The 144179-nt window shown below is 41.0% G+C and overlaps 2 protein-coding genes across 7 annotated transcripts in view; both read left to right on the top strand.

Moving 5' to 3' along the window:
- The first annotated feature begins 17415 nt into the window (after window positions 1–17415).
- Window positions 17416–93265, top strand: GLRA3 (glycine receptor alpha 3). Of its 6 annotated transcripts, none has more exons than XM_083755853.1 (10): window positions 17416–18113; window positions 38009–38136; window positions 48684–48751; window positions 61082–61305; window positions 63702–63784; window positions 70252–70389; window positions 73208–73422; window positions 76428–76574; window positions 84080–84199; window positions 89696–93265. In XM_083755853.1, the coding sequence occupies exons 1-10, from the start codon at window positions 18043–18045 to the stop codon at window positions 89975–89977; spliced, it is 1476 nt and encodes a 491-aa protein (XP_083611979.1). In that variant the 5' UTR covers window positions 17416–18042; the 3' UTR covers window positions 89978–93265. The 6 variants fall into 6 exon arrangements, with proteins under 6 accessions (XP_083611979.1, XP_083611978.1, XP_083611974.1 ...); XM_083755850.1 differs by lacking the exons at window positions 17416–18113; window positions 84080–84199 and adding exons at window positions 32618–32641; window positions 34539–34699; XM_083755852.1 differs by lacking the exon at window positions 84080–84199 and having other exon boundaries at window positions 17422–18113; window positions 73340–73422.
- A 40014-nt stretch (window positions 93266–133279) lies between these two features.
- HPGD (15-hydroxyprostaglandin dehydrogenase) overlaps window positions 133280–144179 on the top strand; it is an 18444-nt gene continuing 7544 nt past the window's right edge. The window contains exons 1-3 of the mRNA XM_083756022.1: window positions 133280–133669; window positions 135699–135822; window positions 138484–138590. Of these exons, the coding sequence (XP_083612148.1) occupies window positions 133577–133669; window positions 135699–135822; window positions 138484–138590 (324 nt within the window). The 5' untranslated portion in view covers window positions 133280–133576. The remainder of the gene's footprint in view (window positions 133670–135698; window positions 135823–138483; window positions 138591–144179) is intronic.

Consider the following 144179-nt stretch of genomic DNA (forward strand, 5'->3'; position numbering starts at 1 on the left):
TTTTTTTTTATTTCTTTATTTCGTTCTGCTGTGTGTATTAAAAAGGGGAATTCGTGGAAGGGAATTGGGGTCGACCTTGGGGGGGGGGGAAATATAAAGGGAAAGTGGTTATATAAGATGAATTAAATTGAATAATGGGCTAATTATAATAAGTTTAAAATTTGGGGCAAGAACTTGTGGAACTAATCCAATGGAAATGGAATACAAGAGGGGGAGGGGTGGGGAAGTCCTAGAAAGATGTTAATGAAAGTAAGGCCTTAAATGCAAATGCTTCTTTCCCCCCCTTTTTTTCATGTTTTGGACTTTTTGGAAATTTCAATAAATATGATTTTTTTAAAAAAAAAAAACCAATTCACTGTTGATCTTGTCTAGAATAACCTCTTCCAAATATGCTTTAAAAAGTCTGAAAATGATGTTGCAGTTTACAGTTGGGAATATTACTTCAGTGTTTGAATTACATTTTGGGGGGAGGGTGTGCTTAAATAGCATTCCTACCAGCACGAAAAAAATTGATTACAAGATGATCATAATCAGTGTTAATGTGAAACTCCATTATGACAAAATTTTCAAGTTTTTAAAATCCTAAGAAAATCTCATTTGCACTGCTATTTCCATCAAGTGATTACTGTACATTTGGAGTTCCAGATTGCATTCTAATTTCTGCACCTCTTGCTTAGGCTGCATAATTTCTCTCCAGTACTTTTTATCAGCACACAAGAATATTTGAGACTAGACTAGACCAGACTAAGAGCTATGTATTTGGAAAACAATTTAGATGTTTTCTGGACTTTTTTTGCTCCCTCTTAGCAATCTGTCAAACACCACCACAACACTGAAAATAATGATGATGATAAAGATATTAACAGTAATTATCAAGCTGGACACACAGGGGAAATAAAGTGACAAGGCCCAAAAGTCTGGGTAAATTGGGCCATATTTATTTAAACACAAAACCGATCTACATAGTGGGAACAAGGTATGGGATCAAACCAATAAGCAAACTGTGGGTGAGTGTCTGGTCTCAGCTGAGGAAGTCCATCTGAGAGTGAGGCCAAGGAGGACCGTTCATGCCCAGCATGACCTCAGTCTCTGACATTGAGGCCAAATAAGTCCCTAGCCTGAGGAAAAGGTGGCACACTCAGAGAAGGGCCTGACTATAGGTAAGGACTCCTCAAGAGTTCAGGTGTCCTCAGCAGTCAGACGCTCATATCAAGGAGACCTCTGGAGAAAAGGGAGTTGATAGGAGTCAGCTGAGGTGTAGATGTGGTTCCAGCAGTTCAAATATACCAGTGGTGGTCTGGAAGAGCTGCTGGAACAATGTCTGTGTACCAGCTCTGTGCCCTTCCTGCTGCTGCTGGATTGCCTGTCTATGCCAAACCTGACCATGGACTGCTCTGACTTTGCCTCTTGGCTGGCTCTTTGTGGTGTGGAAATGTGGAGATTTGGAAACTGGAAAGGAAGAGAAGCTGACAGTAACTGAAATTGACCGATTTACTCACTTGAGACAGAAAATTATTCCCCAGGAATATTATTACAATAATCCTGAAAGTTCCAATTTCCTGTCCTGTCACAAAATCAGCTGCCTGAGTCAACCACCTAATGGCAGGGCCATTCCTGTCTCTAACCTATAGATAACCTGGACTTTTCTTGAATTTGCCAATTTAACTCAGAAATAATTTCATCAAAGGATCCTGCAAGCATACAGTACAACTATGAACATAAGTTTAGCTTATTTTTACCAGTGTTGATTACCACATCTGTTGCGCAGCTATTCTTTTTTCTTTTTTTAAATCCATCTGGCATTTGTAATTGCCATCTGCCAAACTTTTCAGTAACAAGTTCTACATGGTAAGTTTTGCTGGCTTACTGCTTTCTTCTTCTATCAAGATGTTTCTTAGCTTAGCCATACTGAGCACATTTGAATTTCAGCTGTGTTTGTAGCTGTCTCCAACGTGATTATATGCTGCAAAGTGATGTGTTCAACAGAAGAAACCTGCTGACAGGTATTATTCCACCTTGTGGCGAGCACAAATACCTTTCGTGTACATTGCTGACTGCTAAGGTCTCAGGAACATTGTGGAATATTGCATGGCTCAACCAATGTGCTGAGTTGAATACAAGACAATGTCATAAACGGACAGGACAAGCATATTTTTCGGGCACAAGTTGGTCCTCTTTCAACAATGCACAAGGTCTTGGAACATTACAGAACAAAGGAAATAAGATACTTGCGTCTCATGGACTCCCAGTTCTCTGATGCTTCACCACTGCAAAATAGAATTTTCACTTCTCCTTTGCAGTTCCTGTCCCCATGTGCCACCTCATCATTATAGAATTCTCAGACATAGTTAAGCTAAGTGGGTATGGTGATGTAATGATGGGGAGGGCTGATACCTTTAGCAAAACTCCATACATGGTCAAAGGACTACTGTTGCTATAGGGGATTATGGCAGGGAACACGTGTAAGGCAGTTTCTATTCAGCTGAAATAATACTTATCAATGCATTACTGAAAGAAACTGAAAACTTGGAATGGTTTTTATTATCATAATGGCTTAGTTTGGTATGCTCTTGGTTGTGTATCCACCAAGGGCTAAGTTTACCCTTCAAAATGGCTGTGATCAGAAATCAGTACAAAGTAGCAATGAAATTCTTAGCCATCTGATTTGGCCTATGAATTTGGGCGATACTAAGTTGCAACATCATGGCAGGGATGTTTCCAGCAAGCCCAGTCTGCCTTTGGAAGCCTTGCAAATTGCTACAGGAGAAGGACTAGGATCAACATCAAGGGAGGGGTGTTTCTAGGACCAAGGTGAAAATGTCTAGCTCCCTTGTTATTTTTGCTATTGCCTGGAGGTTCTGTTAATATCATATTATTATATTTATAGTACTGTAATGTTGTTTTTTTGTGTTGTTATATTTGCTATTATGAAGTTATTCTGATGGCAGATTTTGAGACGTATTCCATTTTTCTTTGTGTTAAGCTGCTTTGAGCATGCTTCTTTTTGTGGAAAGCAGCATAAAGGTAAAGGTAAAGGTACCCCTGCCCGTACGGGCCAGTCTTGACAGACTCTGGGGTTGTGCGCCCATCTCACTTAAGAGGCCAGGGGCCAGCGCTGTCCGGAGACACTTCCGGGTCACGTGGCCAGCGTGACAAAGCTGCATCTGGCGAGCCAGAGCCGCACACGGAAACGCCGTTTACCTTCCCGCTGGTAAGCGGTCCCTATTTATCTACTTGCACCCGGAGGTGCTTTCGAACTGCTAGGTTGGCAGGCGCTGGGACCGAGCAGCGGGAGCGCACCGCGCCGCAGGGATTCGAACCGCCGACCTTTCGATCGGCAAGTCCTAGGCGCTGAGGCTTTAACCCACAGCGCCACCTGCGTCCCTGTGGAAAGCAGCATACAAATACAATTATTAATGTGTGAGTGAGCAAGTGTCCAGCTTGCAATGCCTGACTGTATTATGGACAAAGGACTGTATCCCTGAGAAATTTTGCATGTTTTAGTATGTTAAACATGATTGTGAACAGTTTCTTAGTCTAAATGCGGGTCTCATGGCTAAACACCCAGTTTAGCATTTGCACTTATTTGCCCCCCCCTTCATTTCCCACTGCTTTGTGTCACATCTAGTCTAATTAAGCATTTTTGAGAACTCAAAAGCTTTGCCCAGTGGTTGTCCCCCCCCCCTTATGGATCACTACAACAACCTTTGCTTTTGTGTGTTCCAGAAACCTCCCCCCTAAATAAAAACACACTTGACTAAAATTTTAGTTTTTGGAAGAATTTAGGCCACAACTTTATTGATTACAGAAGGTGAGTAGTTGCATAGGCTCTGGTTCAACTAGCTCCCTGCACCCTTACAGGCAGCGCTGACCCAGGGCACCAGCATAGGTCAGCCAAGGGTAGGCGAAAAGCCGGGAACAGACTATGTACACCCCCCAGATGCCCCCCTGGACTCAGGCATGGGCACAACCCCTTCTCAGGGGTTGACCAAACCAGTTGAGTCCCTGGATACTTTTAACAGAATACCCTTCACATAGGGATGGTGAAACTGTTCTCCCATCTCTATCATCTGAACCAGTGCCTATCTGCAACCTTACAAGTTGTGATGATTTGCTACACGGCAGGCGAAACCCAAATGGCAACAGCCAATCAGCCAAGTGGGGAAATTCCTGCCATGCCCCTGTCCCAATGACAGATGACACACGATGTCATAGCAAGGTCAATCGCAAAATGCCCTAAAAGTAGGGAAAGGTGGGTGAGTGTTCTGAATGCATGAACCAAAAGAGGAAGCTCTGGGTCATGTGCATGGGTATATATAGGTCCCTCGGTCTGTTTAGACTGTGCCCCATTGGCCAGATTGAACCCAACATTGAGGGATCTACCAATCAGCTGTTGTGGCTGACCAATCTTAACCACCCACAAGTCAGGTGGTCGGTCTCCAGGTCTCACCGCAACACATGCCCTCTTTTAGGGAGGACACGATTTCATAAACAAGCACGGTTAGTGATTCATTTAGGTAGTCATGTTGGTCTGACGCAGTTGAAATATATATAAAAAAATAAAAAATTGTCCAGTAGCCCTTTAGAGACCAACTAAGATACCTGAAGAAGTGTGCATGCACACGAAAGCTTATACCAAGAACAAACTTAGTTGGTCTCTAAGGTGCTACTGGACAATTGTTATTTTTACTATATATATTTCAAGCACGGTTAGTATCGGTGAATCTTTTTAAACATACAAAATGTGGAGGGAATTCCCCATCTCTCATAAATTCCTCATGATGTGGGGTAGGTGCAAGGCACGCAAAATTGAACTAAGTATATATTATAAATGTCCATATAGCAAATTGGTCTGGTTATTCCATGTTGATTTGTGAGCAGTTTTCAGCACACAATGGAGATAACTCTTTTTTTAATTTTCTTTTTTTCAATGGCTTCATTGGTTACACCTGGCTTTCAATCTTCATCACGTATAAAGTTAAGAGTGCAAGTTGTAAAATGATTTGCTGAAGTTAAAGATTAATCATTGGTTCAAGGGAAATTGTTTCTGAACTCTGACTTCAAGTTTACCATTGCAGATAACATTAACCCCCAGACACACTGCAGGATTATCTGTGCACTAACACTTTCTTCCTATCAGCATCCACTTTTTAAAATATATGATAACTTGGAGTGGACTGAAGACCAGTGTTATTTATTTGCCTTCTCCTACAAAGACCTTATCAAAGTTTTATAAAATCACTTAAATTATGTCCACCGAGTTACCTTTATCTTTCTTTTCATTAACCTTTTTGAAGAACTTCACAGGCTAGAGGACCACTGAAGGTGCATGAAAGTTTCTAAAAGGTGATGAGGAAAAATGAAATGAAACAGTGTTAAAAGAGCAAATTCTACAATTCATGAGTACAAGATTTATAAAACATTGCACAAGTCAGCTGGCTCAAACTGCATTAACTTTTAAAGCTCCAAACATAATTTGTGCAATTTTGGCCACAGGCATTTGGTGCTGGAAAATTAATTAGTTTTCTCTCTGATTTTTGAGAGAGGGGTAAAGGGTCTCACAAACAACATCTTGTTGACTTCTGATCATATCACCCTCTTGCACAATCCCCCTATTTTTACTGCTGTTAAACGAACAAAGTTACAAATTGCCTTCTGCAGCATGGCCTGTCAAGATTGGAACCCTGAAAATAAAGATACATTAAGAGATTGGTGTGGACGTATTCGTTCTTTTAAGTGTTCAATTTATTACTAAAACAATGGCAATAAACAGAATAGGCAAAAAGCTGGGAATAAGCAATAAATAGCCACTGTCAGATTTCCGAAATCCACTATCTATTGCCGTGTTATGCTCAGGTTCCAGATGAAATATCATCTTTCTCTTTTACCCTTGGTTATTAGAAGATGGCATGTAGTTAATCACGTTCTATCACAGATGCCCTATCACCACCTTTAGTGACTCTTCACAGAATAAAAAGCTCATAGTGGCTGTAAAAGTGCTTCATGTGACGTAAGATTTGCATCTCTCATTTTGCGTGTTATTTTTAAATTGTGTAACATGTATAATTCTTTAATTAAAAATATATTCAAAATATTAAGTCAAGCCATATCTGTGGCCTTCAAAATAGGCTGTGTGTGTGTGTGTGTGTGTGTGTGTTTGTATTTGTGTATGAGAGAAATAGGTACCTTTATTTCCTGAAGTTGAACAGGGGAGAGGGAACCAACCTGATGCTCAGAATTTTCTCTAACCCACTGAATACCGTATTTTTCGGCCCATAGGGCGCTCCGGCCCATAGGGTGAACCTAGTTTTTTTGGGGGGAAATAAAGAAAAAAAATTAATTCCCCCCAGGTCCGGGGCTGGGGCAGGGGAAGCCTGAGCTTCACCCGATCCCAGCCCCCAGAACAGGCAACTCTCCACAAGCCGTGGGAGAGCTGCGCGACTTTGCGCAGCCCTCCCACGGCTTGCGGAGAGCTGCGCGAAGCCCGAAGCCTGGGGGTGCTGAGTTCAGCGCGCCCCCAGGCTTCGGGGTGCAGGCAGCTCTCCACAAGCCGTGGGAGAGCTGCACAAATTCGCGCAGCTCTCCCACAGCTTGTGGATAGCTTCCTGAAGCCTGAATTCGCCCCGTAGGACGCACACACATTTCCCCTTCATTTTTGGAGGGGAAAAAGTGCGTCATATAAGGTGAAAAATACGGTAATTTGCAAGCCCATGTGCTAAACCCTGTCCTTGGAGCCTGCCCCCCCCCCACAAGAAAGAGACTAGATACCAAAGTATGGGTTCAAATTAGGACACAATTTTATTGAACTTCAGATGCAGAAAACTTAGCCCTGGCCTTGAAAGGTATCCCTCTCAGGCCACTGAGGCTGAGGATGTGCAGGGTCAATCAGGTGCCGTGTGAGGGAACTGCAAAGTGTAAACTTACACAGCGTGCCCATGCACTGCACCTAAGTTGGGAGTTTGACCTACTTGCCGCCGTTCTAGGGCCAGTGACTCCCACAATCACCCTTTATTTATTTTATTTTTTTAAATAATATTTATTAATGTTTTAAATGTTACAAAAAGAGAAAGAAATAATTCCAAGTTAAACAAAAACATAACAACACATCACAATAAAAAAGAAGAGAACAGAAAAGAAAAAAGAAAAATAATAATAAAAAACAGAAAAACAGAAAAATAGAAACAATTAAAAAACACAACGAACCTTCCTGTCAGGGAACTGCCATCGGAAAGACAGGAGGTGGAGAGGCTCTCAGAAGGCAGGAGAGAGTCAGCAGCGGAGGAAGGCACCAGTAGGGGGAAATCGGGAAGTCTTAAGGAGAGAGAGATGGAGGCATGGCTCAGGGACTCTTCCAGCAGTAACAGTGGAGGAGTTTCAGATCCTCCCATAAGCACCCCCACTCCTCGCCGGAAACTGTCGCGCTGAGAATCCAGACGACGCGTTTCCGTCAAGGAACTTTTATGTTGGAATAGATTCCGTAGACGCCCACTGTTGGATTCTACCAGCGACTGACGGAGCCATGCTTTGGGGGCTCCGTTAGAGACAGAGGTTGGCTGGCTAGCCAAAACCCGGAGGGATAAAGCTTTACGCACAAGCAGCTCATTATCCCATCACACTTCCCATAACTTATATTTCATTTACTTGTTTCCTTGACCTCTTCGCAACTTCCTTTTTTTGTATTCTAGTTCGGTTAGCTATTTCAGCAAATCCTTTCCATCTTTCCCAATTTTTATCCTATAATTTATCTTAATATAATGTAACTTTACCTTTCCTCCTTTCATCCATTAGCAATCTATTTTTACTTAATCCTTTATAATATTTCCACTAAAGCCACATAACTTCATTCCAGCCTCCTTCTAACATTGCTTAATTTTACAATGTTTCTGTAAATAAACTTTAAATTTCTTCCAATCTTCTTCCACCGACTCTTCTCCCTGGTCTCGGATTCTGCCAGTCATTTCCGCCAGTTCCATGAAGTCCATCACCTTCATCTGCCATTCTTCCCGGGTGGGTAGATCTTGTGTCTTCCAGTACTTTGCAATAAGTATTCTTGCTGCTGTTGTAGCATACATAAAGAAAGTTCTATCCTTCTTTGACACCAATTGGCCGACCATGCCCAGGAGAAAGGCCTCTGGTTTTTTCAGAAAAGTATATTTAAATACCTTTTTCATTTCATTGTAGATCATTTCCCAGAAAGTCTTAATCCTTGGGCATGTCCACCAAAGGTGAAAGAATGTGCCTTCAATCTCATTACATTTCCAACATTTATTATCGGGCAAATGGTAAATTTTTGCAAGCTTGACTGGTGTCATGTACCACCTGTAAATCATTTTCATTATATTCTCTCTTAAGGCATTACATGCCATAAATTTCATACCTGTGGTCCATAACTGTTCCCAGTCAGCCATCATAATATTATGTCCAACATCTTGTGCCCATTTAATCATAGCTGATTTCACCGTTTCATCCTGAGTGTTCCATTTCAACAGCAAGTTATACATTCTTGACAAGTTCTTACTTTTGGAATCTAACAGCTCTATTTCCAATTTTGATTTTTCCACCTGGAAGCCATTTTTTTTGTCCAGATTATATGCCTCCATTATTTGATAATAATGGAGCCAATCCCACACTCTATTTTTTAGTTTTTCAAAACTCTGTAGTTTTAATCTATCTCCCTCTTGTTCCAGAATTTCCCAATATTTCGGCCATTTGGCCTCCATATTGAGCTTTTTCTGAGCCTTCGCTTCCATTGGTGACAACCACCTTGGGGTTTTATTTTCGAGCAAGTCCTTATATCTTATCCAGACGTTAAACAGTGCTTTTCTGACAATATGATTTTTAAACGCTTTATGTGCTTTGACCTTATCATACCACAAATATGCATGCCACCCAAATACATTGTTAAAACCTTCTAGATCCAGCACATCAGTGTTTTCAAGAAGCAACCATTCTCTCAGCCAGCAAAAAGCGGCTGATTCATAATAAAGTTTAAGGTCTGGCAGGGCAAATCCACCTCTTTCTTTAGCATCAGTTAGTATCTTAAATTTTATTCAAGGTTTCTTGCCCTGCCAGACAAATCTAGAAATATCTCTCTGCCACTTCTTGAAACAATCCATTTTATCCAGAATTTGCAATGTTTGGAACAAAAACAGCATCCTAGGCAGTACATTCATTTTTATCGCAGCAATTCGGCCTAGCAATGATAGCTTCAGATTTGACCATATTTCTAAGTCCTTTTTCACTTCCATCCAACATTTTTCATAGTTATCCTTAAATAAATTCACATTCTAGGCAGTCATATTGACCCCTAGGTATTTCACTTTCTTAACCAAAACTCGAAGATAGACTAAAGGATACCTAACAAGGCCCAAAAACCGCCAAAGTTGTGACAAATAGCTATGGGGAAGGCAAAACCTGCCAATGCAGAGAAAATTCCTTCCTGGTTCTGAAAACAGCAACCATCTTATGACCATAGCAGCGCCCACTAACCTGGAATGTGAAAGGTTAAGCTGCAAAAGAAGAAAAAGGTGACTAGAAAGCAGAATTTATTATTTAGGGAGGGTTGGGTGGGTAATCCTGAAAAAGAAGGAAAAAGAATGAGCATTGGCTGAAGGATCGGCCCCAGTACCTGCTCCTGGCCACACTCCCACCTGCAGTCCATTGGCCTGCCAGGCAGAGGTGGGCCAATCACACCCTGTTACCAGGTGGGTGGCACCCGGCCAGGTAAGCCCCACATGGGGTCGCAAACTCTGCCCACCCGTTGGGAGGAGGTGAGCGGGGATTTTCATCTGAGAGGCATTCCCAAATAAGATCAAAGCTCATTCAGCAACAGTGCCAATAAACAGTACAAAGGGACACTCGTTTTCACACTGATTAAGTCTGTTGTTTCAATTGGAGCTCCTGAGTCAGAATATGTAAAGCAAATTGAAAGCATTTTCCACTGTGGCAGGTACTATCTGTTTACAAGGCTGCAGATATAAGGCTGCTTATTTCATATCAACATAGGAATGCATTTCTTCGGCCTCAGCTGTGAGGCCCCTCCAGCCTGCTTTGGACAGCAACTAACCTTTTCTATATTGAAGAGCCGAGGAGGCAGCCCAGGTGCTTCGGCCTGTAGCATAACTTGCTAACATCTGTGCTCTAGGCAAGGAGACGTTGGTGAACTAATGCCAGGGCACCTGCCCTGAGCTGTAAAGCAACCAGTATGGAATCTAGAGTCTGTCACAAGAGAGTATCTGTATGGAAGCAGTTGCCTGGAGAAATTGTTAAAACACCATATCTAGAGGTTTCTATTTCTACAGCAAGACTGGATAAATGCCTGTCAGGAACAATTTAGTTTTAGTGAGCATTGCTGCAGAGTAGAAGATTGGACTTGATGACCCTGCAAGCCCCTCATACTTCTATTACTCTATAAAGCAATACCCCAGTTAATAACGTCTCTTTTCCTTGAAATTCATTTTGACTCATTTAACTTGTGCTTAAATAGCTATGACTAATGATTCAATCGCTAGCAAGAACAACAGGGGAGAAAATGGGGATCTTGACAGGGAAAGGCAGTTGAATGGTTTCACAACCATTAATAATGATGATCATACCAGGGGTTTCATATACAACATTTTGGGTAGCCTTGTGGAAGCCAGAAGGATCACAAATGAGCTGCTACATGTGAATTAATTTAAATCCAGTATCTACATTCTGGTAGCCCTTTGCAGTCCTACATTCTGGAAGCTTCCAGATGTGGGCTTAATAGTGAAAACAGATCATTCAGATATCACAACTGGGTCCTTTGTAGCATGTTTTATTTTAAAGTTATTGGCTCTTTCCTGGAAAGGGTAAATCCAGATTAAATTGGGAAGGGGAAATATGGGCTGGCATTTTGATGCCACTGGGATTGTATGAACATTGTATATATGAAGATCACCTATCTGACAATAAACATCCATCTGGAAGCACCTTCCAACTCAATGGAGAACCAAAAACAGAGAATCATTTCAGTAACTGAAATGATCATGATGGGCTTAATGATGGGCAACAACATGATGGGCTTTAAATGGGTGAAATGACCCTCAAGGGCATCCTGCTCATCCATCATTTTATCTCCACAGCAACCCTGGGAGGGATGTTAATTAGAGCAATAGTGAGAGACCCACAATCACCTAGTGAGCTTTATGACTGAGAAGGTTTTGAACCCAGTTCTCTCTAATCCAGACATAGGCAAACTTGGCCCTCCAGATGTTTTGGGACTACAACTCCCATCATCCCTAGCTAACAGGACCAGTGGTCAGGGATGATGGGAATTGTAGTCTCAAAACATCTGGAGGGCCGAGTTTGCCTATGCCTGCTCTAATCTAAAGTCAGCACTATGCACTATATCACACTGACTGAAACCAAAGTACTTATAACTGGGCACTAGTGAGTGCAATGAAAATCCATTAAAATAATTGGAAGATTTACAGTATATTGTTTCAAGATGCAACTAGAGAGTCTATGTAGGTTAGCATAGCATTATCATATTAAGAGTACAAATCAGAACCCCATTAATAATTTACAATTTCAGAAATAAACACCCGAGATTAATTTCAGAACTCATCTTTCAGTGGCAAGCTGTTAATGGAATACAAATCATCCTATTTATACACCTGCTCTTCTGTATTTAAGCATCAGCATTCATTTTGAAAGTTCCATGACTAATGTGTAAGCATTCTATTCTTAGATATTTAATTAGATGCTTTCACAGGGGGAGCTCTCAAATGTACCTTTCTTACATGCTTGCACACCTTTACCTAATGGCTTTTTAAATGTGTAGTAACAAGTCTTCAAAGAGTGCAGAATGCTATACTACGCTCATTATTAGGACGCATTTTATTCTGGCCCTTTCCCCCCAAAAGTTTTCCCTATTAGTGCATTCCTACCACTGTTCCATTGATAGAAAAGCAGGCATAATATTCAGCTACAATTTGACCACAATGGCACCAAAATACACGTCCAGCTTCCAGTGCACCATGAGTAATGGTTTACACTTATCATAAAAATGGCGAGTCTCTTTTGCTCCACAAACAATAACAATTCCACTTATGGATACAGTCAATTCGGGTTTTATGTTCCGTGACTAAAATATAACTAAATTTGCTTGTAGCTGGGGCCTACAGCTCTGTTTACATGACCTGATCAATTTGTGGAGACTAGAGACGGGGGCTAGCAGGTACAATCCTACCCAATCTCCTTTATTGAAACATCACAAAAGTTGGTGGGTTAAGATAACCAATTTAACAGAAAGCTGCTCAAGGCTAGTTGAGAGCATCTGATAGGTGTTCACTGATAATTATGAGCAGCTACTTAATCGGCATTTGGCAGACACTCTGCATTTTTCTAAGGCAATTGACCATGACTGTCTGAGAAGATGCTACTCATCAAGCAGCAAGTGCTCCCTGATGGCAAATAATCAGCTGAATATGTATTGTGGAAAACCAGGGCTCCAAAATATATGAGGAACTTCCATAGGTACAAGAGGTTCCCAGCTACTTTCCAATTTGTGAGAGGCAATAAAGCCAGGAGTGGAAGTGGAAGGACCAAGTCCTCCCATCTCCATTGTCTCATCTCACATGGTAATTCCTCCTTTTCCATAATGCCTGAAGATGCTGGAGGCTGTTCCACAGTAGTTGACAAATTGCTTACTCTAAAATTAACATGAGCTGCTACATACAATAGAAATCAGTGTCTTGAGCCTAGTTCTAAGTAGGTTTGCTGAGAAGTAAGTCTTACTAATTTCACTGATATTTCGAATAAGAATTATTAGGTTTGTATCCTGAATTGCTTTCAGGATCAGTGTCATTGTATGAAACTTTAAACAACTATTGCCCTCAGTCCTTTCTGTTTCCTTGGTCTCTTGAATTGTGAGGCAGTATTAATCAAAGGACATTTTCTCTGTGGTTGTATGTTTAATGATAGCTTAAAGCCTCTGGGCTTGCACACTTGATTGAGTTACATCTTGAGGAAACTTTGGGGTCGAGAAAACCACCATAACTGACATAACTAAACCATTCTTAACTTTCAAAATAAACACGAAAATATGAACTGCATAATTCATTGCAATATAGTATTTTTCATTGGACTAGGCTACTGGAGATCAAACATAATGGATTATGTTCCATACCATCTTGTTTAGGGGGCTTAGAACATTATCTATCATTCCAGACCTTCAGCAGTCAGAGGTTTATAAGGAGGAACATAGCAAATAGAAATAACACCTATCCTCTCATCTATCATATCAGAAGGGGAGTATCAGTTTAAGCAACAGGCATTAATTATCTGAACAGAAGAGAAACAAGTATTGGATCAAATGAAGCTTTGCTGTTACAGTTCAGTTTGACATTTTAGTCTTTAGCCCTATATACACTGAGCTGGGAGTAAGCTCTGTTGAACTCTGTGGAGGCTACTTCTGAACAGACATGTATAAAATCGCTATGTTGACTGACAGTGCAATCGAAATGGTGGTAGGAAAGTTTTTGCCACCATCATCACCATGGAGTGGGCCTGTAAGTGAGACAAAACCTGTGTTTCATCAGATCGGTCATTAGTTTTCCCTCTCCAATTGGTCTACCATCATCCCTTCATTTCACTACCTGTAGTTTCTCAGAAAACCAGGTGAGTGGTTTCGTCAAGACACTACTGCATCCTCAATATTGTCAAGAACGTGAACTCAATGGCAAGCAATGGCAAAAAGAAAGTGCTGAAGAACCATCACAAAGCCATCTGAATCTATCATTCTCTGGGAACAGACCATTCAACTAGATAAGCCTGTAGATATTAAGGACATCAGGAAACCTAAGCCCTACATTATTGTGGTATAATTTCCACTGGGGGTTGTAACTGTGAAGACACATTTTCTTTTCTTTCTTTTCTTTCTTGAATTCTCAAGTTAGAAACCCATTTCTCTTGTTGTTTTAACTGGGTACCCTAGTTAATCACTCAACATGACTGCACCAGCCATTCATAGTGAGTAAGACAAAGTATTTTCTTTTTACACCTTTTGCCACAAATAGTTCTTTAAGATTTATGCAAATAGTTGGCATGTAAATGATCTAGACAAGTGATGGGAAACTTGTGACCCTCCAGAGGTTGTTACACTACAACTCCCATCATCTTATGCTTGTCTGGGTTGATGGGAATTGGAGTTCATGAATATCAGGAGGGCTATAATGCCATAGCACAAAAGACCATCGTGATTTTAAGGAGGTTAGATTTCAAGGAGGTACCCAGCAATTGAACCGCTTATGCCCATATAATGCCTAGAAATTCTGTGGGCCTGGACCTTTAAGCAGTTAATTCTGTCTGTTTTTCATCATTCCATAAAGTAGTAATCTCTCATAGCTAGTTGTGCTGGGATGGCACTGTGTGGGAATTTTAATCTTTAAAATGGGCTTTAGCAAACACTTGAAACAGGGAGAGTACTCTGAGCCCTGTCCAAACACTGGAACAATTTTGTGTGTATAAATGATAGCTGGAAAATTGTAAGACACATCACAGAAATCAATTACATGCACACATCACCTTTGTGACTTCAAGATGAACAAGGTTTGCTTCCTAGTTAAACAAAACAATCAAGCAAGCTGCAATCAGAGGTGTCAACTTGCCCCCTACTTTGAGGGGGAACAGCCACATGACCGTGATGGTTAGTATTTTGTGGTTAGTATTTTGACTACCTAAATTATATTCTAGCTCAGATCTGATTCTGAGGAAAAACTGAAACCTTTCCAGCCTTCCCTTCCTTTAGTCTCCAACTTTCTGCTGCCCACTTATTTATGTTGCTGCTACAGAAGGATGAAAGAATGAAGCTTGCTCTCACACTCCAGGCACTAAGATTACTGGTATGTATTACAGTCAGTTGACTAATAAACCCTGGTTAATAATACTAAAAATTATAGGTGAACTCAAGAAGTAGTTTTGGATCCCCCCCCCCCTTTTGAATAGCAGACCCATGGCCCATACAATAACATGGTTTGTTTGTTTTTTAAAAAAATCCATTATTTTATTTTGTTGTTTTTTAAAGTGTACTATCTAGCACAGGGCTAACAAACCCAAAGGTTCCTTGGATCCATGTAAATAGCTGTGCAGTCCAATAGAACCCAGGCATTGCTCAGCACTTGATTAGGTTTTCTTTTGATCTTTTGTCAGTTTTAGTTTTTATTAGTTGGTGTAGGAATAAAAAGTACAAATCAGTATACAACCTAGGGGGAAAAATGTATACAGTGGTATCTCGGCTTACATACTCTTCAGGTTACATACGCTTCAGGTTACAGACTCTGCTAACCCAGAAATAGTGCTTCAGGTTAAGAACTTTGCTTCAGGATGAGAACAGAAATCGTGCTCCGGCGGCGTGGCAGCAGCAAGAGGCCCCATTAGCTAAAGTGGTCCTTCAGGTTAAGAACTGTTTCAGGTTAAGAATGGACCTCTGGAATAAATTAAGTACTTAACCTGAGGTACCACTGTACTTTTAAATCCAGTTGATTTACATGTGAAGAGCACATGCTTTCCCCAGTAGGTGTTAAGTGCTTAACTTTGCCTGGATCATACCCTAAGGTATGAGAAACCTGTGTCCCTCCAGAAGTTGCTGGCCTCCACCCCATCAGCTGCCACCATTATGGCCAATGGTCAAGAAGTTAACCAGGAAATATGTCTAGTGGCGTTAACAATGAAAGAAGCAGTAAAAGGATGTGAGTGTTGTACACAACATCTAAAGTGTCACAGATTCTCAATCCCAGTCACAAACAACTAGGTTGTGACTACACAGTCAAAACCAGTAAAATTTGAATGTACTGTGCATCCTCTGTCTTGTGTGTGTTCAAAGAGATTTTTTTAATACAATACTGCAGACATTTCCCCATTCCACAAGCTCTCCATTCTATAAGCTTAAAAACAAAGAACAAGGTAATCAGTGAACCAATTCAAAATATGCCTAGTGAATTTAACAATGAGAAAAACCAGCACTTACAACATGCTTTCGCTTTAAGAATTTCCATAGTGTTGAATAAGGCATACTTAGGATGGTGTATATAAATTATAACTGCAGCCTATTTACACTAGAAACCTCCTGATAGTAGTTTTAATTAATACTGTGAAAAGAAAAACACATCTGCTTAAGTCTCTGTGGGAAACAGGACAAATTAAATGGCTTAGTTTAAAAAGTTAGTACTCCAAATATGAGGAGATGTGTTTTATGCCTCTTTTCTCACCTTTGATACATGCACATGCTTATCAAAGCTGATTGTAGAAACTAATTTGAATGAATTTTTTACATTTCTCTTAAAGTGCCAGTTCAGAGTTTCTTAAAAATAAGAGATTGAATCCAACTAACTTTTACTCAAAGAAGACTCATTGAAATTAATTTACCCCAGTTGATTTCAGTACGTCTACTCTGAGTATAACCAACATTGGCCAGCCCCCAATGTTTACATAACTAACAGCACAATCCTTATCATGCCTGCTCAGAAGTAAGTTCCATTGAAATTCATTGGGGTTTATATCCAAGTACAGAGTTAGCAGTGCAGCCTAAAATAATAGAATGTTATTTTAATGGAATGCAATTTCTAACATTATTCTTGTAGTGGGTGGATTCATTGCCCAAGATGAATATGAGGAAGAATGCCTAAAACCAAATTTGAGTACTATGCCTGTGTGCATGTTTTTTAAACCAAGTCATTAAATTGGTCTAATTTTATAATTTAACTGATATGCTACCAAAAAGAGCAGAAGCCAATTTGTATGCATCCCAACCATCTGCAGAGAAGAAGGTTGTTCATGTTGCTTTGTCAATGAAGATAACAGCAGAGGCGGCTCCACCACTAATATACACATGTGGGCTGAGATCCTGAAATCAGTTACTGAGTAAACCCTGCTAAATACAGTAGGACATTCCTGAGCAAACATGCACAGGATTGTACTGCCGATCCTTCTCTCTCCCTCCCTTCTTCATTTTAGATAACTGATTGCGCTGGACATTGATGCTTACTCTCCACACTTACTGGCTGTAACAGTCCTCTTTCTGAACTCTAGGGCGAGTCATCCATCAACATCTTCGACCCGGAGAATCATGACAACCTCACCACATTTGTTCCAGATGTTTACACACACACACACACACAGAGAGAGAGAGAGAGAGAGAGAGAGAGAGAGAGAGAGACCCCACTGCTTCCACAACACCATTGCACAACATAAACTTTCCCGTCATGAAGAGACAAAGCACTAAGGGGACACGTGTCCCTTCGGGCAAGGTCTTTCTTGTCTTTCCGCAACAGTAAGGAGCAATCCCCTTCTCAAACAACACTTCCCCTCATCTCCCTCCTCCTCCTTGAGGCAGTTGGGAATCCTTTCCTCCGTCCTTCTCCACAGCATCCTTGCCTAGAGGATCCCTCGTCAATCCCCGTGCTTCTGTGCAAACGCGCTCCCACCGAGCGCCCCTTTATGCGTCTTCGCGAGGCAGCTCTGCCTAGCTGCTCCGTCGTCCTGGGAGCTCCCCTGACTGGCTGAGGAAAGTCCACTGCTTTGATTCCGTCTCCGCCCCCTCCCCCTCCCCTCCCCTCCCCTCCCGAGCCCTGGCATTCCCAGTGTTCAGGAATGTGGCGAGCTGGCTTCTGGCCGGAGAAGGAAGGACCGGAGGAAGCGAAGGCGGAAAGTAGGTCTTCCCTGCCGCTGCTTCGCTTCTCCCGATGCCTCTGCTCGACTGCCTGGTCTTTCCCCCTGGGATCAGCCTCTCTCTTTAAATGCACAGCGCAACCCTTGGTGAGCTGGTTGCCAACAACAACCACCCCAAAATGCCCGAAGTCCCAGGCGCTGGAGAATAGACGACCCGGGGCAGAGGCGTCCTCGCGCGATTGGATTTACAGGTGCTGGAGGGTGCCGGGGAGCTCTCCGAAGTGCTGAACACTCGGCAGCCTCTCCAAGAGCTCTCAGGCTGAACTCTCCCTTCCTCCGCTTTCCCTCCTGGATTCCCTCATGACTCGGACACGTTCGCTTGGGAGGAGGTTGTGAATTCCTCACCATATCATGGCCCGGATTAGATACCTGCGTGCAGCTGTCTCGGGATTCTATCTGTGGGAAGCTGCGGTGCTGCTCAGGTGAGTCTCCGCTAGATCTCCCAGATGTGCCTTACTTGGTGTGATTGCGCGGCAGAGGCAACGGGACTCATGGACGGAGCTGTGGAAAATGCCTCTTCCACTCGTAATGCCCCCACAGACGTCGACTAGCAAGAGAGATTTATGTGGACATTCTGATACTGTTGTGCAATAGTCTCTTGCATCCCATACCATTGTTGTTTTGTACTCCTGTGCCTGACGTTTAAATTTCGCCTCCCCCTCCCCAAGTTTGGTTCTCCTGGAGTTCGGTATCCTGTTTTGTCCGCTATTCTGTTACGAAGCACGGAATATTACTGAGCAATATTTGAATTGTACAGTGTTTATTCAGAACTAGAAATCTATCTGTTATTCTTTCATACTGAAATAAATATATGACAATTAATCCCTAAGAGCCAATTCCAGGTCCCAATAGCTGCCAGCTTCACAAAGAAAAGAATTTGATATTGCATTGTTTTCCCCAAACTACACTGTGTACTCTCTTTGCCAGATATTCAAATGTGTATTTTAGTGGGTTGCCCCACTCTCACTTGGGATATTTCACACAGAACCCTAAAAATAATGATTATAGCCCATTCCACAGTTCAGTTTACATGTTTGAATTTAAGCCAGTTTAGTTTTATTAAAATAAAATGCATCAAAATTGGCTTAAATCTAATAATTTTAACTTATTTAAAATCCAACTCAAGTACCTAACCATAAAAACTAGAACTAAGTGAGGACTTAAAGGAGTATCCAAGCTATATATATAACCCTTCATGATAAAAATAAAATTCACAACAGTGATACCCAGCTATTGTAAAGTAAAGCATGCCAAAATAACAGAAATATTAGGCTATTCATGTTTTTATCTGAAGAACTTTTCATACAGCATACATGACAAACATGCATGAGATGCTGAAATATTATGCACATATTCATATTCAAAAACATGCACAGAAACATGCAGGAAGAAAACTGTTGTGTAAGTGAAATTCTTTTCCACATACAAATATTCATGAGCTGTGCTACAAAAACATGGAGGGACCCCTGAAATTAGCAAGTATCACCTGAAGCTTCTGCATGTTTGTCTGCATGTTCTTAAGCTGCTAATCTGCATTATGAAATGCAAAACTAATTTCTTTAGGTTGTGCTTCAATGTCATGATGGTTATAACATTAATGGAAGGGAATGGTATGAAGTAGATCTGGTGATTATTTTATGGCATGGCTGGTAAGATAAATCTTGTTTTTTTGAAGGGCTCATGTACAAAACAAGTAACTGAGCCTCCATTCTCAACTTGGCAAAAGGGTATTACAAAGGGCTCTTTAAACCATTTTTATTCAGTGGTACTATACTAGGTGCATTTCTGAGAAGCAGAAGTCAACAGGGCAATTATACTTGAAGCCTTGCACCCCCAACTCATTTCAAGTTCATATTGACTCCAGAGGTTATTGGGTTATATCTTCAGTTGAACACCAGCCAGGATGGACTCATTTAATTTCACTTTCGCAGACTTGTAAAATGATCAAGCTCTGGTTAAAAGATAATAGCTATGATGTTACTAGGAAGGGTGAGAGGGTCAAAGGGAAGAACTCCTAATCAGGTTGTTATTGAGAAAGTGCACAACATTGTGAGGACATGCAGAGCTAGAGGGGGAAATAAAATGAAATGAGCCCTCACTGGATATGCCATTGGCATGTTATTTACAAGCCACATATTTTAGCTTTAGCTGTTAATTTTATTTTACTAAAGCAGATGTGTTTTTTAATGTATGACAAAAACTATTTGGAAAAGCAAGAAATGTATATAAATCTCTTGAAATAAAAAGTGCACACGCTTAAAATCCACTTACTTCAATGGGACGTAGGTGCACCTGGTTTTTCTTAGAGTGAGAGAATTCCTGGTATACTATTAAAAAGTGAGTTATTAGTCTATATGCTAATAGTAATCTGAGTCTTCCCACGTTTGTGCTTATGTGAACCACTGATGCACAAGACGGAATACTTGCAGACACAGTAGAACCCAGAGATACACACAAGCAGGGCTTTTTTAGGGGGAACTCACAGGAACTCAGTTCTGGCACTTCTCTGGTGGGTTCCAGCCCCTCTCTAGTGGGCGCCATTGCCATTCTAAGAGATTGAGAAAGGTTCCGGGATTGACAATATTTAATTTTGTGGGGATAGAATGTTGAATGGATGAGAGGGGGATAACCATACAACTGCGGGGGGACGGGGACAACAGAGTGGTATGCCTGGAATAGAAGAAGATATTTGTATTTGTCTACCTATTTGAGTAAGTCACTTCTTTGATAACACTGAGAAGTTACTTAATGCCTCAGGTACTGGAGACAGAACTGTCTGTAGGCATCAACTGAAAAATTAAGAATGTAATAGGACTGAGATCATGTCCAGCTTGCTCCCCCATAGAAAAATAACCCTCAACCCAGCCCAAGGAAAACCCCAAAATGGAGAGGGGCATACCATCTCAATGACAATTGAGCATGCTCAGTGGGCATGGAATGTTAACTGCTTGTTGGAAGGGAAAAGAACAACTGGGGAGAGGGAGATGTTATGGCTTGAATCTGCTTTGTTGCGATGTGCCCCACTTGTTTGGAGAGTAGAGGCAGTAGTCTCAAAATTAGTCAAATGTGCCTAACATCACCCCATTTCATGTCCAATACGTAGGGACCAGCAGACCTGTATATGCTGAAGATCAGTGGACAATACCTCTGATCTTTTTCTAATTTTGTATAAAATTTCGCAAATGTGCCAAAACTTAAAGGTAATATACTTTCATTTTTTTAAAAAAGCCAACAATAATGAGAAGAGTACATTTTGCTTTTTTTATATATAGATGCCACAATGCTTCAGCCCCCTATCTGAGTGAGAGAAAAATAATCTCAGACAATAGTTGAGAGGTAATGACGCATATAAAAGTGTTTGTGACAAGTGAGAGTGACCTCTAGTTGGAGGGATCTGTTCTTGAGTCACAACAGGGAAATTGAGCGAGTGGGTGTGTTGAGCAATAACGTAGGAGCATAGAATATAAGAGCTATCATCCTATAATTTAAAGTTAGAACTAATTTTCACTTGGAGGTGTATGTTCTCATCCAACCATTCTTACAAGAAATTCACAAGAATATGTATTATGTGAAAAATCTCCAGAAACAGACTTTTTTTTGCTGCAGTATTCTGTGTGGTGAAATAGTCTTTTAAATGCATCCCTGTGTGAAATATAAGACTACTGTTTACCAAACCATACAAAGATTGAGTTATATTCTCACTGCTTTGGATTCACTATGTGTTCATCCTATGATAATTAAAGGTTTTATAGAACAAAATAAAAGACAGAGAACAGACATGGGATGAGATGGGAAGGGAAGGAGTTTGTGCAGTTTTTAAGACTACAACGCCCAGAGTGAAGTGAGACTGAGTGAAATTATGTGGATCTGATGGGTGCTGAAAAGACTGTAGCCACTTCAAGGCCACTGAAAAACAAGAGAGCAGTATCTGTATGCCCAGGGGTCCCCAAGGTTTGCAGAACTACCAAAAATATTGGGGGGGGGGACTAAACAGCCAAATGAGGACTGTGAATGCTCGGTAGTAATAGAATGCTAAATGTTGGAACAGGGAATGGAATGGAGTAGCCTAGAAGACCACATGGTTGGCTAGCTGAACTCATGAACTGGAGCACTCCACACTGCAAGATTTTATAAACGTTGTATAAATATACTTGTATAAGCATAATTAGAAATAGTTACTAAAAGAAGCATGGCAACATGTCCAGGATAGTGCTTTATGTTCCTTTTTCCCATGAGTGAGAATACTGAGCAATAAAAAGCACTGATGTTGATACCAAAGTATCACATTTAGATTATATAATGAAATAGGGAACAGGGGAGCTTGCACACACACACACACACATCTCAACCAGTCTTTGCCATCCTATTACCCTCCAGATGTTTTGGGCTATAGCTCCCATTATACCTGACCATTGGCTATGATAGCCAACACTGATGGGAGTTGTAATCCAAAACACCTGAAGAGCATCAGCTTGGCGAAGGCTGCCTCAAACTGGGAAGACATTAAGGTAGGTCAAACATACCGGTAGTTCATGCTTGGAAGGTTACTATTTCAGGCATAGGAACCAAATCTCAAAATGAATGCATACTGGGCTCCAAACTACATCAGTAATAGGAAACCTGAAGCCTTCCAGATGTAGTTGGACTGGGGTAGGCTGGCTGGGGCTGGTTAGAAGGTCTCAGGTTCCCTATTGTTGCTCTAGGATAAGTTTCCCAAACTTGGGTCTCCAGTTGTATTGGGACAGCAATTCCCATCATCCTTACCTAGCAGGACCAGTGGTCAGGGATGATGGGAGTTGTAGTCCAACAACAACTGGAGACCCAAGTTTGGGAAACCTTATTCTAAAATAAACAGTTTATTGTGACTCTGTGGGCATATCTTTGCATCTATAATTTTCTTTGTTATTTCTTTTGAATTCTGAAACATATACAGTGGTACCTCGGGTTATATACGCTTCAGGTTACAGACTCCGCTAACCCAGAAATAGTCTTCAGGTTAAGAACTATGCTTCAGCATGAGAACAGAAATCGTGCTCTGGTGGAGCGGTGGCAGCAGAAGGCCCCCATTAGCTAAAGTGGTGCTTCAGGTTAAGAACAGTTTCAGGTTAAGAACGGACCTCTGGAACAAATTAAGTACTTAACACGAGGTACCAGTGTATAGAACTTTAATAAACATATACTAAGTAGGCAGGAATTAGGTATGTTCTAAATGGGCCTGCATTGCACCTGAAGGAGCAGGTGAATATCAGGCGTGGGGACCTTGGTAATATGGCACCTTGTGTGAGGCTAAAATTTGGGCCAAAGCCGCCTTTCCAAAGGGGATGCTGGGCTTTGGGAAGGAGGCACAAGACTCTGGCAGAGTCCTAAAGCCCTCCTGTCTTCTTTCCAAATCCGGGCAAGCACTAGCTAGACATTGGGAAGGAGGCCAGAAGACACCTCTTTGGCCCCTGCACCCTGTGTTGGGGAACCAGTCGCAATGTCCTAAATCTGCATTTGTGCATAATCTAGAGGTGATTCTACCTTGTTGCTAGAAGTGTAAGGGTCAGAGGACCTGTTTTCAGCTATGGCTCAATAGATATAGACAGGTGACAGTAATCTATGTTCTACTTAGTAACCTTGCATCTAGACTGCTACAATGTGCTGTATGTCAGCTGCCCTTGAATACTATATGGAGATTGCTGCTAGTGCAAAAAAACAGATACCAGGATCTTGATGGACCTGATAGATGTAACGCCATGTAACACCAGTCTGAAAAGACATGTCCTGGATGCTTATTTGCTACCAAGCCTGATTCAAGTTTTTTTATTTTGACATATAAATTCCTGAGCAGTTTAGGACTTGGTTACCTAAAGGACTCCTTCTCTGTTTTTTAGTTGTTGTCCCCCCCCCCCCAGGAAAACAGCTCTGCATGTGTGGTTTGTGTATTATTATGTTTACAGATAGTTGGAGGATGGTTGCGGTTGTTTTATGGTTTTATTATTGTTCTTGTTTTAATTTTTTGACCCATTCTAAGGTCTTCAAAAGCATTTACTCTATTAAGGGGAAGCATTTGATTTCTATGGCCTTCAAACTTTGCAGATGCATTTAAAGTAGGTTTTCAGCCAGAAATAAAAAGTTAATTCCAAAAGTTCAATATAGGGGAGGGATGTGCCATCAGATACTTCCCCTTAATAGTGTTAATGCTTTTGTTGGGGGGGAAATCTGAAAACTGGAGAAAGGATTATCCTGTTTTCATATTATCTGGCCATGTTTTTTACAGGAAAAACATGATATAGGCCATTATTCTTTTAGTTCATTGTTTAGTATTTCCTATATAGCTGTCTGCTACTGCCACTACTTTGCTATTAAGAAAGCTAAGGATTGGTACAATTAATCTGTCACAAATCTTTATGCTCGTTTTCACATTCTATTCATTTTCTTCACAAATCTTGGTCAGGACTTCAAATTCTTTGTCAGCTAAGGTTTCCTTATACGTTTCAGAAATTGGTCTAACAATATCTCATATCAAAAGAAAATGTAGTAGGATTGTTCTGCTTTTGGAAAACCAGTATTTTGTTATCTCCTTTGATTTTTCCGCTTTCACACTCTGATGTATAGATATGAGTAGCTGCAGAAGTGCATACAGAGGCTTGTTAGGACATAGCTTCAGAGGCATTCTGTGTGAAGCAATTTTGGCCTACTATGCTGCCTGTCCGTTTAAATCCCATTAGCATGGCTTACCCTGATACAACTGGTGTATAGAATTGCATAGAGCCAGGTGACCAGGCAAGGCCTCTGTTATGGTGCATCACAGATGTGTCATCTCCTGTACTAGTTTATCCCACCATCTTTTCTCCAATGCCCATGCAAACAGTCGATTGCTACACTTGTACAACTGTCAGGAATATGTCTGTTACCAGCATAATGCCATTGGTCATGTTGTTGCGCTTCAAGCGGATTGGGAATTTTGATGGCCACAAAGGTAACAACCTACAAAGCATTCAAAAATTAATTAAAATGATTCCCCTCATCTTGCTCCTGCCTATGCTTCATTTAGAAACAGTGCAGGCTTCTAAATGGTTTTGTGAATAATTTTTTTTTTAAACAAAAATATTCTATTGAATTTTGAAAGGTTTAAAACTAATAAAAAAAATACTAAATGGGACCAAAGCTGCAGATTTCAGATGACTTCATCTTAGCCAAGTCAGTGAAAATGAACTTAGCTTAAGCTCTCTTCTTGAAGTCATGGGAGCAATGGGACTGCCATGCCTAAACTAGAAATTGAATGGCTCCATGCAGACTTTGACACATTACAGAGTGGCTATGTGATTGCGCTATGGTACATAAGACATTGTTGATTGTCTACATTCCACATTCTGCACACATGGACTCAACGCACATTATCGGCTTGCCCATAGGAAAGTCCAAGTGAGACATTTCATCTTTCAGATGAAGAAAAAGCCAAGGCTGGAAATTATCATGGGACTTGGCAGTTTATAAGACAACCAAATTAAAATGATGCTTGGATTTCTATTTACATTTCACACCTCATGCTGTGCTAAACTCATTTTCCTATTATTAACCATTCTTAATATGTTCCAAGCTAACTGACTTGCTCTACAAATAGAGGTGAGTCACTCTGGAAATAATATTGTTATTCTTTACAACACATGTCACTAGAATTCCAAACCGCAAACCAGTTAAGTAAAGAAAAATACAAAAGTTAGTGTCAGTTTTGATCCCTTCAGCTTTAGATATTAAGGACTTTAGATATTGATGACTCTATACCACATGGACTTGTGCATGGAAAAGCAATCAAATAATGTGCAAACTCCTCCAAAATAATACTAATTTCCCTATGGGAAAGTGAAATTATGAAGCAAGGCGTGAAGATGCAGTAAACTTTGCCATACTAGATGCTGCTGCTTACTTTTAAAGCCCTACATCAGGGGTGTGCAAGCTCTGGCCTGAAGGTCTGATTAGGCTCGCCAGGCCTTCCCATGTGCCCACAAGGCCATTTCAACCAAGCCAACTCAGTCAAAATGAGGGTTGCAAGCACTGCTGTCCAGCTGATTGGAGGTGGGGCTTACATGGGGCTTTCCCAGACCATGGGTAATGCCTTTGCCCTCACAATTTGATTTCAAACCATGCAAGCAAAAAAAAGAAAGGGTCACCTGCACACTTTTCTAATTCGCCCAGTTGTCAGACTTGCACACCTGTCCAGCTTGGCATACGGGTGGTGAGAGAGATAATGATCTGGAAGGATCTGGTCTCCATCCAGATGCAGTTTCTCACCCTTGTCATAAATACCTGAAAAGGGCTCGTCACTATGACCAGCCTGTCCATGCTTTAGGAGCAGCAAAGGGGACTCTTTTTTGAATTCCACTGTCAAGAGAGGCTCATTTCATCATGGCACCCCATTTGTGGACTGCTCTCTCACTTCAATACGTAAAGATATATCTAATTTAGCCTTCACCTCTGTCAACCCTTTTAAAATTGTCTTCTTTTACTGGTGTTTTAAGAAGTGGGCTTTAGTTTTACTGGCATCTTTTATAGGTTTTTAAAATATATATTGTTCCCCACTCTGGTTCTTGTATCGATGAAAGGCAACATAAATCTTTTTAACAGATAGAGAACATTTACTAATATACACAATGTCCAAAGAATCAAGTACATGCTATTAGCTAAGTCAATATGATTATTTAATAATTATTGGTAAGAGGGTTACATGATGTGCATGTCTGATAATTGTATGGTTGGCCCACAGTTCAGATTATGAGTAATTAAATGTACCATATGTTTCCATGTACAGTGGTACCTCGGGTTAAATACTTAATTCGTTCCGGAGGTCCGTTCTTAACCTGAAACTGTTCTTAACCTGAAGCACCACTTTAGCTAATGGGGCCTCCTGCTGCCGCCGCGCCGCCAGAGCACGATTTCTGTTCTCATCCTAAGTTCTTAACTCGCGGTACTATTTCTGGGTTAGTGGAGTCTATAACCTGAAGTGTATTTAACCCGAGGTACCACTGTATAAGACAACATTATTTGCTTTTTAAAAATAAATATATTTCAGATAAATATTTTAAGGGCAATGTAAGTTTAACAGTTAATGTGCAAAATAACTGGCCAATTTGCAGTTTCACTAGGTCTTATGGAGACTATACCTATTAAAGATTATGCATAATGACAAAAGAATGTGCGATATTAGGGCAATATATGCATGCTCTCAGGAGCCTGTTGGAGCCAGGGGTGGCTGCCCTCCCCTCAAGGAAAAGTCCTTGCAAAGTATTTTCTGCTGGGTGGTGGTGGGTGGTGGAATTCTGCAAGGGCATCTGGAACACTCCACTCTTGTCAAAGCTTGGCAAGTGAGGGGGGAGCGTTCCAGAAAGCTGAGGTGCTGTAGATCAGCAACAAAGCAGAGCTTCTCCACCAGTGGTTGAAGCAGTGGTGTAGGGTAGAAAATGCTACCTCTTGCATCTCAGCAACTTGAGGCAGCTGCTTCACCCCACATCATTCATAGGCCAGCTCTGGCTGAAGATTATTTATTTTGACCTGGAAATTTGCACAATACCCTCTTAATAGACAAATTATTTGCACATTTTCTATGAGGCCAGGTAAAGGTGCACAATGGCCAGTTGTTATGCACATTAACTGCCCAATTTATATTCCCCCTTACACTAACTTAACAGAGAAAATACGTGTTAACTCCTGGATTAATGCAAGTTTCCAAATAGTAATGATTGCTGGTTTTACTGGGCTAAACTTCACCTTGAACAGTGAAGTAAAGATATTATAACATTCATTCCTTACTAATTCCACCGTCCATTGGGGCACAATTCATCTCTCTATTGAATTGTCTTTGAACATTATTGAGTTTGGTGGGCCTCCAATGTATTCAAGACAGAGTTTAATTTAAAACTGTTATGCCCCACATTTCAGTTATCGATAACTGAAATACATAATCACTTCTCTAAGTCACTTACAAAGTAATAAAGTAAGAGTTTAAAAACTCAACAGTCATTTAAGTGTCATAAGGAATAATAAGTCAGCCATATTTTCAGAAAGCTACTAACTAGCCATGGGTCATAATAAATGAAGTGTACCAGTATTAGAAAGTCTTCCAATACCAGAAGGCATCACTGCTGCCTCATTATAATTTTAAGGTTAGTCTTATTCTGATGGTAAGTCAATTGGTTCCAAAGGGTTGGGATCTCTATGGACAAGAAATTTTATCTCCAGCATAGGTGGGATATGAAAAGAGCTCCTTCACTAGATCTTTATGGATGGGTGGGTGGGTGGGTGGATGGGATTTTACAGAATGAGATATTCTTAAGATACACAAGGGCTCTTTAATGGTAAGAATCAGCTCCTTCAATTTCATTCTTAAGTTGACCTAGCCAGTGCAGGGGTTGCAAAAATCAACAGAATTATTCATCCATCTTGTTTTTTGTTAGAAGATCCAATATCCCCTGCATTTTTCATCTGTTCTGCAAGAGTAGCTCTATGAAACAATGTGTTGTAACATTTGCAGAGGCTACTTGGCTACAACTCATCACAACTATGACATTGGGATGCATTGATGGGGCTCTTGATAGGTCTAGCAAGTGCCCCAGCTTTCCCCCATTGATATTCATCATCACCTGATTCTGTTTGTCATAGAATGTGGTAGCATGTCAGAAATCAGAGCAAATGTGCACAAATTGGCCAGGGAGAGGTCAATTTTAAGTCAATCCAGAAAGATGAGATGCTGTTGACAGACTGAACCATTTGTATGTTGATCCCAAATTGATCATGTAGCTTTCTCCTCACAAATGATTTCTTCTTCTTCTTCTTTGGTGATCACTCGTAGCCAAGTTAGATTGTCTTTCATGAACATGGTCTTAACAGTGAGTCCGTAAGTGACTGTGGAGGCCAAATCTGGATCCACACATCCTTCCACAGTGGAGACATACGTTTCAGGGTGGGAGTTGTTCATGGTGAGGGTTTGCCAAACGTGCCTTTGCATGTTTCTCTCTTTTGTCCTGAGTTTGAGCGTCTTCTAAGTCCATGACACCTTTGGTAAATGATTACAAGATGTCAGCAACCTTCTCCAAGCTCAGCCTCAGTTGAGAATTTTGGAGACTGCAATGGAGAAATAATCATTTTCAAGCCCTTCAATTCTTCTCCAGCTTAGACTAAATTCTGAGTCCAAAAGAGTGGTCAACATCCTTCCTGCCAGCACCTCTTAAACGAACTCCCACTCTCCTTTACTAAACTTGTGGCAACAAGAACAACAGCAGGGCATGAGGGTAGGGGAGATGCTCTCCTCCTTGCTTCTGTGCTCTGGCATGCTGTGGATGAAGGGCACAGTGGCCCTGAAACTTAATAGTCTTCACATTGCAGTAGCCACTAGGTAAACTACCAGTCCAAAAGACCACCTAGACTTTCTTCCTGGCATGCTGTTCCACAGCACATTTTAGTGGTGAAGAGGGAAAGGAGAAAGGAGAAGACCTCCATCCCTCCATTGTCTCCATGTGCTACTGTTGTTTATGTCAGTGCTTCACTGGAAAATAAAGAGAAAGGGGGATTGTGTTTGGGGGCTGCAAGGAAAGCTGTTTGAGCGATTGGTATGTCTGACAAAAAGGGGGTGGGATCATTTTCTAAGCTTTGGATTATCTCAGAAAATAATCTGAGTTCTTGCTGATTTTTTCCCCTTTAATAACTTGCATCACTTCTAAATTAATCCAAAACTGGGGAGAGCTTCCCATCTCTACAATGAGAAAAGGAAGCATGTATACTTTCTCCTTTTTTCATACACACACATACACAGTTAAAATGAAAGGGTTTTCATTCCCATGGCTTCAAATTTTCTAGAAGTTTTACATCTCTCATCTAGAGGCTATTGATCTAAACCATCCTGTTTCACTTTGAGGAATAAATTAAAACAAAAGAAGAAAACATATATTGCAGCTGCATTGAGAGCCTTGTTATTTTCCTTTTACAGTATTTCAGTTTTACAGTTCACTCAGATGAGAATAGATTTTGATAAATAACATGGAATAGTTGTAGCTCTGTGCAGCATGATTTATTGATGATATCTCCCACCCACCCTTTCTTGGTCAGGAACACTTTATGTCGACGGAGCCTTTGGGATTCCTCTCCTCTTCAAAATATGAATAATGTTATAATGTTTAACCAAACAGTATCATCCTGTTTAATTATTCAGAGGAGTTTAATTTTCTAGCATTTGGAATCAATGTGCTATTATGAAATAGCAATGCATTTGTAAAGAAAAAAATCAATAGCCTTGGTTTTAATATAGCCTAAGCTTTTAAAACTAGCATTTTAAAATCTTTTTTATTTTATTTTATTTTACAAGCTCTACATACTGCTTTTCACTAAGTTTAAATCCCATGGGATCCCCCTGCCTTCCATTATAGTACTAAGAACATCCAGTATAACCTATAGCAGGAGTGGGGAAATCTCTTTCTATGGCCCCAGAGAACTCCCCAGATGTGATAGGCCTCCAGTGCCCACCAATTCTTTAAGAAGGTCCTGATCTGCACCACCAAGCATCAGCCAGGTGATGGCTTCTGACAAGACCATATTTGTATATTGCCCAGGGGCTACAACTGTGGGGAAAGGAGTATGGTTGGGCACCTTCATTCATCTCTTTGATGGGAGGGACTCAGCTGCAGTGTCTCCTTCTCACCTTCATTGGCATATTGCTGAAATCCAAGAATCTAGAAAATGTTATTGTCCACATCTCTGGCATGGAAGAGGAACTAAAATGTTTCCCATCCATTCATATAAACAATGTAGCTCTCCAAAGCCAAGTTAGTGAAAATTCTTTTGGTGACCTCCATCCAGTTTCCATTTTACCTTCTCTTAAGACCAGCCGTTGCCAACCAACTGCTCTCTAGATGCATTGGACTGCCAACCCCACAGAGGCATGAGAGTGATGGCTGGAGCTGGTAGGCATTTGTAGTCCAAAATATCTAGAGGGAACCAAGCTGGTGAAGGCTGGTCTAAACACTTGAAGTCAGAGTGTTGTGTTGTTTTTAAAGCTGCTAATAGAGATATGCAGAACATGGGGAGAATAATTACTTGCCTTCTGCATATATAAAACTTGCATTATTACTAATGGAAGCTGTAACTGCAATGGTAATAAAGAAATGTGACTTTATATTGTGCACCCACTCATTAAAGAGTCTTGTTTTGCAAAGGCAGCATGTGATATAACTGGGCAATTCTTCACAGAAACTATCTGTGAGCAAAATATGTCTCATTAGTTTCTTGTTAAGGTTCCCTGCATGAGTTTGTTTTTCTGTCAAATATATAAATACATAGCCGCTAACTGTGTTTCTACTTACTCCTTCACTTGCCGATGTTACAGTAACTAGAAGTGACCTACAGTGGAGCTAGGCTAGGCTAGCAAATCTACCATCTAGGCTAAACATACAGAACTTAGTCATTGTGACACTGGACTAAAAACCTGAAAAGCTGGGGGTTGTTGTTTTTGTTTGTTTGTTTGTTTGTTTGTTTGCATTTTTCTATGTCAGGAACAGGCAGGAATCTGAAGGTTGTGCAGAGGAGGCAGAGGAGCAGGAGAATGATCCAGAGAAATGGGCCAGTGATTTGAGTGGTTTTGTTCCACCTGTGAAGCAGGGAGAAAAGACTCAGATGTGGGGGAAGAGTTGCAGGATGGTGCAGAGGTGAAAGAGACAGTCCCAAAGAGAGTTGGGCTGTTAGAATCTCCTCCATCGGTAGACCAATAGAAAAGCCAGAGGCAGAGCCTACCTGTTTTTAAAAAGACTTAGCCAGAGGTTTAGATAGATGAGAAAAAGCAGTAGGGGAAAAGCAGTTGGGAGTTAAAGCAGTTGGAAGACAGATGGAAATAGAGAGACAGTTAGTGCAGTTGGTTCTTGTGTGAAGAGAGGTAGAAGAGTTAGAGACAGGATAAAAAGAGACTAAGAGGGTAAAGGGTAACAGCGTTTCGAATGCATTTAAAGTTTATTTGTGTTTGCAATAAACTACAGTCTTCGGTGTTAACTTGAGAACTCGACTGAGACTGAGTTGGTGGCAGCGGATTAGTGGTGTATGGGTCAATAGTCCTGAAACAACTGGGGGCTCCATACGAATGCCACACTTGTGCACACCATGTCAGAGGAGGGGTTTAAATGTGCTGAAGGGGGCATGGCATGCTGTTGCTCCAACTGTTGGGTAGGAGCACAGGTCTGAAGAGGGACGTGCCTAGCAAGCTCTTTAGCAGGAGTGGTGCATGTAATTCTTGTGCCTTCGGAGCTGATGTAATTTAGTCCTTTGCCCATAAAGAACTAAACTTCTAGTTGTGTGTCGTCCTTGTGGGGGCTGGATGGGGCCTCTGGACAATGTACTATATGTTTGGAATGTTGCTTGTGTATTTGGGGTGTATGGGGTGTTCGGGGAGGGGTACATATGGTGGGTGACATATCACACTCCTTCTGAGATAGTTTGCCCACCTTTGGTCCCCACTCTGCACTCAGCTCTCACCTGTGGCTCCTAGAAGCTGTTGGTATGTGACAGCAGCCACACCCTGGGAATGGCTTTGACTGGCCAGCTAAACCAGGTGAGGGTATCTGGTGGGTCTCAGCAACACCCCAAACTCATAACAACACAATACTAAGATTTTACTTGGTAAGGAAGCACTTATGGTGACTTTACTGCTTTATTGCTTCCAGTCTCTAATCTAGAGGTGGGAGAAGAAACTAGTACCTAAGCTGGTTTGTTTTTCTTCCGCTCTTGAAAATATTCTGCAAATAATTTGTAAATAATGCACAATACATATACAGGTGGCAATATTCTTGGCAGTTCTTTGTCAGCAGCAGACTTTGATATTATTTAGGGTGTGTCTGTTTGGAAGGACAGTTTCTTAACATGTGGCTGTCATTTTTTCCTAACTGCTATTCAAGAATGATGTCCTCTTCAGCTGTGGTCAGACCAGTATAGTATGGTATGTTCTTCAGATGTAGTATACATGTTTGATATTCAGTATGCATGCCCACACAAGACTGATACTTTGTCAGATGTAGACATAAACTGATATCAGTTTTTCCTTCAGTGCACTGCTTATAAAACTTTGATGTTGTTAATGCCCATCTACTGTAAGTACTTGCCTATTTGCCTGTGCTAGAATGTGTTTCTTCCATGAATTGCCTTATCACACTCCACTGAAAAGTGTTTTTTAGCTTTTAGCAAGCATTCAAGCTGAAGCTTTGCTCTTTCATTAGTCAGACCAGAAATATGGGTGTTTAGGTCCAAGGTGGGCTCCTTCACAGCATCTCAGAATGTTGTAAATGATTCCTTGATGTTAGAGAAAGTTGGGTGGCCATCTCTCAGGCATGCATTGTGTTCAGTGCAGCTGTCAGGGTTATCTTGTGCCCTAGGCAAGGCTAGGCACTTGCATCCTACCTAAAAAGAATTCTATCTTCAATTTTCAAAAACAGATACCTTGTGGGGGGGGGGGGGAATGAAAAGCAGAAAACTTGAAACTACTAAATTTCATTTAAATTGCAAGAATAAGTAACACAACAATCTTTTATTATCTTTCTCAAATGCAGAAGATGTTTTAGCACACAAATCTTTTTGAATAATCTTGTCTCTAAAAAGTTTCAATTTTAGGCACATCAAAATATCACTTTGCATGCCTTTTCCTTTGCTGATTTGGCCACCAGTTCCTTCAGGTCAAGGGCTGATGCTTGCGCATGTTCAAATGATATAATTGACAAACCAAGTAGCCTCTTTTGAAACATTGTTGAGCATATGTAACTTCTTATAAGTTTGCACTTTCAGAAACTGCGGTTACCACATGCCACTGATACTGGAAGTGTTTAGAAGGACCCTTAGAGCAACAGAAACATTAGGTACATTATCCAGGAATTTTTGTTATCATATGAAGAGAAATACTCCTTGTGGTGGCATAAACTTTGGAAGTCCTTGAGCTATTGCTGTATGTTCACAGCACAGATCTTCAGCATCGACATATTTGTTTCCATTGTGCATTAAGGTCCTTTCCAACTGTATGTCAGCCTATATAGCTCGGTTGGTTAGAGCATGGTGCTGATAATGCCAAGGTTGCAAGTTTGACCCCTGTATGGGAGAGCTTCATATTCCTGCACTGCAGGGGGTTGGACTAGATGATCCTCAGGGTCCCTTCCAACTCTATGATTCTTGGTATCATTTGGTTTTGCACTCAAGCAACAGCATTGTGTCAGTGACTTAGGCCTAGAAGGGACATGTTGTTTTCAGTTCAGTGCCAGGACTCAAGTCATGTACTACAGATATGAAGAATCAAGAATGCCTGAGTTAGTGCAGAGTTTAGGTTGGTTTTTATTTTATTTTTCCACCACACCTAATTCTTAGTGTTGAGGCTCGGGAGCAGGTGAAGCAACAGCAGAGACTGAGTGCCTCATAAAGAAACATTTTTTATTAATCAGGCATGACTCCTGGTAACTGGAGTAATATTGTGATGAGTACTTAGTGATGTATTGAGGGGGTCAAGCACTTGTAAAAAATAGTATGAAGCCAAACATTACATTTCTTTCCCCTTCAGGGGTATTTTGGGTTCTTTTCAGCACAGATTGCTGTAATCATTCTTTGTATTTATTGACTAGATTCTTTTTAGGGGACCTACAAACAATTCTATTTAAAATAAAAATAAACTAACATTGTAGTTGAAATAGGTTATACTGGGACTGTGATCTTCTGTGTATGTGAACATCCTTTAGAATGTCACAGAGAGTTCAGAACGCACAAGAAGAGCAAGATATTAAAAATGACACTTTTCATGCTGGGCCAAGATGACAATTTTGCCTGGGAGAGAGTTGCTTTTAGTTGTAATTCTACTGTAGAAGCTTCTTTTAAAGGAAGATGAACTTTGTGCACAATGAGTTATCTGGAACAATCTGGTGCGATATGACCTTCTGGGGTGAAGAGTTTACTTCAGGGGAGATATTTTATCCAGATTATGGGGTGCATAACAACACCTCAAGCACTATGCTGGCAGTTTTAGGTAAGCTGTCTTTCTGTAGAACGTACCATAATAAGGCTAAGTTAGCCATGTCCATTAACTTCAATTGATCTAATCTGGACAAGAACTGAATGCCACCCACACATTTTATCTCATTTTCAATTTTCCTTCAGCACCTTCTCTTGCACTTTTGCCTCAGAAGGAGGATACTTTCCTCTACCCTCCAAATTCTTTTGATTTCTAGCCATTTTTACCCAGCATACAAAAAGATTCTGATGCTGGCATTAGTCCAAGCAAAAGGGGGGTGGCATAGCTAAAGGGCAGGGCAAGCTGTGGCACCAAGGTCCACTAGTGGGTCATGCACCCCACTGTTTTAGAAGCACAGCTGTAGGGCCATTCAAATGGATTTAGAAGAAAAAGATGTATTCCCACCCCTGAAATGTATGACACAGGTAAAATGTAGAAGAAATTATTATTATTTTATTATTTTTACTTATTTAATATACTACCTTTAATCAGAAGATCTCAGGGCAGTTCGCAGAATAAAATACAGGGTAAAACACAAGTAAATAATTAAACCAAAACAACAAAACAATAACGCCCCCCCCTTCCCACAGACACACTTAAAAGGCTGTAGAGTATTAATCAGCCCAAGGCCTGGTTGAAGAGTAGTCACTGGAGGCTTAATACTTGTTTTACTCTTGTGGTGTCATTACTGCCACCATGCCAAATTGTTGTGATGCAAAGCCTCTTAGGGAGCTGTGTGTGATATGATTTAAGCTGTAGTGTGTAAGCAGCAAAAGTCACATGATGCAGGGGTACTTTATGTGCTTTTCCTGTGGGCCGAGCTTTCATATGGAGTCACCTACTTCACCGTTTGTTTGTATGAAATGGATTTTTGTTGCTCTGGGAAATGGCTGAGACAACCATTGAAGTAGATTCAGAAGGAAGCATGTCGAAGGATGAACCAAGTTAAAAAGACAAGAATGAAAGATCATGGGTGGCATCTTGTTCTGAAACTCTAATGCTTTCCCCCTGACATTAAGAGGTGTCCTTGACATTGGGTAGCAGTACATGGAACAGTTTTAATCTGTGATACAGCAGTAGCTCTGTGCAAATGGTTGATCCAACATGCGTAAAAGGAATTGGGATTTGATCGCTTTACCCAATTTCTCTCTGCCACACCCTCAAGGTCTATGATTGGCAGTCAAATTTGCATAGGCACCTTCACACACAAAACCCAACAGGGGTGGCTCTTGCACCTGCTTGCATTCAGCTGCATGTTCAGACTCTGAGGCTGCAATCTATGCCCATTTAAATGGATGTAAACCCAGCTGAACACTGTGAATATATGCACATGATTGTGCTTCCAAGTCCATTCCTATACAGACGTACCTTGGTTCTCAAACAGAATGCATTCTGAGTGTCCGTTCAACTCCCGAAACCATTTGAAAACCAAGGTGTGGCTTCCAGTTCACTGCAGGATCGTCCTGCAGCCAATCAGAAGCACTGGAAGCCATGCCAGGCTTCCAAAAATCATTCAAAAACCGTAACACTCACTTATGGGTTTTGATCGTTTGGGAGCTGATTTGTTTGGGAGCCAAAGCATTTGGGATCCAAGGTACGACTGTATGTTATTTGTACAACACAGCATAAGTACAGAGGATTAGGTCATTGGTAGGTGGCTGGGGGAATCTTTGTATGAATTGCCAGTCAGTCTTGTAATTTATTCTTGTGTAATGCTGTAATGGTGGCTATACAGTGGTACCTTGGGTTTCAAACACCTGGGGTTACAAACACTTCGGGTTACAGACTCCGCTAACCCGGAAGTAGTACCTCAGGTTAAGAACTTTACCTCAGAATGAGTACAGAAATGGCGTGGCAGTGGCGCGGTGGCAGCAGGAGGCCCCATTAGCTAAAGTGGTACCTCAGGTTAAGAACAGTTACAGGTTAAGAACGGACCTCCGGGATGAATTAAGTTCGTAACCAGAGGTACCACTGTATGCTACTTCCAGACTCAACAGAGGCAGTTCTCTGAACACTAACCACTGGAGAACAGCAGTGAGAGAGGGTGGTTACCCTCAAATTCAGCTTGTGGTCTTCCCGTGGGCATCCAGTAAGCTATGGTGGCAAACAGAATGTGCTGTCTCTGACCCCTACTGTTTCCCTCAGTAAGTTGGAGGGTGACCATTTGCTGTGGGTTGGGGAATGCTGCCCTAACTGTGTAGGTTCCCCACACAAAGAGGAGCTCTGGGAAATCAGGATTATATGTGGTGCAGGAAGCCCCCATGAATAGGAAAAGGCCACAGCTTGTAGCAGGTGAAGAAGGGGCCAAAGCTTAAGGTATTCACTTCTACTCCCATGTTCTACTATCGTGAGTGCAAGTGGAGCAGCTGTTGCTGTCCGATGAGGAAGATGAGGAGCAGAGCATGGAAGGCTCCACAGGTGGGGAGCAGGCTGAGAGGGAGGATGTGGCCTCCTGTGTATTTAGATGTTGGGGGAAATGTAGGCAGTCCCATTAGCTGCCTAGTCTGCTCTAGCCTGCTCCCTAGCAATGGACAAGGGTTTTAACCTACCAGGAGGGGAGTCTGGGCAGCTGGAGTGGTACCTCAGCTTGTGGGACTGACCTCCATCCCATCACTGAAAACTCAGGGCTGCCTCTGCTGTTGGTAACAGATACATGCTCTTCATAGAAGCTTGTGCCTCCAAGTGTGTCAGTCTCACAGGGAGAGCATGCCACAGCTGAACTCAAAATCTGACAGGGAGGTGTGACCATATGTTGGGACATCTTTGCAGCTTTCATCTAGTTTTAGATCCCTGATGCTGATATTAAATTCTCTAGCTGTGCTTTTGGCAATCTGTACCCATAGCCTGACCTGTGCCATTGTAAGCCTTAAATAAAGCTTTCCTCCTTACTCTCATGTAATAACCTCTGTTGTAGCATTTGGGTTACTTACTCATGAGTTGAAATCCTGAATAGGGTTTATATCCCATGGAAATATATTTCACAATGGGAATCATTCACTTCTTGGGCATCCCAGATGAAATTTATTAAAAGAGCTTTGGTACAACCTTTTCCCACTAAGCCACAACTTTGGTTTCCACTGATATTTGCTTAGGATGGCAACCTTAAAAATACTGTATATTCATTTTCTCATTTGGTGTTATTCTGTTAAAATATGTTTGGTTAATTTAGGGTAAGGGGAAAATATGGAAAGTAGTACCAATGAAATTCTCAATTTAGTTTTCAACAATTATCATTTAAGCTCATTCTTACAAAGACATCATTTTGAATCTCAAAAATGTTGGATGCTTAAGCTGATTAAAAGTGTGGATTTTGCTTGCTTTTAGTTTGGTGGCCACAAAGGAAACAGACAGTGCAAGATCACGCAGCATGCCAATGTCTCCATCAGATTTCCTGGATAAATTAATGGGTAGGATGTCTGGCTACGATGCAAGAATAAGACCGAACTTCAAAGGTAATGTCATCTCCTAGGTGTCCATTTGGGTTATAATGTTGCTTGAATTGTTTTAGAAGCAAGAAAAATGTTTGGCTCATAATTGAGAATATGGTTTTGATCATTCACACTTCAGCAATCTTTTCTTTTTTAAAACAACAACTCCATGTTCTTCTGCTGGTTCAAACTTCTAGAGAAGTTAAGTGCTAAATTTCAGTTGCAATGGAGAATTCCTGCAACATTTTTGGATGACAGAATATAAATTACTAAACATAGTTAAGGTTATGTTAGAAACATGAAAGAATATAGCAGCTATTCAGTGCCAAACAGTTCTGTAATATGCCTATTACGAAGTGTCAAACTGGATGTGACAGTCTTGTCACACAAAATGGGAAGAATGCAGAACTAGTTTGCCAACCTTCTGACTTTGCCCCAGCTAGTCCTCCCTATCCTGCAGAAAGTCCCCAAAACATCACACAAGCGGGTAGCTATAACAGGTAGCACAGTGATAAAACAGTTAGTTATGAGTAGGCATGGGGTGAAAAAATGCAGCCTATTGCAATTAAACATCCACATGCCCACATAGTTTAAAAGCAACCACAGAAATTGCATGACATTTAAGTAAATATATATAGGTGGAAGTATTTCTAGAACTGGTTGGAAATAATAATAAAAAATAGACAAATATGAGATTCCTTAGGCCAATGGTACTCTGCTATGCTCCCTTGAAAAGATGGACTGTTATGGGTGGTGCTGAGAACTTACATTATTTGAATTTTCTGTTTGTTTCAAGCCAACAGGTGCTAGAGATTTGGTCAGAACTAAAACTTAGATGCTGCAATGCTGTCAGGGCCCCGCAGGTGTTGTGGGCAAACTAAAATACTGGGTCAGGGTAAGAATAGAGAGCAATGCCCACCATTCCTAAAGGAGGGAGACCACCACATGGGTTTCAGACAGCTCAGCCATAGCTGATCCTGGCTCTGCCCTTGTATTGGAATCTTATTCAATAGTGATGTGTATGCATAAGTCAATTGTGTGGGTCTTTCACACACAATAATCACCAGTGTGGTGTAGTGTGGTGTAGTGGTTAAGAGAGGTAGTCTCATAATCTGGGGAACCGGGTTCGCGTCTCCGCTCCTCCACATGCAGCTGCTGGGTGACCTTGGGCTAGTCACACTTCTCTGAAGTCTCTCAGCCCCACTCACCTCACAGAGTGTTTGTTGTGGGGGAGGAAGGGAAAGGAGAATGTTAGCCGCTTTGAGACTCCTTAAAGGGAGTGAAAGGCGGGATATCAAATCCAAACTCTTCTTCTTCTTCTAATTGGGAAAGACACACACAGTTTGTCCTGCCCACATGATTCCAGTATTCGTGTCCAGTATCCATGTGCATACCATCCCTGTGGAGGACTGCATCATGCAATTATATTTTGGAGGAAAATATGAAACCCTCTGACCCATGTGTATGTATTGGCTGGGTGTCTGAATTCAAAATGCAGGAGAGAGCCTTCAGTAAGGTAAAGGTAAAGGTACCCCTGCCCGTACGGGCCAGTCTTGACAGACTCTGGGGTTGTGCGCCCATCTCACTCAAGAGGCCAGGGGCCAGCGCTGTCCGGAGACACTTCCGGGTCACGTGGCCAGCGTGACATCGCAGCTCTGGCGAGCCAGAGCCGCACACGGAAACACCGTTTACCTTCCCGCTGGTAAGCGGTCCCTATTTATCTACTTGCACCCGGAGGTGCTTTCGAACTGCTAGGTTGGCAGGCGCTGGGACCGAGCAGCGGGAGCGCACCCCGCCGCAGGGATTCGAACCGCCGACCTTTCGATCGGCAAGTCCTAGGCGCTGAGGCTTTAACCCACAGCGCCACCTGCGTCCCGAGCCTTCAGTAGCAGAGTTTAAACTCAGAATAATGTGGGAATGTAGGTTGCTAGACCATTTTATCCCATTTGCTTGCATACGGTGCTCCCCTCTTTCTAGATATTCTCTTTCACACAAAATGGTTTCCTTCGGGAGGTTTATTTAAATCATTCCCCATGGTGACTTGGACCACATAGTAAGCTATCCGTGTTCTCAGTGTCCTCAAAACCTTAAACCCAAACATGTGCAGAGGAGCAGACTGAATTCCTTCATCTGCATAGCAACTCAGTGAACCACTTCACACAAACAGCTTCCTAGCCATAGGGAACCATTTAATTCTGCCTCCATGGGCAGCTGTTCCATATGTGCTGAGCCTTGTGTGCCTGGGTTTTTTGCTTGGTGAGAGAAAAAAGAAGGTTGCTATATAAGTGAACTTGCACAGTTACATAAGATATGCACTTCTAATATTACTTTCCTGATGTTGTGGCGGTATCATCTTCCTAATTACTCTCTCTCCCCCACTGCCACTGCTTTGCAGCCGAAGCTGTTCTCGTTTACTTACCATAGTTATTCCCATTAGCACATAAACTTCAAGTTCAATCTACCTTAGCTACGCTGCACAGAAGATGACTTCAGGCAAATAATAGGAGGCAATCCAATCTCTTTCCACTTTTTATTGGAATCTTTTAAAGATCTCCAGGGGAAAGCATTAGTAGAAAGCTGAAGGCATGGAGGGTCATTTGGAGATTGGATAGTGGAGCTTATTATAGACGCCAGGAGGTCATGCCAACTGTGGAATAGGGCAGATGTTGAGCCAGTAGTGAATTATTCTGCAACATGTATTCTAAATATCAAAAGCCTTATTTTGTAATTGCTGGAACACGTTTGCTGGAACGTGTCCAGAGGAGGGCAACCAAAATGGTCAAAGGCCTGGAAACGATGCCTTATGAGGAACGGCTAAGGGAGCTGGGCATGTTTAGCCTGGAGAAGAGGAGGTTAAGGGGTGATATGATAGCCATGTTCAAATATATAAAATGATGTCACATAGAGGAGGGAGAAAGGTTGTTTTCTGCTGCTCCAGAGAAGCGGACATGGAGCAATGGATCCAAACTACAAGAAAGAAGATTCCACCTAAACATTAGGAAGAACTTCCTGACAGTAAGAGCTGTTCAACAGTGGAATTTGCTGCCAAGGAGGGTGGTGGAGTCTCCTTCTTTGGAGGTCTTTAAGCAGAGGCTTGACAACCATATGTCAGGAGTGCTCTGATGGTGTTTCCTGCTTGGCAGGGGGTTGGACTCAATGGCCCTTGTGGTCTCTTCCAACTCTATGATTCTATGATTCTATGATTCTATGTTTCTATGATTCTATGAATACAGAAGGGACCCAAGTCTAATTTGGCACTTTTCTCTTTCTTAAAAGTGTACTTTGCAAAAAAATAAATAAATCTGAACTATTATGCGGTAGTTAGTTTTAATGTTTTTAAGTTCTGTCCTTCTGCCACAGAGTGGCTTAACAGAAACATAAAACTGAAACAATCATGCTATAAAAATATCAATAAAATCACAAGATTGCAATTAAAATACTAAAGCACTAAGTAATATCTGTAAAATCATAGCCCAGAAACAATACAATTCATGTTCCAAAAGCAAAGATAAACAGGAACATCTTGACATGCCATTTAAAGATGTCAGTTACAGGAATACCTGCAAGGAGAGGTTCAGACTTATTCTTCAGATATTTTTTTTTTTTTTTTTTTTTAAATAATATTTATTAAAGTTTTCCAATTAATTACAAATTAATAAAACATCCAATTTCAAATCTTTTTCCAATTACATCCTTTCAGGACTTCCCCTTCCCTCCCCCCCTTGTATTCCAAATCTCTCAAATAAACAGATAATCTCAACAAGTTCTTCTCCTCACTTCAAACTTGTTATCCTTAACCCAAAATTTTTTTTTTTTTTTTATAAAAAAAATTATTTTCCATTCCCCTAAAATCGGCTTAGTCCCTCCACGAGTTCCCCACTTTAGAATACCATGTAGATGTATATAGCCTAAATAAAACATAGTTTACGCCCTTTGGGTTCCACATTTCCCACCCCCCCTTTTCCCGGTTGCGTTCCCAATATTCCTCAATGTCCGATATTTCCACGTCTCTCTAAGTCATAGTCCTTTGCCAGTCCTCTTTAGTTTCGCATGTCCAATCATGAAAGGATTCTGTCTCAAAGAAAGGCCCATTTTTTCCATCCAGATTTTTATATCCAGGAGTGAAAAACTCCAAATTATAATCCTTAAGCTTGTCAAATCTGGATGTCCCAAATGTCCCCACTTTCGACTTAGTCCAATTCTTGTTGTTTTGTTGTTCTTATTGGCCACACTCCTCTTTCTATTTCTTTCTGTCCCTGTTTTCCTGCACAAATGTCCTAATTCCAAAAGTTAGTTCCTTTGCAGAGGCTTGTTGCTCAGAAACAAAACATTACGTCAAGTTCCTTTCATTCCACAACGGATGATTCCATTGTCTTCTTCGGTATACTGGCCTCTGTAGTCATAATAATGTTCCATTTCTGCAGTTTCCCAGGAGATAAAAAATTCTGTTCAAATTTCCAACTAAAACCACTTGTGATATCCCTCGGCTCCTCTAGGTGGATTGCAAAAACTGAGTTCTCTTCCAGATCACATCCATTAGCCCTAGTAACTTTGTAATCCTTATTTAAAGCAATTTGTGTCCAATTTATAACAAATATAACCTGCAAAGTCCTTGTGACATAGTCTCTATCTTGTTTTTCTGCTTTGACAGCTCTTTGACAGCTGTCAAAACTTGCCTTTCTCCTCTCCAAACACCGTCATCGATCGCTCCCGGGGTTCCAGGGGGGGGGGTGTTTTTAAGTCCAAATTCTACTTTCCTCCTCCAGCTCAATCTCATATTCTTCACTCGTGAGGTTCCAAACTTGCCAAAATGATGTTATTCCGATCTTAGTTATCAAATCCTTTGTTTTGACCCTTCTACAATGGAGGGGGTGGCTGACTTCCTTTTTTGCGCCTCCCCCGCTCGCTCCGAAATTTTTAAAATTTTGTCCCTCTTTTTAGTCCAGATTCCAATTACTTACGGGTTGTTCTTTTAGGTCCAAATTTTCAAAGGAAAAAGCCAGCGCTCTCCGCCGGATGGCATGCGGCTTCGCACGGCAGGGATGGCAGAGGACTCAAAACACCACGCTTCTCCCCGGCACCCGATCCTTAGCCTTTAAAAAGGCTCCTTCACGAGTCGGGAGGGCGCTAACGGTGCCAGCCGAGTCTCCATGTCCACGGCCCCCGTGGCCGTGGTTTTTAAGGGTCCCCGCATCGCCGGTGCGGTAGGACCCAGCCCCTGCCGTGCAGGCTCCCTCCGGAGCTCGGAGGGAGTCCGCCATTCGGCGATGGCGCCGACCCGGAACAGACTTATTCTTCAGATAAGCTTCCTCTTTGTTGAGTTTTGTGGTTTGTGTGTGTTTTTATACTGTGGGAGAAAATATTGCCAAATAGAATTTCGTATTATTTTGGACTCTGCACCTAAAGCCAACCAATGACTTAGCATGAATGCTCAAATGTCCTGGCTCCTGAGGCAGCCACATTGCTTCTTCCCACGGATAGGAAGAATTTCAATTCAGTTATAATTTAAAGGTGAACCTACCTAATTCATACTTTCTTAAACAAGGCACAACACCCCTTGAACTTCACACAGTTCCAAATTCCACAGTGTTGTTTTCCAGCCAAGTAGCATGTATAAGAATGCATATACTAGGGTAAAGTGTTCATAAAAATGCAGATATTAATGAAAACATGATACAAAAATGCATTCTGCTAGGAGAAACTGCATTGAAAAAAGTGTATATAAGGAAAACTGCATACAAAAATGTGTATAATAGGAGAAAATCACACTAAAAGGCTGAAGGGGTTTGTTTTTGTCAAAAAAATCTGCAAACTGACGTGGAAATGTGGAAAACAACATATGTGGGGAAAATGAGAAACTAAGGGCTTATCCATATCTCTGTGTGCCGCACTGCTTTCCCTGTGGGAAAACCAGCAGTTTAGTGCTAAATTGGAACAAACAGCAATTGGCTTTTCCATGGATGGCCGTTGGTTCTGACTTAGGGCTAAAGAGTGGGTTTTCTGGGGGAAAGTGGTGGGGCAAAGGCAAAACCACTTGGAACCATGTCTAGAAAAGCACAGGACTAGCAGAAAACTGCTCAGATCTGTGCTTTCTAGGCACAGGAAAAGAAAGAGCGTGGGTGAGGCCTGATAGAAACCAAAATTGGCAGAATTGCACATTTCTTCTCATCCCTGGGCTTTTTAGCTCAGTATGGTGGTGCATCAACTATGCCAAAATTTGGATTAGGATGTAATCTGAATTTGGGGTTGCAGTTAAGGTCTCTCCTCCTTACAAATTGTATGCTTACATACTGTAAGCATGGAAACAAACCTGGGCTATAGGTCATGGTTAGGATGGAGAGACCTTAGCTGTGATTACTGGTTCGAAAGACTCATAATGAGCTAAGAACAGCCAATGGCCCATCTGGTCAAGCATATTGTCCTCACATCTGTCCTAAATCTGCTACACACTCTGTCACACTTCAGTTAGCTAAAAAAAAACCCACAGAGGGGCATAGGAGGTGCAAATTGTTCTCTGAGACCTCTCACATTCAAGTGGTCATGGTAAACCATAGCCTAATGCAAAATCATTTAAAAAGCAAACTCTATTGTAGAGTATAATTGGTGCTTGATAGACACCATTCGATCAGCTTTACATCTGAAAAAGCTTTGCCATGCATGGACTGCATACTTTAGAGAGGGGGTATGGAGGTTCTTTCTAGGATGCTTCAAGCACTTTCCGGCAAGCAAATTATTATTTCAATTATTGATTGTCAAGCGCATTGTTTTCTTACTACTGGCTTCTGTGCAGGAAAGCATTAGTAGTGACACAACCGCTTATCCCTTATGACAGTCTAGCTCATTATAAATAAATCAAAAAAACTTTTGTTTTTTAGCCTGTAGCAAAATGGTGGCAAGGCATCATTGTAATCTTCCAGTGATTTCTTTATTCATTCAGACACAACCCTATGGTTCTTCATAGTGGTTGTTTTCTACCTTGCATGTTAATTATTATTGTTATCCAAGAAGGACCTTAGGTTTAGTTTAATTTTCCTGGAATTAGATATGAATGGAAATTAATAAAATGCACTAATATCCTCCTTTTGTTATAATATATAATTATATATTATACTTTGGATAATATATAATTATTCCCATTTTACAGATGTGTATCTAAGTCTGGGATATCCAAGTCCACTTGGTAGTTGATGGTGGGAGAGGAATTCAGACATTCTAAGTTAACATTCAGTAGACTAATACAAGTTACTCCTCGTGATTAAAATTAAACTATCCAAACATTTATTCCCTGAATAACAGACAGAAACTTAGATATGTTGCAGAGAGAGAGAGAGAGAGAGAGAGAGAGAGACATTGGCTGCATTCACATGGCAGTTTATTCCATTTCCCATTTATGAATTTCACCTTCAGCCCCACAAGTGCACCCAGTGCATGTTAGAAGAAAAGAGGGACAGTACAACAAAACTGGCCTGTTACCATATATATAAAAGAGAGGAGGCTACACCAACTACAGTGGTACATCAGGTTACAGACGCTTCAGATTACAGACTCCACTAACCCAGAAATAGTACCTCAGGTTAAGAACTTTGCTTCACGATGAGAACAGAAATCGTGCTCCGGTGGCGTGGCAGCAGCAGGTGGCCCCATTAGCTAAAGTGGTGCTTCAGGTTAAGAACAGTTTCAGGTTAAGAACAGACCTCCGGAACTAATTAAGTACTTAACCCAAGGTACCACTGTACAGTGTCAATAACCAAGTACTAATGAGTCTCAAAAGACACCTTATTTGATTTTTTTTTAAAGGAGATCACATACGTACACTATACAAAAGAATATAAGCCTCACCACCCCACCCCTCCTCTTCCCCCCTCTTCTTCCCCAACCTTATACTGTACTCAACACTAATGTCTCACAACAAATGTAACTGATTTGTAAGAACGACTGCACAAAAAAGAGACAGGGCATCTACTTTTGCAAACCAAGAAAATATTTAATAAGAATAATTTTTTTTAAAGGAGATCATTACTTCTGCAAAAAGCACTTTTCCTGTCAGAAGAATAATCCATTATTTCTTACATCAGCCATACAAAAGCTGCATTTCAGACATAACAAGTACTGATTGAATGATTATTATTCCAAAATTTAATCCCTGTATGCAACAATTCTGAATTGCTCCTTCTCTTCAGCAGTGCAGTGTGAATGCACTCCCGAGTGTTGGGTTTGAGGGGCATTTCATCCTCACAATACCCACATGAAGGATGGGCATGTCTGTGAGCAGAACCACGGGTGTTTATTATTAATAATAGTAATTAATCACTTTACTAAGTGGCACAAACAGTGCTTTCTTAAAAGAAAAAAAGGTGCTGGTACTCACCATGAAGTTGTTACAGTAAATGACATACTTTTAACATTGGGGCAGGGGGAGAAGGTGCCAGTATTGCGTGGACTTGAGTACCCCCAGAAAATAATCACTGGACGCAAAGCAATTTACATACAGTTCTCCTAGTTCAGGGATGGCAAACCTCTAGCGATCCAGTGCCCAGTTATCCGTTGGCCCTTGACCATGCTGGCTGGGTCTCATTTATTTATTTAGTTAGAAGATTTCATTCCCACGCTTTGCCGCAAGGTCCCAGAGCAGGATAGAACAATGGAGTGCACAAGGATAGAAACAACTAAAACCATTACAACTATCAAACCAATCCCAGTGGAACAAAAGAGTACAAATTCAGCAAATACCTTAGCTGTCAAAGGCTGCGGTAAAGAGGTGCATCTTCATCACATGGCAAAAGGAACACAGTAAAGTTGCTAGGCACACCTCTGTGGGCACCAGAGTCCAACAACGCCTGGAGGTCCACAGGTTCCCCACCCTCACTAGTGGATCTCCCAGCAAAGAATAGAAAAATCCAGTGATATACATTCAAATGCATGTGAAACAAAGGGCTACACAACCAGTGTTCAGAATGGGGTGTAGGGTTTTTGTATGTGTTTTTTTTTTTTTTTTTGGACCTCTGCAAATGTTGGATGTTGAGGCAGGAAACATGTCTAGACTGCCTTTGACAGATACCTGAGGGAGTGTGTCCCTTTTCTTCTACTTGACAACCCTGTCTAACTTGTCAGGGCAGTAAAATGTGATTTGATTTAACTTAAAGGAATAGATCTGTTGAAACAGTGTCACTTTCAGTCATTGCACCAAAAGGCTGCTGTGTACATTGTTCCACTGAAAGTGACAAGCATACTGCCCATTATTATAGGTCTCATAGCAGGCACTTAGCTGATCGTTCTGATCAGCTACCAACTGGTAGCACCAGCTGGATTGCTTTTTCTCCTCCAAAGGTAAACGATTTTAGCATCCAGTTTAAATTAAATTTGTGCAATTGTGCAATAGGTGTTGGAATAATGGTATTCCATGCGTGCATTGGAGCATTTAATCACCTTCCTTCTGGCAACAGCCTTTTCTTCTTCCCACTCACAAATTGGGGGGGGCGGCAGCGGAATGAGATGCTTGAAAACCAAGAGGACAAAGATTGTGACACCACCATGCATGCCCAGATTAATTCTACTCTCCACCTGTCCTGCCCAAAAATTTCCCAAAGCTGATATGAATTCTGGGAGGGAAAGTTTGATTGCTAGTATCTGCTACATGAGTGTATTTGGGGAAATTCTAATGCACAGGAATAGAGTTAAATCTCTATTGTGATCCCTGTGTTGCACAACATGACCCTTTGGACTCCTTCCAAATCTACAATTCTGTGATTCTGTCAGCACAACATGGTCCCAGTCCTGCTGTTGAGTCAGACTGTTGGCTCAACTAGTTCATTCTTGCCCATACTGACAGAGGCTGTCCTTGAGCTCCACTCAGGAGCCTTTTCAGCTTCTTGGAGATACCAGTGACCGAACCTGGGTCTTTCTGCATCTACTCACCCACGTGCCTTTTCTCCAAACATCTGGCCCTCAGATGAACTTTGCGTAGGCTTTCAAGGTCTCTGGATGGAAGCCTATTGTGGATTACAGAAAAAAGATGTTGTGGAAAAATCTCCACTCCAGTTCTGCAAGGGAATGAAAGTAAGCCCATCCTATCCCATTTCTCTACAGAGTTTTAAGGGGAAATTCTTTAAAATGCACATAGAAATGGAAAGGTACTCAAAGAAAAGGATATATGAAAGGTGGTCTTAGGGCTGTAGTACTACCTCCATTTCTCTTAGCTCATGCCTAGGGAAGCTCATGCATGGGGCAAAATTCTGCCCTCCAAGCCTGCCCCTCAGAGGCCACACATTCTCTCAAGTAATGATCCTCACCCCCCCCCCACTTTGCCTTCTCCTGACAATGTCTCTTTCTTGCTTGGATGGAGGGCAGAGTGGGTAGGTGTGTAGAAACTAGCGTATGTGCAAAGAGAAGCATCACCTTCATTGCTCCGTCTCCTTTTGCCATGCCATGTGGTTCCCCAAAAGGTTGTCCAGAAGAGAATGTGGACCTTGAGCTAAAAAAAAGGTTTGCCATCCCTGGTTTAGCAGCCACAGGTTTTGGCTTGTTTGTTTGGTGTGAGCAGTGATTTCTCCTCGTTTTGATTTCATTTACAGGGCCTCCGGTAAATGTGACATGCAACATCTTTATAAACAGTTTTGGATCCATTGCAGAAACGACCATGGTAAGATGTTCTTTATCACAAACAATTACATTTCAAATTATTTAGACTGCAATCACGTGCACACTAACCTGGAAGTATGTCCCACGGATCTTACTAGCACTTGCCTTTGGATACACTTGCATGCAATCCTGATCAATGATCTTTAAATGGCAGGTGGAGCCTTCTAAAATGAAACACACTCATTTGTGGTTAATCCCTTGAGTGCTGAGCAGGGGATATGCTTCCATGTACTTGCAGGGTTCCAGCATAAGCATCTCCATTCCTTTCGCTGAAAAGGGCAGTTTCATGTCTGCATCCCTTTGCCAAGTATGAAGGATTATTCCTCATGTCAGACATTCAAGAAAATTTGTATTAAAATTCCAGAACTTTGTATTAAAATCTAACTTCTAAATGCCAAGGATTGAATTGGCTGTTGAATGCCTTTGAAGGAAACAAACCTATCTGGGTTTGTTTATTTTAAATGCATGATCTTTTACTTCTTTTCTGCTATTATGTGACCTTGTGCTCTTTTCATTCCTTGTTTTCTACTCTGCCCTTATTTAATTTTCCTTCACCTTTCTGCTATGGATGGAAGGATCTGCCAATTTCAGTTGTCTCATTTTGCCAATCTTAAATTCAGTTCTCAGTGTTTCTGCAGCAATTTACAAAACAAAAAACCAAATCCTCAAGAAAATTCAGAGTGGATTTCTCCTAATAAACACATTTTGTATGTAGTGTTGACTAACACATACATTTCTGCAACCAATTTCTGCTAATATAATGCATTTTTTGTGTTACCTCCACTATTGTATTTGTTTTCATGTACATTTTAATAAACATTTTTGGAGAATTGTATTGCAAAATTCAAAGAAGGATGAATGTGAAGGAGAAATTCAATGCATTTCATCTTTCAAGCCTAATTTATCATATTTGCACATTATGAAACAATATGAGAACATTCACACTTATCTGAATGGAAATGAAAGATCTACATGTGCAGAGCTGCTCTTTACATTGAAGTGAATGGATAAGCCATTGCATAAGAATCCTCTCAGAACAAGGTACCACTGGACTGGAGCAACTGAGTGGAACTATATTGTGGACAAAGTGGGGAAGGTCCTAGGGAAGAGAGGAAGATGCACAGATATATACAGAAGTGTTGTATCCTGATCATACTGACTCCATAGTTTATCAGTCTTTGGCAGACCCTCCTCACACACATTGAGATCTTTTCATTCCATGATAAGAGTCAGAAACTCACTCATCTAAAATGAAAGCTGCAATTAGGTGGGTACATGCAATACATATTCATCTCTAGGGCCTTGGCTGCAGTCAATTATAAATTATTGCATAGGGTTTAAAAAAAAATTCACTGCTCATAGTACATCATTTTCAGAACTCCCTAGTAAACTGCTGCTCTGAATGTAGAGGAATGCCAGGGCTCTGTAATAGTTCGCTTCTAAATTATGCATTGATGCAGCTCAAAGGAGGACTTTCTTGCGGTCAGCAATTGTCAAATTCTGTCAGAATCAAAGCCTTCATTTTGAGAATATGAGCATGTTTAAAACACACATAGCTCTATTTGTGACCTCTCACTTGGTTTAGCATCTATATTCTTTAACTCCACTGTACCGAACAAGAAAAGCTCTTTAAAATTAAAGTAGGGATGTTATGTACCTTAGTTACAGGTTAACATCTGATACTTCAATATAGCTTGGGAATATTTTGATGCTGTTTTCTTGAACAATTGGGTCACCTTTCAGATATTGTTTTATTTTATCCATGCCACTATTACATTTCACTTACTATTTTGGATGAAGGAGAAGTTTTCTGAAGAAAGCTTAGAATTTAGGTGTGCAACATTTCCTGTACATTCTACTATGTTCTAAGTGCACAGCAGACAAAGATATTAAGTGTATGTTCTATATTCTGAACTATCTATGTTATTTAACATGCATACCTCCTTCTCAAATGTGCATTCATGATATTTCACAGGAATCGAATAAATACTTTTAAAGTCCATTTTATTTTGATGTAGTTTACTCTAATATATGTAGACCAAAATCTGTTTTTTCCCTGGCTTGGTCATAAGAAAACAACCAACAACTGAGTAAATTCAAAACAAGGTGTGTGTGTGAGTGAGTGAGTGAGTGAGTGTGTGAGTGTGATAGTTGCTTTTAAAAAGTTAGAGATCTTCAATGAGAGTGTCATGAAATCTACATCTGATGAAATTCCCTCTTCTCTACAACTAATAATGACGCAGGAGCTTTATCCTCTTTTGCATTATACCCTGTCTATAACTCTTTAAACTGTAATGGAAACATAGGAAACTGCCTTATGAAGATTCAGATCATTGGTCCATCTAGTTTAGCATCATCTACAGTGAACAGTAGTAGCTCTCCAGGGTTTCAGACAGAGCTTTCTCCTAGTCCTACCTAGAAATGCTGTGGATTGGATGGGTGATCTGCATTTAAAGAAGATGCTCTACCACCAAGACTTGGCCCTTCCCAAATGGGTCATGCTTGATTCTGTTACATTAAGTGAAAATGGGAAGCTGAGTGTGAAGGGAACTTCCTAAACACAACAGAAATGTGCTTGGTCAGTTATAGTTTCTAAGCATAGATCAACTCATGCTCAGTTGTGCCCCATTTATCAAAGAATGCTAGAAGCTAATGTAGAAAACATAGTAATGGAGCAAATGAAGAAGAGGAAATCTACATGCAAAATAAATTCTTAAAATTAAATTTTAGGATGGTGACAGTATCCAAGTAGGCTGAGCTTTATTAAGTTACCACCCACCCACCCCCCACCTGCATATGGTACTACTAGTTTATACCTTTACATACTCCAAGAGAGGATGGGACTGCTTTGCTTCTTCAGCTGGTCTCTCCTTTCCATCAAATTTGGAATAAAAATGCAAGAGCTGGTAGTCACAGCTGCATTCCTCCCCCTTGCTTGTGGGGAGGGGTTACAGAGGCATCCTGAATTGTAGCCTGATACCACTGTTTGCCTGTCACCAGCAAGGAGTACTAATGAATGAGAGCAGAAGGTGGCTAGCCTATAGCCGTTGGGTGACATTTTTGGACTCCAGGTCCCATCAGCCCCAGCCAGCATGGCCAGAGATCAGGGACAATGGGAGTTGCAGGTCTAACACCTCCTGTAGGAACACAATTTTCCTACCCATGAACTAGGCAGTTCAGAACACTGTACAAAAAAGAAAGGGGGGGGGAATCAAATGCAAGGGCGCCATTCTGTGTAACCACACACTTGCCACATCACCATGCTTGCCTAATGGCCAAACTGCACATAAAGGATTTCAAGGAATGTCCAGGCAGCCCAAAATTATCACCTGCCTATAATTTTAGACCTCTGCAGTGGGTTTGCCCTCCTGGAATCAAGTTAGTTTGGAGAGTTAAACATTCCTGAAGTCTCCCCACCCATTTGTGAAAACTGCAATCAGGGCCTTAAGTTAAAAAAAATGCTTTTAAGGTGTTACCATCTTAGGAAGTTCTTTCAAACAGGATCTTACCTGCAAGCCTCTCATCAGCTTCTTAGAGAATTCTTAGGTCTGGCATCCATCTGTCCCAGGATACTATGGAGGAATGCGCCTTTGGGGTGAAGTCATACTGTTGGAAGGCTGCAACATCTGCTGTGGCTGTAGAGACCAATACAAGAGAGACATATATACAGTAATAATGTTTGTGCTATATGGTTCTTTGTACGTCTTGCTGGGATGTATGTTTTGAAACTGTAATGATTTTTTTGCCTATTTTATTGTAGACTCTTCTCATTATCAATACCTTGGGTACCTCGGGTTAAGTACTTAATTCGTTCCGGAGGTCCATTCTTAACCTGAAACTGTTCTTAACCTGAAGCAGCACTTTAGCTAATGGGGCCTTCTGCTGCCGCCGTGCCGCCGGAGCACGATTTCTGTTCTCATCCTGAAGCAAAGTTCTTAACCCGAGGTACTATTTCTGGGTTAGCGGAGTCTGTAACCTGAAGCGTATGTAACCTGAAGCGTATGTAACTCGAGGTACCATTGTATATTGTTTGCAGAGTGCCCTTCAGCATTTTTCATGGCTGTTACATGTCACATTGGGTTAGAAGGAGAGGAGGCAGCAAGTCAGCCCTGTATTTGCCAGCTTCCTGTCATCAGGAATCTCACATTCTTCAGGAAGTCTTTCTTTAGATCCTGCCAGTGACCCTTCCCGTAGTTCTGCGATGATCTCCCCAAATGAGAGAGATTGTTCTACGTTGTTCTTAAGCTGCTTAACAGAATACAGCAGCACTTCTGAAATAAGCAGCAGATCCTAAGAGACTAGTAAATGTGCCACTGTTTCATTGACACTTGGAAAGGGATCGAACAGCAAGCGACTTTAATGGAGCCAATTATCTGTGTAAAGGAACCATGTCTCTTGCTTAGTCCTGCCAAGCTTTTCCTCACAGGCATTTCAAGGCTGGCTGCTAATAGGCACATTGACTGGACCAGGAACAGGAAGTGACTGATCTGACTTGCATGCTGAAGCTGGCACTAGATCTGCTCTTTTGTGTGAGGCTGTCTAGTTGTCTTATTCTTAGAAAACTCAGGTCAAAGAGGCTGTTAATCTCATAATCATAGAGAGAGTCAGCCTTGGAAACACATTATTCACAGTTTGAAGAAGACCTAGAAAATTAGGCTTGCATGCTAACTCACTTCTGGCAGGTTCCATGTACCTTAAGGTAAAGGTAAAGGTAAAGGTACCCCTGGCGTACAGGCCAGTCTTTCCAGACTCTAGGGTTGTGCGCTCATCTCACTCTAGAGGCCGGGAGCCAGTGCTGTCCGCAGACACTTCCGGGTCACATGGCCAGCATGACAAGCTGCATCTGTCGAGCCAGCGCAGCACACGGAACGCCGTTTACTTTCCCGCTGGTAAGCGGTCCCTATTTATCTACTTGCACCCGAGAGTGCTTTCGAACTGCTAGGTTGGCAGGCGCTGGGACCAAACGACGGGAGCGCACCCTGCCGCGGGGATTCGAACCGCCGACCATGCGATCGGCAAGTCCTAGGCGCTGAGGTTTTACCCACAGCGCCACCCGCGTCCCTACTCCATGTACCTTGCTGTGTGACAAATAAAAATTCAACAAGTGGAACTTTCACTCCCTGCATTTCATACTGAGAAAATAGACTTAAAGACATAAGGAGATGATTGCCAACAGTGCCTAGCCTGAACAGCAAAAATGACAATTATTGTTTGGATGTGACAACCTCAGCTGTCCCAACTCCAAAGCTGCTAGCCCAGCTAGCCTCCAGAATACTCATGAGAAGCAAGTGTGTAGCTTTGCATTTCATTGACAATACAGGGTACAAAGAGTATGAATGAACAATGTGATGCCCTTTCAGTAATGTGTTTGTATTCCAGCCCCTGTCAACCCCAGCTATGATCAATGGTCAGAGATGATAGAGGCTGTAGATCAGCATCATGTGGGGGCACCGGGTTGCATGCTGCTGGTGTAAAAAAGAAGTGGCTACACGCCTTGTGTATGTTCAAAAGGCAAAATGTGGCAGACCATACATCATTCATAATGAGCAGACGAAAGTCAATAAGACTGCTTTGAATTAAGTGTTTGAGAGGGCAACTGTTGTTGAGTGTTTAGGAACTGAAGCACCATAATCATAAAGGAAATGATAATGTATGGGGTTTTTAACTGATGGAGAAAAAAATGGGGCCTGACTTTTTCTTTAAAAAAACAACACTTTTATTAGTTTAAAATAAAAAGAGAGGGGTGGAAGAATCCCCACCCCCGACACCCTCTCCAATATATATTTGAAAGACCAGCATTTTTCCTAGCAACTTTAGCAGGAGTAAAATACTAGCATAACATTATTTTCATCATGGATAGCAAAGATAACACTAATTGGAGGCTTTTGCCACAATGCTTGCCAAGTTTTATCATCTATTGTCAAATCGATATCAGCTTCCCATACTTCCTTTTAAACTCATGTTGGAAACCATTAAATAAGATAAAATACCTCTATAAATGTTAGAAACGCCACCTTTTAGACTACCCATAGAAGCTTTGTGGAAACTTTCATAGAAAGTTTCAGGCTTCAGTTGTCCATTGGTCCTGAGAAGAAATTTAACAGAATGTTGTACTGTACTGTATCTACAATAGCCGGAGAATTTTTTTTAAGCCTTCAGCCACCACTTGCTTGGCAGACATCAGCAGGCAAATCTTTTTGCACCTTGTAGATAAATAAACATTGTCACCTGCTGAGGGATGCACATCCAGCAGCTGTTAATGGTACAACTACCATGGATGGTTAAGACGTTGGCAGGTTGCTTTGCTTCTGTGTTTATTTCGGATTTCACATTATTGTAAAGTTCTGTGACTTTTGGCTCTGAAAGAAGACTGCAAATAAACTGTCAGCTGCAAAAGGAATATAGGCTAGAAGAGTGCATTATGCTGATGGAGAGGGATTTGCGAGTTTAAGTGCCATTAACTCTAATAGGAGTTAAGGGTAAAATCATCTATATATCAAGCTGAGATTAACCTACACACTTGGAGAGACAGCTAAATGCTGAAGACATTGGAAAAAATTATTTCCCTCTGGCTACTTTTTGTTTTTAACACGTATTATGTTTATACTGGTCCCAGTAGGTTCACAAATTAAGCAAGGGAAGCATCTGACACAATAAGGGCAACTGTATAAATTGCATGATGGTAACAGAAATTGTTGCACACTCAAAATTGAATCTGCTGTGTTAACTCTTGTGTGAAGTGATTACCAAGGTAAATGAAAGAAGAAACCAATACAATGTTATTCTCATGTGGAAACTGAAGTACAATATTTTGCATACAGTAAATAAAAGGTAAAGGTAAAGGACCCCTGGACAGTTAAGTCCAGTGAAAGGTGACTATGAGGTTGCGGCACTCTCTTACTTTCAGGCTGAGGGAACCAGTGTTTGTCCACAGACAGGTTTCCAGATCATATGGCCAGCATGACTAAACCACTTTGGGTGCAACAGAACATCGTGACAGAAACCAGAGCACATGGAAATGCGGTTTACCTTCCTGCCGTAGTGATACCTATTTATCTGCTTGCACTGGCATGCTTTCAAACTGCTAGGTTGGCAGGAGCTGGGACAGAGCAATGGGAGCTCACCCTGTCGCAGGGAATCGAACCGCTGACCTTCTGATCGGCAAGCCCAAGAGGCTCAGTGGTTTAGACCACAGGGCCACCCACGTCCCCTGCATACAGTAAATATTGAAGTATTTACTACCCAAGTTTCTGTCTTTCATTTAGCTTGCTCCCATGTTTTGTTCTGTTTTGTTTTAAATCAACTGAAGATGCATTTAAGAAAACTTTTGAGACAAATAACATGTAAATATACCATATTTTTCGTCCCATAGGACGCACCTAGTTTTTTTGGGGGGGAAATAAAGAGGGGGGGAAATTCCTTTATTTCCCCCCCAAAACCAGGTTGAGGAACAGCGGGATGGTGGCGCTGCGCCTCCCCACTGTCCCCCGAGCTTGTGGGGCTGGCCGATGTCTGCCCGAAGCACGGGGCGCTCTGCTTCAGTGCTCCCCACGCTCCGTGCAGCAGGCTGCTATCCGCAGCTTAGGGAGCCCTGCGGGAACTCCCGCAGGGCTCCCCAGGCTGCAGATGTCTGCCTAGCGCGCGGGGCACTCCGCTTCAGGGCACTTTGCGTGCCGGGCGGCAGGCTGCTATCCGCAGCCTGGGAAGCCCTGTGGGAACTCCCGCCGGCTCCCCAGGCTTGCTGATAGCTTCCTGAAGCCTGGAGAGCGAGAGGGGTCGGTTAAACCACAGAGCCTAGGACTAGCCGATCAGAAGGTCGGCAGTTCGGATCCCCGCAATGGGGTGAGCTCCCGTTGCTTGGTCCCTGCTCCTGCCAACCTAGCAGTTCAAAAGCACCTCAAAGTGCAAGCAGATAAATAGGTACCGCTCTGGCGGGAAGGTAAACACCATTTCCGTGTGCTGCTCTGGTTCACCAGAAGCAGCTTAGTCATGCTGGCCACATGACCCGGAAGCTGTATGCCGGCTCCATCGGCCAGGAAAGTGAGATAAGTGCCACAACCCCAGAGTCGTCCGCCACTGGACCTAATAGTCAGGGGTCCCTTTAACTTTAGAACCATTTACAATGTATCAGCAAGTGCATTCCATACTTTTAGTCACTTTTGAATTCTATCTGTAAAGTGTTAGATGAGTCAAGAGAAACACAAAGGATACAACAATGTCATACTCCAGTGCTGTTGTTCTTTGCCCACTGAACACAGTCAGTAAATATGCATAGGATCAGGCTCACCATTTATTTTATTTTTTATTTTTTGGGGTAGCTTACTGATGGTACATAGAAAATAGCAAAAAGTCTGCATGTTTTACCAAGCAGGCCTTTAGCAAATTGTTTGCCACAGTTCACTTCCCTGGTGACTGGTTTGCAGTAGCACTGATGATAAACACAGGGATTACATTTTTAAAAATCCATACGCCTGCTGTCACAGTCAGTAATCACACCTTTAGGTACATGGTTCATTATTGAGCCTGTCTGTCAAATAAATTCTTTCACTATCCGAAAAGAAACTTGTTTCTCCAATCGTTAATTCTGTAGACAGCAAAGATTCAAGATAATCTAAAAAGGTATTGATGACTGCCTACCTACTATTTATATGAGTGAGACAGAATTCTTTTTGTTCTGATCTTACATTATTTCCCATTCCATCACCTTCTGAGTATTGTATGGTGGCAGCTGTAGAGTTGGTTAAATTGCTGGTGGGCAAAGAAGCAGAAAAGACCCCCCCCCAAAAAAAAAAAAACCCTCCCAGCATTGCCAATTGACCAGATCAAAGCTAAACAGTCTGACCAGCAGTTTGAGCTACTCCGAAAAAAATCAATAAGTGAAGCTGCTTTTCACAGCATGGAGATAAATATTATCACCTGCCTGCAGATGATGTTGCTTTATAAACAAAGTAGTAGGAGCTGATTAAAGATTTGGCAGCCCTACATAGCAAAGAAGAGTTACAAGAGCAATTTTGGGTGAGGAGCTTCCTTGGGCTTGGTTACACAAGATTAGGGATTAGTTGTCACAGCATTTCTGTTCTGTCTGAGAGCTTCCAACATGCCTGTCTGCACAGTTCATTTGCTTCAAAAGCTCTGGAGCTCACCTGAGCTATGCACGATGAGCAAAGGATGCAGGAGGAATCTATTCTGGTGAATCCTGATATGAACTGACTGGATCTGGACCTCTTGGAGTAATCTGTCGATCAGAACATAGCTGTCTATCAGATTTGCTCTGCGGCGACACGTTTCTTGTCTTCTTTTTTAAAGTGCATTTCAAAATATATATTTTGAGAAATCCTAGCTTTAGAAATGAAATGCTTATCTGGAGGAGAAATGTGTCTTTGAAATACTATGCAAATATGCATGCAGATCACAGATTAATGTGGAAACAGGGTGGAACAGAATTATGAGTGAGCACAGTAAGGAAACAAGCTGATTCATCCATCCCTGAGCTAGCTCAGGGCCTGAACACTACCACAGAGTCTTAAACAAACATCCTTTGAGGGGTTTTACAGCTGTGTCTGAGGTTTAATGTGCAGAGTTTAACTGAAAAATAAATGAAATTTCAGGAAGTCGTGGAAAATGCACTGAAAAACGGAAGTGCTTTTTGGCAATACAGTGGTACCTCAGGTTAAGTACTTAATTCCTTCCGGAGGTCCGTTCTTAACCTGAAACTGTTCTTAACCTGAAGCACCACTTTAGCTAATGGGGCCTCCTGCTGCCGCCACGCTGCCAGAACCTGATTTCTGTTCTTATCCTGAAGCACAGTTCTTAACCCAAAGTACTATTTCTGGGTTAGCGGAGCCTTTAACCTGAAACATATGTAACCCGAGGTACCACTGTAATGAAACTGAAAACAAAACCAAAGACACTGTTTCAGCTCAGCTCTGCACCAAACTCCTACAATACTGCCCTATTTCATTCTGCTACATTTGCATCAAAGTAGAGCAGAGAAGAGGTTGTCAGCTCCCTCCTCTGGTAAGCTAACCTTGTGGCACAGAGCATGCAATTCCTGGGAGGGACGCACTGCAAGAGTCTGCAGTTTGAGGAAACGAGGCTGCATTCATCCTTTGCCCTAGTCAAGCAACATTTTGTGATTTTTAAAAACATCTCTGTGTTATAAGCATGTAAAGCATGCAATCCAAATTAACTGCAAACCATTCATTGTATTTTTAATTATAGAATGCAGTTCTACCATGTGAGGTTTAAAAAGATTAGACGCTAAAGCTGCTTGGGGGTGTTGGCACATGCACCCAGTGTGCTCATCCAAGTTTGAGCAAACGGTAATGAAATTAGAAGGTCAGGGGACGCTGGAGATTTCATTCAAGCAGCTAAAGGTGCTTCTGTGTTTGTGTTTTAAGCAAAGAAGAAGAAAATATTGAAATGAAGCAAAAGGAAGGTGACAAGGAAAGGAGCTGCGGTGGTTCCTTTAAGGGCTGGTGCAGCAGGAAAAGCAATTGTTTTGTGCAAGCCTGTTGTTCCTTTGAAATGTGCCCAGTTCTTTTGATTGCATGACCTTGATGAAATTAGCAGCACTATTGTGACTCACACTACTGACAGCGCTGCCAGCATTCGGTCTCTTCATCACACACTTACGAAAACTATTCCACGTAAAGATTTTACTATCAAGAGATTATTATTTTTTTAAAAAAAGGTGTTCTCACTTCTAGTCTAAAGGAATAAAAGATGTATGGGAAGAATAATGTCACTGAGCATGTATGCTACCCCAGCAGAACAGCAGAGGAGGTCGTCTCTAAACTCCCAAATTTGAGGGCACTCTCATAGGCTTTATTAGAGAAAGTGCAAAATTTCCGGAGGGGTTTTGATTCTGCCTTGATGGCTCACTGAGTTGTTCCTAAAGTTAGAAAGGCTGTCAAAATGTATCAGGTGAACATGTACTGTAAACTATTAGTAAATATAATTGTCATATAAATGTTGGACTTTCCCTTTTTTGAGAAGGGGAAATGGAAAATGGAAATGGAAAAGAAAGAGTGGAAATTAATGTCTAAAACATACCGTATTTTTTGCACCATAATACTCACTTTTTTCCTCCTAAAAAGTAAGGGGAAATGTCTGTGCGTGTTATGGAGGGAATGCCTACGGGTGGCATGCCTACGGATTTTCCTTCTCTAAAAAGTATGCGCGTGTTATGGTTGAGTGCGTGTTATAGAGCGAAAAATACGGATAATAACTGGGGTAAAGATCCTTGCACTTCATAATTTTTCCACTATACGCCCTCCCTCCATTTATTCCAGATTCATATATATTTCTACTGGCTAGAGACGAATGCACAAATAATCTACTTGTTTTACCAGCATGAGGGCTATATTATGTCTTTCACTATCCAGCTTTCCCCGCAACGGATTCACCCTCGACGCTCACATCTCCAACTGTTGCATTTGTTCCTGTTCATTCACAGTTACTATCAGCTATCCCAGTCCTCATAATGTATTACACTACAAGCTCCCAATATACATTTGCATCACTCTTGGATATTATATGTTTATCATTTGCACACTGTTTTGTTATATTTTGAGACATATTCATTCCCTTTTGAAAAACTTGATATATGAAATAAGAAACAACGTTGAGTTTCATAGTTCAGGAGTGATGCAAGTCCTCTGTCAGATGAAACATTCTTATTACTACACTGCACTGGCCCTAGCAGCCATTTGAAAAAACCTTAGGAACAAAGGAGGCAACTCCTTATCCAGGAGGATGTGCCTTCTCTCTTCTTTGCTCCACACCTAAAGCTGCTGAGTTCATTGAAGAATGTCAGTGGCATGCCATACAACAGTATATTGCAGTCCCCAAATATCTCTCCAGAGTTTTGGTAAAGGACTTCACACACGTGTTCTGTTAGGCTTATATAAGGTCAGGCTTATTTCTTGTCCATTAATACTAATTGAGAACAGAAGAAACTGAATTATTATATAATAATCCTCTTACAGGAAAGCAAATTACCTCTGTAAATATAAATCTGCTCTTTGATTGTACAAAATAATACATGTTTGAATCATTTAAGCTTTCTTCTCTGTAAATAATTAGTGTTTCAGGACTGTGACCATTTCTTTCCAAATTGATGGATTAATATTTGTAATGCAATTTAGGTTTTAATACAGTATTATGTTCAGTGACTAAACAGTATAAGGTTGAAGCCAGGGATGAGTAATATAATCAAGGACTCCAGGGAGTTAAGTTTATTTGAAGGATACAGCTAGTAAATTCCATATTATTCAACCAAATGAAAGGTAGGAGCTAAAAACACTAAATACTTTTGGTTTTACTTTAGGATTATCGTGTGAACATCTTTCTCCGTCAGAACTGGAATGACCCTCGTCTTGCTTATAGTGAATATCCAGATGACTCTCTAGATTTGGACCCATCCATGTTGGACTCTATTTGGAAACCTGACTTGTTCTTTGCCAATGAAAAAGGTGCCAATTTTCATGAAGTAACAACAGACAACAAATTGCTACGGATTTTTAAAAATGGAAATGTTCTCTATTCCATCAGGTAAATTGCAAATAAAAGGCTCTGATGTGATATGGAAGCAATGAGGTTATGATTTAGTTTGGATGCGGTACACATTCCCTTAATGAAAACAGTCACTGTATTCCCTTGTTGTGGATTGTTCACATACATAGATACAAGGACATAGGCTGATTTCTCTAAGTCATCCATATGTAATTCAATTGGTGAAATAACTGGAGGCTGTTTAAAATGCCATGGTTCCATGTAGAGGCCATTTCTTTCAATTGCGCACAGAGGTCTCACTGCTGAATTTTCTTCTGAAAGCAAAAAAAAACCACAACTCATTATTTTTAGTTTTATTTACTGGTTCTAGCCTTCTATTAACAAACTAAAGCTTAGATTGGAGTGCCTGGCATGCTCTGGTCCATGGGGTCACGAAGAGTTGGACACGACTAAATGACTAAACAACAACAAAAAGCTTAGATGTGGGAGGAAAGTGTTGTGCTAATAAGAGTTGTGTCTCTTTTTTAGGGGCGAGTCTTTTCTCTGGTAAAGTAATACTGTTGAATGGAAGTCTTAGATAAATGTCTACTCTGAATTCTTTACTTCAGTAACAGTTCAGTGATTATTCACTTCTAGATGTCTAGAGATTTGTAATATTTAATTTCTCATATATTGTTGACCACAATAGATTAGCAGTTATCAAAATAAGAACAAAAAACATGATGTAAGAAAAGCCCTGCAGGATCAGGCCAAATCTTAAACGGTCCAGCATCCAGCTTCTGCAGTGACCAACCAGATACCTATAGGAAGGCTGCAGGCAGGACATGAGGGCAATATTTTCTCCTACTGTTGCCTGATATTGGTGACTGATACTCACAGGCATGCTGCCTCTGATCCAGGAGGTAGCACGTTACTAGTAGCTGTTTATAGCTTTGTCTTCATGAAGTTGTATAATCTTTTAAAACCATCTAACCTGGTGGCTATCTAGTGTTAGTGAAGTCCATAGTGTAAGTATGCAATGTGTGTTAAAAAGAATTCTTTCCCACCAGTTGGGGTGTGTTGATGACTCAGTTAAGCATATGTAGCAGATAATAGTAGTTTTAACGCAGGTGACGCTGTGGGTTCAACCACAGAGCCTAGGACTTGCCGATCAGAAGGTCGGCGGTTCAAATCCCCGTGACGGGGTGAGCTCCCGTTGCTCAGTCCCTGCTCCTGCCAACCTAGCAGTTCGAAAGCATGTCAAAGTGCAAGTAGATAAATAGGTACCGCTCAGGCAGGAAGGTAAACGGTGTTTCTGTGCGCTGCTCTGGTTTGCCAGAAGCGGCTTAGTCATGCTGGCCACATGACCTGGAAGCTGTACGCCGGCTCCCTCGGCCAATAAAGCGAGATGAGCGCCGCAACCCCAGAGTCGGTCACGACTGGACCTAATGGTCAGGGGTCCCTTTACCTTTATGAAAACATTTAAAGTGAAGTCAAATAAATAAGAGCTGTGCAGAATTGCCTTTTCCCCCTCCATGACCACAATCATGTAGCAGCAGCAGCAGCATACAATCTATTAAACTGATAAAGTTAATTGGAACTGAAGTAACCATCAAACCTGGGTTTGAAATCTCTGCTGGATGTTTCTCAGGTTCTTGGTTCAAGACCTGACTTGGACCCAAGTTCTGACCATGATCCAGAAAGTTAACCACCCAGTAATAGCTGCCCCTTGGTCAGGTCTCAGACACAAAGTGACTTTTCCCTGCTGCCTTTATGAAATGGGAGACACACAGAGAGCCAGTTCTGGTGCTACTCTTTTCATCCTTTGAGAAATCTATGTGTGGATCATTGTACAATGTTCCTCCCCGGGGGGGGGGGGGGGGACAAAAAAACAACTCTGTGAATGTTGTTTCCCAAAGGTCCTTCATTTGCACTCTTGTTAGGGGATTCTTCCATTAACTCATTCTACCTTTCTGGCACCTGTAGACAGAGGATACCAGTGCAACACTTTCACTGAAATCATAAAGGATCAGCTTTCCTTGTAGGAAACAGAAGGTTTCTTCCAGCAGGCTTTTATTTGAAAGACTTAAATTGCTGTTGGTTGTAATATCACAAACAATTAATACGGACTTGCAGGATTAGGGTCTAGGCTAATACAAATCAATCAGGGCAGGAATTGTATTTAGAAAATGCTGTGGTGAAAAACTTGTTTACTCCATTTATTTTCATGGGGTTTACTTCCAAGTAAGGTAGAATTGCAAACCTAATTTCCCCCCACAAATTAAGCATATTGACTTCATATTATTTTCCAAATGCCTAAATGGTTTGTACACCTGCCTGCTTTCCAAAACACTTGTTCTTTATTGCATAATGGATGTGTGTGTAGTAATTTTGAATATGAGACAATGTGTGTTGGCCAACATTCACTTTATAATAGTTCTTCTGTATTCTTTCAGATTGACTTTAATACTCTCCTGCCCAATGGACCTCAAAAATTTCCCAATGGATGTCCAAACATGTATCATGCAGCTGGAAAGCTGTAAGTGTGAACATAGTATTCTCATGTTCATAGCACATAGTCCTGTGGCACCTTGAAGGCAACTTAAGTATTGCAGCATAAGCTTTCATAGGCAAAAGCTGCCTTCTTCAAATGCATCATGTTTCATGTTGAAGTTATATGGATCAAATATTATAGGCAGTAATGGGTGAAATCCAATGGTATCCATGCAGAAGTGGAATGGACTTCCCTCTGCACAATCAGACCTTCCTCTCCTTCTGCTTGTAGGACCCTCCAAAGCTAATTTGGGGAGCATGAGGGGTTGCAGGGGAAGAGAGAAAAGGGAAGTCTGATTGAATGAGCAGCAGTATAGTGCCCAAAGTTTGTGAATTATGCTAAAAATCAATTCTAAATAATTATAATGATCCCCTTGTTTCGGGATCAGAATACACGTTTCTCCATGAAGAATATACTCATCTCCCCAATCTCTTTGAATGATACCCCTAATTTTGGAGAGTGGAAACACAGTCACTGATGCCTTCTCTTTCACATTTTCTATGTCATAGCCAAACTGCCCTGCTACTGGTAGTTAGCTGTAATGGTCCTGATATAGGGCAGCAGAAAATGGCAATTATTGGGTGATATATATTGTATGTATGTGAGATTTATATTAATAGTAGTGATCGTCCTCTAGTCAGACTAGAATAAGCGGGCTGGAATGTTAAACCATAGTATCCACTTCTTTTTCTCAGTGGAACTTGGGTCACACTGAAAAGCATGTTTGATATATCTAGTTCCTAGATTTCTACTCTTCAAGTAGAGCCTTGTGGATTTGGGCCTACTAAAGGCATGTTATTGGGTTGCTTTGCAGAAAAGTAGTAAAATCACTGCAGTCAACATTTTGATATTTTTGAACCACAGCGGGATTCCTAGAGATCCGCTCAGATTCAGTCAGCAAAGCAAAGCTGCTCTGGAACATGTGCCCTAAATAGTAATTTGTAAAAAAATAATGAGAACAGAACTCAAATAAGTCACTTCGGCTCAGAGAACTATAAGGCAAAATGTCTAAACCATTCGAGATCTTTGTGAACAAAAGCTTCCTATACAAAAACACTATGGAGCCTTCCATTGTGTTGAGGGCACTTTTGTGTATATGACAAAACTAAGAGAGGGGGATGACATGCAGCAATAAATGCTGGTCATTCTGCGGAATGGAAAAGTAACACTGAAAAATAAAATTAAAGATTTCTTCCAGTTTTCCTTTTTTCTATTTTAAGGCCACAGAGTCCACCACTTGTATTAGTTATCAACATGTAGACTAGACTAGGCTTTGTGGGACACATATAGGTCACCAGTTTCCCTAGTAAAGCCCCTCACCATAGTTTAAGGTCTTTTCCTCCATATGATCATCATAATAATAAATAAATAATATTTTTTAAATTTATACCCCACCCTTCCTGGTTCAGAAAACCGAGCTCAGGGCAGCTAACAACAAATTTAAAACACTTAATTGTAAAAGCACTATAAAATACAGTATAAAAACATGAATAATAATAGAATTCAAAGTTCAGAAATCAATTTGAAGGAAATCCATCTAATAAGCATTAGATAGTTACCAGGGCTAGCTGGCTAAATTAGTCCTACTTGGGCCAGCGAGGAGGCCAGGGGAGAATTAGCTGTGGGGTCTTGGAGTGGGTAATCTTCATAAAAGGGGAGGGGGAGGGAAGAGAAGGGAAATGAAAGATCAAGCTGAATCCAAATTAAAGGCCAGGTGGAATAGCTCTGTCTTACAGGCCCAGCAGAAGGAGGTTAAATCCCGAATGACCCTAGTCTCATGGGACAGAGCATTCTACTAGGTTGGAGCCATCACTGAAAAAGGCCCTGGCCCTGGTGGAGGATAGTCTGACTTCCTTAGGGCCTGGGACCTCTAAACTATGGTTATTCATGAACCATAATCACATAGAGGAAGAGAATGGAGCTGTGTCTCCTGCCCCCACTATCTCCTTAGCATTTCCACAGATCCCATACCCCTGGTGGCTACATGTTGCCGGGTAGGATATCTGAAGAAAAAGCCTGCTTGTCTCCATGTGCTTTAGAACCTCTGGCACATATAGAATAGGCGCCACTCTTCAGACACTACCCCAACATGTGTGCAATAGAGGGGCAGGCCACAATGGAGGGGCAGGCCACATGTGATGATGGCAGCAGGACAAGTGGAGGTGTCTCCACTGCCTTCCTCCACAGGAATTGGATTGTGTGGAGACAATGCCTGAAGAGGGCTTGTTTCTTATCCAGGATGACTGGGCAGCAGGTGGCACATAGTCAAAGCTTAAGGATAAGTAGGGTAATATGTGCCTTCTTTTCCAGGACACTTCTTTTCCAGGGGTTAAATTTCTTCTGAGTGGATTTTTCAAATTTGCCAAAATGTCTTTTGGGATGAGACATAGACATAACTGGTGGTTGAAAACTTGCTTTCCTCTTCTCTTCTCCTACCCGCCCCCCTCAGCAATATATCACAACTTCTATAGGCTACATATAGTAGGGGTATTTAAAATCAGAGTCGTCAGAGTGCCCTCTTTTTTGCTCTTCAAAATATGGCAATCCTAGAAGGTAGGCTGGAGAAATAAGACTTTGGTGCCCATGGGTGATATTTTTGCTATGTAGGCATCATGCTACAAGCTTATTATCCAAGTCTGTCCTATCATACTGACTGTTAATCATATCCCTATTGGTTCTACCCTGTATCAAGCATGTAGAATTACAAAAATGTAGCTTGCTTGGCGGCTTCTGAAAGGCTGTTTGAACACACCATGGTCTGCTTGTCTGCTCCCATCTCTTCACAATCCCACTCTTCCCCACTGAGGCAAGCGCAGTGACTTTCTGCCCTCTGGTGCACAAACTGTATTTGATAATGATGTCATTTCTGGTGCATTAACACAGAGTTCTCCTAATATATTTATATGTCTTGGGTCAGCTCATGATTGCAATGAAATGAAATAAGTTTGACACTGTTATCAACAAAGCAGTCTAAAGTGCTAATCTTACTGAATTGGGAAAGAACAGGGGACTGCCAACTGCTCACAGGATCAGTCCAAAGTCTCACTGTTTTGGCAGGCTGTTCCAATAATTTCTAAACTGTAGCCAATGATGTACTCATCCTTTAATAGGTTATGTAGTCTCCTAGTTGTCCATGAAAATCACTTATACATTTTGATATTATAAATAAAAATGAACTAAATAACCATGTAAAAAGATACATAGCTTTCTCATTGACAATGTCATGTATGGGACAATGTTATAGCAAAAGCAGAAAATAGCCATATGGCACTTTAAAATGCAATCCCATTGAACTGAATGGGATCTTCATGGAATGTGCTATAATATATTTATTGCAGTACAAACTTAATGCATGAAGTGTTAGTCTGATCCCACATAACATGTCTCTCCTCTTCGGTAATTTCTGCACCATTGTTCCAAGGGAAGTGTTAGTCCAGGGAAAGTGGAAGAGGAAACTGTGCTGGAATTCCTTTCACCAATCCTAACTAACTTTCCATTGTTGCAAAATGTAAATGGGGGTGCACATAAAGATTGCATTACATTATGTTTACCATCTGACCCAGCCAGACATGCAAGACCTAGTGCAACTAGAAATTGGATCCGGCAAAATTCTTGCACCGTAGCCTTGGAAAACAATATAACTGTTAGCTCATTGTGGCAAAATAGGGAATTGTTGCCTGGGTAATGTGTACAAATATATTCATTCTCCCTGCCCAATTCAGAGAGAGAACAGTGGAAAAGTTTTGTCTACCCTTTGTGACACCACCATGAATTTGACCAGCTATGTGATGCAAGGACACCATGTTCTCCTTGAGATTCCTGATTGTTTGGGATCACACACTGGCAAAGAAAGACACCCTCTTTATTCTTTGATAGACAAGAAGTGTGTAATATCTCAGGCTTATATAGTGTTAGGTCACATCTTTAAAAACAACACATACTGTCGTATAATAGGTATATGGAAGAGACACAAAGGGGTTCTCCTTGGTGGGTAAAGTACACATTAAGATTAAAAGCTTCCATCCTTAGATAGGTTCACACAAGAATAGTGTGTGATTGTCCTCAAAGCCTCTCTGAACAATTGAGGGGGCCTCCTGAGCACGACCCCCTCAACTTTCCAAAGACTTTGAGGGGAAAGGATGGAACAAGAACCTTTCTTCCTGTGAACATCCATAAGACCATGGGGTAGAAGAAAAGGAGACTGAAGGTGTTTTCTCTGCCTTATCAAACAGCCTACTGAGTTCTCTCCCAGTAGGATGAAAGTGAAGGTGGAGGCGTGTTTTGTGTACTTTTCCTGATTTTTCTGATGCTTCATTTACACCAGCTCCTGGGCTGGCATAAAAGGTAAAGGTAAAGGTACCCCTGCCCGTACGGGCCAGTCTTGCCAGACTCTGGGGTTGTGCGCCCATCTCACTCAAGAGGCCAGCGGCCAGCGCTGTCCGAAGACACTTCCGGGTCACGTGGCCAGCGTGACATCGCTGCTCTGGCGAGCCAGAGCTGCACACGGAAACGCCGTTTACCTTCCCGCTAGAAAGCGGTCCCTATTTATCTACTTGCACCCGAGGGTGCTTTCGAACTGCTAGGTTGGCAGGCGCTGGGACCGAGCAACGGGAGCGCACCCCGCCACGGGGATTCGAACCGCCAACCTTTCGATCGGCAAGCCCTAGGCGCTGAGGCTTTTACCCACAGCGCCACCCGCGTCCCACCCCTGGGCTGGCATACATTCCCGTAAACCCTTCTTTCTCAATGTTGTGTCCTCAGATGTTGTTGGACTACAACTCCCATCATCCATGACCACTTGTCTTGCTAGCTAGGGATGATGGGAACTTTAGTCCAACAACATCTGGGAACCCAAGGTTGAGAAAGGTTGTCTTAAACCACTCTGTCACACAATCCAAACCACCCCAACACATCCCTTTGTGGAACTGTCCTGACTTTGGGGCCAGGCTTTACATCTTTCCACAGCACTGTGGAGGAGGAATTTAAATCAGACCACCATTCCTATTGTAGCGCTCTATCTGAACTCAGAGAGTGAGATCTGATGTTTTGTATGGCCCCTGAGACGCCCTCCGAGGAACTATAGGATTGCTGAGTTAATGACATCTGAGTATCCAAGGCTTTCACCTTAATTTCTGTATTATCTGTGGAGAAAATCCCTTAAGTGTCTCTTCCATGTGCCTATTATATAATGCTAAAATGGTTTGCTTTTGATAATGGAACCCAAATACTAGATGTATTTTGTTGGCATATCTGCCTAGGGTGCTGTCTTGTTGCTCCCATAATGCCAGATTTATTAAAATTGGCATGTCTGTTGTTACAGATTAGGTACACGCTGGTGCAATGCAAGTTTTGGCACAGGCTATATAGTGTCTATATATGAAAAGCACAAATTCAACCCAGCTACAACCCTGTAGAATAATTTATACTATCTCAGCCTTCACTAGTCTGATATCTTTTTCTTAGTGATTTTAAAACATAGCAGTGAAAAAGTGAATTCCAGGTTGTCTCATGTCTTCAAAAGGACAAAAGGTAGAAAGAAAGTATTGTATCAGCAATTGCCTATGCATTTTTCATAGTTAAATGAATTGTAACATAGAACGAGTTAGTGGCCATGGCAGATAATTATAATTAAAATACATATTAAATGAATGAATCTCATTTCTGAAAATCCATTTTGACATAGCAGTTGTTCCTTGTCAGTTCAATGAGTTGCACTCATGAGATTTTACTCCTGGCTAGAATCTACATGCTTCAAATGATAATTTGTTTTACACACAGCTGGTTTTCATCTGAATGTATACAAGGTGTGATAAAATATATGCATCTGTGGTTCTCTCTCTGTAAGCTTCTTCTATGGATTTGTAATAGGGTAATATTGCATGATATTGTTCACTGAGAAACACAGCAGTAAGGTTATATACAGGATAACACCATTTTAGAGCTAAGGTTGCTTTCTAGATAGTTATTAAAAACTTCAAACACAAAAGAACACAGGAATCCAAACTAAAACAGGAAACATTTACACTATACCTTTTTCAATTGCTGTCATCACTGCCCAGCTAAGCATCAAAGGAAAACCTCGTGGAAGACAAACAAATAGATGGAATATTTCAGAATGTCTGGTCAATTTTGATTAAATTAATAAGCACTGATTTCATAGATCAGCACATTTAATGGGTATACTCTGAGCTTAATTTGAGCCAGGATGTCAGAAACTTTTCCTCCTACACTTTACACTGATGATGATGATGATTATGGTGATGATGGTGGTGATAATAATAATAATATAATAATAATAATAAGAAGAAGAATGATAAAGAAGAAAATGTATTTTCTTCATTTAGTAAAATCTCAGGCAAAATTTGAAAATTTCCCTTCATAATGGAATCTGGAGATTAAGCAAATTTTATGTTATGACAACATCTTCTGCATGCTTTGTTTTTAATTCCTAGTTGGATACACGATGAACGATCTCATCTTTGAGTGGCAAGAAAAGGGAGCTGTCCAGGTGGCCGATGGACTCACTTTGCCACAGTTTCTCTTGAAAGAAGATAAAGATTTATGTTACTGCACCAAGCATTACAACACAGGTAGAAGAATCACGTAGTTTGTTGACAACTGAAAGTCCCGTTGTTTCTCTTTCCTGTTAGTCATTAGGAGTATTCAGCAATGAACTCAAAACAAGTGATGACAAAGCAGCAATGGCGTGTGGAGAGCGATGGGATGTTGTCTGCTGAACATTATGGCTGCCACCACCAAGTGGCAACCAAGGGGATCATAATCTCATAGGAAAAACAGCACCAGACTTTTGAAGTAGGAAAAAAAGAATCCAGAGTATAGTTTTATGAGCCCATTTTACATGTAGGAGCTTAAGAAAGGCACGAGGGAAGCAGGGAGACACAAGGGAGCAGAAGTACATGGAGGTTTAGTTTTGGGTGAAAGCCAAAGAAGCCGGGGAAGAGGCATGCAATGACACACAAATGAAATCAGGTAGATTGTTGGAGTCTTCCATTTTTCCTGTCAGAGCTCTTTTTAGACTCAGTGAACCGAAGCCAATAAATTCATGTCTGAACAGAGATTTGAACCTAAGTCTCACACATTCTGGAACATACTGTTTTAAAAAAATTGTTGTAACCTTGAAACCTTAGGGTGTAGGGTGGGTAATTAATAATAATAATAATAATAATAATAATAATAATAGCACATCTTTTCACCTGGGTCCTAAGTCTCAGTACCTATTATCCATGGACTCTGAAAGAAAAGCATAAAAGGGAAGGAATTTGGCAATATCCAGGGGAGAAAGAAAGTCATGTGAGGGGTTGGAGAGTACATAGTAAGCTTACAATACTATGAGGTGGCCTGAGGACTTCCATTCCATCCATTTTTTTAAAAAAACTTTTCTTAAAAGTAAGAGCTAGGGCATGTGGCTACAAAGCCATGTGCTTTCAAACGAGCCCTGCAATGTCCCTGGAAATTGTGCTACCTGATAATGTAGCATTATTTCTAGCATAAAAAAAAGTTGGTCCCTCTTTGAACCCACCAAAAGTTCAGCAAGGTAGAATGTTCAGAACAACCCTAGCCTATATTTTAGCTTCTGGACAGAAATATAGTAGAGCTAGACTGCTGCTGGGTAGATAGCAAAACAGAAATTTAATCACCTTTGTGTCAGCTGGCAGAGCTATGCCTCTGCCTCTGTTGATCAACCTGTGGAACAAACCATATGCCAATCCCTGTAATAAGAGTTCCTTGATTAAATAAAATGATCAGAGGGGAAAATGGAGAATTATTAACAATGATTTAAGTAAGCAGTTTCCCAAGAAAACAGCATGACGACTTTCCTCACACACAGCCAACGGTATTTTGCTTGCTTCTCTTTCTCTTTCTCACTCACTCTCTTGCATTTATCATGAATTTAATTTTTGCTCTTTATACTCCCTGTCTTCCCAAATTAATGTCCCAGTTTTCATCAGGCCTTGCACAAAGCTCAAACTGGATTCCTTAATGCAGAAGCAGGTTATGATGAGGACATTTGTAATATTGTGGGTTAAAACACCTATTTGCATGAGAAGCACTCCAATTGACTTAGGTCATAGCCTCACCACACAATTAAAGTACTCTTACATCACTTTAACAAAACAAAAAAAAATCCTTCCAGTAGCACCTTAAAGACCAACTAAGTCAGTTCTTGGTATGAGCTTTCGTGTGCATGCACACTTCTTCAGATACACTGAAACAGAAGTTTCCAGACCCTTCTATATAGTGAGAAGGTGGGGAGGGGTATTACTCAGAAGGGTGGTGGGAATGGGTGATTGGCAGATGGCTGTTGATGAGCCTGTTGACGACTCTTAACGACTGCAATAGGTCTTACAGGAAGAAGCAAGGGGTGAAAAGGTGAAAAATGGCTTTGTCATGTATAATGAGATAAGAATCCAAGGTCTTTGTTCAGACCAGGTTTCTCAATGGTTTTAAGTTTGGTGATAAGTTGTAATTCAGCAGCTGAATTACATCTGAAGAAGAAGTGTGCATGCACACGAAAGCTCATACCTAGAACTGACTTAGTTGGTCTTTAAGGTGCTACTGGAAGGAATTTTTTTTGTTTTGACTATGGCAGACCAACACGGCTACCTATCTATCACTTTAACAGTCATGGTTTCCCTCAAAGACTATTGGGAACTGTACTTTGTTAATGGTACTGGGAACTGTAGCTCTGTGGGTTGTCTCCTAACAACTCTCAGCACTGTTAACAAGCTACAGTTCTCAGGAGTCTTTGGGGGGAGCCATGGCTGTTAAAGTGGCCTTCAAAGTTGTGACTGTGCAGTGCTATTATGAAAAGTCAGAGTAATGTTACAAATGATTGAATAACCCCAAGCCTGTGTTCTCCAGTAGTCTTAAGAAACTCCTTTCTTGATTAGATGAAAAGCCTACCTAGTCCAGCATTCTCTTCATAACTGTTCTCTCTAGAACAGTATCACCTGTTCTAGAAGTTCACAATCATAACATGAAAGGCTACCCGCTGTTTGTCTCTGGCATGTAACATGATTTAAGTATACTGTGAATCATATGAATGTATCCCCCCCCCCCTAAATAGAAATGGAAAAGAGCAAGAAAAGCCTGGAAAAATTTATAGATTAGTGCAGGGGTCGGCAAAGTTTTTACAGCTTGGGCCAGTTCCTGGTCCTCGAGACACTGCGGTGGGCTGGAGTGCGCACGGATGCACGCATGCTCAAACGCTATTTCCAACACAGAGGCCCATGGGCCTTAGGTTGCCAACCCCTGGATTAGTCACTTTCATCAATTGTTAGAAACAGAAAGCTGTTTTTAAAAATTGCTGTATTGTTGCATTTCTTACCGCTGATAAAAAAAAAAACACAGCTAATTTCGCTAACAATTTGTCTCTGTTGTAACTAGGCAAGTTTACATGCATTGAAGTTCGATTCCACCTTGAAAGGCAGATGGGCTATTATCTCATTCAAATGTACATACCCAGCCTCCTCATTGTCATACTTTCCTGGGTGTCGTTTTGGATCAATATGGATGCAGCGCCAGCAAGAGTGGCTTTAGGAATAACAACAGTTCTCACCATGACAACACAGAGTTCAGGGTCACGGGCTTCCCTGCCAAAGGTATGCAAGCTCTTGGACTTTATATAACACTCTCTGTGTGTTTTGCTCCTCCTTGAACATGGGGCTATTTTTTTTTTTTCATATATCGTGTGTTAGCCCTCCTAGTCTTAAAACACGTGCTGCTGGCAATATATCTACAGTATAGCACAGTTTATGGAAGAACTGCAGTAGCAAAGGACATTTTCATCTTGTAAATTAACCTTTAATTGCTTTAATCATTTTCAGCTATGTCAAATTCTCTGCTGGTGGTGGAAATGTAGATGCTCATTGGAGATATTCCTTACTGCACAGTAGGGCGTTTGTTTTATATTGATCTACTTCCTTTTGTGCCACCTTCCCTCAGAACCTCTTAGGATCAGTTAACAGTGCTTTCTTGTGACAACTACTTTTGGAAGCGAAAGTACTTAAGACAGGCAGTTATATTAGACCCACACATGTGGAACTGTCCAGAGATTTGCTGAGATCCAAGCTGAGGGCTAGAGCTGAAGCTGTAGTTGCCATGCTGCTGCTGCCAAGAATAGCATCCCTGAGACAAACAATACCCGTTCCTGGTCATAATTTTTGTAAATGCTCATTGTTGCCTTAGCCCATCATCTTGTAAGTTTTGGCCTTTCTCCAGATACCACCAAGAATCCAGTGTGGGTCGATTCACAAATCATGGGGTATCTCATGCTATTGATACTGTAATTGCAAACATTATAATTGAAGAGAAAGTGTGCTTTCAGCAGAATCTGGATGGGGGTGGCTAGTGTACCTTCATAAACCTTGAAAGATCTTTTAAGAGGAGCAAGTTTTGGGGATTAAAGCTAAACCATTTGTGTAGTGCACTTCAGCCTTTATTTCAGTTATATGTGTAAATCTCTATATAGCTGCACTTGAATGACTAAGTTCAGTATGATAATAAATCTATGATTACAAAACCTGCTGTTCAGAAGTAGTATTGCAACTCTCTTGTGCAATAGCCACTTGATACCCATTGCCATAAAATAGTGAATATAGTTGTAAGTAGTAGCTTTATTTATTTTTCTCCTGAACACATTTTTGGCAGTTACAACACCCTGATTTGTACATACAGGTCTTACAATTCCCTGTAGTTCACAAGGTGATGGCAGACATAAGGCATCACTAGTGTGAGATCTCTGTTATTTGATTTACTGTTTCAAGGTCAAATTCCGTTTCCTTTCACTTTGAAGAAACCCTGATGCTGACTTCAACGGAACAGTACATCAATATAACTGAAACTAAAAAGTGCTCTGAAGTGTTGTACTGTTTGAAACTTTTACTACTAGATGTTCAGTTCTGAGAAAGAATTGGCCGATGTCTCTGAAGAAACGAAATAGTCCACTTGACTGTGTAGCTTAATTTCTTTTGTCATAATGGATGTGGTGAAGAACTGGGTTAAAATACTGTGTTCAGCACCTAAAAGTGGAATATTTGCTGCTTCTTTAAATGGTTCCAAATGCTTCTAGATATATACTACATCCCATCTATTCATAAGAGAAAAGTTAAAATATTTCTTTCTAGCTCCAAAGCTTTTTTGATGCAAAGCTAAAGTTCTGACTGTTTTGAATAGCTGGAATGCACTATTTTGTAGTTAAAGCCAGTGGCGTAGCGTGGGTTGTCAGCACCCGGGGCAAGGCAAGTAATTTGCGCCCCCTAACCCGTGGATTTGCACCCCCTAAACCTAACCCCCAGATGTTGTGCCCGGTGCGGCCGGCCCCCCCTGCACCCCCCACGCTACACCACTGGTTAAAGCATATGCCCCCCCCCCCAAAAAAAAGTTATAGATGCTTTAACAAAGTGAATCAGCTCCTTTTTGGCTTACAGTGAATGTTTTCATCAAATCTGATTAAATATCTAAAGAGAACTGATCTATTTCTCACTAGCACTTAAGAAATATTTCTTTTTTAAAAAATACTGCTTGTAAAGAGCATGATCTTTGAAAATAAATACAGATAATTTTCACTTTCCTATTCAGGCAAACAACTTTTAAAAGCTAAATGCCTGATCTGAGCTCATCTGCTCTTGATTTTAGTATGTGTCAGTGTTGTGGAAATGGATGCAATAGGACTCTCCCCTTGTCCTTCCTGCAACCCTGCCCCCCCCCCAATCTTCCACAGTGGGTTCCTCAACCCCACAAGGTAGATTTCAAGGACAGTGGGTGCAGCGGAAAGAGAAGGGCAAGTGCTGTTAAATGAGCAGGTCCATTCCAAAAGCAGCTGGCATCATTGAATCTTACCACCAGCTTAATTCCTAAAATAAGTTAATTTGTGGAACTCTACCCGTCTAAGCTGGAAATGGGAACCATATGACCATGTGGGGACATGTGGAGCTCAAAGCCATAGTCCTATCTCGAATAATAATACATTTTTGTTAGATTCAAAAATATTCAGTGGGCGAGATTGTGAGCATTTGTGCACAATCCAACAATTGGGAAACACTGGCCTGCAAGCGCTCCAATTGGAAAACAGCCTTTACCAAAGCTGTCATGGGCTTTGAAGACATTTGAACTCAGGACACTAGGGAGAAACGTGCTAAGAGAAAGGCACGCTTGGCAAATCCACACCATGTTCAACTCCTGCCCAGAAACCAATGTCCCCACTGTGGAAGGACGTGTGGCTCCAGAATCGTCCTCCATAGTCACTTACAGACTCACTGTTAAAACCGCATTTATGGAAGACAATCTTACTCAGCTACGAATGATTGCCAAAGACGAAAGAAGAATGATTTGCAATGCTGTGTTAGCACAATAGCTGGTAGGTTTCACCCTATATATTTATATGTAATGGCACAGGAAATCTTAGGATAGTGCTTTTAGTGTGAAGTGTTCAGGAAATGTTACTTTTATGGGAAATATAGATTTGGCCTTTGCCCTTTCCCCCCATAAAACTAGCTTTCTCTCTGGGCTTGGGGAAACACATTTCTCTTTCCTTGACATTAGGGGACACTGCACTTCCCATCTGTGTTTCTAATACCAGCAGTCTTATACTCTGTGCTATCTATAGGTCTCGTACGTCAAGGCTATTGACATCTGGATGGCTGTATGCCTGCTTTTTGTATTCTCGGCACTTCTGGAATATGCAGCTGTAAACTTTGTGTCAAGGCAGCATAAAGAACTTTTGAGATTCCACCGAAAGAGGAAGAAGAACAAGGTAAATATGACAGCCATAGGTTAAAGAAATACAGGCAGCAGAATGGGCTGTCTGCTTTGTAACAATGGTACAGTGTCTTAGGAGTGGCTGTACAAGTAACATGTTAACACAGGATAACATTCTGTCTGCCTAAGGTCAGCACAAGGCCTGTGTAATTCACAAATCCCGCTGAAACCTTCAGAGAAAGGATTAAAAAGGGATTTAAGTGGGACAAGAGCCTCGTGGAAGCTTGCTGCACAGAGTTTAATTTCACCCTCTGAGAATACTAGCAGATTGCCCCTTCACGATGGAAACTGATGGTTTGAAATGTGTTAAAATAATTTCCTACTATGGTTCAGTGGAAGACCTTCATAGATGTATTCACATTTGTTTAATCTACTTACTTATATAAGACTTGTTTTAGTTACTTTTGTATTGGGGAGTGGCAAGAGAGGGAATTAGATGTTGCATGTATTTAGCAGTTCGATTCCACACTTACAGCATCAATATGGGTTTATCTTTTTATCATGACCTTTTAAAAATGGGTTGTGCAGCAAGTTGAAGATGAGCCCACAAAATAGCCAAGGGGTTAGGAAACTGAGCAGGGGTACAAGGACCCTGAGGACATAATTGCATCATAGGAAGGAAGGACACCTATGAACTGATCCTCTGGAGAACAAGAAGGGGCTGGAAACTGCAGCAGGAAATAATATATGGATGCAGACGGCCTCCGCAAATACATATCACATTCTCTACATCAGGGGTCTCCAATCGTGTTTTTACTAGTGGGCACATATTGAATTTGCTGGGGGTGCCTGTCACAAAATGGCTGCCATGGAGGGGGAATGGCATAAAACAAAATGTCTGCCACAAAGAGCATGGCATAACACAAAATTAGAGAGACAACCACCCTAACAACTCTATGATTATCATGGGAAGTCAGCTGTGTCCTGCTGGTACTGATTATGGCGTTCACACACAAACTGGTGCTGTTCCTGTCTAACAACAACAGGGAGCATTCCTCAGTACCGGAGGGAAAATGTAAGGTAACCATATCACTCTCATTTCATATAAATTGCTTAGAAGGTGCCTTCCCATAACTTCATCTTTGGGAGGGCTAGAAGCGTTCTAGGAAGGAAGGAAGGAAGGAAGGGAGGAAGGGAGGGAGGGAGGGAGGGAGGGAAACTAGAAGACTTTGTGGGTGCCATGACACCTGTGAGCACCAGACTGGTGGCATGCTCAAAGTAAAGCACTCTAGATGTTGTAAGTGGAACAAAACAATGCAAGATGTTTAACACTCACCCCACACACAACTTAATAGACATCAACCATTTTATAAGTTGTAATACATTTTCATTCCTTTTTTGCACCAATAAAAATAGATGCAAATGAGTATCCAAGGACAAGAAGAGTGTCAATGTGATCTCATAACCCAACAGCTCCTTATGGGTGGTGACTAATGTAACTCTCATTGAGGGCTGGTGTGTAAAGTCCTCCTGTTTCAAAGCTGACATTCATCTTTCTTCCCAGATAACAGCAGGAATAAAATTCAGTCACACAACACTGAGTCTTGACAAATCTTAAAATGTTTTATCATAGTGTAAAATGACTGGTATTCATGGGACAATGAGTTAACTCCAATATTCTTCTTGGTACCGAATGCAACACAAATTTAAATACATACACATATGCACAGATGTTTTATAGGCTTATGCAGTTGGAGGTGACCTAGAACTTAGAAGTATTTAACATTGCTAGCAGATGAGCTCCAATCATCCAGATTACAATGTGATAGAATCTGCAGAAGTGAGAATCTGTATCATGCTGAAGCCCCTATGGAACAAAAATGAATTTTAGTGAACACGGGCAAATAGTTGGTTCCATTTCATTTTGTAAGAGGAATGGATTTTCTCATTGGAAAATTAGAACGTGTAATTGGATTTCATTAACAACCTGCAATATCCTGCTTTGCTTTTCCCTTTTGATCTCAGATATTTATACAGCTTAGTTTCTAATTTTTTATCCATCTGACAGTGGTTAAACAGTCACTAGTTTTCTAGTTTAGGACTTTTAATTTTCTTTTTCTTTTAAATCTGCAGTCAGGTTAAAAAGAAAAAAACTTGGCCAGTTGGATTTTATCTAACCAGGAGATGAGCAGAGATCAAGAAATATTTTTTTTTCATAGGGCTCTATCCAACTAAGGCTTACTCAGTGTCAATCCATTGATTTTTTTTTGGTATTAATTCATTTAAGTCCATTGATTTCATGGGGTCTACTATGAATATGACTTAGTTGGATACAACCATAAGGTATCTGTTGCGTTCTACATTTATTTCCTTTCATGAACATTAGAAGCATGCTGTGTAAATTGATCAAAGAAATGTGCTGCTTAACACAGTACAGTCGTACCTTGGTTCTCGAATGGCTTAGTTGCCAAAAATATTGGCTCCCGAATGTCGCAAACCTGGAAGTAACTCCTCTGGTTTGTGAACGTTTTTTGGAAGCCGAACGTCCAACACAGTTTCCGCTTAAGTACAGGAAGCTCCTGCAGCCAATCGGTAGCCATGCCTTGGTTTTTGAACAGTTTTGGGAGTCAAACAGACTCCCAGAACGGATTATGTTTGAGAACCAAGGTACCACTGTATTCCATTTCTGACATAGCAATATTAAATACTGTATGAGAAGTGTGGTCAGAATAATGAAACTGCGGTTCAATAATCATATGCCATCCACTCAGAGTTTCTAACATATGGATAGCTATTTTATACACTATCAAGCCAATGATCTAGAAACCTGTTAATGATTTTGAAATCTGACTTCAGCATTCAAGAATTGAGAATGAATGATTGATTAGGTTGTCCCTTGGTGAGATGATTATTGACATTTAATTGTTACATTCCTTCCTGATTGGGGAACCATTGTTAGCTAAATCCCCCTGCTTTGCTTTGCTGAATAATGCTCTGTCCATATAATCTGTAGACTGCAAATGCTGTATGCATCATACAGCATGGAACAAATACTGGATTGTATATTTGCACAGAGGTACATTTGATTTCCATAATTCTTCCACTTTTGGGAAGGATTCTTTTTGCAGTCAAACCTGCGTTTATATGGCTGTAGATGTGTATGTCCCACCTTCCTTACAATCTATATGCAATGGGAAATGCATAGGATCACAGTCTCTCATCACACACACACAACTTTTTGAGACTGCATGAATTAGTGCTAAAATAGTCTTCTGGTTAGTGGTTTCTGGTAGAATATTCAGGTCAACAAACTGTAGTTGACTGAAAAAGTGAAATGATCAGAGCTATAGTGCTGGACCAGTCTCTGTTCTAGGACAAGATGTAGAAAATACTCTTTTTTTCCCTTTTAACCCTTCCAGTGTCAAATTCACCACAGTTCCTCCTATTAGTTCTTGGAGCAAAGTTGTGATCAGTCAAACACTGATACATAAATATTTTGTGAGATTCCATTTGGGTTTCCCTTTTTTATTATTCTCATCAAGCATTCATTTAATGGAATCACTCCATGTATCACTTCAATTTATGTCATTCAAACATGCTTTTGGTGTTACTTATTTTTCGTAGTGAGCTATATAACTGAGGGAGAAAACAAGTGGCTTGACCTTTTCCCAAAACAACACCAGCTTCGGAGAGCTTCTAGTTGAAAAAATGCCCACATGAGAAATTAGGCCTTAAGGGGGGGGGAGCCCACCAGCCCACAAATGCCAACAATTATCTTCTTATTCTTTTGTTTTTTAAACTAAAATCCTGACCACTTGTCTGGAGATTATTCCTGCTATAGGTAGCCGAGCAAATAGTCACTTACAGCCTCCAACTAACACATGAAATAGCAAAAAACTAAATGTTAAATAGTAAATTCTGTATTACGTGCAGATTATTAAATAACAGATCATTTGATAATGACGGGTATCAAGTGCCAAGTATCAAATATTGCTCAATGAGATGTGGGGAAATATGGTAAAACAGCAGTGCTGACAGACAATGTGTCGAACACTGCATACTGATGCATATAAAATATCACATGTCAAATATCAGATACTTTTGGATGAGCACTGAATATTAGATATTGAAAAGTCAATTGATGCTTAACCTTGAAATCTGCACCAGATAGTTCCAGGGTTGAGCTGCAGTTGCAAATTGACTTCAGCTACTCTGTTTAGAATACTCAGAAGCTAATACTACAAACAAGTAAATTCATGGACAAGTTTCCACACTACCTGCTGAAATCATTACAGCAAAGAGAGAGATTGTGGCCCTCACACTTTATGGCATGTTCTACAGGCACGGCACACGCACAGGACAACTGATGTGGATTGGAACTTGCCACAACTTTTGACATAGTATAGGCAAGTATCCTGACAAAACAAGCAGACAACATCTGCTATCTTATGTCTCCCCTAGTCCACATGGTGAGCAAACCATAGACCCCTCAGAAGCCTGGATGTGGGGCAGCTCAGCCCCTCAAGCATATTCTGATGCTGTAGTGAGACACTCCCAAGACCCCTTATGAGGTGGGTCCCCCTTTCAATATGTTATGAATCCCAACCAAATAAATGTTTTGACAATAAACATTATATATATATATATATATATATATGCTTTCGTAGATTTTCACGGGTACAGGAATGCAGGTTTTGGTGTCCTCGGGTGTCTTCCCGTGTAAAAGTTGGGGTGTCTAGGCGACGTTTCGACGAGGTCTCACTCGTCATCTTCAGGCTGGTGCTTTCGGCTTCTTGTTACTGGAACAGAGCGGGATCTCAATGTTTGAGTTCCTATAAATACTGTAGAGGGGGTGTGGTGTCTAGCCTCCAATGTTCTGGGCAGAGAGGAAGTTCCCAGGCTAGTGTGCCTTTTCTTCTTTTGTTCCTTAATTACTTGAGAGATACCTTGAGTGATTTCTTGAGTGATATCCTGAGTACCACTTAGGTGGGTCATTAGGTGTGGATTAGTTGCTAAAGTCTTTGTGTCTTGACCTCTTGAACTTTGTGAAGAGTTTTCCTGAGAAGATGGCTGTATTGCACTTAGTTGTGCTTTGGCTTGGCTTCGTGTATAGGGGCGAGCTGTGGTTTTGTGGCTTGTGTCAGCCAGATCTGTGTAGGGATTGCAGGGGGGTGCAGCATCCGGAGGTGCCACCATGGATTGGCTACTGGATGGTGTCAGTAATTCATCTGTGGAGAGGGTCTGGGTTTGGGTCTGGTGTGGTTGATTGGTGTTGGCGTTCTGTGTGCCTCTGGATCTGGTGTCAGTTTTTGTGGAGAGGGCTAATTTCCAGATGTCTGGCAAGCGGGATGTGTCGTCACGCTTGTTCATGTTGTGAGGGTGTTTCTCTATCTCGATGGCTTCCATGATTATTCTCTTGTGGTGATGTTCCGTGTTAAAGAGCAATTTGGAATCTGCAAAATTAATTTCGTGTCCTGTTTCTTTCATGTGTTGGAAAAGAGAGGAAGTTTTTTCTTCTTTTTTGACGGCATTCTTGTGTTCTGCGATACGTGCATTTATTCGTCTGTTTGTTTGTCCAATGTACGTGGCTGGGCAGACTTTGCAGGGTATTTCATAGATCCCTTGGTTTTCCAACTGGATTTTATCCTTGGGGTTTCTGAGGATATTGGCTATTTTTTGGTTGGTGCAAAAGGCTGTTTTGATATTGTGTTTATGGAGGATTTTGCTAATTTTATCTGTAGTGCCCTTGATATAAGGAAGGAGGGCCATGCCATTGTTTTCTTCTGTGTCTTGGTTTTTGGGGGGTGTTTCCTTTTTTGGGGGGTGTTTTTGTTCACAACATGAACAAGCGTGACGACACATCCCGCTTGCCAGACATCTGGAAATTAGCCCTCTCCACAAAAACTGACACCAGATCCAGAGGCACACAGAACGCCAACACCAATCAACCACACCAGACCCAAACCCAGACCCTCTCCACAGATGAATTACTGACACCATCCAGTAGCCAATCCATGGTGGCACCTCCGGATGCTGCACCCCCCTGCAATCCCTACACAGATCTGGCTGACACAAGCCACAAAACCACAGCTCGCCCCTATACACGAAGCCAAGCCAAAGCACAACTAAGTGCAATACAGCCATCTTCTCAGGAAAACTCTTCACAAAGTTCAAGAGGTCAAGACACAAAGACTTTAGCAACTAATCCACACCTAATGACCCACCTAAGTGGTACTCAGGATATCACTCAAGAAATCACTCAAGGTATCTCTCAAGTAATTAAGGAACAAAAGAAGAAAAGGCACACTAGCCTGGGAACTTCCTCTCTGCCCAGAACATTGGAGGCTAGACACCACACCCCCTCTACAGTATTTATAGGAACTCAAACATTGAGATCCCGCTCTGTTCCAGTAACAAGAAGCCGAAAGCACCAGCCTGAAGATGACGAGTGAGACCTCGTCGAAACGTCGCCTAGACACCCCAACTTTTACACGGGAAGACACCCGAGGACACCAAAACCTGCATATATATATATATATATATATATATATATATATATATATATATCACAGCTTCTTGGTCAGTTGCAGCTGCAAGTAACAGTCCTTCCTAGGCCTATTAACCAGTGATGAACCAAAGCCCATAGCAACAATGCCCATTATCTGAAAGAAGGTGGGTAGGAAACATGACAACAAGATAAGTGCCATGCCTATGGTCCATACCCAAATTTATAATCTAGGAACAGGCCTGTGGAAACAGGTTATCCCTCAGCTTTGCTTGCCCAGCTCTACCCTCTGGACTTCCAATTGGCTTCTATGAGCAGGACCGGCCTGGACCTCAAAGAAGGTTCTGAGGGGGAGGAAGTGGGGCTCCCTCCCATCATGCCACATGGGCATTGCACAAAGTGGGCTCCCCACATAATGATGGGGAGCTGTACCTTCTGAAATATTTTTGAGAAGAGAGAACATCACATCTGTGAGGAGTATCAGTAATGCCAGCATGGAAAACATACAGCAGCTGATTAAAAAAATAGTGATTGCAGCTGGAAACTTTTGGAAGAGACGTTAGGAAATTGTATACTTATATTTTGAAGATTCTGCAGTCATCTGTGTAAGTTGGGGTTTTGCCTTTGCATGAATCAGTATCACTAAATTCATGAACTGGATCTAAAGATATTTAGGATGAATACATCTAAAATTCACACCCATTTTGCCCTTTAAAAAGCACTTACAGGGGTTGCAGAGAGTAAGTTGGAGGTGTATCATAAATAAATGATACATATGGATATTGCTTTGCTTGTTGGCATTTCCACTTTAAAAGAAGCAAGCATGCATACTAATTTTGTGCTTGTGTTGAAGAAAATATAGCGTTACATCTAAGGCTACATTTTACTAGTCTTTATTTACTTTTCAACTTTTCTTCAACTTTTTAACCCAAGTTCTAAATGCCATACTACTTGTAGACTAGGTTGATTATGTTTTTTCCACTAATAATCATTTCCTTTTTCCCCTTTTATTTTCTTTTGTTGTCTTTGTGGTCTGCCTTCCATTTTGATGAAAGTTTTATGAGGGAGTGCTTGATGGAAATGAAATCAATGAATCATTGCGGCGTAGCAATGGCTTGAGAAGTACAGAATTCATAGACGGGACTTTGCCTCAAATCTACAATATAAATTTAAGGGTAAACTATGTAGAAGATGTCCCATTTGTCCTAACATGCTACCCAGTCATTAACAAAGGTCCAGTCCATTTGTCTGAACTAATGTCTTTCCATGTGGACTCTGTGAACTTCCATTACTACTTCTGTGTGATGATACATATTGTTAACTAGAGAGGTTCAGCCTCCCTTCATCATGGAAATAAAATTTGTGGTGGTTAATTTGGAGCTCGTAACATAGAATTCACATCTGGTTTTCTTTCTCCTCAAAACACACTTTAGAAATTAATACATCTAAATATGGTACACCTAAATACTTCTGCAAAAACAATATAAATATTAAGAAACAATTAAGGTTTCCTAGACTGATGCAGTTAAAGCATTGCCAGGATCTGAGAGACCTTCAGTAGATAAGCAAAAAAGTCAGTGATAGGGTGCCCCTTGTGCCCATGGTCCAGAAGAAGCAACCTCTCACCATTTACTAATGCAGCTCCAGATCTACTTCTTTGAAAGGAGCATGAATATGCTTCGCACATGACCACTGTGAAATGATCTAATATTGTCTGCTTCACTCCTACTGTGTCTTTGTAAAGAAGCATAAGCATTTCTCAAAAGCTACTGGAGATGGTGGGATAGGTTCTGGAAGCTTCAATGATTCAACCATGCAACTGAGTGTCAGGTGCATTCCATAATCTTAAATGTACTCAAGTGGGTACTTCATGAGGACCCTACACCAGGGTAAGCTTAAGGGGCCTGATATAAAGTACATCTGTGGTATGTGAGACCTTATAGTTTTGGTCAGTCAAGGAGAACAGGAGACAGGGCAGCAGAAATCAGGTACAATCTTTAATAATCACAACAATTCAAAAAGACATATTTGTAAATGTTTTACAAACTGAATATTTGTAAATGTTTCTAAGTGGTATGTTTAAGTAGATCCTCTTGCTATAAAAATTAATCAGATTATTATTTTTATCTGAGAAAGGCCCAGTTCACGTGAGTGTGTGTGTGTGTGTGTGTGTGTGTGTGAGAGAGAGAGAGAGAGAGAGAGAGAGAGAGAGGTAATACTAGCTTCAGAATATTCTCGGTCTGCTATAACTGATTGTGGGCATCTCCATCAACGAGTATAGGCTGAGAGTGTTGTTGGCCATCATGGCCATGTGCCATATGAAAAGCTACCACATATGTGTGGCAAGATCTAGCAGCCATTTGACAGCCATTTATAAATCAGTCTGTCATTTTACCAAATGCCACTACAAATCCAAAATCTAATTTGGGTGGGATTAAACTTCCCCAAAACGTTTCTAGAAAAGAATCTGATAGTTCAATCCATCTCTATGTCACTAAAAATGGCAGACAGGTGTGACCATACTGTGGCAGCACAATGTTAGTAATAGTAAAAGGACTGCAATCACATTATTTGCAGTCAATAGGAGAATGTTAAATTATGAATAATATGGGAAAAAATTATATTGAATGTGACTTCATTCCGTTGAATGATGCAGGATACAGAGACAGGGTAAAATGATAAGATAATATAATACATTGCTAGGGGTTTAAAATGGGTTCCATATTAGTAGAATCTACATGCCTGACATTTGCTGACCATATATATCAAGCTTTATATATAATTGCCTAGGGTTAACCTTAATGAAGAGGTTATATTTCACTGTATTTGAAGTAAAAACAATATTTTTTTATTATTTTGAATCATGTCATACCATTCATGTCCTATTTTCATTTTATATCTTTGTTATTCTTCATTTGTTAGCAATCCACAGCTTATTTATTTCCTTGTTGTGTTCAATCTTCATTTATGTTTGTTTATCTCAGGGGTGGGGAGGGAGCCATACCTGCAGGAAAGCCAATGTAGACTTTCTTGTTGAAAAGAGCTCTCTTTGGATACCATTTAATGTTTTCAGTTCATCCTATTTGTGAGTTCTTCTGGATACACCTGCAGGCTTTGAAAGCAATTTCCTCTTTATTGTTGCACTGATTTCACTATTTCGCACTGAACATTTTTAATCAAGCTCAGCTGCAGACTAAGTGCATAGTCTAGAGAAAGTTAGGAGCGCAGAAGTCTCCTAGAAACAATAATCCCTTGTCATGGAACTCTGTGTCATGTTTCCTCTAGAAGGTACTCTATGGAAATAATGCATCTGTATTTCTTGATAAAATATTTGTGTATTGCCTTCTTTTGTTTTTAAGACCCTTTAAAATCAATTAATGATGTAATAATTTTAATTACAACCTTTGCCCAACATTTGGCATAATCACACATCACCTTTTAATGTGAAAAGGTTACCAAGAGGTAACTCTTTCAATCTCATTTTGTGTGAATATGGTCTCACATTAAGGAAACTAGCATTTAACACACTGAGCACAGGGTTTTCTTCTTAAACAAATGTTCCCTTGGAGGGCAAAGCATCACATCTCACCACACAAGGGAGTGCCTTGAAATGGAATATGCAACATACTAAAATGCCATGGCAAAAATCTTCACGTGACATTATCTTGGCAACGTTAACCTGGAAGCTGTCCATTACTGAGCAGTACTAAAGTCAGGAATCTTCTGGTTTTGAGGCCCACCCTCAGACTGCCAACAGCTGCTCCGCTGCATGCAGGCTGTACCTCGCTCAAAAGGGGAGGACGAAAACACAGAACAAGATGATTCAGAAACTCCCCCCCCCCACACACACACACTGATACCTAGCTATGTTCACATCCTATTCTTGGGAGGTCTTGCCCGCAAAGCCTTCCAGCCAGTGGCGAAGCTGCATGATGCTCCGCCACTGGGGGCAGAGAGCAGCCGGGGCATGATGGTGCCCTGGGGGCGTGGCGCACATCCTGGGGGTGTGGCATGCCACCTGCGGGGACATGACATGTGTTCTGGGGGTGTGACGCACCACCTGTGGGGGTGTGGCACCTAGTGTGTGGCATGCGTCCGGGGGCCCCCCAGCTGCGATGGCACCCTACTGGAATAGTGGTGCCAGGGTGTTCCACTCCCTCTGCACCCCCGTTCCTCCGCCAGTGATTCTAGCCAGTGGAGCCTTCCAGCAGTCAACCGGGGGGGGGGGCTTCTGATAGAATTGTTTCCACTCCATTGGCAAGCTGGCATTTCCCTTTCTCTCAGGAGGAGTACAATCAAATGTAAGGAGGATAGGTACAAGGAAGTTTCTACCAAGACAGCCTTTACAGTTTTAAAGGGTTTTTTTCCTTTCCCAGGTAATTTTTACTATTATTATTAAAATATGTATATACCACTACATCTGACAAACTATATCAATGTGTTTTAGAACCATAAAACATAAAACCATACAATAAAAAACATAGAAAAGTTAAAAACAGACATTAACCAATTAACCATTGTGAAAGTGTGCATTCTTAATCGCCTGCATAGTCCTGGTGGAATAGAAAAGTTTTCAGCCAGCACTCAAAAGGTAGCCCAGAAAGTGCTTGCTTGTTGTGTTTTGTTGTCCAATAACCCTCACCAACTTTTGTTGTTTCTTAGACAGTTGGTATGAAAGCAGTATATGTCAAAGAGGTGCTTCTAGGTTTTCAAAAATGCTAGATTTCAAAAGCAAAGGTGCAATTTTTTTTGTGTTGGGTTCCTTTGAAATCACTTGGGGGAGTTGGAGAACTAAATGAAGAAAAGGATTTACTTACCTTCCTGTGGTTTGGGCAGAGTTTGTATGAAAATAGCAAATGTTGTAGAAATGCCTGCAGATCAGTAGCCGGTAACATTTCAGAAGAATTAATTGCTGCAGGGGATAAGGACTTGTAATCAATAAAAGCAGTTTTTGGGTTTTGCAGGGAAATTTATGCTCAGTGGAGAACAGTCAGTTCCTTCTTTTTCATCACTCCTAATGCAGAAAAGTTATTCCCTCTTTGGAAGGTAGATCTGTCAGAAAGAAAACTAAAGTCCCCTTCCTGACCTTATGCAAAAAAAGATCTTTGCATTAGACACTTGAAATTTCAAAGAGACCAACAATCTGAGTCTATTTGATGCTTCAGGAGCAGCTCAGTTCAAAGGAGACCCACTTTGCCTTGGAAGATCCCCAAATATCTCTGAATCTTCCTGATTAAATCCAAAATTCGTTATCCATCTGAACCAAGTACAGTGGTTCCTCGGGTTACAAACACGTCGGATTACAAACTCCGCTAATCCATAAGTAGTACCTCGGGTTACAAACTTTGCCCCAGGATGAGAACGGAAATCGTGCAGTGGCAGCGGGAGGCCCCATTAGCAAAAGCGCGCCTCAGGTTAAGAACGGTTTCAAGTTAAGAACGGAGCTCCGGAACAAATTAAGTTCATAACCCGAGGTACCACTGTACATACTTGTAATGGTCATCTAGGCCATTAACTATTATTGCATGTATCCTGGTAACAGCCCAGTTCTAGCCCAGGATCACAAGTTAACATAGTTATTATGAGAGGTGTGATTATTATATATTGTCCTCCACTGCAGCAAGCAACTGAAAGCTACAATCTACCCAGCTACAGCCAGGGCTTTTTTTTTTTTTTCAGCTGAAACTTGCCAGAACTCAGTTCTGGCACTTCTCAGGTGAGTGCCACTGCCTTCTTTAACAGAACAAGGGAGGTGTTTGTGGTGAATTCTGGCACTTCTTTTTCTAGAAAAATATCACTGGCTACAGCTAACAAGATCATCTATAGGCAGATGTAAGATAACATCCTAAGAAACATAATACACAGTGACAGGCAGGAACAGATATTGGATTTTAAAATTGCTCACATGGGCAGATGCCAAAAGCCCTATGCAGATATGCAGATTTAATTGTTTTAGTGAATACAGAAAGGAGAGCATACTGCTCCACAACCCTTGCAGTTGACTTCCCACGTTGGACAGGAAGGTCAGAAGGGGTTACTGTTAGTGTGTCCAGATGAATGTTAATTCACCAGATCGTAGAAAAGATGTTCAACTGGCCATGCTTACAATCTCCATTCAGACAATTTCATTCAATGCAAGAAGCTTGAAGGAGTTGATGGAACCAGGATACATGCTTCATAGATGAAATAGCCAACAAGTATTTTAGAATTAAAGAATTGCGACTCTAATAGAAATCAAATTGCAGCCAACACATCAGTAGTTGGGCTACTGGTATTTCTGCATTTGCAGCAGCTGATTATATTGTGGGCGGGGAGGATATACAGTGGTACCTCAGGTTAAGTACTTAATTCGTTCCGGAGGTCCGTACTTAACCTGAAACTGTTCTTAACCTGAAGCACCACTTTAGCTAATGGGGCCTCCCGCTGCTGCCATGCTGCTGGAGCACAATTTCTGTTCTCATCCTGAAGCAAAATTCTTAACCTGAAGCACTATTTCTGGGTTAGTGGAGTCTGTAACCTGAAGCGTATGTAACCTGAAGCATATGTAACTCGAGGTACCACTGTAGAGCAATAGTTTTAATATTTTTTTGAATAATGATATAAAGGGTCTCAAAGATTTCAGTTGTTAGAATTTCCAGGTGAAGACTTTTCCTGTTTGTTCATTTTTACAGGATGAAGATTCAAGAGAAAATCGGTTCAGTTTTACAGGCTATGGAATGGGGCCACCATGTATACAAGCAAAAGATGGAGTGGTTCCAAAAGCACCAAACAATCCAGTTCAACCTGCACCAAAAAGCCCTGAAGACATGAGGAAGGTATTCATTGATCGGGCCAAGAAAATTGACACCATCTCCCGAGCCTGTTTCCCACTAGCCTTTCTGATATTCAACATTTTTTACTGGGTCATCTACAAAATCGTTCGGCACGAGGACATTCACCAAAAACAAGATTAAGGTTTCCAGTGCTTAACGGTTCTGGTTCTCTATTACTATGGTACAAATACCGATTGGCTCATAAAGGGCGTGGAGGGCAAAAAATCACATTTGACTTGCTATGCAAAGTCACAAAAGGATAGAAGAGTGGAATCCGAAGAAGCTACAGTATCTGCTGCAACAGCAATTCAACTTCTTATTAGCTAAAAGTAGCCAGCTTTTGCAAAGAAAAACCACAACATTCTAAATTAAAACTCTACTGCCAATGTGTTTATAGATGCTGTTCCATAATGGTATAGTATTTTCTGACGTTTCTTGCAGCAAAGTGCCATATTAACAGAAATGCTATTCCACTTTAAAGTTTTCTTTAAACTTTATAAGTCAAGATTTGCCATGGGGGGGTGGGTTTAAAAAAGAAGTTTCCCTTTAAGTGACAAAGCACATTTTCTCAATTTAAAGACACTGCCAACGTCTTTTACAATAAACACCGAGCATATATTAGGCTGCACATTAAAGAGAGAAATCTCATATAAAATACTTCATAATGACACAATCCACAAACCACTTACTCTGTGAAATGCTGCTGGTGTTTCTGGTGAGGCTTCAGTTCTGCACTGGAATAAGCAGTTTGTTGATTGCTGGCCGTTTTATAAAAAGAAAAAGTATGCCTTGGCGAAATTTCTCTGTGCATTCAAGGCAGGAAACTGTCTAATCACATCCTTTACCAGTACAGAGAGTAGGACTCAGCAGGCTAGACCTTCTGTTGAGTAAACAGATCGCTTGCTTCTGGTATTTACTCTAAAATGTAACATAGATTCTACATGATAGGATGTGAGGTCAGATATTCTGAGTCACTCAAATGAGTATTGTCACCTCCAGGGCCCTGGAGAGGGAGAGGATTTTGTTCCATGAAGGTTAAATATGCTTAAAGCTATTGAAATTATGGGACAGTGGTGCATATTTGATTCTGTAATATACACATAATATACACTAGGAAGTTAGTGTCATTGAAATCAGTTCAACTTACTTCCAGGTAAACATGATGAAAATCATATGTAGCTCCTATTTATTTTAACTGACTTTACATACATATGTGCTGAACAACGTCAAAAGAAGTGCTAGAACAAAATTGGGGGAAACGAAAACCTTCCTATGAAGATACCGGATAGCCAACTATGGCATTCTACTTGTGCAACTGACTCTCACTTGAACAAATAGGAATTGCTCTTGTTCCCTTCCCTCCCAATTCCACCCACCCACATTTCCCAATATCTGCTCTGCGTAGTTGGGAAACCCTGATTGGGCGTAGTTTCCAGGGCCCCAGGGTGAATGGTGGAAGTAAAATCTAGCACACCTCCTGGTGTGGTGTTTCATCTTGATATTTAAATTAAGGAAATTTATTTCCTTTTTCTAGAATTGCACAGTCCTTTAAATTAATTCTCTCAATAATTATATATTATGTTATAGGCTTAAAAGAAAAAATAGAATAGAACTTTGCACCTAGAAGCTGTTTTTTGTTTCTTCAGACAGTTTTCATCAGCAAAGACAGAATATATTTGCTCTACAGCATATCTAATGCAGTGGAATGATATATGTTCTGAAAGTGTGCCAACAGAAAAACCACAAGAGTTTATTGTTGAACACCAGAGAGGGGAGAGAAAACATGCTGCTTTGAAGGAAAAAGAAAATCAAAGCTGAAGTTCTACTTTGATTTTTAAATAAGAACAAATGTGATACAGGACTATTTCCGTAATGTGTCTGTTATAGAAATATTTACTAAGATGACTTTAAAAAGGAAAAAAGAAAAGCAAATTTGATTTAAATAGATCCATTTAAGTATGGGTGGGTGGAAACCATATGCAAATTGTGCCCTGTGTCAAAAACATCTCTAACATAGTTTTATATTGGTGTCAGGAGATATTTTCTTGAGCAAGTACTTTCAAACAAATGATTCCCAATGCAAAACTTGAGGTGGTGTGGCTAGTCTGTGAGGACTGTGCCATCTCAGTTATACATTTCTGAATCTGCCTTCAGTGTGATCAATACAAAGGTTACGGATTTAAAATGTGTTGCTAAATCTAAGTAAATATTCGTGCAAATGAATTTTGTACAATTTCTGAACATAACAGAATTCTACAGACACTCTAGGGCTGTGAATAGAAAAAAAGGGGGGAGCCCTCTCAGATTTCTTTCCAGTAGTCACAGATTGTGCGGCCATACTACTTTGGTAACTCAACATAAAAAGTTAGGCATGCCTATTGAGGATATGAATGGTTTCTATTTGAACAGGATGAGGTGCCTAATCTATGGGAAAGGTGGTGAGTTTGAAAGAGTGGAGGCAAGCAGCCCTACAGAGAAAATCCAGTATTTCCCAGTTCATAAGCCGTGAGTGTAACCTTTAACCTGCCCTAGGGGAATGTTCTGCACAAAGCATTATAAACTAAGTTTTAACTTTTACTCACAAAATTATTTTTCATTGAATATAGAGTGCAGGTAATGGGATAAAGTTGGGGCATAAGGGCATATCGTCAAATTCATTTCACTTCTTTACAATGCAGAATAATAAAGGTTTTGTGTTGTCTCATGCCACCAAAAAATACCAGCAACCCACTAGTGCCTATTTTATTAAGTCTAAAATACCAGCAGGCATATGACGACCTATCACACAAATAAATCCAGGAATGGTGTTGCAGACCCTGTCAGACAAACTAATGCTTCTTACGGATTTAGTGCACTGTTACAAAACCCCCAGTTATTTTAGCAAAGTGACAAAAGTTAGCAAACATGTTTCTCCTGTATTCAGGTTACTGCAGGCTCTATGTTAAATACACCCTATAGTGCTACGGCTGGGACTGAGATGAAGTATAAGCCACTGCAAAATTCTGGGGTGAATTAGGACATATTCAGTGTGTGAAATCCCCAGCAGGGGGGAGAATCCAATTTACACCAATTTTGTTATTCATGGCTGATCACAGTCATGATGATAAGAACCATTTGCCAGAAAATTGGAAGATCTCCAGCAAATTGCTGGAAGATAATGAAGCATCCCCACATTTCTTAGTCAAATGGACATTTCTTCCTATCTTCAATCACTGTCATGCAGGCAGCAAAGTACAGAAATTCAGAGAAGTGTATCTGCATTGCCTAGGCAACTGGGCAACACTTTTGATCTGATGTCACTGTTTTGCAACATGGTGATCATTATTTTGCCTGTGAACAAACCTAGAAGAAATTAGTGTTGGAAGTCGTGGATAAGGGAGGAGGCAGAGACACCAGAATGGCTGAACTTCATGCCCCTCCACACACACACACACAAAAAGCAACAACAAAAATCAGATGCAACTTCACAACCTCTAAACAAGGCTGCAGTAAAGTGCTGATTTGGAACAAACGGCAATCACATTTTCCACAGATTCCCATTTTTTTCCTGATTTAGCATGAAAGAGCAAAAGCAAAACCACTCAGATTCCTGCTTCGAAAGCACGGGGAAAGTGGGAACCCACTTGGACCCATGCTTTCTAGACATGGGAGGAGTGGAATTGTAGACGAGCCCTATCATGAATAGAAGCATCCGACTGGCTTTTGTTGGAACCAAAATGCTGTCTTAAATGAATCATGGATTCTTATGTGCCATATGGAAATATGTGACGCTCAAAACATTCATGAGTGGAGATATGTGGAATTTATCTATTTCAGTCTCTAACTCCTTCCAGGCATTAGTATTTCCATGGAGACAGCTAATGCATTGATAGGGACCCTATTGTTTGTCCTTACCTCCATGTCTTCAGCCCCATATGTTGTACTTGTGTAGGTCCTGTATGTGATCAGGGCTCCCAACTACATTGGGTTTGCTTAAGGTTTGCTTGATTCCACCTTCAGAACTTCAGGGTGCAGAACTGGACATGTATGCACAACATAAAGGACAGCATAGTAGTTCTACCTCTCATTCATGTATTAGCCACATGAATAGGATTCTGTTTCCTACTCCACTCTCTAAATATTATTATTTATTACGGAGTCCACTAACACAAGAACTGTTTGTAGTCCACATCCATATGGAAATATGAATGACCTTATCAGCCCCAAATTATGATCAAAGGGCTCAGTTATCTTAGGCAAGTATCATTATTATATCCTTATGGAACATATGCAAACACTTCAAAATCCAGTTTACAAACTCAGATTCTCCCTACTGTGGCTACGTAGTTTCTTCTCTGAAAGGAACAGGATACCTAATGTATTTTGGGCACAATTTTAATCTGTGCTGCCCCACCTAAAAAGTGCTTTGAAATGGGGCAGACAGAGATCAATGCCCACTGGCATTGCAGGAGATGCACAAACACAAATATTGACCACTAGGTTGTTAAAATTTATGTTAGACACCAATTGAGATGAGAGCCTACTTTTTTTACCTGAGGACATTAAAAAAGTGGAAAGTGGAAAGTGAAGTTATAGGTAATCATGCAGGCACTCTTTCTGGAACAAGCACAAAGAAACTTAGCTTTGAGGTGCACACTAATGCTCAGGACAGCATTAGTCACTCTGTGTGGCAGAAGAAGCCATGGAGGATGGGACATGGCTTATTGGAAGACCACAAGCTTTGCAAGCAGATGGTCCAAGGTCCAATCCCTGGTATCTCCATTTAAAAGTATCAGGCAGAAAGCATATCAAAAACTTCTGAGGGAAACCCTGGAGAGCTTCTATAGGTCAAACTAGACAATACTGGGCTTGATTGACAAATGATTTGATCAGGCATAAAAGCAGCTTCATATGAAGCACTGATATCTGACCTGAAATTTGGAGGCCTGGGTCTGGCTTCTTTTATAGATTATAACCACATAAAATTTTAAGGGAGAACGAGGAACAATTTCATTACAATTTATCCTGTGTTGCAGGCATATCACACTATTATCAGTCTCCTGAATTTAAAGCAGCTCAATTCTTGCCAGCTTAGTACACATTTAGATGCAAGATATCGTAAAGTTGTATGGTTGTACTACTAAGTATAGCAGCTAATGTGCTATTGCTTCTCATTCACCATGAAGCTTCCATAAGTGGAGGGAAAGAGGTGTTATTTCAGAGGGAAATATGACCCAGTATTTAAAATAGCTAGAGGAGTTTTGAGTGCATGTACCATTTGTTTAAATGGGCTTGGAGTTGTTACAAAATAAATGTCTTGTTTCCCACCAGTTCCATTTTAATCATATATATTTCTTCATTGAGTTTTATTTTAGGCATTATTATAAATTTTTATATTTGAGAGTACTGATACAAATCTTTATTAAAAGCACATATTTTGTCTGTGTAATACCAGGTAGAGTTCTATAAAGCAATCTAGACGTGCACTTTAGACATAAGGAAAGACAAATGCTAATACGACATAGCTCTGCCTGTTACAGCACTGATAAGTAATCATTTTAAGGAATATTCTTTAGGGTTAAGAAATATTTAGATTAAAAATATTTTGGGGGTAATAAATTCTCTAACCTTAAAAATAAAAATTGTATTTTTACTTCATGATATTTTCTACTAGATGAAAGAACTGTTTGTTATTATCATTCAGCCCAGCTTAAATTGTAACTGCAAGAAAGTGACATAGTCAGTAAGACTAAGAGCACAACATAAACCCTCCACATGTAATTCCAATTCTCAGTTGGGGTAGAATTTGCTTCAATGCATTGATAGCTCTCCAAAATTTGCTTCATAGTAATTCTTACAATAATCTTGTAACTCAATGCAGAATATGTACTAACAGAGGTTAGTTTGATAAGAGAACATTGAGTTAATGGTGTTTTGTTTGCTTTCAAAACAGCTCTGAAATCTATTTTGCAAATTAACTTATATGGAAATACAAAGATGTGCATACAGGTTTTGGGATGTGTCTATTGTACGGGAGCTTCTTCTTTTTGCAGAGGTTACAGAATGGTGCCTCCTTGCAAAACATACATTGCACAGTGGTCTCGTAACCATTATCAGTTTGGAATATTTGTGCAAACAGATGAGACTGAGGGAAATAGTTGGGTTAAAGGCCATGAAATGCTGGCTCATGCTGTATTCTTGATATGCTTTGATATTTATTGCACTTCTTCACTTTCATCTCCATGAAATATGCAAGAGCCATTCCTTAAGTTAGCAAACGTCAACCTATAACAGGACAGTATCAATGGATGAAATGACCTGCGTAAATTTTGACATTCTATGGATATTTAATTGTGAGCCACATGAAAAGAAACTGTGCCATAAGCTTTTAACATGGAGTTTAAACATTATATACAGTAGCTTATGTGATAGTGAGCCAAGCTTCCTTAAAAGGTGAGAGCAAAAAAAAAATGGTTATACTAGTGTGTTAATGACTTGTCTGTGATTTTTAAACATATCATCCTGTGAGTTCTGTCTAGACAGCAGCAAATACCAATTTGTGTCTAGAAGTATTTCTTTTCAGTAAAATCCAATGAAAAGTGTCATGCATGAGTTTAATTAAACTCCTTTTCTTTCTTGTATTCCTATATTCAGCACTACAGCTAACATGCTCTGCTGACAGAGGTATTAAGTTGTGTGCTGCCTATGGTGTTCATGTAACTGTATATATTTTGTTCTAAAACAAGAATAAAAGCTACCATTTTTCAAGACTCTGCTCTGTTAACACAATTTAAGCACTGACTATTGAGTGTCAAATCGCTAATATTTAGAAAACAATCTGGGCTCAGGGAAAGGAATGCTTTTTCTGGTGGAAATACAGGAGCAAACATGAGAGGAAACGATAAACAAAAATCCTGTGAACTTCCTCCTTCAAGAGCAGCTAATATGGTAATTCCCACGATGAGCAACACTCAGTACCCAATACCCAAGTGCCTTCTTAAGTTCAGGGGCTTCACTACAGAGTGGGAGATGCTTCTAAGGAAATATTAAAAAATAATGTATGCATGTCATCTGGGTGCCATGAGGTGAATAGTTTGTCTACAAAAGCAATAGTCCATGCACATCAGCTTGTCTAAGCAGTTATCCTGAAAGAAGATGCATGGGCTGAAATCCCCCAAATACCAGTACCTTTTAAACTTTAAGTAAGTTTAACTCTGGATTCAGTCTCCAGCAACAACAAGGAAAAAATTTGATTCACTTCACTCTTTGTCTATCAAATTAGTACTTTCCAAAACAATGTAAGAACTGAAAAACAGCCATTTTTCGAAATGTGCACTTATCCAAATTTTGCAACAGGGTACTCCAGCCTCTGTTTACAAAAATGCATATATTAGGGGGAAAGTGTGCATAAAAGCACATACATTCATGAACATAATATAAACACATTATATAGAATCATAGAATTGTAGATTTGAAAGGGATTCTGGGGATTCATCTAGTCCAGCCCACTCCAATGCAGTTGCCCCATATAGGGACTGAACCTGCAATTCATAGTAATAATAATAATAATAATTTTATTATTTATACCCCGCCCATCTGGTTGGGTTTCCCCAGCCACTCTGGGCAGCTTACAGCATATAAAAATTTTTTTAGATGTTTTCACTGATTGAAAAAGTAGAAAAATATGCAGTTTTATTATTGTATGGGATAAGCAGAAGTTGTGAAGAATAGAAATGATGATTTCATGTAGCAGTTATTATGTGGACACAATGGAATCAGCGTGTGAACATTGAAAACCTCAACATTTTCACTTAGAGGTTGAACATGTAAGCACAGTGCACTCAATGGGACATTGTCTCAGGTAAGTGAGTACAGAATTACAGCATGAGATAATGAAATTTAGATAAAAGAGAAACTAAAGTGATCAGTTTAAAAAGATTTTCATGTGTGCGGTTCTTTTTAGTCAGTGCTTTTGTCTGGGGTGAAGTAGGGGGACGCATACCCCTAAACATTTTGTGAATCTCTGTACTTTTGTCCATCTAAAATATAAAATGGTGGTTTTCTTGAGTCAAAATGAGAGTACCCCTAAACATTTGGGGGGGGGGGAGCACTGTTTTTAGTATATAAATAGATTGATGAATTAGCCACAGCTTACATTCCAGATAACAACTTTGTTGAAACAGATTGGGGGAAATGCTCACGAAATAGTAAACATCAAACTTCCCTGCAAACTTTGTGTAAACAAATCAGGATGAATAGTCAATAAAACAGGTTGTTTGAAAGCAGCCCAAACTTTATTATGATGAAACTTTTCCATATGACCTGATCCTTTTATGGTGGTAGCAAAATACTCTCCCTTCTTTTCCTAGTAGTACTTCCCCCCTGTGCATCTCTTGGCAGTTCTTGGGGTACATGACATTATCAAAATCAGGACATGCCCCCCCCCCAGTTACTTTTAGATGAAGACAATTATGTTTGGAGATCCAATCACAGATTTTTCCACATAAGACGTTATTTGGCTTTCTGTCACACAGTCTGTAACCTTGGAATTGTATAGGCATATACATTTGCAATTGTTTAATTGCCACATTTTCCGAATCATTTACAACACCATTTACCTTGGCGCATTTACATGCCTGAAAATTGGGAAGAAATCAGCTAGGATCAGTGTCATAAATTAGTATAAATATGCACCGAAGACTGAAGTAAGTGTAGACTTATTTTTTATAAATGGACATTAAAAAGCACACAAAAGTTTCTTTAAGCAGTTTACTTGGACCTTTTTCATGCATTCTCCGACTGGGTTATTGGGTGGCCTACGTCAGCAGAAAATAGAAATTATAAGCTATTAAGACCAACAACACTGGACATGCCATCTCTTCTCCATGTGAATCGCTTCCAAATATGCCATGTGTATTCATTATGTGGTTTTATTTCACAGCTTATCACTTCCTGAGAATGCCACCTAATGCTACTCTGTTCACAAGCACAGTCTACTTATTAGTATCACGGCAAGCCTGCCACCAGATGGCTCTCTTTCCCTATCCGTTAGAGAGTATAATGCATAAGGTTACTGAGCTTCATTCCTATTGTCAAATAAACCATAGTTGAAAGGTGCCGTGTTACTAATTAGGAACCCTGATCAGGCACCAGGAGAATGTGCACGCTAGAGGAAATTGTGTGCCTAATTAGGCTGCTTTTATTTCACTATAGCAGCGGTGCTGACAACGAGATAAAACACTTTAGCAAAGTCCATGCCTACTTCACGTTCGTATCTCTCCTTTGCATCCCACTCAGCTGTATAGCCAATGGCTGAATGGTGCAGCTTCAATATGGGTGCCTCTTCTAATTAAGGCTGTGTGCGTACTTCTGTTTACTCTGCATCTAGGGCACTCCCACAGGAAGCAGTATGCACAGATGTTAGCCAAAATCCATATCTGCCCTAGGAAGGTGCTGCAAGTCAAGTGTAGGCAATACTGAGCTAGCTCACAGGTGGGAAATGTTTGTTCTTCCAGATGTTGCTGAACTAAACTCGTAACTTCATCTTTGGACATTGGCCATGCATGCTAGGTGTGATGAGAGTCAACATCTGGAGGGCCAAAGGTTCCCCACCCCTGAGCTAGGGAGATCAATGATCTGGCTCAGCTTCCTATGGACTATGTCTTCAGATCTAGTTTCAGCAGTGAAACAGTTTTGGTTGCCCTGACCTTTATTGAAAGAGAGAGGGGTGAAAAACAACTCCTTGATCTCTCAGTGGCTTTGGATACTACCAACAGTGGCATCCTCTCGGAGTGGGTCTGTGGGTTGGGAATTGGCGGCACAGTTTTACGGAAGCTGTAGGGCTTTGCCTACACAAAGCCAACATCTGCTGGCCCAAGCCTTAAGATCTGAGGGAGATCTTCTCATGGGCCCACCAGCCAGCATAGCACACTAGGTGCCGATGCAAGACAGGGCCTTCTTGGTAGTGGCACACTGCCTGTGGAATTATCTGCTAGAGGATTAATCCTGCCTTCTGCAGCTGCATCTTTACCTGCTTGCCAGCTAATGTCCCATATGATGTCAGATGTGGAACAGCTGAACATGGTTTCAGGAAAAGGGTTTCATGGGCCAAGTGAAGAAGCCTGCCAGGTCAAGTTTGGCCTAAAGACCAGAGGTTCCCCACTCCTGATTCAAAACGTATTTTTAACTCATACACTGTTGCCCAAATGCTGGGTTCATCAGAGATGTGAAAAGATCACAGAGGCACATGTGCACTCCAATACTGCTGATTTTCTGACCTCAGGGTATGTCACACAATCCCTGCACCAGGACAAATTAATTAACAGTAAAGTTAGCTATATACTGGCCTTCCATTTATATGCATATGTATAAAATAGCCTTTGCCAAGCTGGTGCCCTCAAGATATTTTGGCCTATAGTCCTGTACCAGTCAGTACAGGTATCTCACTCTCAATGCATCCAGCCAGGTAGGTGGCATGGTGTTTTTATGCAAAGTTTATTTAGCAACTGTGTAGGACAAAACTGACTGCCAACGACCTTTGAAGGTCATAATATAATGGAGTTATATTTACTGTTACATGTGTGTAATGTTTTGCAAATATAAAGGAGAGTATATACACAGCGAAGAATAAACACTCATATGCTTTCTACATTGCTGTATAACTTGAAAGAAATATAAAGCTAAGTATCTTAAAAAGGGAATTTAAATAAAACCCACTTCATAAAGGCACAGCATTAAAGTTGCTCAACTGTTTGTTGTAGGTATTCTCTTAATATACAGAGCCAAACATTGATCCTCTTTTAACACTGCTAAATTTAAGTTTGGCTTCTATGCCATGTTGACAACTAAGATTGAAAGGAGAAAAGTGAATCAGTTGAGATGGGGATTTTGTTATTGTAATTTTGTGGTTACAAAATATTCTTTTTAAAAAAACATTGTTTAAGTGAGGTGCCCATTTATTTTGGCTAAGAATTAGGAATTCTCCTGGCTAAAAACTTTGAAATAATGCCCCTAAATATTCTCTCTTTTGATATATATATAGCAGCTTTCGAACTGCTAGGTTGGCAGGAGCTGGGACCGAGCAACGAGAGCTCACCCCATCGCAGGGATTCAAACCACCAACCTTTCAATCAGCAAGCCCAAAGCTCAGTGGTTTAGACCACAGTGCCACCTGCGTGTGTGTATGTATGTATATATATATGTGTGTGTGTGTGTGTGTGTGTGTGTGTGTGTGTGTGTTAAATTAAATCAAAAGGAAAGCTAGATCTCATAGTAAAGGGTGCTGTCCAAAATTAAATCAAGAGACGTGTAAAGATTTCCAGGGAGTTTGTGGTGAATGTCTTTGCAATTCCTCTCACACACCCTCTCTCCAAATAGTAATGCCAGAGGAATCTGGTATTGCCTGGATTTGGGGATGTATTTGGGGTTTGCACCAGCCTCTTCAACATGTCTATGAACTACAATGCATAGCTTTCAACTTGTGTCCTGTTAGGTACCACTAAGCAGAAAAAGATGGATGCCTTGTCTTGAGGAAACAAACCATAGCCTAGGTTTGGATTACGCACTGAGCCAAACGATGGTTTATTCTTAAGCATCAGGAGGACAAGGGAGAAGGATAGCACCCACAATCTCCTCTTTGGGAACTCGCACAGTTGAAAGGCAATTTGTTCATATCAACTAATAAAATGATTAAAAATTAAGCTGCCTACACAAATTTCTAGTGCCGTGTTTTTAGATAAACAAATCTCTCTAGGGTTTTTTCAGTCTTGGGGGGAATAAATGGAATCTGATTCATTTCGCATGCTTCTACTTAATTTTATCTCCAAACCACATGGAAGGCAAAGACTGTACTGTACAGTTTCCCTGTCTCTAAGGTGACTTAAGCTATTAAGAAAGATGGGCTAAGACTGCAAAGCTATCTACTCTTAACTGATAATAGGTGCCATTGAACTCAAGTGGGGTTACTTCTCAACAGACAGGTCTATGATTGCATTGCAAATTGCCAGTGGCTCTGGCTCCAAATATGTCTCATTTCAGTCTCTAAGTTTCTGAGATGTAAGAGGAGTTATCACAAGACCATCTCCTTATTCTTCATTATTTTTAAAAGTAACTACAGAAGCCTCTGGTCCAAATTAGGGCTACATTGTGGGTGATCTGGGATCAATGCTTTCCTCCTGCACCAGTTCTTTGTTTATTTGCCTGGTAGAAAAATATATAGGCACAATTATATATAGGCACCTGGAATCAAAGTGTGGGATAAACAAGCATAAAGCCTGATTTTCTAGGGAAAAGACAATTATAAACATTTATACCTTTTCTTCTCTGTAGTCCTAAGTATGGAATGCATGTTTCCTTTTCACAGACTACATGCACCATAGTTTGAGAAAAATATAGGCCAATCAGGGGGGGATGTTGGGTAGAGGGTTGCTGCATAATTCAGGCATAGTGTTCTTTATTCCTGACATGTTGTGACTATTGGAAGGCCTGGATTAACACCTTTAGGGGTCCTAAGCAATTAAGAGATTTCTGTGCCCCCATATACATCTAATTCAAGATATAAACAATAATAAACTATAAAAGAAAGTTTTATTTTTCAAAATGAAGCAAAACCTACAGTAATATGGAAAATAAATTTTATTTTGGGATATTTCCACTTTATTTATATTGGAAAATTTTATCCTGATTTTTCTAATAGCCAAGTCTTCGATCAGATCCTCAAACCTAATCTTATGTAACGCATCTGCTTCAGTACTTAGTAGAGATAAGGTATCCAACCGGCCTTGTTGCATAGTTGTTCTGTTGGGATTTTTAACATGTTTGACTGAAAAAATGAACGCTCAGCTGAGCAATTTGTGACCATTAATGTTAAAAAGAAGGCTGCCATAAAGAAGACTGCCATAAAGAAGTCTTGAGACTTTAATTCTAATAAAGAAGAATTGAGGCTTTTGAATTATGGTGCTGGAGGAGACTCTTGAGAGTCCCATGGACTGCAAAAAGAACAAACCTCTCCATTCTTAAGGAAATCAGCCCTGAGTGCTCACTGGAAGGACCCTGATGAGGCACTGGCCACCTCATGAGAAGAGAAGACTCCCTGGAAAAGACCCTGATGTTAGGAAAGATGGAGGGCACAAGGAGAAGGGGATGACAGAGGACAAGATGGTTGGATGGTGTTCTCGAAGCTACCAGCATGAGTTTGACCAAACTGCGGGAGGCAGTGGAAGACAGGAGTGCCTGGCATGCTCTGGTCCATGGGGTCACAAAGAGTCGGACACGACTAAACAACTAAACAACAACAATGTTAAAAATCTGGCAATGGAAAAAAAATTCTGGTGCTGCTCTTCCCTTGATGTCCTAAGAAGAAGAGTTTGGATTTGATATCCTGCTTTATCACTACCCTAAGGAGTCTCAAAGCGGCCAACAATCTCCTTTCCCCTCCTCCCCCACAACAACCACTCTGTGAGGTGAATGAAGCTGAGAGACTTCAGAGAAGTGTGACTGCCCCAAAGTCACCCAGCAGCTGCATGTGGAGGAGCGTAGACGCGAACTCGGTTCACCAGATTACGAATCCACTGCTCTTAACCACTACACCACACTGGCTCTACTGGCATGTGCTTATTTTGCTTAATAGTTAATCCAGTCCTGACTACTGGGTGTACCTAAACTTTGGTATCAGCACTATTACCTGTGATATATAAACTCCAAAATCCATAAATAAACATTTGTGGTTTTTTAAAGGGTATACTTATTAAAATATAACATAGAAGAATTTGTGTGAATCCAAACAGAAGTGTGGTGAGGCACAGCCTGTTCTGCCAGGCGGGAAATCTCCTGCCAAACCACCCTAGAGCAACTCCCTCACCCAAGCTATCATGAAAGATGGCAAAACCATATTCCATAGAGCGAAGCCATAGGTATGTGGCCTGACTAGTGTCAACCACCACCACCACAACTCAGCATTTGGCATCTGGAAGACTCCAAGAGAACCACACAAGCAGTGCCACCAATTCAGTTGATCATGGAGTTGTGGAGTGCCTTCCATCCAACAAGCCCCAAGGTGAAACACAAATAACAGTTTATCTCCCGAGGCAAATAGCAGATTGTGGGAGGAAACTTTTGTGGGGAAATTGCATGAATGGCATTAATCCCCTTCCCTACACCATCAAAAGATCTGTGTTTCGTATTTTGTCTAGTTTGATTGAACTCTGCAAATGTACTACAAATGTTCTGAAAGCTTCATTATATAACAGTTCCTTTAAACAATAATTAACCTATTTAGATTTGGGGCGTGATCCAACAAGTCAATAGGCTTAAGTGTGCCTATTTCACTTTAGCCTGCTTGGCCAAAATGCTCAGTTTCATGGCTAATATCTCTCAGCTGTGTGGTGGGGAAAAGAATCCAAAGTTGGAGATCCATCATCAACAACTCCCAACGTTCCTTCATTGAAAGCAGTTTAAGAGGATGTGTGATCGGTACTATTGGACTGAGGGAGGGAGGAACTAACCCTTCCCCCTACCAATTCATTAACTTAAATCAGCCATTTACCCCCACAACACACACCATGAAGCTATTAGTTGTCCAAGAAGAGAAAGAAAGGTACTTGTAGTGGTCTTTCACTCACCGAGCTCTGTGGCTAATGGCTAAATGAAATAGCTTCAAAGCCAGGCATATGATTTGAGTTGTGGAAAGAGCATGAAAGAGCACTCCCTCTTAGCCCAGAATAATACCCCTGATCAAAATGGGAGACCCTGACATTTTAAATCAGGAATGGGAAGATTTCAGAGTTGTCAGGTTTACTTTATTTCTTTACTAGAATTCCAGAATCTCCTAGTGAGAGCCAGGTGCCAAAATCATAGAGCTTGAAAGTATAGGGTGCCTCTGACCTAGGAATTTGTTCTCAGGACCAGAACTGAGTTCACAATCCATCCACACAAAAGCTCACTCTAGTCCTCATTGACTTCGTTTTAGCTGGGAAATGTAGCTGGGAAAAGTTGTCTTGTTGTTGCTATTGTTAAACAGCTTGGAACCAGAAACCTTTGTTGATCTAAAGATCTACCAGTAGCTCCTGATCTTTTTTTCTGATTACCCCTTTTTAAATGCAGTAGATATAATAATGGATCTTCTTCTTTTGTCTTTTTCCCCTAAAGCTTCATGACTACATTGCTATTGTGTGGGTAAAATAAAATTGGACACAGTTTCAGAATTAATATAAACTTGCCCTAAATATTTTTTTTAACAGAGACACTGTTACACTTAAGACATAAAAATCAGTGCTGTGGTGCTTTTGCCCCACCCCCACCATGCATAAGTCACACTAAAGGAAACAGTTCCTTGACATCTTAGGACAGATAGGTGCCAAATATCTCAAATTATATCACCATTAGGAGTTCATTTAGAACTGCTGACATGTAAATACTGGCTCTGCATTAAATGTTCCAGAATATTGTTTGAGCCAAAACAACTTCCTTCCCACTATCTTTTATTAAATGCAATTTTTCATTTTCTGGGCTGTTTTCATTGTTAAAGAAAATACAGCTGCAATCCATCAGGCATTGTCTTACTGCTCATACTTACTAATTATTGTGAGGCATGCATCACTAATGCCTTACTGAAATGAACTGAAGCTGTGCAGCATTACTGTTTGCAGCCTATGTCAATCTATATATTTGATAGACGAGTCTCTGAAGGACTAATGTTTCTTTTACACAACACAGCCTTCTCAACACTGCATGGAAAACTGTCTTCTACCACCTCTCTCTGTTTCAGTACTAATTTCTAGTGCTTTGAGAATTACTACTGTTGGCTAACAGACGTTTAAAAGCTTTGATGCACTGATCCTACTGCATGTGTTACTGGATTAAGACCATCACACACAAGTATGTCAATTTCGAATAAACCTCTATCCAAATAATGTACTTAGCATTAGAATGTTCCTTTATTTCCTGTGGTTACATTTATTTCATTTTTACTATATGTGTGTCTCACCTATCAATCAATTGAATATAGAACACGGTGTTTTTATTTATTGCCTATAAAATGCACAAATTAGAAGACGCTTCTAATAAATAGAAACACTAGAATGGCCATCTTGCTTTTGTCATGAGGCTCTACATTTGCTGATTAGGCATCCTGTCCTTGGCTTCTCTTTCCAGAGACACCAATGTGTCCATTGAAGAAGGACATATCTTTCCCAAGTCTCTCTCCCAAGAGAACCTGACCTCTGAGATTCAGGGACCTCTTCTCAAATGAGATCACAAAATATGCAGCACCAGAATACGTTCAGGTCACAACCTGTAACTTGTTTTCCTCTTCTGCGCATTTTCATCACTTTGTTCTGCACATCTCTGATTACTAGTAGTTTGCTTGTTTGCAACTGAAGTCTGCAATGAAAAAACGCCTTCAAACTTCAAGCCACAAACTGTCCACATTTAAACAGACCTGCAGAACTAGAACAGGGGAGCTGTAGGCAGAACATTCAGTTTTTACCACTTTTTATTGTATTTATACGTATGTTTTTAATAGGTTCTGTGTGTTTTTATTTTATCTGTAAGTCTCCTTGATTCCGTGTCAGGGAAAAGGTGGGGCATAAATAAAAAATAAAATTAAATGTTTTGGAGCAGGTGGATAAAGGGAAAAGGGGAGATAATAACAATGTATGGATGGAGAAAATATATTATTATTATTATTATTATTATTATTATTATTATTATTATTACTATTATTATTATTACTATTATTATTATTATTATTATTTCTACCCCACCCATCTGCTGTGCAGAAGTTAAACCTTTTGGCTATCTCGGGACATAAAAATAGAATCAAATAATTGTTAGCTTTATTATTCAAATAGCAGCTAGTAACATGCTGCTTCTTTTCAGCTTCAGTTAAAATGTAATAATTCTCACAGTGCCATTATGGTGCTGAATGAAAAAGAAATATTGCTATCTGTACTAACATTTAGCGATATGTGGACTATTCAATCCATTTCAGAGAAGAAAGGTATATATTTTGAAAGGTACGTTTGTCCAAAATATAGACCTTTTGAGTGAGTTAAATGGTTACTTATTAAATGAGAAGAATTAACAGGAAACATGAGCTTAAGAAGTCAAATAAACTTCATTCATTATGGTGATTGGTTCCATTTTTCACTTGGACTTTGCTAGGACTACACTGATTCAAAGTCATTTAGTCCAATATACACACTATTATCTCTTAGCTAGATTCAGCAAATATTATCTGTATGAAAGAAACTGCAGGAGTTGTATGAGGTCAAACATACTGGCTTTCTTTCCAGTGCTGGCTTTCATTACCTAAATTCATCATGAAAACAGACAAAAGAGTCTCATGAGTCTTCTGAAATGTAAAAAATGCCAGTGCACACATCAATATCCCTCCAATATTTTATTAAAAATAAAAACCTAATAATCAAGCGTAGAGCATTGACTGGAAAGTTCCAAATCATTTCTCAACATTTCTCAGCAGTGCTGAGCAAAGTACAAAAATCAGTATTCCATTTGTATCATCAGACTTTTGTAGCTGATAAAAAAAACTAGGAGAGAGGGGACAGTTGACTAGATACATTTCAGTTTTCTAGATACATTTCTGTCAGAGCTAAGGCCCCGTTTTTGCACAGAAATTGCTTGGGTCACCCTGTATGACAACCTCTGTCAGGAGAGAGTCAAGGAAAATGTGTCCCTGTTAATTCTCCTCGGCCTCTCAGTAGCTTTTGGTCGACCATGGTATCCTTCTGGAGTAATTGTCACAGTTGTGGGTGAGCGGCACTGCTTTGCAGTGGTTCTGGTCCTACTTGAATTATTATTTCCAGTTTAAGAGTTATGTTGTCAGCAATATGGTGATGACACCCAGCTCCACTTCTCCTTTACATCTGTAGGTGTGGTAGGGGATGTGCTGGACCGATGTCTTGCTTCAATAATGGGTGAGGGCCAACAAACTGAAGCTCAGTCCAGATTTGCTCTCCTGTTTAGTTTTAAGCTGTTAAATTAGATTGGTTTATTTGTATTGTTTTATGCAAACTTGTGAGGGTTATTTTTTTGGTATGTATTTATTGATATTTATTTTTATTTTTAATTGTTTCATATATATATATATATATATATATATATATATATATATATACACACACACACACACACACACACACACACACAGTAGTACCTCGGGTTACAGATGCTTCAGGTTACAGACGCTTCAGGTTACAGACTCCGCTAACCCAGAAATAGTACCTTGGGTTATGAACTTTGCTTCAGGATGAGAACAGAATCGTGCGCCAGCAGTGCACCTACTCCTAATGAGGCTAGGGCCGCAATCCGTACCCAACTTACCTCAGGAATAAACTCCATTGAGGTCAAGAGGACTTATTTTTGAATAGGTGCGATTAGGATTGCCCTGTGGTTCAGAACTGTGTGTGCTCAGAGCTTCAGAAGAGAACAGGGTGTGCAACATTGCCTGGCATTGCACAGGCCAAAGTGAAGGCTGCATGAAGCCTATGGATTGGTGAGAAATGGCACAAGTACTAGAAGCATGGCTTTCTATTCACTTTTTGTCTGTGACTCTTCAAATTCCAGCTCTGACTCTGGCACAAGCCCTAGCTTTGACTCAAGCTTCAGTATCACACTTTGCTTATATATATATATATATATATATATTTGCTTTCGTAGATTTTCACGGGTACAGGAATGCAGGTTTTGGTGTCCTCGGGTGTCTTCCCGTGTAAAACTTTTACACGGGAAGACACCCGAGGACACCAAAACCTGCATATATATATATATATATATATATATATATATATATATATAATATATATATATATATATATAGAGAGCAGGCCACTGTGTAGCTACTGCAGAACGCATCTAAGGTAATCAAAGAAAGAAAGAAAGAAAGAAAGAAAGAAAGAAAGAAAGAAGGTAAATAAGTGAGGTACATTCAATGTCAGACAGGAAATTGTTCTTGTATTATCAAATTAAATAAATATATATATTTTTTGCATATACTTTGGGAATGGAGGAGAAAATTTTTTTTTTTTTTGCATTTAATGAGAAACTACCTAATTCACACTTCTTGAATTAATATGTGAGTGAAAACACAGCTACCCTTCAAAATGCTGAATTTTGTAATACAGTTCTCTATGCATACAATATGTACAAAAGATACGTATTAGGGGAGAATGTGCATAAAATATATAAACATGTTTTACAAGGGGAAATTTCTTCTAAAAAGTCAAAACTGCATGCAAAAATTAGGAGTAAGTTGTAGTAAAATGCTGACGTACTTTCAATTTTTTAGAAAAAGATAAAAAAACAGATTGCAGATTGCTGCAGAAATATGGAAAACAGAATTTAAGGTTGTAAAAATTAGAAAAGTAATGAACCGAAACTGACAGATTCATTCTTCCTTACTATGGATATAATATGACTATTTATGGCATTTTGTTCCTTGGGGCTTCTAAGAAATAATTTCCCAGAAGCACTTAGGGACAAAATGTCAGAAATAACCTAATGTTCTGAATTCCTCACAGAAATCAAACATTTCTCTATGGCATTCCAAAGTTCTGAATCATTCTGATGTGCAGCTTTTAAATTCTCAACAAAAACAATGAATGGATGAATCACATCTGTATTTCTTCTTGTTCCACAATTCAAAATAGTCTGGCAAATGCACCTATTTATACAGAGGCAGGATCTAGGTATTTCTGGAAGCTCACACTACTGATATCAGCCATAAAGTTCTGGTCTTGCATCTTGTATCTTAAATAAGTTAGAACAGCTGCACATATCTGCACATAAAATAAGAATATATCATCCCTAAACAGCAACAAACCTGCTCTGTCATATTTAATCAGCTAACGTAAGTTTCACCAAAGCAACCTTCGCTGAAATTTGAAATAACAACCATTAATAAGGCTTCTCAAGTCTAAAATGAAATATTAGACAACTTTAATTTTGGCATCCCACCCCACCCGCAATGTAGTGAAATTTTTGTTTCAGGCCTGATTACACTACCATATTGACATCTGCTAAACAATGCTATTTTCATTCATAACAAACTGAACTGAGATTTATCAGATAACTATTTTAAAGGCAGGCCTCAACTATCAACTCCTAGAAAAGCTCCTGAGAAATTGCTTCTTCAGTGTATTCTAGCTAGTACGGATGTAATCTTGCTTGTTCCTAACTTTCGTTTACTTTGGAAATCTTGCAAATGGGAGCACTGATAACACTAGTTAGAGCTGGGAGCCTGACTCATATCACTTTCTCAGGCTGCTTTGGTAATGAACTCTTCTTCAGAGTGCTGACCTAGTAATCCTTTTTTCTTCCTTAGGCTTTCAAAAATCACACCAAACGCAGAATGTGAGACTGGACCATCGCTGAAAACATTCATATCCCGGAAATGGTTTTGATGTTTTAACTTATTTCTGTAGTCTCATTCCTAGAGAACACGGTCTTAAGACACACTGAGGCTCAGGGCTGGCATTTGCATGAGATGCAATGAAGCACTTGGGACACGGGTGGTGCTGTGAGTTAAACCACAGAGCCTAGGACTTGCCGAGCAGAAGATCGCAGTTTGAATCCCCGCGACGGAGTGAGCTCCCGTTGCTCGGTCCCTGCTCCTGCCCACCTAGCAGTTTGAAAGCACGTCAAAGTGCAAGTAGATACCATTCCGGTGGGAAGGTAAACATTGTTTCCGTGCGCTGCTCTGGTTCGCCAAAAGTGGTTTAGTCATGCTGGCCACATGACCCGGAAGCTGTACGCCAGCTCCCTTGGCCAATAAAGCGAGATGAGTGCTGCAAAGCCCAGAGTCGGTCACAACTCGACCTAATGGTCAGGGGTCCCTCTACCTTTAATGAAGCACTTCTCTTAGCAGTGAATGAACTTGCCTCATCATCCACCACTGATGTCATTCCCAGCTACTCACCCAGCAAAGATATTGCAACTACTTGGTTCTCTGCAGAGTGCCTGCCCCATTCCTATGCCTTACTCTGAGGAAGTAGGGCAGGGTGAGCGAGTCTAAACAAAAGTCATTCATTTTTTCCCCTGTGTGCATGATTGGAGAACGAGTTTTTACAAATTCTGCCTGTATGCAGATCTGCGGTTCTGCAGCTTGCTATCCACACCAGTGGGCAGACCTTGACAGAACGCAGCTTGCCTGTGTTTCTGTCCCTCTCTGCAATCACTCTTGCACCATCTTTCCCCCCCCCCCCCATACTAGGCACACAGGCAGTTATTTATTCCTTTGTGCACAGGGAGTTTAAAAAAATAATAATTGCAGGAAGTGTGCAAGTAGAACCAACTTTGGTCTATTACTTTTAATTTAGACTATCATCCCTCCTCCTTTTTTTAAAATGTTAACACAAACACAAATGAAAGGTTCACAAAATGTTATAAGATGCACCATGCACGTATGAGTGTGGGTGTTGCCTGTTTTGAACCAATAAGCCTCTCCTAAAACAATAATGTAAACATTTGCACTTTTTAGATTTTCTGTGCCACTTTAGATTTATTAGGCAGGTTAATGTGTTCCTTGTGACTACGCCTGTAAAAAGCAAACAGCAACACACCTACAGTATCTGTTGGCAGCCGCCATTAATGAAAACACCATGGAGAAATCTACCTTTGCTCTATAGCCCAGAAAATGCCCTTGATGCAAACAGGCAAGTCTCTCTCAGCAGGTTTTACAACAATTTAAATTGCTCTTCCTTAGCACACTGGGCATAATTAGCCTCAGCAGCAAACTCCCACAGTACTAGTGCCAGTGTGGTATAGTGGTTAGAGTGCCAGACTAAGACCTGGGAGATCAGGGTTCAAATCCCCACTCAACCACAAAGCTCAGTGGGTGACCTTGGGACAATTATTGCCTCTCAGCCTAACCTACCTCACAGGGTTGTTGTGCAAATTATATGAGGAGGAGGACATTACAGTGGTACCTCAGGTTAGGTACTCAATTCGTTCCGGAGGTCCGTTCTTAACTTGAAACTGTTCTTAACCTGAAGCACCACTTTAGCTAATGGGGCCTCCTGCTGCCGCCATGCCGCCGGAACACAATTTCTGTTCTCATCCTGAAGCACTATTTCTTAACCTGAAGCACTATTTCTGGGTTAGCAGAGTCTGTAACCTGAAATGTATGTAACCTGAGGTACCACTGTATTATAAATTATTTAAATTTCTATACCGTCCTTCATTTGAGGATCACAGGGAGGTTTGCACTATAAAAACACAAAAATACATAACAAACAAAAACAATTACACCCGTTTAAAAGGCCAAAGGCATGGGGAAAGAGGGATTTTTTGTCTGGCACCTAAAGATATGTAACGAAGGCTCCCTGGAGAAAGCATTCCACAAGCAGGGTGCCACCACAGAAAAGGCCTGCTCTTGTGTTTCTGCCCTCCAAACATCTTGTGGTGACTGCGAACAAATAAGGGCCCAGATGAGGCTCACACAATCCAAGTTGGTTCATATGGGGAGAGGCAGTCCTTGAGATATTGCGGTCCTGAGCCGTTCACATCACCTTGGAGCTCCTTGGAGAAAAGGTGAAATAAATAAATAATTCTCACATTGAAAGGAGACACAAATTGCTTTCTATAAATAGCTGGCAAACTACAGGAGGGGGACTTAAAGTGCTTAAATTCTTAGAAAGGCCTTCCTTTTCAACTGATATATTACATATGTCTTTTGCTGCTAATGATTGGCAATTAGATCGAAATCCTTAACATGCATGCCTGCAGGCAGAGGCTACATTATTATTTTTGTACACTGTGTACCAATTAACTTCTTTTCTGTATCTCTTCCTCACATATGCCTGTCACATTTAAAAATCTAGACCAGGGAACGGCCTTTCCTTACACCAAACTTCAGGCTATAAGTTATTAGAATACACCATGGAAAATACATCAGTTGCTAGAGGTGATAGCCTAAAAGCCACCAGCTGTTTGCCCTCAGAATGGTCCTGAATAAAAATTAAAAAATTAAAAAAGAATGGTCCTGAATTATTCAGAGGTACTTCACTTTTAAAAAAATGCTTTTAAGTAAAATGAACAACCCAGGACAATTGTGAGGATAAACAGAAGGTGGATTTCAGGCTATCACCTTTAGGAAAACGGAAGCTGTCTTATACAAGGTCAGATTATGTGTTCATCTACCCAGTATTAACTCTAACTGGTATGAGCTCTCACACTGGGAAAGGGGCACAAATCAATGGGTGAGGTCTTGGGTTCAAGTCCTGGCATCTCCAGGTCTGACTTGGCATAAGACAACTTCCTATGTAGGTTCCTGTTCTCTTCAAGATCTCAGTCAAGGGTCTTTCTCTCATTTGCCACTGAGTCCTTTTACAACTGGATTGCTAGGGTATGAACCTGAAGCCTTCTGTAATGCACCAGCATAGCTTATAGTCTAACTGACTTTTAGATATCTGAAGGCAGCCCTATTTGGGGAAGTTTTTAATGTTTGATGTTTTATTCTGTTTTAATATTCTGTTGGGAGCTGCCCAGAATAATATTATTATTATTATTATTATTATTATTATTATTATTATTATTACAGTGGTACCTCGCAAGACGAAATTAATTCGTTCTGCGAGTTTTTTCGTCTTGTGAATTTTTCGTCTTGCGAAGCACGGATTCCAACCCAAAATCCAAAAACCCCAAAAAAAAGTTTTAAAAGTTTAACTTACCAAATGGCTGCAAAAGAAGTTTTGGAAAAGCTTCAAAAATCACCAAAGTCTTCAAAAACCTCAAAAAAGGCTCAAAAAAGGAAACAAACTTGCAAGACGTTTTCGTCTTGCGAAGCAAGCCCATAGGGAAATTCGTCTTGCGAAGCAGCTCAAAAAATGAAAAACTCTTTCGTCTTGCGAGTTTTTCGTCTTACGAGGCATTCGTCTTGTGAGGTACCACTGTATTATTACTACTACTACTACTACTACTACTACTACTACTACTTTTATCATGGATAAAAGAGGTTGCATTACAGAAACCTAAGTAGGTGAGCTGGGTAAAATGGATCTCACCCAACTGTGCCTGCCTAGATTCTTGGCACAGCCAGTGGGGCAGCACTGTGGTATATAACACTCCTATAACTATTCTCCTTATGGGAAATGTTTATAAGATTCTGTTTCATTGGTGTAATACAGGGGTCAGCAACCTTTTTCAGCCATGAACCAGATCACCATCCCTTAGACCATGTGGGGGGCTGGACTATATATATTTTGGGGAGGGGATGAATGCCCCACAAATAACCTAGAGGTGCATTTTAAATAAAAGCACACATTCTACTCATGTAAAAACATGCTCATTCCCGGACTGTCCACGGGCCGGATTTAGAAGGTGATTGGGCCGCATCCGGTCCCCGGGCCTACTCCTGGTGTAATACTACGAAAGGCTCCCACTTTCCGGAAACAACTGAAGACATTTTTTATTTTGACAGACTTTCCCAGCTGGATAAATATGTTATGATTTTAGTCCTGTCTGAAATGTAACTGTTTTCAATTATGGGTAAGTCACCTTGATAGGCTAGTTTCAGAAGGCAATTAATAAATCAATGATAATTACAAGAGCAACAAAAGAACAGCCTCCTGCAACAGGTCAATGGCCATGGAGGCCAGGATCCCTGTTCTCACAGAGTGGCCAACCTGGTGCCTGTAGTGCAATGAGTTTACAGGCAGAACAAAAGTGCAACAGCTGTATCTGAAACAAACCTATAATTTCCGAGAAGATAAATTTTGAGATATCAGGCTCTGGGATCAGATATTGTACATATTTTGGAGGGATTGCTCACATCTCCTTTGGGAAGAAACTTTGTAGATACCATATTTTTTGCACCATAACACTCACTTTTTTCCTCCTAGAAAGTAAGGGGAAATGTCTGTGTGTGTTATGGAACGAATGCCTACGGATGGCGGGGGGATCTGCTGCAGTCATGAGCAGAGGATCCATGGTTCCCCTTCCTTCCCTCCTCCGTGGCTCGCTTTGAAACAGCAAAGCGGGAGAAGAGCCGCTGAGTGGGGAGGAGAGAGGGACAGAGAGCCTGCTTGCTTTAAAGGAGCAAAGCGGGAGAGGAGAGGAGCCGCTTACACGAGTGTAAGCAGCTCCTGTCCGGTTGGCGCCTTTAAAGCAAGCAGGCTCTCTGTCCCTCTCTCCTCCCCACTCAGCTGGCTAAATAGCAGCAAAGTTTTTCAGCGAGCCGGGGAGGAGGGAGAGAAGCAGAGCCTGCTTGCTTCTCCTCTTATACCCCTCTTCTGCATTATTAACAGCATCCTTCTCCACCCACCCCACGCGTGTTGCTTGTCCCTTGAGTGCTTTTCCTTCCCTCCCCACTTAAAATGTGGTTACAAAGCATGGATCCACATGGATCCTCAGGATTTTTGCATTAGGTAAAGGTAAAGGTACCCCTGCCCGTACGGGCCAGTCTTGACAGACTCTGGGGTTGTGCGCCCATCTCACTCAAGAGGCCAGGGGCCAGCGCTGTCCGGAGACACTTCCGGGTCACGTGGCCAGCGTGACATCGCTGCTCTGGCGAGCCAGAGCCGCACACGGAAACGCCGTTTACCTTCCCGCTGGTAAGCGGTCCCTATTTATCTACTTGCACCCGGAGGTGCTTTCGAACTGCTAGGTTGGCAGGCGCTGGGACCGAGCAGCGGGAGCGCACCCCGCAGCAGGGATTCGAACCGACGACCTTTCGATCGGCAAGTCCTAGGCGCTGAGGCTTTAACCCACAGCGCCACCTGCGTCCCCTGATTTTTGCATTGGGCTACCCCAAACTCACCGTCAGATCACATGTCTGTGGCCACAGCATGAACCACAAAAATCATACATCCACTGTTTCGTTTAGAATATTTTTTTTCTTGTTTTCCTCCTCTAAATACTATGTGCATGTTATGGTTGGGTGCATGTTATAGAGCAAAAATTACGGTAATTAAAAAAGATTATTGGGTACTATCAGTGCTATTTTTCTAGAAAAAGAGGAGCTGGAACTCACTATGAAAAACCTCCCTTGTTCCCTTAAAATGGCAGTGGCGCCCACCTGAAAGGTGCTGGAACTGAGTTCTGGCAAGTTCTGACCGGGGGGAAAACCCCTGGGTATTATATACCAGATACACCTGCAGGTTTAAAGTGGCATTTAGTTCAATGCAGCTACTGGTGTCAGCTTCTTATTTCAGCCCTCCGATGCAAAGAGATGGATGTCATGCGCTAACAAGCTCAAATAATACCTAACGAAAGTAGAGTTGTTTTTTACATGCTTTTGTGACTCATTCACAAAAAGCTACCTGACTTGGATAGCCCCACTGATGAAGAATGCAAAAGTACAATCACTCTTATAAGAACATCTTGCCCTGTTGAACTTATTGCACCAAAAGGGCAATGAGCTAAGCTCATGCCTTTTCTCTGACATTTTCTTAAACCTTTAAAACCAAAACTTGTGAGTTTCACCAAAGAAACAGATATGGGAGGAGCTGCTTAACCCTTTCCCCTCCAACTGTTTTCTGCTCAGAATCCACCTCCCGTCAAGCTACTTTTTATCCAGTCACAAAAGAGGAGATGACTATTTACGGTTGTGTGGTAAATAGCAGGCAGCCATGGGGTGCTGAGCAAAAAATGGCTGACACAGAAAGGATAAAGCAGCCTTCTTCTCCTCAGTCCGCTTCTTATATTGAAACATTTGCCTTTAAAAGCTGCTTTTGATTTTGAAAGAAAATATGGGTCAACACAGTTGCCTTCCAATTGCATGTGGCAACATGTCTCATATCAGGGATTAGAGAGTAGTAGGTATCTGCAGATGTATGACATCTTTATGGAATTTAGATCCTGTTTTTCATGAACAGCTGAACCAGTTCAACAGAGGTCATATGGCCTTTCTTTGTCCTTTTTTAAGAAATATGCTTTTGCAAGCAAATAACTTCATGGAAGGTGTACAGCAGTCAGACTGCTTTATATATCTACTCTATATTAACAGTTCATGTTTTCCAAACTCATGCCTGACTTTCAGAGAAGCAGCTTATCTTGGTTTACAGGCAACCGTGAATAATCACACATACATTCTTCTGCAAGATATATTTCCAGGCAAAATCCAGACTGGGCAGTGAAACAGTGGGTTAATATAAAGTATGTTTAATTACGGTTTCAGCTGCTTGGTTGTTGTTTTTTTAACACTTGAAGAAACATATTCCACAAAAATATCTCTTTGAGAGACCATGAACCACGAATAGGTTATTAATATTCACCTGTCTAGCTATGGGAATGTCAAGTGGTTCAACATTGGTGTATCTTTCTTATGAACCGATAGATGTTGAATTCTCCCCACTTTGCTAATACTTTCAAGAAATCATTTGCTGGGGCATGAACACTGGAGAAGCTTAATGCACACAGGCTACCATAAGAACATAAGAATAACCTGTATTTCGCCCCACTGGCGGCTATGTCATGGGGTGCCACAGGGGAATATCTTATCTCCAGCGCTATTTAATATCTACATGATGCCATTAGGGGCTGTCATTAGGCATTTCTGGGTGAGGTGCCATCAATATGCTGGTGACACTCAGCTTTAAGTTCCTTTTACCAGCTGTGGCTGGTTTGACAGTTATGGCCATTCCTGAACCAGGAAAGCCTTGCCACAGTAGTTCATGCGTTGGTTGCTTCAAGACTGGACTACTGCAATGCGCTCTTTGTGGGGCTTCTCTCATCATCTGTAGTTGCACATAGATTTGTTTTAGGATACCAGCAGTTTTATTTTCAGTTCCTTTCCTAATAATCTCTGGCATGGAATCTGCCTTTTTCATGGCTGCTGCACACTGGGTTGACATTCCGCCATCTACTATGACCCCAAGGTTTCATTCCGGGTCTGTTGCCACCAGTTCAGACGCCATGAATGTTTAGGCCACATCACTAGCAAAGTTAGATTATATACACTGGTTTCTGTATAAAATGGAGAGAGAAAGGGAGCACTTTGTAAATCACTTCAGTTAATCAATCATTTGGCAGTAATATTAGAAAACACCTTGCATGATATTTCTTCAGCCAACACAAATTAATAACCTTGCCAAAATATTATTGCCAACTTTCCTGGTTTACCAACTGGTTCTCTTAATTGCATTACAGTCATACCTCAGGATGAATACGCTTCAGCTTAAATATTTTTGGGTTGCACTCCGTGGCGACCAGGAAGTAACGGAGTGTGTTACTTCCGGGTTTTGCCGCTTCTGCATGTGCAGACGCTCAAAATGACGTCGCGCACATGCGCGGAAGCAACGAAACACGACCCACGCAGATGTGCAGTCACGTCTTATGTTCACTTCAGGATGTGAACGGGGCTCTGGAATGGATCCCGTTCGCATCCAGAGGAACCACTGTATTTTGAAAACACCTGAGTCTGACCAAACTGCAGGAGGCAGTGGAAGACAGGAGTGCCTGGCGTGCTCTAGTCCATGGAGTCACGAAGAGTCGGACACAACTAAATGACTAAACAACAACAACAATGTACTGCTCAAGCAGCAGGGTAAATCATCTTATGGGAGGGGTTTCAGTCATTTATGGGTGTACACATTCATCACGATGTCTAGTTAGACATTGTACAAAACAGCAAGATGAAGCAGGTTCCTTGCTTTTGTGTAATGCTCCAGAATCAATGCTCCAGAATTGGAGCATTAAGCAACAACTGTACTTGGGATGTAGTGTAAACTATGACAATTTTTCGTGGAAAATGCCTGAAGATCAAAGGGAAAAGGGAAGCTTCCAAAATCATCCTCATTTAAATTTCTCTCCAAATTTCAGCATTCTGAAGTACATGATCTTGTTTCCAATGGGAAACCAATTCACTAGGAATTCTCCGTTGCTCTATCTTGAGTTCCAAATTTTGTACAGAATGCTGTTCATGTGCAATTTGCAACAGCATTCTCTTCTGTTCATTCATCTCTACCCACATGCATGAATGACATGCAACGTATGTGCCTCCTCCACCCCTTTCTCCACTAGCAGGGGTTGTCTCCAGACTTGATTACCAGCTTGCATGGTATTAAAAGGGAGTTAGGCAGATTAATACTATCAGTGACTATTAGCCATGATAACTATGTACTACCTATTTTTAGAGATAGCATACCTCTGAATACTAGTGGGTGGGATTTACAAGTGGCAGGAGTGCTGTGGTGCTCATGTCCTGCTTTCGGACTTCCCATTGATATCTGGTTGAGACCAGGATGCTGGACTAAAGGAACCTTTGATATTATCCAGTGATCCATCAGGGCTCTTCTTAGGTGAGGTCAGGTAAGAAAGCAAAGCCATCAGGCATTTTGTGGCTTGCTTTTAGCAAGCAAAAAGCAGCATAATGGGCAGAGTAAAGCAAACAGTGGCTTGCACTTCACAATAAACCCTTGCTTATCTAGGATTTAGCCATGAATGATGAACCCAACCTAGCATGCATCACTGAGACCTGGATTGACAAGCTAGGTGGAGTTGGTCTGACTCAGTTTGACCCATATGAGGTTTGGTGCAGCATGAACACAGAATGGTAGGTGGCTGAGGGGAATGGGGTGGTCTCATGATGTTTCAGTTCCTGGTGAGATTTGGACTCACAGTAGCAGTTCTTTCCTGCAGGAGTGGGGGATCTTATTGGATTTTCCAGTCCCATAGACTGGTGGATGACACTGATGAATTGCTTAATGCTCTGGTAGATTTGCCAGTGTACAGAACTGGTGGTCCCAGCAATGCCTTATTCTCATTATGAAATGGCAAGATCTGGCAGGGCAATTGCTCCTGAGTGGCTTCTCCACTGCTGTGGAGCCCATAATAGGCCTGGATAACCTAGGGAACCATGCACCCTGAAACAGGCCTGCAATACATCCTGTGGAGCTGATCAAACACATCTTAGAGCACATAATTATGCAGCAAAAATGGTCCACTAGCTTCACTACATCCTTGAGTAGGGAACAATGGTTTGAGGTTTGTTAATACTGGCTTGTTAAATAGGGCCATGGATCCTGTGGAGGCCCATAGTAGCTGTTTTGCTAGGCACTTTGATGATAAAATCGTTTTTTCCCTCAGCAGTCTTGATACCATGGTTTTGACAGTCCATTGCACCATCAAGCTTGGCTTTGAGAATCAGTTTTAGTTAATGGCTTTGATGCTGTGGAAGAGATGTGTGCACCTTCTTGCCCTCTCAACCCTTGCCCTTCTTGGATGATCAGAGTGACAGGGTGGATTCAGGATGTGCTAAATGTGTCATTATGTTTCGGTAGTGCCTGCCACCTTGAAGGGTGTAGTAGGGCACTCACTCCTAAAACAAAAACCACCCTAGACCCAATTATATTTAAGAACTACTGCACAGACACAAATTCCCTTCTGCTGGAAGGATTTTTGGAGTAGGTGGTGGTGGCACAGTGGCAGATATATGTAGATGAACCCAATCTAGACCCATTGAGTGAATTGGCTTTGGTCACTCTCAGGAGAGACATAGGATGAACGAAACATATCAATCTCCCTATTCATACCATCAGTTATCCACTTCTGCCTCTGCTTCTCCTCATACTGCCTGTCATCTTCACTGTGACTGACCTTCTTCACAATGACTGACCTAGACTCTGTGTCTTACCTTTTATTTTCCTACCAGGGCTTCTCTGCAGCCAATCACTTCAAATTTGGGTGGAAATTTCCCTTAGGGCACTACTGTGATTCACTGGGATGAGGCAGAATGTCCACAAACCAAACCACTCAAAGCCTGCCATTTTCAATGCTCTGTTTTTGAGGGCCTTGCACTCAAATCTATATCTATCTGTCTGTCTATCTATCTATCATCTATCTATCTATCATCTATCATCTATCATCTATCATCTATCTATCCACCCACCCATTCAAAGTCAGTTAGCCACCTGCACATTCTGATACCATGTATCTAAACACCTCTTAGTATAAAGCATAGACAGCTGACATACAGTTTTCCTCAAAACAAAGTTTACCTCAGAAATGACTGTGAAAAGAATAAACACTTTGAACTGTGGCCACTGTGACCAGAAAAAGGACTAGAATTTAGTACACCTGTTTTAAAACTTTGACTATACACAATTTTGACTTCACATGCTGTTCTTGTACTTGTACTTGGAGACATTTTTGTCTGGCTTCAGGCCTGGTCATGACACTGAAACTGCCTTGGTCACCCTGATTAATGACATTTAATGGGAGAGAGGATCAGGGAGTGTGACCCAGGTCATTGTCTTCAATATCTTCGTGGTTTTCCATAGCATTCTTCTGAAACGTCTCAAGGAGCTAATGTGATCTGTAGTTTGAAAAGTAAATACCCTGTACCTTCTCCTGTGCATCAGCTGGTCAATATATGAATCTGATGTGATATAAGGTAGCATATGTGAATAAATCCATTGTTGGTACCACATGGTGAAAAGACTGGAATAAAAGTGAACCATCAACTGTTACCTCACCTGCATTTGGAAAACACTTCTCACCATCACTCATCTCTTGCATAACCATTTCTTGGAAATGCGCAATTATCTTTAGACATTTTTCTGTACACCTTGCCAATAGGGGTTTAATGTGCCGAGTTTGGCTCCGTCTACATGCATCTACAAATCAAAAGCCATCGGACTTGAGTTGCTCAATATGCCAGTTCAAGTGAATGGAATTACTGAGTATAAAAAGAAGTGACAGTTTTGATGTGTTCCTGGCTGATAGTTGTGCAACGAACTGCAATAGAATTTCAATTAACAAACAGCATCATGGTGCCTCCTTCCTTGGTGGCTTCACCGAGGATGCTGCTGCTGGAGATGTTTGGGTACAAACCACTTTGTGTGCTATCCACAGGAGAGGGAACATAACAGATAGACGGGGCAGAGCAATCCTAGTCCAACTGAGGGTCAAATGGAGCAGAAGACCCACCAAAGGATCTGAACCCCTACCAGTCAAGATGGAAGGTATGTTTTTTCTGGGGAGTTAGCTGCACCAGTTCTAGTCTAGCACAGCAGAGGACCCAATATCAGGTTCTTTTACTGGAACTGGGCTGGCATTGGATCCAGCAGTTCCATGGTTGGCCCAACTCTGTCTTTGGAATGTCATGTTCCAGGCCTCTGCTGCAGCCCACCAACCATCAGTATCAGGCAGGGGCAAGATTTCAGCCTAAGTTCTATGAGGAGTTTTAGTTTAGGGTATGACATAAGAAAGATAGCATAAAAATAAAGTTAAAGCATATATACTCAGTTCGATCAGTGCGATGAACTTTTAAACAATGAAACGTTGTTGTTACAATTAATTTATTAATTTCATTCTAATCCACTGTCTCCAGGCAATTTACACATAAAATAATTGAAAACAAAAGCACAAAAGCAACAACAAATGTTTAGGGAAGTTTTTAATGTCTGGCGTTTTATTGTATTTTTAATATTTTGTTGGAAGCCACCCAGAGTGGCTGGGGAAACCCAGCCAGATGGGCTGGGTATTTATTATTATTATTATTATTATTATTATTATTATTATTTATTCAGAACAAGAGTGGGCACGTAAATACCCATTTATCTAGCTGGGAAAGGCATGTTCAAATTGGTTCAGAGACGACATTCAAATTTATTGAATAGTTTTCAGAATTGAATCAGTTGCAACTGTTTAGATTTCTCAGTAAATCAGTCAATGAACAACGTAACTCTAATGAACAAAAATAGGTTATTGATAGGAGAAATAATTTTTTCTAGAAATAAAAATAAATAGACTATGTCAGCTTTAAGGGACTGAACAGCACCATGGAATTATGAAACACCAACCTTGGAATTTATTGAAAGTTTCAGAATTCCTGTTTTCTTTTGGGGGGAAGCAGGTGAGGCAGCACAAGTTTCAGGGCTTTCCCAAAATTAAAGAAAGATACAGAACTGTGCAACTTCTGTGCTTTACAAGATCTCATCTTGATCAATTTAAAGAAAAATCTGCACATCTAAATACGTATGTCTCCTCCAAAAGATCTATTCCACTCATTGGGAATCCTGTGACAAAAATAAAGGAGTCTCTTGTCATACAACTGTCCTCCTATAACTTTTTAGATTGCTTTGCAATTCTAGGAAGTTATTCATCCCAAACCAGATACATTTCCTTTTAGTGCCTGTATTGACTCAACATCCAAAAGAACAAGTTAGTTTGTATTTTCCTTCAGGCACTTTTCTGACTTGTCTGTCAGGAATGTTTAGTAATTAATGTCAAAGTGCCTTGAATACTGTTGCACAGGGCAGGATTTTCAAGCAAGTGGCAAGCGTGATAGTTCTGGGTTTCGGGTGATATATTCCTACTGCTAGTTACCGTATGAGAAAGCAGCTCTTCTATTTCCAGTGGTTATGCATCTGTGTTGTTGCGTATGTAGCCAAAACAGCCCCACCCACAACAGAGAAGTAACAGCAGGATTGCAGAAGCACACACCCTAAAAGGGTGAGTAGAGAAATAAGATGGCTCAATGAGGACTGAGCAGGCTCTGTGGCAATAGAATACTATATCACTGCTGGGCAGGAAGGGATGTAGAGGTTGCAGTCCTGAGCAGGAACATCTATGCTGCAACATGGTGTTGTCAGTTTCACTTGTTTATACCAAATTTGCCGTACAATTTATAGCATACACAACCTTACTTAATATTTCCCCCCCCCCCCGGGCCAGTGGCTAACAAGGTTGGGTGTTGGCCAAGGTCTCCAGTGGTTCAGAAGAGACTTTCACCCATCTGACAAGGGTAGGTTCCCTGGCCCCATTCTCAGGGGACACCAGCCATTTTCATTTACCCCAAAGGAAATGCCCTCAGCTCACAGATCTCAGAAATAATTTCAAATACGTGTGGGCTGCGGCCTTGCATTTTGAGTTAATTAAAATGGCAGGTGGCCTTTGAAGAGGGGATCCGAGCTTGGATCCTGCTCAAAAGTGGCATCACTTCCTCTCTGCTGCTCAGTTACAGCCCAGGAGCTGAGCATGGAAGGTAGCAAATTATTTTGGGGGGGGGGGTATAAATTGTTATTAAATGGTACATGTTAATTTGTATTTTGTATCTGTATTTGCAGGACGCGGTGGCACTGTGGTCTAAACCACTGAGCCTAGGGCTTGCTGATCAGAAGGTCGGCAGTTTGAGTCCCCGCTATGGGGTGAGCTCCTGTTGTTCGGTCCCTGCTCCTGCCCACCTAGCAGTTCGAAAGCACTTCAAAGTGCAAGTAGATAAATAGGTACCGCTCTGGCAGAAAAGTAAATGGCGTTTCTGTGCGCTGCACTGGTTTCGCTAGAAGCGGCTTAGTCATGCTGGCCACATGACCCGGAAAAACTGTCTGCGGACAAACGTTCCCTCAGCCAGTAAAGCAAGATGAGCGCCGCAACCCCAGAGTTGTTTGTGACTGGACCTAACTGTCAAGGATCCTTTACCTTTTTATCTGTATTTGTATTTTTTGTTTTCATTTTCTAGGTTTTATTGTGTTTTTAAATCCTGCATTGGCTCCCAGTGTGTTTCCGAGCACAATTCACAGTGTTGGTGCTGCCCTTTAAACCCCTAAACAGCCTCGGCGCAGGATATCTGAAGGAGCGTCTCCACCCCCCATCATTCAGCCCAGACACCGAGGTCCAGCTCCGAGGGCCTTCTGGGGGTTCTCTCCCTGCGAGAAGCGAAGTTACAGGGAACCAGGCAGAGGGCTTTCTTGGTAGTGGCTCCCACCCTGTGGAACGCCCTCCCATCAGATGTCAAGGAAATAAGCAACTATCTTACTTTTAAACGTCATCTGAATGCAGCCCTGTTTAGGGAATTTTTTAATGTTTAATGCTGTATTGTGTTTTTAATATTTGGTTGGAAGCCGCCCAGAGTGGCTGGGAAAACCCAGCCACATGGGCAGGGTATAAATTAGAGTCCCGGAGCTCCCAGATAACACGGTTTTAATTTGGTTTTAATTGGACTTAACTTGTTTTAAATCAACTGCTTTTATGTCTAAGCATTTTTAATATTTTGTAGGGAGCTTTCCAGAGTGACTGGGGCAACTGGGTTGGATGAGTGGCATATAAATAAAATTTATCATCACTATTATGCTGTGTTAATAGCAGCAGAAGAAAGACACTGCTGTCTTGGGATGGATCATGTGTTTGGGGTGGGGGCCTATGGGGGCACAACGCCAAGAGCCGCCTGAAGCCTGGGACCAACCCTTCTTGAGAATAAGCCTCACTGAACACAGTTCACTTCTAAGTAAACCTGCACTGTAAATAGGATAGCATATTCCTACATTTAAGCAGCAATTTATGGTGAACTGCTTATGTTATGGTACATGCCACTGTAACCCCCGTGTTCTTTAAGTCAAAGAGTACACGCTCTCAATAAAGCTTTCTTGGCTAGAGGTCTTCCCAGTTGTCTTTGCAGTATTTCTTCATTGTTCTGTCCTAGATCAGAACAATGGTCTAAACCCTGAACTCTTTGGATTAAATAAAACTTGTACTTGGAGACAGAAAACTCATAATGATGCAAGTGTTGTATTAAACAAGCGGTCATGAATAAAGGTATCTATATTATCGGATCTTCAAAGTTTTGTCTGAAATCCCAAGTGTAAAAATCAGGACTATTACTTGAGCTGGTCATTATCCCACCCAATCTAGTTTGTTTGGTTTTGGTTTTGTTTTGGTTTTTGTTTTAAAGCTACAATCTACCATTATGCAATGCAAATAATAACTAAACCAAAATGTTATCACTAAAACTCTTTCCATCATGAATCACATAAACCAGTGTAGCCCAGAAGATAGCACTGAACCTCAGACAGGATAAGAAACAGTGCTGTTGTTTTTCAAAAGGACTATCAGAGAGTTAAGTAGGGTTTTGTTTTTTTTAAGTACAATAAATGAATGAGCTGAGAAATCACCTGTTTTGAAGTTTTTAAGGGTAAAATTGCTTTAGCTATACTATAAGGGCAGGGAGTTTGGACTACATGAAACATCAGCTGCTTTTTCATTATACGTACAGTTCTATTTTTATACTTCTACTTTCCCACTAGGGAAATTCGGCTCACTTTACTTCTCTCTCTAAAGAACCTATTCAGCAATAATGCTCTACCGACAAATGGGAACGTTAACATAATCTATTCGCTGAGGCTGGATGTTTTCATTAGCTAACTTTATGAGTCAGAGCACCTTCTCAAACTGGCCAGATTTAGCCTTTTGGTTCAGTGGAGACCAGAGTAAGCAGCATGATTATATCCACTGTGGGGAAACCTCAGATAAGGTTGTCCCTGCGGGCAGAATTGTCAGCTAAGGAGCACTGATATTATTATTTTTAAATTAAGTTCCCTATCAGCCTGCTGCTGACCTAGCTGCTTGGGAGCTGACCACAAAGGCAGACAGATTTAAAAAATACTGAGGAAAATGTGCTTAGAGTTGAGGATGCCACATTACAAGTTTTTAAAACAGACATTTGTTACTCCAACTAAATCAAACACAAAAGGGGGTGAGAGAAAATTCCACAATGAATCCCCAATCTACTTCTCTCTTCCTGCTCACAATCAAACAACCTTCAAACATTACTTCAACAGAAACCAGCCTTCTGATAAATTTGTTTTCTACTAATAGCATATGTAACTGCTAATTTATAATTAACAACACCTTAAAAGTTTAAATTTCATATGTAGGTTCTGCATATTTACAAACATGCCACAAGAAAGCATTGAAGATGTCCTATTCCTTTCTCATGAAAGTAGGCTTAAAATGCTTGTGATGGTATTCATATTTCAGAACAAGCAGGAAAATGATCCTTTTCTTTAGAGAGATGCTAGGACTATTCTGAATTCCTATCTTAGACACATTTTACATATAATGAGCAAGTTCAGTCTTGCACCCCAAAGAATTGTCTTACTGCATGCTACCGTAGACAGTGTGAGTACAAAGAGAGTACTGAAGTGATGGTAAATAGTTGCATAAGCTGTATCAGAATGTTACATCCACATTCTAAGATTGTTTACTTCAAAGGCAGTGCCATTTACCGTATTTTTCACTCTATAACATGCACCCGACCATAACACGCACGTAGTTTTTAGAGGAGGAAAATCCGTAGGCATGCCACCCGTAGGCATTCCCTCCGTAACACACACAGACATTTCCCCTTACTTTCTAGGAGGAAAAAAGTGAGTGTTATGGTGCAAAAAATACGGTACTTCAATTGAGTAGTACATAACACATTTCTGAATTGGTTTCAGGGATACTTAAACACAGGAAGATCTGTCAAACTTCATTTTGAGGTATGCAACAGATATTACTTGAGCAAAATTTGATTTTTGCTTACAGGAACCAATAGAAATAGCCAATTGTAAGATTTCACTGCAAATAATATAAATTAAACAAGTTTATGCCTATTCATTTCATGGTTTAAAAGAAGCTTTATATCAAACAGGATGTTTCCAAACATCCTGTATGTGAGGTGGGTGGGTGCCTTTCCCAGTCATAGGAGCCTACTCTTAAGAGCCAGTGGTCCTTCAGCCTCCCCAATAAAATATTTGAGAGCGCCGCTGCTCCCAAGTTGATGGGCGTTGGCATTGAAATGGTGTCTGTGCACTGCATCATGTGATCAATTCTGCAGGGTTGGGCTCCCTTGGACCCCCCAATATTTTATTCAAGTTGGCACCTCTGCAAAGAAGTAATGGGGGATGTGTACTAATTCCACCACCACATGTGTAAGATCTTCCCACCACTCAGAGCTTGAAACAGCCCTAAGAGATAATAACAAAGAAATAAAATATAAAAATGCACTAGCACCCATGTAGCTAAACTTTGAAAAGCCTAATGAAAACCTAATGATAGCTAGTCCCCATCATGTTGGGGATTGGTTTGTTTTCACCTAGAACAGCAGCATGAAGTCATGTCAGGGATTCTGTTTGCTTAGCTTTCCCTCTTTTCATTCCCACATCACAGCTGGCCTAAAAAATAGCCTGTTAAGGAAGAATACCAGCTGCAGCTGAAATAACACCCATACAGTTGAGGGAAGTTCATTTGGTTGTCTTCCTCTGAATCTTTCCTGATTCGTGACCAATTGCCCTGTTAGGAGGAGAGAATGTTTAACATTTTGAAGAAATGAGCACGCAGAGCTGCATCATTCAACGATATCCATGATGTCATGTAGACCAGTGTTTGAAACTCCCATTGTTCTAGGTGCATTTTGTGACAGGGAATTTCACTAGCGCAAACAGTTTCTGAGCTCTGGGTGCCTTCTTCTGCCTCCCCACTTCCAACTACTCTCTGGAGATTGGAGAAAAGACCATCTTAAGAATATTAGGGGGGCAGTCAGGGGGTGGACTAGACCATGTGAAAAATAAACATAATATTTTAGCTGCAGTTCGTTCATTTTCAATTTTGCATTCTTGTTATTTAAAAAGCATGCCTAGACAGTCTCTTGTTGCACCCATAACCTAGGTTTAAGGTGCTATTTAGCTCCTAGCTTCATATCTCTGTTTCTAACACTGATGCAGACCTATCAATTAAAAAAAAAAGGTTTATGCAATCCAAAGAAAGCATGCTTGTCCCCTTAGAAATTATTCATAGAATAATGGATCACAAGGGTCATCTAGTCCAGCCCCCTGCAAGGCAGGGATCTTTTGCCCATCATGGGGATTGAACCCACAACCTGAGATTAAGAGACTCATATTCTACTGACTGAGCTATCCTTTGGACAGTAGGGGCAACATGGAGGCCGAAGTTACATTCCCAAAACATGAAGAATGTTTTCCATATAGGGGATTTTGTCATCATCTCCACAGCTCTTGCCCAGAAATATGGACAAAAAAAGATGGACAAAAAAACTATTTGGGCATTTACACTTCATAGATTTTCATAAAAATTTCCCTGACCAGTTGTTTCCTAAGATGCAGTGCACCTTTTCATAGCAGAAATCTACTTCTCTAGTTTTCTTACTCATCTTTGCTGCCACTTTTAGGGAGCGCCTCTAGTATTCTATTATTATTGCATTGGGATATTTCTGCCCACTCATTTTGTCTTCCTCCACTTATCCATCGGCTACTAAACAATTCTGTTTGGGAGTTTATTTGATAGAATTACAAAGGAGCAGGTAAGCACTGCACAACAAATTGATTTATCACATCTACTTACTTTGACATTCTTTGTATGGTAGATAAGTAAAAGGGCAAATGCAAGCTATAACTATTCTTGAAGCTAGAAAAATTGGAGTGATTATCTGAGTATTTTGATCAATGGAGGGAGAAAAATTGCTGAGAAGAAGGGATGTGAAAACACTCAATTGTGTTTCTGTAATCAGCTTGTCTTTGTTTCCCTTTCCCTGCCTTACATACTGGCAGGAATTGCTCGTGGTATTATAAGAATTCTTTACCACAAGAGCATCTACATGTAGCAACAACAATCATACTACCCCCTGTGCTGGGCTTCTCCATTAAGAGTGTCCCTGCAGAGCTCTTGCTGTAATCTCTTACTGTGCTGCTTGGATTCTTCTTTGCATTCTCTCCCCCGTTCTCTGATCCAGGTGACATGTCTGGAGAATTTGTCCAAATTCACCGAGATGAGCTGCTGGCACTCTGCACTCTCACAAATACACTTCCATTTGCACTGCAAAGTTGGCTTGAATGAGAATTTGTGCTTGGCTGTACATATGGTATTGTTGGCAGCTGTGCCTTTGGCTCTGCCACAGGAAGCATTACACTGTGCCTAAAGGTATTCGTATATCATTTCCACACCCAACGTGTGGACCTATTTATAACATGTTTTTGCAAATAAGCATGGAAGCAACATTTAGTATCACATCAACCTACTCTACCATTCCTAAATATGTTTGCGTTGAAATTGCTTTCCATGGGCAAAGCGTTCCCTGTGCTCTGTAATTCTCCAACTAACGTGGGCCTTTGAAGCTGCAATTCCACGTTTCCTAAGAAATACAGAACATTTGGTTAAACTGGCAGTAGGGTGCATGAGGACATTTTTCCTTTTCTACTGACCCCATTTTTTAAAAAAGAAGACAGCACAGCTACACAGACACAAAGGTTTCCTGAGATGAACCCTGTGCACATCTGCAACCACACTACACACCTCGTCTGAGTTATCTGATTGCAAAATTACTTCGTTCAAGCACTTTTATGTGTTTCCCAGTTTATCTTCAAATTTTAATTCATATCCCGCAGACAAAATTTGATTGCATTTAAACTCCACAGGTTCTCCAGTAACAGACTCCCACACATTACTTTGTCCATAATAGGCCTTAGGAGTATAATTTTCAGCCTCTCAAACAGAGCTGCTTTTCTGTCTGCCTTCTGCTCATACTTTCTGAAGTTTGATGCCATATTTTGCAGCTAATCTGTCCAGGAAGAAATGCTTTCCCTAAAGGTAACTTTTTGCTTCTGCAGGTTCTAAATCAGTTCAGCACAAACACATTAGGCATGCTCTTTTGTTGAACGTCAAGAAACAGGGTTTGAGTATGGGCTTGCACTAATTCATCATAATATGTTTCACTTTAAAAATGTTCCCAACTTTTGTTGAACCTTTTTCTGTAGTTGTGCCAGTAGACCAAGATGTGAAAATAAATCTATTTCTTAAGAAAATCATTGTATTTCTTATTGCAGCCATTCAACAACAACAAGTGGTATTTCTAAAGGCAGGGGATCTGATGGTCATTCACAAAGAAAGATCTGTTTCCCAGCATCTTTTCAAGGAAAAATGAAACATTGGGCTTTTCAGATGTAACACATGGTTTACTGTTACAAAAATAAGCCTTTTCAGATGCAACACATGGTTTACTGTTACAAAAAATAAGCCTCAAGCTCATGCACTCTCCTCCTTTTTCAGCACAGCCTGAGGAGATCAGAATCTTTTACACCACATTAAAACACAATTATTGACCTGGCCAAACCATGAGAGCAGGATAAACTCACTAGGTGACTTTGAGCCAATCACTACCTCTCAACCTACCCTACTTCACAGGGATTTTGTGAGGATTAAATAAGGAGGAGCAGGAGAACCATGTAAACCACCTTGAGCTCTTTAGAGAAAAAGGTAGAATACAAATGCTACAACAATTAATAAAGGAATTCAACAGCTGATTTATAAACTTGAAAATTGAAAGAAAAGGGGTTAATGAAATCCTGCTTTTCTTTTGAGGGCAGGCAGTTTAATATCATATAGGTGCTCCTATTTCCCACCCTAAATATATACAATCTGGAAATCCAATTTTCTCTTTCCTCAATTTCCTTTCCTCATTTGAATCCTATTGGACATGTTTACTCCATGAATATACAATGAAACAGGCCAAAGCCAGTGAAAATTCAAGGACTGTAAAAAGAATCTGTAACATTTCATGTTGCTTTGACAACATGAGGTATTCAACATTTTAATAATTTCTTTCTGGTCATTTTTTTCTGGGTTACTGCTCTGCACACTTTATGTGCCTCCTGCAATACAGTTTAGCTCTTGCCTCATTGCTTTATCCAGTTACAAACTTTTATATTTAAGTGTTCCATTATTAGATGCAACCATTGCTTACGAAATATGTGTTCTTATTCTCCCCATTTATCACAACAGAATATAGAGTTGTATCACATGGTGGATTTGAACTAGCATAACCTTTCCTGCTAGCACAAGGTGAAGAATCCAATCCAAACATCCACTTATTACAGCCCTCTATTGTCATATCCCATATTGTTCCAGAGGTGTCCCCACAACCCTCAGGAGCAGCTTTGATGAATTTTTTGAGGGGAGGGGGCAGACAGCATTGGGAAGGAGAAATCCTGAATTATTTTTTTCCATTTGTGTTATTAAGCTCTTAAGCAACACTAAATGTGCATCTATATTGTGTGCACCTATATATTTGCAGTCCTCATGTGAATATTGTCTTCAGAACTGCTGCATTTATGGCTTTTTTAAAAAAGAGGTTTCTTTCATTGTGTCACCTGCCATGCTCTCATCTAGGCTCTGTAACAGCTGCAATGCAAAATGTACTCTTTATAAAGGCTTCAAGATGCAAGGGGGTCTGTGCCTACAACACCTGTTCTGTATCTACCTACCAGTGGGACCGTGGTCTAAACAGCTGAGCCTCTTGGGCTTGCCGATCAGAAGGTTAGCGACTCGAATCCCCACAATAGGGTGAGCTGCCATTGCTCTGCCCCAGCTTCTGCCAACCTAGCAGTTTAAAAGCATGCCAGTGCGAGTAGATAAATAGGTATTGCTGTGGCAGGAAAGTAAACGGTGTTTCCATGCACTCTGGCTTCCGTCACGGTGTCACCATTGCGCCAAAAGCGGTTTAGTCATGCTGGCCACATGACCCAGAAAGCTGTCTATGGACAAACACCGGCTCCCTTGGCCTGAAAGTGAGATGAACACCACAACCTCATAGTTGCCTTTGACTGGACTTAACCGTCCAGGAGTCCTTTACCTTTACCTATCCACTACAATGGTTATGCATCTGAGCTCAAATCATAGTGAGAGTTTTAACCCTTAAAAACCTTAATCACAACTGTTACATTCTCTGATTGGCTTGGTAGACAAGAACTGCTCTCAGAAATAATGACTATATATATATATCCCACATATAGAAATCTATTTGGAAAGAAAAGTTTAAAATGATAACAAAGCCCCATGAAGCCTAATTTCACCCCAGCATAATGATTGTGTCTAGTGAATTCATAGGTAAAACGTTAAAAATTATAAACTGGGATAGCACAGTTGGTAGAGCAAGAGACTCTTAATCTCAGGGTCAGGACCGCCACGTTGGGCAAAAGATTCCTGCATTGCACGGGGCTGGACTAGATGACCCTCAGGGCCCCTTCCAACTCTATCATTGATTGATCAATCATTGCCCCACAAATGGGGGGTGTTCTTTTGTTGAAAATTAAATGATCAGACACCTACAAGGAAAGCAGCGGGTGCTGGATACTCTTCCCCCAACCCTCCCCTGTAGGCCAAGGCTTGCAAAGGTGAAGAAAGCTATGGCAGCAATAATATTTGCTTACAGGGGCACACCCACCCATACAGATGGTCTCCGAGGAAAAGCTGCCCTGCCCCTCCTCCCTATCCTGACCGAGGATCTTTTGTTTCTTCGGTAGTTGCAATTCTTCGCCCTGCCCTTATCGTGCAAATTGGGACAAGGAAAACGTGCCTGGCTTCAGGGGCTGCCAAAGAAAAGAAGGGAGGAGGAGGAGGAGGGAGGAAGGGAGGGAAAGTCCCTCTCCAGAGAGAAGTTGCTTGTTTTCGCGGGAGGCTGACGAACAGAAATGAAGACAGCCTGGAAAAATAAATATATATGTCTCTAATTTGCTTATCAAGAGGAGGCGGTAAGAAGGAACGAGATGCGGAGGAGTGGGAGGGTGAGGGGGGTTCGTTTCTCTCGCCAGAGCAGCTGGGTTCGCCCTTTATCTCCAGGGCTCCCTGAGGCGCTGGTGGCCGCGCTCTGTCCGAAACCAGACCCAGGGACAGAGCAGCCGACAGTCCCTCCCGAAGGGGAAGCGCCAGCGGCGGCTGGAGGTGGAGGAGGGGAGGGACAAAGGGCGGGTGGCAACTCCGGCGCAGGTGACAACCAAGTTGGGCTCCTTCGGCGCGCTCGTGCGTATTCGTGTCTCCGACTTCAGGCACTTCCCTCGTTCCCGCCTCCTTCGAAAAAAGAAAAGAGAGGAGGGAGCGAGGGAGGGGAAGGGGGGGAGAAGAAGAGGGGGGGAAACCCTCGAGGCTGTGGGGAGATTAAAAACGAGGAGCGAGTAATAAATCAATCCCCAGTTGCCTGAGGAAGGGCGGCCAGAGACAGAGGCAGGGCACTGGGGGAGAGCGCTCCCGCGGGCCGTCGGAATGCACCTGAAAGACAAAGTGGCTCTGGTCACGGGGGCAGCGCAGGGCATCGGGAACGCCTTCGCCCGAGCCTTGCTGGAGAAGGGCTGCAAGGTAAGGAAGTGGGGGGCATCTGCGCTCGCGCCTTCTCCGCGTCGCCTCCGCAGGGCGCCTAGCTTCGAGGACGCAGCGACCAACCGGGCTCCTCCTCTACGTGCGCGCCGTGGCTCCCGCGAAGCTATTGGTCTTCCTCCCGCGTTTGCTGTGGGCTGTGAAGCTCCTGTGTGTGTGAGAGAGAGAGAGTGTGTGTGTGCCTGTTTCAAAGTACGCTGCGTATGTGCAAAATGCATATATTTACGTGCTCAAATGTATCCACTGTGTCTGTATTCAAAATGGTACTTACAAATGCTACAGACACGTGTATTTACGCAGTATACGTGTGCATCTCTGTTTGCATACACGTATGTATGCGTTTGCTTAACCGTCACTATAGAGACAAAACCTTAGCCATACATACACTCAAAGGTCAGATCTATTCCTAGTAACTCAGAAAGAAGTCCCTTTGAATTCAATGGGCCTTATTTTGTTTTGTTTTTATTCTTTAGTTATCAGATATGATATACTGCTATTCATTAAAAAGAATCAGAGTAGCTGTCTTGCCAGGAAAGCTTTTAATATTTAAGAATTCTTGTATTTTAATATTTTGCTGGAAGCCGCCCAGAGTGGCTTGGGAAACACAGCCAGGTGGGTGGGGTATAAATAATAATAATATATTATTATTATTATTATTATTATTATTATTATTATTATTATTATTATTATTATTATTATTATTATTATTATTGCCAGAGGCAAGGTGGTTCTTTTAAAATGAGATTGAGAAGTAATACAAAATATGCAAGTGAGTGAGAAGATTAAAGATTTTATTCTAAAACAGCAAGTGATGTATACATACCAAGCAAGCAGTTCAATCTGCCGCTTGGAAGAGACTCTCCCAGGTAGCCTCAGTTTGCAGGGCCCTGCGGCCGATCAGTCTGTGCACCAGCTTCAAAGAAACTCTGCCCAAACCATCCAATTTTATAGATAGCATTGCCAGACTCTGGCTTGCCAGACTGACCATGTGCCGATCATCCATTAGCCACCCCCTCCCAATGCCTCACTTTCTCAAAACTATGTCCAACATCAAAGAAGGTACCCAACATATCCTCCACACCTGATTAAGACAACTGTGTGGGTCTCCCATCTCTCTCAGGACATTAAAGACTGTTCTCATACCATCAAAAAGCTTGACACAAGCAAGGGAGTGGGAAGGAATAGAGGCAGGAAGGTGTCAGATCACTAATTCCTCTCATACATTTTGTCTTCTGGGTGCATTTCCCATACAGTAGTTTGCAGCAATTCCGCATTAAAAGCAATTTAATAAAAATTAAAATTAAAATCAGAAGCCAACAATCTATTGTGAAAAGATAAGTCTTAATTGCCTGCATAAGCCTGATACAATAATAATAATAATAATAATAATAATAATAATAATAATAAGTTTTCAGCTGGTGTTTAAAAGTTGAAACAGAAGGTGCCTTACTACCTGGCAAGTTGTTTTGCACATGCACTCGAACATGCTTACTAGGAAGCGAGTCCCATCTGACATAGTGCCATTTACTTCTGCGTAAGCATCCATTGTATTGCACTGTTAGACATATGAAGCATCCGGCAAATATTAAACACTTTAAATGCCTATTGACTTAATTAGGAAAGATGGAAGCACAAGCTTAATCTTCCCTTTGAACAGGACATAGAAGTGCTTGTTAGCTGGATCATGCATGAACTTTATGTGCAGTGTATGTCTAGTATATACATTGTATACTGAATATCATGTAAACATAATTTCTTCACACATTATCTTATGTAATGCTAAGGGGCAGACTTTGGTAATTTTTCATAATATGGCACACTGTGCAAGGCCAAAATTTGGTGCCCCCAAATGGATCTTCTCAATTATGGATCATCTCAATTTGGTGCCCTCTCTGAAGGGAACCACCTGTACTACCCAAAATCTGGTGCAGATCTTCCCTTCTCCCTATGAAGAACATAATCATTCTTTCTTATCTCTCATAATCTTATTGTCATTATCCTTTTCACTCAGGTAGCACTTGTGGATCAGAATGTGGAACAAGGAAAAGCAAGCAAAGATGCCTTTGACAAGCAATTTGAAGCACAGAGGACCATATTTATTTCTTGTGATGTTTCAAGTGAAGAAAAACTAAAAGGTAAAGAAGAAAAGTGTGTGTGTGTGTGTGTGTGTGTGTGTGTGTGTCCCCGTCCTGCTGTTTATCCTGTCAGAGTTAGGGGAAGAAAATGTGTTATAGATATAAAATCTGGGCAGGTTAGGCTTTGGTGAAGAAAGCCAATATCCAACCAGGATTTATAAATGTGTAGGAAATCTACAAACGTGAAACATCAGCAATGTGTTTCCTAGATTGAATTAGTTGGCATATTACAAATAAAAATAAATTACAGGATATTTTGTGATGTTTGTATGAACCCAATATGTGAAAAACTGTTTTACAAGTACAGTACCGTGTTTTGTTTTATTCTTAAACTTTAATACAGAACATTACCACCTAGTCCATGACATTAGATATTGAAATAAGCGTTATAAAAAGAATGAAATTGAAAGCCAATTATCATATGTAGGGAAGAGAAGAGAAAATATTTATTTCAAAGCAGCTACTTGGTATTGAAATAAACCTAATAGTATAGTTTAACATTAAAGGTAGCACTTCCATTTATGCATAACTAACATTATTTTAGTGTCCCCAAATTTAAAAAGCAATTTACAGTGCAGATTGGAAGGCTGCTCTTAGTGTCTGGAGGAATTGAGACTTGTTGGGAGTTTATAGTTGTGTGCTGTAATCTAATGCATATTTACATAGAAGGAAGCTGACTTCTAAATGGGACTTTGCTCAGGGCAGAAAACATTTCAGCAACTGATAGCATTTCATACAAGTTGTTATTTCACACATTTGTTCAGCAGTCCAAACAAATAACACAAAAGCCCTAAACACTTGGACCAAGAGACTTTTCATGAAAGATTCTGTCTGAATTTTGTTTTTTGTTATAACTCTTTATTAGCTGTATTAGTCTTCCTGATACCATTTTCTGAACAGGAATGTGTGGTTATGGGATCACCACTGTTTTAAAAAAGAAAAGGAAACAGGTACTTACCTCAGAAAAACAATGGAGCAGAAAGATTTGGTGGGAGATGGTTTGTAAGGACTTATAAATTGTAATATTGGTCTAATGAAAACCATACAGTTTATAATTTGCACTATATGAATAATGATTTAAATTTGTTGCATTTTTATTGAATGAAAATTAAATTGGAAGGAAAAAACAGTCATTGGCACATACACAAAGTAGGATATTCATCAAAATACTAGAATAGCAGGATTCTTTTCAGTTAATGGGAGGGTTTTGGTATAGTCACACTTTCTTATAAGAAAGTGCTTTTTCATAAAGTGCATAGATTAAAACTATGGAATTTGCTCCCACAAAAAGTAGATGGCCATTAACTTGGATGGCTTTAAAAGAGACTGGAGGATAAAGTTTTCAACAGCTAATTACCATATTTGCTATGTTCTGCCTCCACTGTTGGAGACCGTATGCTCGCAAATGCAATTTGCTGGAAATTTCAGGTCAGGAGAGCATAGTTCTGCTCGGGTTCTGCTTTTGGACTTCCCATTGGCAACTGATTAGCCACTGTGAGAACAGGATGCTAGACTAGATACGCCATTGGACTGATCCAGCAGGTGACTCCTGTGTCTAGTAGCAGTCATGCATTGCCCCAGTTATAATCCATTTAAAGTAAAATAACTGAGTCTACACAAAGTAACTGATTGCAATGCTAACAGGTGGAGAAACACTTCCTAATAGAGAGAGCTATCTCTAAATGCAAAACAAAAACACAGCAGTGTATACTGTGGTGTAGCCAGTGTAATGTAGTGGTTAGGAGCAGTGGACTCATAATCAGGTGAATGGGGTTTGATTCCCCACTCCTCTGCATGCAGCTGCTGCAGCTGACAAGATTCCTCACAGAGTTTTTGTTGTGGGGGAGGAAGAGACCTTGGGCTAGTCACTTCTCTGAAGTCTCTCGGCTTCACTCACCTCACAGAGTTTTTGTTGCGGGGGAGGAAGAGAAAGGAGATTGTTGGCTGCTTTGAGACTCCTTAGGGTAGTGATAAAGCGGGATATCAAATCCAAACTCTTCTTCTGTCAGCCTGGCAGGATTGCACAACTGTGGCTGGTGGCAAAGCTAAATCATTTCTAGGTTATGGGACTTAAGGGGATGAAATATCAAGAACCGGTCAATTTTTGCTCAATTAATTATTTCCTTGGTCTGTGATTGTGTTACAGATTATGTCTATACATTTAAAAAACCAAATCATATCATTTTGTTCTGAAAGGATTAACCTGTATAATTACCATCCTCTGATGGAATCTGCATAAGGTTCCTACTGTTCACATGGAAACAAATCCTATCATGAGCACCAGGAACCCCTTTACTAATTTGATTTTTCATCTTTGCAGACACTAGGGTTACCTAAAGCTTTGCTCTGAAACAAAACACAAAGCCAGATTCAGGGAGGCCATTCCTCCGGCCCCTACCTAAACAGCCCTACAAAAACTTTTATGTTACCAAGGGACAGGCAAGACTAACATACCAACATCGAGTTGATAAAATGTTATCATACGATACAAATATACTTTATGAAGAATTAAGGAAGTGCTATAGATGAGTACAATTCTTTGTATTCATATTTAAGCAAAATTCATACTTTAGATCATGTTGTTGCCATCATTCTAGAATGATGAATTGTATGGAAATAATGAAAAATTTTCTTTTCACTCTAACCGCTATTTACTTGCAGATGCTTTTAAGAAGGCATTTGAACATTTTGGAAAGCTGGATATTGTGGTTAACAACGCTGGAGTGAATAATGAAAAAAACTGGGAAATCACAGTCCAAGTTAACTTGGTAAGCTTAATTCATACATTAAATATTTCCATTTAAAAAAAAAAAACAGCATTATAAATGCTATGATAAGATAAATGTGTAGGATCGATGGCCACTAACAGTTTTAAGATTGTTGCCCTGTACGCAGTTACTCTGGACTAAGTCCCACTGAATGTAGTGGGATTTGGAATAGTATGGAGATGATCGTACTGTACAGAACCTGTGCTACAGTGAGGATGAGGAACTTAGTGTGCATGTTTACAGTGGTACCTCGGGTTAAGAACTTAATTCATTCTGGAGGTCCATTCTTAACCTGAAACTGTTCTTAACCTGAGGTACCACTTTAGCTAATGGGGCCTCCCACTGCCACTGGGTCGCCGCCACATGATTTCTGTTCTCATCCTGAAGCAAAGTTCTTAACCTGAGGTACTATTTCTGGGTTAGCGGAGTCTGTAACCTGAAGTGTCTGTAACCTGAGGTACCAATGTACTTACTTCCAATGGCACTTGGCACTTCCTTCCAAGTATGCATACACAGAATTGTGGCCAGAAAGAAGTTCACACTTGGCTTAGTGGTCTAATAACTATGTAAAAGTGCACCTGAAGCAATAATACAATGCTAAATTCCATCTTTTAGTACACTACATTTCTTACAAGACAAAGTTAAATTGCAGTTTCATTTACTTGTAGTCGTTGCTTGTACTGCTACTTTAGTATCACGAACTAAACTGCATCTCAGTTGCTGGGTATAGTGATGAAAAAATACTGGCAGATAGATCCAGCAATGAGCACTGTGAGCATTGTGTCACAGTACTCTGCTGAAACCTGGCTGGTCTCCAGGAATGATTACATACTTATTTACTTTTGATATTGCCTCAATATGTAAAGCACAATTCAAATGAAAAGCAGGACCTAAACAAGGTCATTGTCCTAGTTTAAAGTACAAAGGCAATAACCAGCACAGTACAAAACTCTATAAACTAAAACAAATAAAGGAGAGGGTGTCGGCCTTAAGACCACAATGAGCTTTTGAAAAGAAGGAGAAAGGTAACAAAGAATGGTGTTTTAATGTCCCCTAGGGTAGTACAAGAAAATGCAGAATAAAACAAAACATGTGAAAACAGATTGCTCAAAATGACCGAGAGCTTCATTTGTGCATATTTCATAACAGTGTTAGGGCAGGCTTGTTCACATGATGCACTGAACACACGTATAAGCTGTCTCTACACACATACAGAGTATGGAGCTCAACTATCTGTGTACACAAATTTTACATTCACTGAATGTAACTTGCAAACACACCTTATATAATTGGCATTAGAATGTCCTATCAGGGAAACAGGTTTACACTGAAAGTCTTATACAGTATCTGATTTCTCATTTAAGGTGTGAAAAGTAAGTCCGTAGTAAGCATGGTTAGGATTCCATTCTTAAATCTCATAATGAAGTAGCTTAATAGCCTAAAAGATTGGAAAAGGCCACAGATTCATGGCGCATAGAACACAGAAGCAGGTTGAGTCTGTGGCATCTTCAGTTTCAAAGATTTAAAAAGTCTAGTAAACACCTCCGTCTGGTACCTTGGAGACCTGTTGCTGGTCAAGTTAGTTCTAGTTTAGATGGACTAGTGGTTTTATCTCAGCATAAGGCAGCTCAGGATACAGTATTGTTGGTGGTGGTAGTGATCTCTCTTGGGAGACAGCACCTCTAGTGGTGAAGTCAAACCACTGCATAAGCAGTACCAACATGACCTCCCTGGGGCACAAGCCTGGGCAGTGTGTATGAAGGTCCTGGGCTGCCCAGATGACCCTCCCCCCTTGGCCTTGCAAATGTGGTCCAAAGGAAAGCAGAGCAATATGTTGGGACCAGCTTGGCTGCAGGTGTTGTCAGAAAGAGATGTACAAGGCACCATCAACTGTCTTAGGGCTCCATTCCAGATCTGTGTAGGTTTTACTCCTTAGCCTTTTCTTTTCCCAAAGATATCCTGCAAGGCAGCAGGTACAGATTTTCCCTGGGGTTTACTCCCAAAGCCTTTATCAGGAAACAGCACAGCCGCAAGGCATCAGGGATGATGGATCAGAGTATTCCTTATCCTTAATGAGCTACTTTCCTAGGATAACAAGCCCCATTTGCCCCTCATTTTCCTCTACAGTGTGTGCTGAAACAGCCTTCTTGACCATTGGACCCAATATTGGTCTTGTCCACTCAATCTGCCAGAAGCCCATAACTAACCAAGATTTTGAGACCCATCAGCTACCCTCACCTGGTTTAGCCAGCCAGTCAAAGCCATTTCCCAGGTATGGCCACTGTCACATGCTGACAGTTTCTAGAAGCCAAGAAGGAGCTTGTGTCTCCCACCAGAGGTAACACCCCTCCCCTAACAGCCCAGACAACATATACATTAGATGAGCTGTTAATTAGTAACAGCTAATCAGTGAAGTGATTTACACTTTGCAGTGATGATTACATGCCTGCTATTTTCAGGATCAAGGCAGTGACTTCCACAGCTTTTTATGTATTCCTGTCCTTTGGTGAATCTCTATGCCAGGCATAGGCAAACTTGGCCCTCCAGATGTTTTGGGACTACAACTCCCATCAGCCATAGCTAACAGGACCAGTGATCAAGGATGATGGAGGTTGTAGTCCCAAAACATCTGGAGGGCCAGGTTTGCCTATGCCTGCTCTATGCAACTGATTACATTTTTTTTAAGCAATGCATAAGCCAAATCTGCTGTCAGTAAGAAATGGAAATGCTCAAAGACATTTTAAAGAAGGCGAATTTTGATTGCATGTGGTTTGTTCAGGCACGTTTTTATTCAATTAACTGGTAGACCAAAACAATAATTGTTCCCTTTTATACATCTATTAGTTCCCTTATGTAAACTCCTTACACACACATACTAGAGGCAAAAACTGGCTAACAAGACATATTGCCCTGTCGCATCTCACAAAAATCATCCTGACACAGAACTTTCTCATGCAGGATTTAAAATAAAAGTTGGTAAGAGAGAGCAAAATGTTGCCTTTTAAATGGACTTTGCTGCTGCATGACTCAGTTTTGATTGTTATAGCTTCATTGTGATATTAATTGATAATTTGGGATATATAGCATTAACTTTTGTATATTGTTTGCTACTTTGAATATTTTTATAGCAAGACAGTAAACCTATATTAAAATAAATAAAAATAAATAACAAACCACTGGTTTTTAAATTCCAGTTTTATTAAAAATTAATGGGGAAGGGATCTTGCCCTTCAGTGGGAACTTTAGTAATCAAATATTTTCTACTGAAATTAAGGAAAGTTCAAAGTACTTCAGTTTAAATGGATCTACCCTTAGTTGTGGATTTGTCACTGGCTATTACCAGTGTAAAGATTAGCAAATGTGTGCTGTTTGTTGTAGAACTATCAGGCAAATGACACGTAGAATAAGCTGGTGTCTAAATGCTACTACATATCAAATTAGCATAAGCTACTAAGGCTTTTAACAAACATTTGTGTTGAAAAGTGTGCAGATGTTCATAATGTTCACAATGAAGAAAGATGGTAGCAATATGCTTGACAAATGAAAGGGTATGGGAGAAAAATCTATTAATGGGAGGTGTGCCTAGAGGGTGATGTTGAGACAGAGGGTACTTACTTGAGTTCTAGGACTGATGAAGGGTTACATACGGCAGGTTACCCACATCTCTAGATTTTCCTCTTCAAAACTGGATGACATAAGAGGAAGTTGACATGATGCATTTCCTCTTCTTCTTCATAATTTTGCTTGCGTCATGATGAGTGAGACAGGCCTGGTGGTAAATGGGATGGTCATATTCATACTTGCAGGACTAGAAGCTGCCAGAAAAAAAAAATAATTATGCAACTGAAAAGAGCTATTGGGCAAGTCAGTTATGTCCTGGTTAAGAAGTGGAGAGCATTTGAAAGACTTGCTTTGGATGAGTACACGATCCAGGGCCAGGGGGCGGGGCATGTAGACAATCCAGATGTGATGAACAAGGAAATCCGAGTCACTTATTATTCTTCCTGTTACTAGTTCTTCAGAATGCTCAAAGCAAATGAGTACCCAGAACAGACATCAGAGAGAAGATATGCTGTGCATAACATTATGATTACTTTTTGCGTGTTCAGACCCAGAGACCTCCCCCCTAAATAAATTCACACATGACTCAAATTTTGGTTTTTGGCAGAATTTAGGCCACAACTTTATTGATTACAGAAGGTGAGTGGTTGCATAGGCTCTGGTTCGACTAGCTCCCTGCACCCTCGCAGGCAGCACTGACCCAGGGCACCAGAATGGGTCAGCCAAGGGTGAACACCTGGGAAGGTGAAAAGCTGGGAACAGACTCTGTTCACCACCCAGATGCCCCCCTGGACTCAGGCACGGGCACAACCCCCTCACAGGGGTTGACCAAACCAGTTGAGTCCCTGGATTCCTTTAATGGAATTCCCTTCACATAGGGATGGTGAGACCGCTCCCCCATCCCTATCACCAGAACCAGTGCCTATCCACAACCTTACAAGTTGTACCTATTTGCTACGCGGCAGGCGAAACCCAAATGGCAACAGCCAATCAGCCAAGTGGGGAAATTCCTGCCATGCCCCTGTCCCAACAACAGATGACACACGATGGCATAGCAAGGTCAATCGCACAATGCCCTAAAAATAGGGAGAGGTAGGCAGGTGTTCTGAATGCACAAGCTGAAAGAGGAAGCTCTGGGTCATGTGCATGGGTATATATAGGTCCCTCGATCCGTTTGGACTGTGCCCCATTGGTCAGATTGAACCCAGCAATGAGGGACCTACCAATCAGGTGTTGTGGCTGAGCAATCCAACCCACCCACAACACAGGAGGTCGGTCTCCAGGTCTCACCAGGTCCTCTTTTAGGGAGGACACGATTTAACCAGTACTGCATACCCTGGTGTCTTTGCTAACTGAAGTGTATCATAACACTAGAACTCATGGGAATCCACTGAATCTGGCAGTTGGAACCTTCAGGACAGACAGTCCAGGTGTCATAAGAAAGCTGCAGAGATAGTGCAGGATAGTATGCACCCTGGAAATGATCTCCTTCGGCTTCTGGCTTCTGGAAGAAGGTACAGGGTTATAAAGACTAGGACTAGCCGCCTGAGAAACAGTTTTTATCCAAATGAGATTTTGGTTTTAAACACAGTGTAGGGTAGTCTCTGTGGGAGTATATTGTATTTAATTATGGGGTATTAGAGTTTTTAGGGGGTTAACCAGGCTGGGATAGCTGGGATAGCAGGCTTGTTGATTTCTGAATGTCTTATGTAGTTTTTTTCAATTTTGTTGTTCTGTATGGGACAATGACAATAAAGTTTATCGTATCGTATCGTATCAAGTACCTCTTCACACAACAAATAGTTAGACTATGGAATTCAGTCCCACAAGAGGCAGCAATGGCTTTGAAAGAGGACTGGACAAATTCATGGAGGATATCAATCCCTGGCTGTACTCTGTTTCCACTGTTGGGGGAAGCTGGATAGGTGTTGAGAACAGGATGCTGAATTAGATGGGCCACTAGCCTGTTCTTACATTCTTATGGTGCAGAATAGCAGTGGAAATACTGTGAAATGTCTTGTGTGGCAG

This window comes from Podarcis gaigeae (genome assembly GCF_964106915.1).
Source record: "Podarcis gaigeae genome assembly, chromosome: 9".
Classification (NCBI taxonomy): Eukaryota; Metazoa; Chordata; class Lepidosauria; order Squamata; family Lacertidae; genus Podarcis; species Podarcis gaigeae.

Bases quoted from the DNA above. Each gene is read 5' to 3' on its own strand.
- GLRA3 (XM_083755853.1), top strand. From the start codon at position 18,043: ATGGCCCGGATTAGATACCTGCGTGCAGCTGTCTCGGGATTCTATCTG. The intron at 48,752-61,081 runs GTAAGATGTTCT...GTTTTACTTTAG, and splicing joins CCATTGCAGAAACGACCATG to GATTATCGTGTGAACATCTT. The intron at 76,575-84,079 runs GTAAATATGACA...TTTTGATGAAAG, and splicing joins GAAAGAGGAAGAAGAACAAG to TTTTATGAGGGAGTGCTTGA.